General features: G+C 36.2%; 2 protein-coding genes across 6 annotated transcripts in view; one reads left to right on the top strand and one right to left on the bottom strand.

Annotated features, from left to right (window-relative positions):
- IL7 (interleukin 7) lies at positions 20,254 to 87,072 on the top strand. 2 transcript variants are annotated; one of them, NM_214135.2, is given in 6 exon segments: positions 27,475 to 27,713; positions 34,980 to 35,113; positions 78,566 to 78,646; positions 79,616 to 79,747; positions 83,684 to 83,737; positions 86,032 to 86,210. In NM_214135.2, coding segments are annotated over 6 exon segments (531 nt in total). In that variant the 5' UTR covers positions 27,475 to 27,703; the 3' UTR covers positions 86,152 to 86,210.
- Positions 103,608 to 144,179, bottom strand: part of ZC2HC1A (zinc finger C2HC-type containing 1A) — a 58,643-nt gene continuing 18,071 nt past the window's right edge. Inside the window, exons 4-10 of one of the 4 annotated variants that reach the window (XM_005663013.3) lie at positions 139,689 to 139,830; positions 137,212 to 137,360; positions 125,582 to 125,681; positions 124,874 to 124,961; positions 115,384 to 115,500; positions 111,600 to 111,707; positions 103,608 to 106,268 (exon numbers count right to left, since the gene is read on the bottom strand). In XM_005663013.3, the coding sequence (XP_005663070.1) occupies positions 106,103 to 106,268; positions 111,600 to 111,707; positions 115,384 to 115,500; positions 124,874 to 124,961; positions 125,582 to 125,681; positions 137,212 to 137,360; positions 139,689 to 139,830 (870 nt within the window). In that variant the 3' untranslated portion in view covers positions 103,608 to 106,102. Of the gene's footprint in view, positions 106,269 to 111,599; positions 111,708 to 115,383; positions 115,501 to 124,873; positions 124,974 to 125,581; positions 125,682 to 137,211; positions 137,361 to 139,688; positions 139,831 to 144,179 lie in introns of all 4 variants that reach the window. The other 3 variants (XM_013996660.2, XM_005663015.3, XM_005663014.3) reach the window with 3 other exon arrangements.

Raw genomic sequence — 144,179 nt, forward strand, 5'->3', positions numbered from 1 at the left:
CTGCATGCCATGGGCACAGCCGAAAAAGTAAAAGTAAATAAATAAAACTCAGCAAGAGAGCAGATTTATGTTAAATGCTCTTATTATAGATAAATAAATACACTAATAATAATAAAGGGGGTAAGAGAAAACTTTGAGAGGTGAAGATACGCTTATGACCTTGAAGGTGGTGATAATTTCATGGGTGTCTACCTATTCCCATACTCTTAATTATATACAGATTTTATAATATCAACAATACCTTACTAAAGTGATTTTTAAAATATTCTGTTTATAATAACTCATTAATCTCTATCTTCCTTTTTGTTTCACTTGTGTTTTATTTTAAAATAAAATAGCTTTAAAATAAAACAGAGCATGCAAAACATAGACTAAGCATATTTTTTGAAAAAGATTTATTCCAGGAAAGAGAAGAATTTTTAATAGGAACTATAATGTTCAGTAGTATAAATAAATACAACATTATAAGTAACTAAATTCCAATATAATTTTTTTTTGAAAGAGGGAATAATGCTTTATTTCATTTGTATATGTTCACAATGTGGGCTACAAAAAGTGTCCTGTAAATAGCACAAAGAGAGAGAATTATAAATATATGAAATAATATATATCTACAGGTAATTCCCCTTCAGTTCCCAGGGAAGTTATTAAATTCATATAAAGTATTCAACCCTACGATTATACGTTTGAGAATCTATTTAAAAGAAATTTTTCCTGGAAAATAACTGAAGCAAATTGTCTCAAAACAAATCAACAATAAAATAAAGCACAGACTCAGCTGTTAGAGAACATCAAAGAATGTGTTGTAAGAGCATTCTTTCAGATTTCAAAGAGTTTACTTCTAAGAGCACAAAGAAAGAAGGAAAGTTTCACTTTCTATAATTTAACCCTGAAACAAAGCCTGGCTAAAAGAGCGTTAATAAAACCACAGACTCATGCCAATACAAATTTAATAGCAAAAAATGTTAATAAAATGTTAATATTTGTAACCAATTGCTAATTGAAAGTCTACCACTATAGGACCAACCGATGCTTATTCCCAGAATGGTTTAATGCTAGAAGGCTTGCTAATATAATCCCCCCCCAAAAAAGAAAGATGAAGGGGGAAATATTCTGTAGTCATAATAGGTCCAGAAAGCCCATCAAAGATGTATTTCACATTTTTTAAACTTATTAATCTTTATTAAGATTAACAAGATTTTTAAAATTTCCCTAGCCGCCAGAACTTTTTACTCTCAACACTACTATTAACATGCTCTAAAACATGACATATTGTGCCAGACATATTTTTCTAAGTATTGTTCTAGAAATAAAGAAATCGTTAAAAATGTTTTCTAAGAATATGAAATAGAAACAATTGAAAGGAGCTCATACATATAAGGAGATGAAAATATGCTAATTTTATTTGCAGTTAAAAAATAGTTTCTACACGAAGAAATCAAAATAATAGCTAACAACACCTTAAGAGAGTTTTGCAAAGATATCCAGTTACAAAATTATTTTTTTTCTTTTTCTTTTTTTTGCTTTTTAGGGGTGCACTCGCAGCATATGGAAGTTCCCAGCTTAGGGGTCGAATTGGAGCTACAGCTGACAGCCTACTCCAGAGCCACAGCATGTCTTGGACCGACACTGCAGCTCACAGCAACGTGGGACCCTTAATCCACTGAGCGAGGCCAGGGATTGAACCCGCAACCTCATCGTTTGTATTCGGATTCTTTTCTGCTGCACCACAATGGGAACTCCCCAAAGTTAATTTTCTTAAATGCAGCTTTCCCATATCAGAAAACAACTACTTTAAAGAAAATAAACATATTCGGATCACAATAGTTACTGTTATTCAATAGCCTTACAAACATCAAACGTTAGTAGTGAGAGATGGGATTACATGTGTTTCTTTTCCACTTTTATAGTTTTCTACACCACTTTAAAAAAAAAAAAGACAGGAGTTCTCATTGTGGCACAGCAGAAACAAATCCTACCTTGAACCATGAGGAGGTTGTAGGTTCAACCCTGGCCTCGCTCAGTAGGTTAAGGATCCAGCATTGCTATGAGCTGCGGTGTAGGTCACAGACGAGGCTGGGATCTGGTGTTACTGTGGCTCTGGCGTAGGCCGGCGGCAACAGCTCTGAGTTGACCCCTAGCCTGGGAATTTCCACATGCCACGGATGTGGCCCAAAAGACAAAAAAATAATAATAAAAAAATTTTTAAAGGACATATTAATTTTATTTTTTAAAAAAGATCTATTTTCTTTTAAAATTGAGAAAGAAAATACGTCAACAAAATTTACCTTTGTGTTTTAACAGATGATACATTTCAAAGGCATCTTCCATAAAGACTCACTCTGTAAAATTATTTTTTAGTACTCAAACTCAAAGAGGTTTTAGAAGATGTCTAATTCAAGCTCTCATTTTCAAATTGGAGATTTAGAGCCTCTCAGTTGACAAGTTTGTTTCATGTTTCTATTCAATGACAAAGGCAGAATTAAAACCCAGGACTTCTGATTTTAAGTCCATATTTGTTACTTTTACCTAATTTTGCTTATCCACTTCATTCACTATTTTATTAAGAATAATATTTTATTTAAAATGGATGAGCAGTGGGGTCCTACTGTACAGCATGGGGAACTATGTCCGATCTCGTGGGGGAGAACATGATGAAACATAGTATGACACAAAGAATGTGTATATACGTATGTATGACCGGTTCACTCTGCCTTACAGCAGAAATGGACTCCACACTGTAAATCAGCTATACCCTAATTCAAAATAAATCTGATTATAAAAAATAATGTTTTAGCAATTAATGACCTTTGTTGATTTTGACTAGATTTTAGAGTATTAATAAAACACTTCTTTCAAGTCACACGGATATTTTGAGTTTGGAGGCAAAAGTCATCAATAGAGGTTTAGGGATTCAGTCTAGCCTGTTATCAAAAATTCTTTCAGGTATGTCTTTTCATTTAATGCCGACAATTTTGCAGCAGCCATGAGATGATTATTTTCTGTTGTCCATGAAGACTAAAAATGGAAACTGTTCCTCTTTCCAGTGTCTTGTCTGCCCACACCCCACTCTACTTTCTACCCATCTAAATACAGAAACAGAATCATATCCATTCACAAAAATACATGTCCTCCTTGCCCTTTCATGGAACTCTTTCAGCAGAATTAAAGGTTTTGTGGCCAGATGCTAGATATTGCTTTATTAATAAAGAGTTACACTCATTTATAACCATGTTTCTATGATCCCAATCCAAAAACTTGATTCAGAAGCGATCCCTCTTGTAAATCTAGTTCTAAACCCTGGATCAACTAAACATAGTCACTATGGTCAACATTAATGATTAATAAAATAGCAGAATAAATAACAAGCTGCAAAGAATTAGCACCTAGACTATAAGCAAATCACAAAAGGGCCAGCAGTATGGTTTAGACCAGGAAAGGAAGAGTAATTACAGGTCTATTCATCAGGAAGCAGAGGCAGAAGAGGAGAGAGGCTAGGGGTCCAGCAATTTTTGACTAACTTTAGAGTAAGTAACGAATTGCTCTGGGCTATGATGGTGAGAAGGTCATCCCCCACCCACTGGTACTTTTACACTATGATTATCTAATCCACTATCCTACCTGACTCTTTCCATAAACGTCTCCCTCCACTCACCTCCCCCGCCCAAACACATCTCCTGTCATCACTCTCAACTGATGGTTGTGCTTCCTACTTTTCTGGAAAGACTGAAACAGAAGATACATGAAGTATCTATGGAAATAGAAGAGAGGCTCCCACCATCATATTTGCTCATAGTAACTACACTTCTGTAATCTGCTCTCGTATTTTTATAGATGAGCCACCTGCATTTTTATCTAAGGCAACACCTTAGTTAGGCACGAGGTCACATCCCGTCTAGCTAGTCAAGGATATAGCTTCTCAATTCTGTCTTCTCTCTGCATCATCAATTTGCCACCCTACACCAGATCATTTCTATCAGCCATAGCACTGAACCACAAATCAGATTAGGATTTCCATTCACCACCAAGATACTAAATCCCCTGATCTGTTCTCAGTTTTTTTTGTTTTGTTTTTTTGTTTGTTTGTTTTGTTTTTCTTTTTAGGGTCCCATCCACGGCATATGGAGATTCCCAGGATAGGGGTCGAACTGGAGCTACAGCTGCCAGCCTACGCCACGGCCACAGCAACATCAGATCTGAGCCACATCTGCAACCTACACCACAGCTCACAGCAACACCAGATCCTTAACCCACTGAGCGAGGCCAGGGATGGAACCCACAACCGCATGGTTCCTAGTTGGATTTGTTTCCACTGCGCCATGATGGGAACTCCAGTTTTCATCAAATTTGATCAACTGTAAGCATTTAAAATGGTCATTGATTTGCCTTTTAAGACAGGCTCCTGATTTTCTTCCCCCCTCATTGGTTATTCCTGCTCTGTTTCTTTTACAGTTCTTTTCTCCTAAACTTAATGTGTAAGCCTCACATTAGTCCTATATCCTCATTGCCTTGGTGATTTTATCCTGACTCCTGGCTCTAGATGATCACCTGTCATGGACAACATGTAAATTTATATCTGCAACTCACAAATCTCCTCTGAAGTACATATTCCTATATCTAAGGTTCTAGAGTGACATTTACAATTGAGATGAACAAAATAGAGCCTCTCCTCTCTCCAATGCTGCTCCATCTTCCCATCTCAATTAATGGGATCACCACCCATTCTGGTGCTCAAATCAAAATCCTGAGACTCATTTTGATTCCTCTTTTCTTCACACCCTACATCCAATCCATTGACAACTTCCGATGACTTGACCTTCTTCATATTATATGTAAAACCTACTCTCACTATTGCCACCCTGGGACTGTCACTAACTTCTTGCACCTGGATTATTACAACATCCTCCAAACTGGTCTTCCTGCTTTCATCCTTAACCTGGACCAGTCTGCTTCTCAACAAAGCAGCCAGAGTATCATTTTAAAATGAGAACATATCACTCTTCTGCCTAAAATCCTGCATATAAAATCAGTATCTTCCCACTCTAGAGAAAAAAACCAAATTATCAATATTGCCTGCAAAGCCCTATGCATCTAGTCCCTTCACTGCCTCTCTGATCTCCTGATTGCTTCTCTTTGAATCTTCTGCTTCAGCTACAGTGGATTCTGTGGTGTTCCTAGAGGAAATGAGGAATATTTTAGCTCAGGGCCTTTGCACTTGCTGTTCTCACAGGTGACATATATAATCTGTTAACAAATCCTAATAACCCTACCTTGAAATTAGCTCTAGAATCTGATCTTTTCTTAACACAAAGATGTTCTCATATTTTCCCCTCAAAAATCTATAAGGCTTACTCAGTTCAAAATTAGTCCTACCCTCATGGCAACCCCTAACCCTCAGGCTATTTCCAAACCCTCTTTGTTGAAACCCAAGCTTGGTTTACAATATGCCAGGATTTAGGAGCTGTGATTTTTCTGCCCTGCTTGCCTCATATCCTCAGATTGTTAACCGGCTCCACTCCTTTCTTTTGAATGTCACAGTAGGTTTTTTTTTAATTTTTATTTTTTTATTTTTTGTCTTTTTGCATTTTCTAGGGCCACTCTCACAGCATATGGAGGTTCCCAGGCTAGGGGTCCAATAGGAGCTGTAGCCACCAGCCTACGCCAGAGCCACAGCAACGCGGGATCCGAGCCGCGTCTGCAACCTACACCACAGCTAACAGCAACACAATCCTTAACCCACTGAGCGAGGCCAGGGATCGAACCTGCAACCTTATGGTTCCCAGTCAGATTCCTTAACCACTGAGCCACGATGGGAACTCTGTCACAGTAGATTTTAAATTCATTTAATAAATCCTGTACCTCAAGGTATTATAATTGAGTCTGTAAGCCTGTCTTCTCTGTGATTTCTGGTACAGATAAGTCTCCTGGTGGTGTACTTGGAGGCTGCAAGTATAAATGGCCCCAAAGCAATTTCCCACATGACAATGGAAGTATTTACACCATCTGCTGACTGTAGATAGACATGTTGCAACTCATTTGTTTATGTTTAAATAAGTATCAATTTGTGATGAAGGATGATAATGCTTTCTGATTTGTGGAATATACAAACCTGCCTTCAAAGATATCAAATGGGAGAAATGAGGCCAAATTATGTAAAGAATTGATCTGTGTCTCGAGAAGTTTAGAAATGTGACCCTGTCAAAGTTTGGAAAGCCTGCCCTTAAAAGCACAAAAACAGCAGATGCAAGTGTTTAGCTTTGTTCTGCTTTCACTCCTTCCAGATGCTAAAACACAAGGGATTTAAAAAAAAAAAAAGTAACTTATGAAAACAAAAAGCAGTATTTTTGAGTTCTCTCCAATATTATACCAACAGACCAATTCTATGGAGAGTTCCAATGGCAATTTCCCAGGAAATTATGATGGAAAGTAATATTTTAAGCTGACACCCTAGGACCTGATATTGATGTTTCTACAAAGGGAGAGAACTGGTAATGTGGCTGTTATTATCAGATCTCTGTGTTGGTGGTACTAAAAAGCCTTGTCTTCTTTTTCTCCCAGAACTGTAGCAGGTCAAGAGCCAGCAGAAATTCTTTGCAAGGTGTCAAGCTCATATGAGTGCAGGGGGAGGGGGGAATCTATCTCATGAAAGATGAAGACCTACTAAAGACCACTACTAAAGCAAAAGACTGTGGACCTACCTGGTAAATACCCTGCCTCTGGCCAGGCTGCATCTGCACCTTGAGAGGATTTGGTTAGGTTCTTTCTCTTCCTCCATCTCTCTCTCTCTCTCTCCCCTCCCCCTCAATTTTACACACACACACACACACACACCTTTATCCAACCACCATCATTCAAACACAATTTCTGATTGCAATTTGTAGAATCTCAGCCTTATAGTCTCTTACAGATCTCATGGTCCTGATCAGACTTGCGTCGAGGGTCTTGTGTTTAACGTACTTGGTTAAATAACTGAGTGTAAATCATATAACACATGACATGCTAGTGAAAAAAAAATAACGCTGAGATAATATTTCACTATCTGTACTGTGATTACCTCTAAGCATAGTGAAAGTCCCCATGATTGTAAATTACTAGACTATTTCACTTACACAACTGAGGAGAAAAAAAGCGTGTTTTCTATTAGCCTGGTAAAGTGCTCCCATCTATACTTTACAGCCACTTGAAAGACTGAGTGACTAACTGGAGAAATAAAGTGCTAACTGCAGAGGTACAAAGGAAGAGAGCTGCCTTCCATTCTAGCTCCAGATAGCTTGCATCACTGAGTCAGGCATTTCCCCATGACTGGAAATGTCTCTGCTTCCTGCTGGTCCTCCTCTGCTGTGCTCTGTATCCTTGGAGTGGACAGACCTGCAGCAAAGTGCTAGATGGCCAAGTTGTCCTGAATGTGCTGAATGGGTATTTAATATCATGAGGATGTTGTCTAAGAAATAATTCAAAAGCACACCACCAAATTGCCTTTTTAAAGAAGAAGAGCCAAGTAAGTCTTGAGGTTTGTTTGGGATTTTTTGGCCATGCCTTGGGGCATATCAATGTTCCCAGGGGATCAAACCCATGCCACAGGAGCAACCCAAGCCACTGCAGTGACAACACCAGATCTTTAACCCACTGCCAGAGAACTCCAGAGCTAAGTAAGTTTTTTGTTGGCTTTTTTTGTTTGTTTTTTGTGTTTTTTTGACTTTTTGCCTTTCCTAGGGCCGCTTCTTGCGGCATATGGAGGTTCCTAGGCTAGGGGTTGAATTGGAGCTGTAGCTGGTAGCCTATGCCACAGCCACAGCAATGCGGGATCTGAGCCACATCTGCAGCCTACACCACAGCTCACGGCAACGCCGGATCCTTAACCCACTGAGCAAGGCCAGGGATCGAACCCACAACCTCATGGTTCCTAGTCAGATTCATTAACCACTGCGCCATGACGGGAACTCCAGAGCTAAGGAAGTTTTGAGATGGATGTATTTATTACAAAACTATATCCCCACTCAACACCATGCATTAACATAAATCATAGCAAATTACAGAATTTCCTGTTTTAAAAGTAGGAAATAACTAAAATAGAGAAATGGGTGAAGATGCTCAACAAGTACACATTTCTAGTTATAAAATAAATAATTCCTGGGGATGTAATTTACAGCATGGCGATTATAGCTAACATTGTTTCTTATATTTGAAAGTTGCTAAAACAGTAGATCTTAAAAGGTATTAACAGAGTTCCTGTCATGGCACAGTGGAAAGGAATCTGACTAGAAACCATGAGGTTGCGGGTTCGATCCCTGGTCTTGCTAAGTGGGTTAAGGAGCGGGCATTGCCATGAGCTGTGGTGTAGGTCACAAACTCAGCTCAGATCTGGCATGGCTGTGGCTGTGGTGTAGGCTGGCGGCTACAGCTCCAATTCGACCCCTAGCCTGGGAACCTCCATATACCATGGGTGCAGCCCTAAAAAGACAAAAAAAAAAAAAAAACAGTTATTAACAAACAAAAAGTATAATTTGAAAAGATACAGTTACCGCAATCTTCCTAGAAGCACTATTTACAATAGCCAAGACATGGAAGCAGCCTAAGGGTCCATGGACAAATGAATGGATAAAGACTGCTCCCTCACTCTCTCCAAATATGTGTGTATATACACACACACACACACATATATACATATATCTCATATCTCCCTCCCTCTCTCTCTCTCTCTCTCTCTCTCTCTCTCTATATATATATATATATATATATATATATATATATATATATATCAACATGGATGGACCCAGAGGTTATCATACTAGGTCAAGTAAGTTAGACATAGAAAGACAAATATCATATATCACTTACATATGGAATCTAAAAAAGATGACACAAATGAACTTTTTTACAAAAGAGAAACTGATTCACAGACATGGAAAACAAATTTATGATTACCAAAGAGGAAGGAGGGTGAGAGATAAATTAGGAGCTGGGATTAACAGATATAAACTACTATAGTAATATATATATATATATATATATATGTTAAAATATAAATATATAAAATGGTTAAACAATAAGCCCCACTGTATAGCACAGGGAACTATATTTGATATCTTGTAAGAACCTATAATGGAAAAGAATCTGAAAAAGAATATATGTATTATATGTATATAATACATATATTTAAAACTGAATCACTTTGCTTTGTACCTGGGAGTAACACAACATTGTAAATCAATTATATTTCACTTTTTTTTTAAAAAAAAAAGCACCTATCACAAGAAAAAAAAATTGTAGCTGTGTTGCAGTGAAGGTTAACTAAATTTATTGTGCTAATTATTTTGTAATATGTACATGTATCAGATCAATACACCTAAAACTAATACAGTGTTATATGTCAATTATATCTCACTTTAAAGTGAATAAACAAAACTGGAGAAAAGTCAATCTATCAAATTTCAGATGGCTTTTCTCATCTTAAAGTGAGGAAAGATTTTTCATAAAGAATGTGATTATTATTTCTATATATTACATATATTATTTTAAAACTTTTGAACATGAAAATACATCATAAAGTCCAAAGGCAATTAATAAACTGGAAAAATTATTTCAAATTACATAAAAAGGCTACTGTATTTGTTAATGTGTAACATATAAAGATATTTTGTAAGTCACTAAGAATAGCCCAGTAGAAAAATAGGAAAAGGACATGAAGAGAACTTGTACCGAAAAACCAAGTAAATACTAGGTTATGTTGTGGTACTCTGTTAATCCTCAAACCTTAGGAATTTAGCACAAAACAAATTGAATTCTCATTCATGTGACAAGTGTATCATATATTGGAGGGGAGCTTTGCTTCACATAGTCACTTAAGGATCTAGACTGAAGAAGGCCCTGCTTATAGCTGTTCCATCTGCAACCTGTGTCCTTCTTTATGAGATGAGGTAAGAGAATCCCATGTAATCTTTTCTCTGTCTTGGCTCAGAAGTAATACATGTCACTTCTGCTCCCAAATTCCTTGGCTGGTACTAGTCATGTGCCTTTCCAGTTCCAGCATTGCTCTCTCTGCCAACCTCTCAAGTTGGCAAAGATTATGAAGATAAAAGAGAGAGAAAGGAGGGAAGGAAGGAAGGAAGGGGAGAAATAAAGAAAGAAAGAAAGAAAGAGAGAGAGGAAGGAAGAAAGAAAGAAAAAGAGAGAGAGAAAAAGAGGAAGGAAGAGAGGGAAGAAGGAAAGAAGGAAGGAAGGAGGAAAAACCTGTGTTGATCAAGATATTTCTTGTCAAAAAAAGCAGTGTGAGCAAGGGAATGAGACATGAAACTGTATGACATATTTGGAATTCTGCAGAGTTTTAGCTGGAAGAGAAAGAAGAATAAGAAATAAGTTGGGGAGTTCCCGTCGTGGCGCAGTGGTTAACGAATCCGGCTAGGAACCATGAGGTTGCGGGTTCGGTCCCTGCCCTTGCTCAGTGGGTTAACGATCCGGCGTTGCCGTGAGCTGTGGTGTAGGTTGCAGACGCGGCTCGGATCCCGTGTTGCTGTGGCTCTGGCGTAGGCTGGTGGCTACAGCTCCGATTGGACCCCTAGCCTGGGAACCTCCATATGCCTCGGGAGCGGCCCAAGAAATAGCAAAAAGACAAAAAAAAAAAAAAAAAAAAAAAAAAAAGAAGTAAGTTGGGAGGTAAAGAGAGGTCATCCTATAAAGGACCTTATAGAATTTAGGCTTCACTCTGAAGATAATTAGAAATTACTGATGAGGTTTAAGCAGAAAGTGCTATGATAAAATATGCATTTTGAAAAATTACTCTGGCTGCTGTAAAAAAAAAAATGGAGGTGGAAAAACTGGAGCAAGGAAGACACTATTGCAGGAACTAATAAAAGTATCAATTAAAAATCAAGAATGTCTACTACCTAACACATTTGAGGCTGTTTTCTTAACTCAGAAGGGGGAGGTCATATCCTCATGTCAATTTCATACAAAAACTAAGTATTATAAACTAATTTAATTAAGCAAACTACAAAATTTAAAGTTAATTTCGCAGCTGGGATAAGAAGTTACAAAACCCAGTCCCCAACAATGCATAACATCAAGATCTTAATTAATCCTTGTGACTTTTTTTTGGACCCTGTGCCCTCCTCCCAGTGATACAATGAGATCCGTTCTAACAAGCTAGACTCCAGTAAGCCAGCTATTTTCAACAATGTGACTCCTCTCTTTCCAAAACCCAGAGGCTATATATATGCAAAGCTTTTTCTGACTTCACAAAGGGAGGAGGATTCTTAGTATCAGTTTCTTGCATCTTCTCTGTGGCTTGTTCATTCTTTTTCTCTGAAGACTTACTTCAAAACCCGTTTGAAGTCTGTGTCCTCTCTTTATCATTTCTTCAACTGATTCAATAGACCACTTGAGAGAAAGAAATTGTAGGATTTAAGGGCATAGCCTGAAGCCGGACAGCCCAAATTCAAAAACTGGTGCCATCATCTACTCACTCCAGGAACTTACCTCTCCATATTTCAGTTCCTTCTAACATGAGGATAATAATAATGCTTATTTGTGGGAAAAGTTGCATGAATAGTTTCAGTTCTTTACTGGAGCCATACACTTAGCACTTTGACTTTGTAGTTCTTCTCATTAAGAAGCAGTGTCCATTTCCCACCTTTTGAACCTGAACTAATGCTTTGATTAGTTTTGTCCTATACAATATTAGAAAGTGATTGTGTGCAGTGTAAACTTAGGTTTCAAGAAGCATTACATGCCTCCACTCTTTCTTTCTTGGAATCTTGGTGTGGAGCCAGGTTGTCCTATCTGAGGCCATCCCAGGCCCACAATTCCCATTTAATTTGAAAGTGGACTGCAGATAAACGAGTGAGCAAAGCTCGGTTCTCTTGAGCTTAGCCAGGTTTTCCTACCTGAGGTCATCCTTTGCCCACAATTCCCATTTAATTTGAAAGTGGACTGCAGATAAAGAAATGAGCAAAGCTGGGGTTTTTTGAGCTTAGCCTAGATCAGCAGAAACAGTGACTTGTGAAAAATAAGACATGGCAATTGTAAATGGTTTTACGTTTTTAAGATTTTGAGTGGTTCGTCACACAGCATTATTATTGCAGTAGACAACTGATGAGTTAATATATGCCAGGCACTTAAAACAATCGTTGGCATTTAGTAAGTGTTGTATAAATGTTGATTTTATTATTATTTGTAGTGGTAAAGGTAATAGAGAAATGGGATTTGGATTGGAAATACAGATCTAAGAATAAGCATAAGGGTGGCTGGAGAAAAAATGACAATAGATGGGATTCATAGAAAACATTTTAAAAATCCAATTTCATCTGCTTTTTAAACTTAAGCAGATTGAAATGGGCATTTATTTCTGCTGTGTCTAGAAATATCCTCAAAATTAAAGGAATAAAAAACTGTAACATTCCATAAAGACAATGAGAAGAAGAGGTTGGCAGATGCAAAAAGTTATATCAATTTAAAAGAGACTGGGTTCTCCTTAGCAAAAATCCTTTTATCAGATTCTATGTATGGAAAGCAGGGATACAAAGTGTGGCTAACAATGAGACACTGGAAACAAGGGTCTAAGTATCAACTTAGTTTGATTCCAGTCCTATAACTCTACCCAACACAAACAGGCTACTACCATCTCCACCCACCTTCCCAGCCTCTCAGAGGAGTCTGAAGATTATTTTCTTGGGAACTGGGACCTGAGGCATTGAACTTTGGAATAGTAAGCAAAGTAGAAGGAAAGACTGTGGTAAAGAGAAGAGATAAAGGAAGCTAAGAAGAAACCAACAGGCTTAAGAGTAGATATTCAGATCCCTCTCTTCCACCCTGGTGTTGGTAGACAGATTTATACAAACTCCCCCCCACCCCCTAAGAAATAAGAAGACTCTTCTCTACTTTTAGCAAGAGACATAGTGAACAAAACCAAGAAAAAAAAAAGACAAAGATTTAAATAAGTGGAAATAATTCAGGTTAAAAAATGGACATTTAAAATCTCTCTTTCTGTCTCACAACATACAAAAAAGTATTGCAGCCACAAATCAAGAAGAGGTTGCTACAAAAGTTAAAAAAAAAAAAAAAAGGAAGAATCAGAGAATAGGAACTCAAAAATAGGGGCTCTAATTACCCACTCACTGCTTCAAACTAAGACACCAAAAAGATGTACCCTCTTGTAAACAGGCACTCTCAATAACACAACCTTTGATAGACTTACATAGCTAATCTTTTCATCATCTGGATTGTCTAAGAAATCTCAAACTTTGAACTCAGATTAAGATGGTCCCAGACTGGAAATGCCTCTGACAGAAGCAAACAAAAGTCCTTTCTAGAGGAGGCTATCCATCACTATAGACTTCAAATTATTACAAATTACAAATTATTATTATTATTTAGACGTTTCTAAAACAATGTCTAACAAGTAATGCAATGTGCCATAACCAAGCAAAGAAAGAAGCAAGACCCCATGGGTGAAAACAAGTGGAAAAACAAGAGATAGATATATATCCATAAACACTTGATATACTACCCTTATTATTGGATGTATAAGAACATTATAAAACATACATGCTTACTTTATTCAATAAAAAATAAAAGACCAAGATTCAATATTTCAGGAGGCACTATAAACTATAAAAAGTGACAGAGCACATTAAAAATGAACTAAATAAAATGTCAAAAACAGAAGAACATAATAACTGGAAAAAAGTTCTATGGAACTTATTAGATTAGACACAAAGAAAGAATTAGTAGGGGTGGAGGGATGTGCTGGGACTTTGGAATGGACATCTTGTAAAACCAGGTTATCATGATCATTGTACGACTATAAACATAATAAAATTTATTAAGTTTAAAAAAATTAAAAAATAAACCAAAAGGAAAAAAAAAAGAATTAGTAACCTAGAAGAAAATTTTGAAGAAACTAAACAGTGTAAAAACCCTGAAATGTGAAGGTATAAAAAATATGGAGGAAATGGGAAGAGACTTTGAGAATACACTGATAAAGTATGACATCTCAGAAGTAGAAGCTAGAGAATGGAGCAGAGAAAATATTTGAAGAAATAATAGGTGATATTTTCTAGAACTGAAAAAAGACAGCAAATGACAGATTCAAGAATCTCTAAAAATCTATAGCAGGATACGTAAAAAGAAATCCACACCTAGGCATACCACAGTAAAACTTTATACAAATTCATAACAATAGGGAAAAATTTTAAAGGGCCATAGGAAAATAGATTATTTTTTAAATAGCCACATATGCTACAATTCAGCAACTATACATGCCTGAATAAGTTTTGACAATTTATATCTCAATAAGCAAATCTCTAAAATAGACCTAAATACTACTGAAGAGTTAGGCCATTCCATCGTTGGACAGCTCTAAATGTGAAAAAGTGCTTTCTTTTGCTAAGCCATTATCTCTCAATGTGTGCCCAATAGCTTGTTGGTAAATGATACATTTTTATAGTTTACTGGTTTCTGTGGCAGAAACACTCCATGGGACATTACTGAAGAGCTGAGAAGAGATGCTTGTCATCAACTCCCCTGGGCCAGTATGAACCAGTGCCAGCACACTCTTGATTCTACTCCTGATTATGTCTTTCCTTAGCAAGGTTAAACATCCCTATTGCTTAGGTTATTTCCCTAATGCAGTCATTTACCTGTGGAATACTCATTCATTCAATGAATATTTATTAAGGACTACTTATTTGCCAGTAAATGTTCGAGCGACTCAATATACATCAGAGAACCCCCCAAAAATGTCTTCATGGACTTAATGTTATAGCGGAGGGAAAAACACAGTGAACAAACAAGTAAATATGCAATCTGTCAAGTGCTGATAAATGGCATGGAGAAAAAGATATGGTGATAAGGTAGGGGGAAATGCTATTTTATTAAGAGAGAAGTCCTCACAGATAAAATAAATTACATATTCTTCTCTGCTCTCACTCTTTGCCATAATACTATTGATTAATTAGAGAGGAAAACATTGGCATGAAGAAAGCTAAATTTATGAAAACTTAAGTGTGTAAGCACTATAAGAGGTATTACTGTAAAGTCGAGATTGCAAATTAAGACTTGAAGAAAACTGAGTCAACATTTAACAAATGGGAGGGTCCAGCAAATATGTAAATATTCAGCCTTGCCTGCAACAAAGGAAAACAAGGCAATGCTGATCCAGCATTCTGGCCTCCTTTGGACACGTCTTGAACTTTCCAATCACCACCAACCCTAGCAGGCTGTCTGCACTCACCTTACATTAAGCCATCTACACTTGCGACCTGGCCAAAATTAATTAACAATTAAATTTTTAAGAATTCCATAATTTTTTCGATTTCTGATTTATTTTTCCACTATTTTATTTTTTATTATTTTTTAATACTTATAATCTACAAGTCTTATTTAGAGTTATTATCAGAGTTCCCATCACAGCTCAACGGCAAAAAAGCTGACCAGTATCCATGAGGACGCAGATTCAATCCCTGGCCTTGCTCAGTGGGTCAAGGATCCAGCATTGCATGAGCTGTGGTGTAGGTCCCAGATACAGCTCCAGTCTGGCATTTCAGTGCCTGTGGTGTAGACTGGTAGCCACAGCTACGATTTGACCCCCAGCCTGGGAACAGGTGTGGCCCCAAAGAGACAAAGAAAGGAAGGAAGGGAGAAAAGCTTCACTATTTTTAAAAGTTAAACTCATAATCATAATAGAAAAAATTTTAAATAATATACTAGAGTCTCTGCAATCTACTCCATGAGGGTTTCCAAAATACGTTTTGAAGAGTAATCACATGAATAAAATAAAAGAGATGTATAAATTCACAAGGTAGCCTCTTTGAAGGGAAAAAAAATCAGGAAGTAAAATTTTCAGAGAGTTAAAATATTCATAACACCTTGTATTAGTAATTAAAGCACATAATATTATTTAGTTACTCATATTATTTCAACATAAATTGTTGGTTTTAGAGCACAGTTTTTCTTGTAATCACCTTTACCTTACCATCATTAATAGAACATAATGAAATATGTGACATAATCTACTTTGAAAGTATTTAATATATGTTGGTAACATGGAGGGGTTTGACTAAATTAATTACAAATCAATGCAGTATATTTACATCAATGAATGTAGTATGAAGTTTATCGAATTATTACCCATCCAATTCAGATGGAATAATTTTTTCAAATTCACCATTCCAAAATACAAATAAAATTTAAAACCAACATCAAAACCAATTTCTACACTAGTTTATAACACATATTTTAAAGACCTACTTTATGCAACATCATCCTCCACCTGCCAAGACATATACTTACAAAATTCTATTTACAGTGCTGCCTAGAAACCACTCTTAGTCATGATAAATATTGCTATAATGAAATAATTCCCATAAACCAAAATTGCAAATAAAAACAAGTGATTCTGGAATAATTTCTAGAGCCAGTCTCCTCAATTTCAAATATTGGTTTGTGGGAAGGAAGAGGAGGAAGGTAAAATAACTAAGGTAGATCTTGCAATCAAATTTATAATATTTTCAATTTAATAATATATGTAAATGGAAGTGTTTAGATACATGTTTGACACCAGAAACTACTTAATATTTAACTTAATTCTCCTCCCCTCCATATTGCTATTTCCTTATATCTAGTACTCAGTTACAAAACACTACCACACATAATGCATTAGATCCATCTAGAGGCTACTTTTTTAAAAGAAAGTCTTGTTTCATATTTATAGTATTGTTCTATCTAGATTATATGAGTCTGAACACATTAAATTGCTTAGGATAGTAATTGTTGCTTGTATAGCATTTTTAACACAGCCAAATATGCCAAATATCAGAGATAAGATCAGATAGGTATGTTGAAATCATAATTAGTGAATTTGTTGTTCAAATATATAACTAAATTGAATGTGCCTAAAAGATGAAGTCTGTCTATATATAGAATTCTAATTATAATGAGATATCCTAATTATTCTAAAGCTTAGTTATCAGCTGATGAGTAAATACCCAGCATGAATGCATGCATCTGGATCTAAGATGATATTGGCTATATGTTTACTGAGTGCCTGTGATATGCAGGAACTGTGCAACTGTGCAACATTGAGAATAGAGCCACAAACAAGATAGATATTTGTCTCATGGACATGGAGAACAGATTTGGGGTTGCCAAGTGTGTGTGGGGGGAGACTGGGAGTTTGGGATTAGTAGATGCAAACTATTGCAGTTGAGTGAATAAGCAATGAGATCCTGCTGTATAGCACAGGGAACTCTATCTAGTCGCTTGTGATGGAATATGATGGAGGGTAATGTAAGAAGAATGTGTGTGTGTGTGTGTGTGTGTGTATGACTGTGTCACTTTGCTGTATAGCAGAAATTGACAGAACACTATAAATCAACTATAATAATTTTTTTAAAAAAGATAGATGTTTGTCCTCAGGAAATTGTGACTCTAATATCACAACACAAGCACCAGCAGAAGCAGCCAGGCATTCACTCAACAAGCTTAAATCAATCACCTAAGGCAAGACAGCCAATGCACGGCTCTAAAGACAACATAAACAAAAGGGAAGCCCTTGCCTTAAGGATCTAATAGTGTTGGGAGAAAATCATCAAAACAAGTCTAACACAGCTGACAAAGATTTGATAAAATAAGGACCTGGTCCATACAAGTGATTAAATAGAACATCCCTCAGGAAATAAAACCTGAACTTAACCTGAAGAATGGAGTGGGCAGGGGTACTCTAGGCTGAAAGCACAGCAAGTGCAAAGGTAGAGAAATCTGAAAGTCAGAATGATTTGAAGGTTCAAGATGCTGGATGGGACATCAAAGTGATTGGATGGCAGGAGGGTGGCACTAAATAATGAAGCATCTTGTATTGCACACAGAGTGTCTGTAGACACTGCCCCTAGGAAACAGGACACCATTGAAATACTTGGAGTGGCAGATCTGATTTTGTTAAAAACATCTTTTAAAGAGGTTTTGTAATTGAGGAGAGATATAAAGAGGACCTATGATAATGTGTGAAAAAGAATGTATATGTGTATGTGTGACTGGGCCACCTTGCTGTACAACAGAAAATTGACAGAACACTGTAAACTAGCTTTGATAGAAAAAATAAAAATTGGAGTTCCCGTCGTGGCGCAGTGGTTAACAAATCCGACTAGGAACCATGAGGTTGTGGGTTCGATCCGTGCCCTTGCTCAGTGGGTTAAGGATCCGGCGTTGCCGTGAGCTGTGGTGTAGGTTGCAGACGAGGCTCAGATCCCGCGTTGCTGTGGCTCTGGCGTAAGCTGGCAGCTACAGCTCCGATTCGACCCCTGGCCTGGGAACCTCCATATGCTGCAGGAGTGGCCCAAGAAATGGCAAAAAGACGAAAAAGAAAAGAGAAAAAAGAAAAATCATTAACAAAAAGAAAGAAAGAGGACCTAAACAAAGACAGCAAGAAAGAACGAGAGAGGACAGTTATTAACAAGCAAATGACATCAAACAGAATTTAGTGATTAATTTTATCATTTCTCAGTTTCTGGCTGGGACATGAAACATATGAAGTATATATTCTAAAAGGATATTAAAAAGAACAAAGTAGAAAATAACTATGTATTAGTATATGCTGAGTTTCAGATGTCTTTGAGAAACTCAGAGATGCACCATATATGCTGGATACCTGGGTTGGAATTTAGTGTCATATAGGACTAGGCTGGAAATGTAAAATGTAGGCAATGAGCTTAAATCAATGGTTAAGACCATCCCTGTGGATGAGGTGACTCAGGAAGTGAGTGCAGCCCAAGAGGAGAGGCCACAGTCAGGACCCTGAGGAAGAGAAATGTTACAACACACAAGCAGCGAAAGAGAATCCAAAGAATGAGGAGGAAAGATTGCAAGTGGTAGGATGAGAATTAGGAGAATGATGTCAGTGGAAACATAGAAGAGGGAAAAAAAACAAGAAAGAGTGATTAGTGTCCAATGCTTCTAAGATGTCAAATAAACTAAATGGTGAAAAGTACCCCAAACCAAAACCACTTCGTTTTTACAAGACTGGGTCCAAACTGAGTGGCCAGCAATAGAGTGTCGGCTGAAAAAATTATGTGTTTTTATATATAATGCAGCTCTTATAAAACAAAAAACCAGAAAAAGTCTCTGTGTTCTGATATGGAGAAAATATTTACCTGCTGGGAAAAGAAGTTGAGGTAAAAGAAAAAGAGGTAGAACTTGCCACATAGAACTTCTCTGTACTATGTTTTCTGGATAGTTAATTAAGTACCATTGAAAATAACTGAACCTACCATATGTAAACTTGGTAAAATAAACATGAATAGAAAACATTGATTTTTAAGAGACTCTGGAATACAATATTTTGATGTTAGGTATGTCCTTAGAGGGATGAATTCAAGGAACAGAAAGTGCTATGAAGGTTTAAAATTCTCTTCAAATTTATGTTATTTAATGTACTATTAGTTTTAATATTTTATAAGTACTTTATGTATATTGTTTAAAAATAAGTTATGTTTATATGTTTATATTAAATAATATCAATATTTTCAGTGGAAGAGAAAATTGATAACTTTCTAAATCTTAAAATGAAGTGAAAAAGCTGAACTCATAAAATGTAATTAGAAAGATCAATACTAATTTATAATTTTTCCAGCTACAACCGCTAAAATGACCTACAAGTAATGAGCACTTATAGTGCCCCAATTGTGGTTTCTAACATAAATAATTTACTAAAGGAAACCAGAGATTCAATTCAATGACTGTTTGGGGGTTGATTTTGGAAATCTGAATATCTGGGTATTAGATAAGAATTAACTGAAATATAGAGATAGATGACTGAAAACAAAGCATATTGCTAAACAATGATCTCATTTCGGTAAAAATAAATATGAACAGCATGATTGTCACAAGTGTGATGGTTACATGGAGTTTTAATTTTCTAAAATTTTACTTGTCTCCATTAATTCAATGCTTATATTTTATGTGTTCTGTTTTCATAGTTATTTATTTATTTTTCTTTTTAGGGCCACACCTGAACCATATGGAAATTCCTAGGCGAGGGTTCCAATTGGAGCTGCAGGCCTATGCCATAGCCACAGCAACACCAGATCCTACACCACAACTTGTGGCAACACAGATCCTTAATCCACTGAGAAAGGCCAGCGATCTAACCTGCATCTTCATGGATACTAGTCAGGTTCTTAACCCACTGAGCCACAATGGGAACTCCCAGGTTTATAATGCTTTTTTTTTTTTTTTCTTTTTGTCTTTTTGCCTTTTGAGGGCCGCTCCCATGGCATATGGAGGTTCCCAGGCTAGGGGTTGAATCCGAGCTGTAGCCACTGGCCTATGCAACAGCAACACGAGATCCAAGCCACATCTGCAACCTACACCACAGCTCACGGCAACGCCGGGTCCCCAACCCACTAAGCAAGGCCAGGGATCGAACCTGCAACCTCATGGTTCCTAGTCGGATTCGTTAACCACTGAGCCACAACAGGAACTCCTATAATGTTTTAAAAGGCAATAGGGAGTACTATGATCAGCAACAGCTAGCCAGCTAGTTCACAGATGACAAGGTATGGTAGCCAGAAGCCAGGGTTCAGTAGAGCAAAGACAGAACAGGAGTGGAAGCTCTTAAAATTGAGTCAGGTACCCAAGAAGGAAGGAGAAAGTAAAGGAAGAAGCAGATAGCTCAGTCTCCAGGCATTCTTTCTGCCATAGAGCTCTATGCTATCTTTCCTCTCCCCAGACGATGCTTATTACAGACATGCATGTGACTCACTCAGTCACCTTTCAGTTTTTGTTTAGAGGTCACTTTTCCATTGAAGCCCATTTAAAAATCACGACACACTTCTCCATTCTGCACTCCCCTTCACATACACAAATTCCCTATCCTGATCCTATTAATTTCCATCAACCTTAGTAAATTTCTAACATTTTACATATATATATATGCATTTACTTTTTATTATCTATCTCCTCCAGGAGAATGTAAACTCAATTTAACAGAAATTATTTTAGTCTGTTTTGTACACCGATATAGCCCAAGCATTTAGAACAGCGTCTGGCACATAGTATTATTTGATAACTATGTATCGAATTAAAAGAAGTTATATAGGGTTGAGAAAAACTTGAGCACATTTATGTCTTAGGAAGAAACAAAGATTCTTCAAACAATGGAGCAAAATATTATATATTTCTTAAGAAACATACCCTATGAAATGGCAGCACTATGCTTTGATTTCCTGTTTGTTTTGCTGCGTTAGCAATTTTCCCTAATGTTTAACAGGTTTTCTAACCATGTCTTCCTCTTTAGATTATTTTCTTTTCGGCCAACACTTTTTTCCCTCATCTGCATAAGTAAAACATTGGGCTTTTTTTGATCAGTGAAATATAATATTCTCTATTTCCTGTTATTTCCCTCCTTTAAAAATGATATTCTGTATCATTCTCATTCTCTGAGATTGCTAAACTTTTATTCAGATTAGAAAAGTAAAGCTCCTTTGACTCTAATTCCAAACTAACCCATATTATAACTTTTTTTAATTCTAAAGTAAACTTTATGAAATTAAGACTGTTACCAAAAGGTCCTTATGTATTTAGCAATTTCAGCTTTTTTGAGTCTTCAGTATATATAGTTTCACTTTGTATACATGCTCTAAGTGGCTTGCAATGAGACCTAATCAAAAAAAATTGGGACAAAAAATGGATAATGTACATTGGTCATTTAAGAATCACCCTCGGAGACTAGAAGTTTTTGCAGGCATTCTCCAGTAATAATCAGATTTCAATCACTGACTTCAGAGTAAAATCCAAAAACAATCCAAATAAGACAAACTTGAGGATTTTTAAGAGCCACAAAGATCACTGTTAGAAGGAGGGAAAAAAAAAAAGACTAGAAGCAGAAAGAAATCTGGAAAGGTTAAATCTACAAAAGTGCTGGAATACATAGAGTAGATCAAATTCATCCTTTGCTGGTGTTGTTATTGTTACAGTAGCTTTGTGTTCATCTTGATTGCAACTACCGTCTTCTTTATGACTTTAGTTTCCTCTTGGTTTTTTCGATGCCCAGAAGAAATATTTGTTTTGGTGACGTAAATTTGACTTTTTTTCTTCCCACTGCTAAATCTTTGTCAGATTAAACTGTGAAAGGAAATAAGTAAACCTGATGGCAAACCTGTTCTTGCAAGTAGATCTCTTTGGCAGTTCTCTTTCGGTACTTTTTCTGTTGTATGCAGCTAATTCAATATACCATATCAGTAAAGGGAATTAACTGGACCTCCGATGACTAACAATACATCCGTTAGTGTACAAATGGACTGGATGATGCAAACCACACAAGCTGCAGCTGGTAGCTATGTGGGCAGTATTTTTCTCTTAGACTAGCCAATACTCAATACAGAAGTAGCTCAGTGAGTCTCAGAGGGAACATTTCAATACGAAACATAAAATGAGGAACTGCGAATTTGTAGTGGATTCTGATTATTTAGAATTACAGATTTTAAGGAATGAAATGAAAGAGGAGGAAACAGGAAAAAATTAATCAGGTATCTTGGGTTTCTTGGTTCCATCCTTTCCTACATCTTCAGAAGAATTTAACATGTTATCTATTAATATATAAATATGTTCTAGGACCTCTCACACATGAAAACTTTCCATTATTTATTTATTTATTTATTGTCTTTTTAGGGTTGCATATGGAGGTTCTCAGACTAGGAGTCGAATTGGAGCTGTAGTCTTTGGCCTATGCCACAGCCACAGCAACACAAGATCCAAGTCTCATCTTCGACCTACACTATAGCTCAGGCCAATGCCAGATGCTTAACCCACTGAACAAGGCCAGGGATTGAACCTGCGTCCTCAGGGATTCTACTCAGATTCGTTTCAGCTGAGTCATGACAGGAACTCCTCCATTATGTTTCACATGCCTTTCAAACCACTACCTGATTTCTTTTATCTTTACCAGGCATCTGAAAAGTTGTGTCCTCTCACTGTGTGTCCATCTTTCCTTACATGCCACAGCTGGAATAGTGCTTCTAATTACACTGCTTTTCTCAAACTGTTTTCATGAGGGCCATACACACTCTCCACTGGGCCAAATTCAGTGGTCATGCCTTTCAGTATTCACTTTGTTCAATTTCTATGTGACATTTGGAAATACTACTTAATCTATTTTGAAGTTCTATCTCTCTTGGTTTTCTGGGAAGCTGGCTTCTGCCTCTCCTACTTCACTGCCTATGATTTGTCAGTTTGTTGGTTGGCACCCAATTCTCCATCTACCCTTAATGCCCATGTCTCAAGTTTTCTCATGGTATTGTCTCTCTCTCTCTTCTTTCTTCAAAGTTGCAGGTTGAATGATTTCATTCATTTACATGGCTCAAGCAATCATTGATATCTTGACATACCTCTTTCCATCAGACTTCCTGATGGTCTGATGTAGCTATTTTGATTCAATCTTCAGAAAAAACTTTTTTATTTTAATTCCTGTAATGCTCAAAACTGGCAATCTTACTCCATCCCTGGGCTGCATGAAATTAAATGTTTCATTGTTGAACTCCAATCAGTCATATAATGCTTAAGCCATTACAGTTTCTAGAAAACACACTGGAATCCTTTTATGAAGCTAGGAAAATCTGACAAATTCCCAAATCCTCTTATGAAGCTAAGAAAACCTGGCCAAAATAGCCCCAGCTCAGTTGAATATAATATGAAGAACAAACATACCTCAATCATGAATATAGTTGCAAAATTCTAAGTTAAATATTAGCAACTTGAATTTAACATCATGGTAAATTTGTGGTTTCTTCAGGAATGCAACAAGAAAAAACATGACCTTGTAAATAGATGTTAAGTAGTCATTTGATAAAATTGAAAATTCATTCTCAAGCTCAGGCTTGAAATGCAAACAAATATGATTAGAACTATAGGTTATCCACTTATAGATATTTTTCTCTTTTTTTTTTTCTTTTGACCACACCCAAGGCATGTGGACATTCTCAAGCCAATGATAGAACTTCAGTCACAGCAGCAACCCAAGCCACTATAGTGACAATACTGGATCCCTATCCTGCTGTGCCACAATAGAACTTCTATTTTTCTGCTGAACAGATAAATGTCCTTTTGGAGTCCTTTTTTGGACTCTAATTTCACTAATTTTTAAAAAGGGTCTAGATAGTCAATCCTCTGCTTTAAAATATATCTCTACATTTCCTTTTCATAATATTCTTTTTCCTTGTAATTACACATTTAACATCTGTTTTCTCCACCAGACTTAAACCACCTTGAAGATATGCATTATTATGCACAAAGAGTAGCTTAATAAATGCGAGTATGCATGACCAGTTACAGAATTTGTGGGTTCAATACAAAGTGAAAATGAGAGTACCCTTGTCCAAAAATAATTAAGAATTTCAAGACAATGAGTACCGAGAATTAAACCAAGCCCAGGGCCCTTCTAAGCACAGGCCCCATGTGTTCTACACAGAACACATGCCCATAAAGAAGTCCAATAAGTGTGTGTGTGTGTGTGTGTGTGTGTGTGTGTGTGTTTGAAATATGTTGAATATTATGCTTGGAAAATTAAATTATAGGAAAGTCAAAAAATATCTATAGACAGAATGATAGCTAGCATTCAGATCTCAAACTATATGGTCATGTTAAGCTGGTTAAAAATAGTTCAGATCATTGTCAAGAAAAGATGTTTAGGTTACCAATAATGACTATTTTGATTGAAGATTATAGAACATTTAAAAAGACATTGGTTAACCTTTAACAATTCTCTCTCTAAATTGACATTCATGTTGTTTTACTTGCATTTTTTTTTGAGTACATGGTATTATTCATTCCAAGAATGTTGTCTTCTCTCTTAATATTTTTTTATTTATTGGTTATAATTCATAAACTTTATATACTATTTTGTTTCTTTATTGACTTTTCTGCACAATTCATTGTCTAGGAGTGAGCATAATGGTAACCACTCCATTTTTCTAATCACAAAATATTGGCATATAAAAATTCACAAAACATTTTATCCTTATCTATCTGTCTTATGAAAATAATATTCAGCCTATCAAAATCTCAATCACAAATTTAAGACCACATTTTGGACTTTTTTTCAAATGGTATTAATTCTACCATAGACAGAAAAATAATTTGATGTAGCTGGAGTGTGCCCATCTTCATGTCACAATAAAAATGCCAAATCCTTTACATTTTCTTTAGAGTGATTTTTCACACTTGGGGCCAGAGTCCAGTGAGGAATTTACATCTCCTCTCCTGGTGTTCTGAATAATTTCCCCTCATGCTTCCCAAAAGTTTGCTTAAGCACGAGCCCTTGTTCAACCAGGTTTTATGGTGACCGCATGAAACAGGAAGACAGATTTCCTGTTGAGCAAGTTATTGATGGATGCTCTTTTATCTGTCCCTGGAAAGTTTTTTTTTTTTTTTTTTTAAGTGTAAGCTGCATGCAATTACATATCTTAATACTGCTTTCAAGAATTTGAAATAAATCAATAACCAACCTTGTGTTTAGTTATAGAAGTCACTTTTATAGTCCAGCCTCCTATTTCTCTACACCCCACCTCCACCTTGGTGTCATTCCCATGGAAATACTTGGCTTCCCCCGCCTTCCCAATCTGCCTCCTGTTCTCATTTGCTTCTCTCGTTCTCTTCCCCTTTCCTTCTATTTCTTTTCTGCCTCCACATCCTTTCTTTCCACACATATTCCCATTCATCCATCTCCCTCAACTGTGCTCTCTCATTCTTTCACTTTCTGGATGGCTTTGTTGTGCTAGATACTCTTTTAAGTGGAAGTCAGCTTGGCTGGGCATAAAGAGGAAAAAGGACATGCACTGTAGAGGGGGTCAGAGAGGGCAGTGGGACCCAGATCATACAGGGACTTGAAAGCCTGGTGTGCAGAAAGAAGTGACCAGAAGGTGGTCACAGAGGGTGGCAAATGTTAATCGGATGTCCTGCTGCTATGAAGAGAATGTAGGGGGTGTGGGCAAGAGCAAGAACTGGAAGATTCCCTAGACAGCAGGGTTTTAATGGTTAACCAACAGGCAAGTCACAGAGCAGATTCAGAATGGACTCAGGATTTATTTTAGAGGTAGAGTTGACAGAACCTGCCTATAGATTGAGGGTGGGAAGTGAGACTAAAAGAGGTGTCAGAAATCCAAGCTTCAGCCTTAAGTGGGGCTGTTTCACCGTCTATTTCATTGTTTTTGTCTTTCTCCCTTTTTTTCCCCTCTTTTCTTTGTTCACACTAGAACAAAGAACCTGGAGCGCTCACATTCCCAGGGTAATGAATCTCACTTGGGTCTCAATTTATAACTCACAAACTCCAGAAAGCTTTCCTGAGGTCCCCACACTGGGACAAAGGCACATCCACATGATACATGGCCCTGTCTCTCTCCTGGCATTAATTTCTACATTGTTCACAAGGATTTTTAACACAGGAATTCCAAGTTGTGGACTCTTGAGCCGGTATAGAGTAGGTTTGGATCCAAGCTCTGTTACTAACCAGCTAAGTGAATGCTGGCAAATGCTTAAGGAAGTCTCAGTTCCCACATCTGTCAACTGCAGATAACAAAATGGTCTACCACCAAGAAAATTTTGTATGAGAGGATATACATAAAATGCTTAGCACAATACTAACACAGAGCAAAGGCTAAATAAATGAGAGCCATAATATTATCACTGTTATTACTTTACATTACCCACCTTCACTTAAGCAACACTTTTGTGGAATATCAGAAATCAAACAGAAACAGAAAAATACCTAAATAATTCAGTCCTGGAAAAAATAAATGAACTCCTCTGTAACACAGTCAAGATGGATAATTTAATTTATGAGCCAATTCAGATAGATGCAGTCATTGTCATTAACTATTATAGTCAGTCTCCACTCCCTTCCAAAGATAGCATTTACCAGATTAGGCGGACCCACCTGATTATTTTTCTTTGAGGTCTCACCTGGGCAGGTGCATATACAAAAGACAGAGAGGAAAGTGACTTGAGCAGTAGGAGAGACTGAGGGCGTGTCCCTCTTAACAATTCTTTACTTCCTTTTTTTTTTTTTTTCCCACTATGCTACTTGGCATGGTCCACTACATCCGCGGCAAAAGCTGCACCGCCTCTTCCCTGACGTCCACTTGCAATAGCCCAGCTTTCGCCCTACACATTTGTGGCTTCCGTGGACATATTAGCAACCGATGCTTTTAGATCTTAGTAAAAGCTAGCTTTGTCAAGGCGGCAAGAGGTCATCTGGAGTCTCTTGCTTCGAATAGCCCTGATTCAGAAAGCCAACTCATTCCTTCTGCGGTGCTTTGGGAATTCGCGCCCTCCTCTGGTCTTGGTCCAGGCGCACAGGAAGCGCTAGGGGAGGACGCAGGTGACCAGGGGGCGGTGAAGGAGCCACAGCGATTAACTCAAAAGATTGAACCTGCAGACCAAGCTCAAAGTAGAAACTGAAAGTACACCGCCGGCTGATCCTACGGAAGTTATGGGAAAGGCAAAGCGCAGAGCCGGGCCGTGGTGTGTGCCGCCCCCTCGGGGATGGATGAAACAGAAGGCGCGGCGTGGGTAGGAGGAACCAGCGGCAGAGACAGCCCTACCCGGCGTGGACTCTCGGCAACTCCGCGGAAGACCAGGGTCCGGGGAGTGACTATGGGCGGTGAGAGCTTGCTCCTGCTGCAGTTGCGGTCATCATGACCACGCCCGCCTCCCGCAGACCATGTTCCATGGTAAGCGCTCCTCTCCCGGGCGCATGAATTCGCGCGCCGGGCACGCCCCGGGGACTCTGGGACGCGCTTCGGGGCCCCGCGCCCAGGCGCGTCCGGGAACAACCCGGCCTTGCCCTTTGGACATGCAGAGAGCCCTGGCTCTGCCCTGGGCGGCAGTCACCCGCGTCGGATCCCTGGCCCATAGCCACTTTGCACATGGGACTGTTGCGCTTGGCAGGCTGCGTGCTAGAAGCAGTCCCCGACGCCGGCTCTGTCCCCAGATCGAGCGCTGCAGCCTCCGCGCCGCTCAGCGGTGGCAGCGGGCAACCAGGTCTCAGGGGTAGCAGTGCTCTCGGTCAGTCTCCCCTCACCATCGCTGCCCTCTGTCAACCTGGCGCACAACCCACCCTCCCCCGGGTCCTGGCCGCGCCACTTTACTCACAGGCGCCCCCGGATCGGCGAGTATCTGGGCTCTTGCAGCTCCAACTCCTTAGAGAAGTGAAAGCGAAGCTCCCAAGGGACGCGCTTTTAAACCCCAAGGGGATAGGTCTCTGGAAAACCCCGTTTTCCCCCCTCTTTGAGGCTGGGAGTTTCCGACTGGGGCTGTACTTTGTGTCTTTTTCTGGAAACCCAAGTGTTCGGGCTGGCACTGAGAAAGGCCAGTTTCGGGTTTTTTGTTTTTTTCCTAAGTGGGTGCTCCTTGATGCAGGCAGAGTTACCAGGCATACTTCTAAATTCTAGACCCTTGCTGAGGTCTAATATGTTTCATTTGTGCGGAATACAGACCTAAGATGGACAGGGGCAGAGTGGAGGCGAACTGGATTCCGTCGGCAGCCGTATGGTCTATGTGAAGAGTACAAAAGCTGACTGGAAGGGGAAAAGGGGGATAGGAGATGTGAATGGAGAGGATCTGCTGAGGGAAATTCTACTGTTTAACAGTAAATTACTTCCTCAAGCAGAAGGAGACGGGTGGGGGAGGGTGCCGGAATAGGAGCAGATTGTTCTTGTGTTTGATGCCTGGTCTGTGCCCTTTCTTGGTTGCACCGTTAGGTCAAAAGAGGCCTTTCTCTTCTCATATATATTAAAGCATCAAAAATTGACATAACCAAGGAGTTCCCCATCGTGGCCCAGTGGTTAAGGAACCTGACTAGTATCCATGAGCACAGGGGTCCAGTCCCTGTCCTGGCTCAGTGAGTTAGAATCCTGGTGCCCTGAGCTGTGGTGTAGGTCGCAGAAGGGGCTTGTGTCCTGTGTTGCTGTGGCTGTGGTGTAGGCCAGCAACTATGGCTCCAATTCCACCCCTAGCCTGGGAACCTCCATATGCTGAGGGTGTGATCCTGAAAAGACAAAACGAAAAGACCAAAAAAAAAAAAAAAAAAATTGGCATAACCAAGAAGTATCATATCCATAACAAGATAAAGAGGGGGTGCCAGTTTAGGGTATAGGAGATTTGTAATGGGCATCCTCCAGAAGTTTAATATAGAATTAGAAATTAAGTATATCCCTGTTATCCCTGCTTTCCTTAATGTCCATTGGAGCTCCTGCAATTGCTCCTTTCTTTATCAGTCCCCAGTTCTAATTCTTCCATCACCTCTGGTCTAAAGTAGAAAGGTAAAACAAGAAAAGGAAACTAAGGCGGCCATTATTAACAAGGAGCTGTCACGTCCTGAATTATGTGTATATTAATCATGTGCCATAAGTTATCAGCAGTCAAAATACTAGAATTCTAAACCCCTACTCACAGCGATTATGAGTGGCTTTCTGCATTTTGTTCCCACAGATTTCACTGGATCCTTCAGGGTGGGGTTACTTCTTTTGTTGAAGTATAGAATTTTGCTTTAACTTCTGCTGTTCAGCAAAGTGATTCAGTTTCACATATATATATATTCTTTAATATTCTTTTCTGTTATGATTTATCATAGGACACTGAATATAGTTCTCCGTGCTATACAGTAAGTCCTTGTTGTTTATCCTTCCATGTGGAAAAACTCACTTCTGGTAACCCTAACCTCCCTCTCCACCCCTCCCCCAACCTCCTCTCCCTTGGCAACTACAGGTCTATTCTCCTGAGTCTGTTTCTGTTTTGTACATAGGTTCATTTGTGCCATATTTTAATTTCCACATATAAATGATATCCTATAGAATTTGTCTTTCTCTTTCTGACTCACTTCCCTTGGCAGGATAATCTCTAGCTGCATCCATGTTGCTGCGAATGGCATTATTTTGCTCTTTTTTATGGCTGAGTAGTATTCTATTGTGTGTGTGTGTGTGTGTGTGTGTGTGTGTGTGTGTGTACTCCATCTTCTTAATCCATCCATCAGTGTACATTTAGGTTGTTTCCATGTCTTGGTTATTGTGAATAGTGCTATTATGAACATAGAAGTGTATGTATCTTTTTGAATTACAGTTTTGTTCCACGAGTGGGATTGCTGGATTATATGGCAACTCTATCTCTAGTTTTCTGAGGAACCTCCATACTGTTTTCCATGGTGGCTGCACCAACTTACATAGGATGGGGTTTACTTTTTACTCCCTTTTTTTTTTTGCTACTTCTTTTGAGAGTTGAGTACATTAAGGACCTACTATGCTGTGCTATCTAGCAACTGTGCTATCTAGTTTAGGTAATTTAGTCATATTTGAGGACCCAAATATGGAATAGTAATAAAAATAGAGAATTGAAAACAAATGATAAAATCCTGAACAAGTATAAAGAATTATATATAGCCATATATCAATGCTCAAATATCTTGAACAAAAATGGAAAGTTATTTCATAGAACCAACTTACATGTTGAATTCACACATATGCAATGAGATTTTTTTTATGCCCTCCTCAGACATGTAACCTAGTGTAATAAAAGCAAATAATCAGTGTTTTTGGTTTTTTTTTTTTCCTGAAGTAAGAATATGTGATGCAGTGTTTCAGAGCTTGACCAAGGAAGTGCATTAGTAAGATTCATGTGCAGGAAGATGGATTTTTGTACCTTTCTCTTGACTACATATGTGCAGTTATTTTTGTAGGAAGCAGTACAGCTCAATGGCTAAAAGCTAAAAGCTAAAATTTTTTCAACTTGATAAACTTGGATTTAAATCCTGACTCTTATGAAACACATTTTCTATGGGAAAGAATTTGGGCCCCAGATTCTCCACCTGCAAAAATTTTAATAATTGGTAGTGCTTACCTCATGAAATGGTTATGAGATTAAATGTAATATTTTATGCAGTATTATAGGATGGCCTCCAAAATGCTTATCACAAGACTTGTGGATTGAATTTATAACCCAATCTTAATGTATTTGTGACAGATATTAGATCTCTTTATGTGAGCATAATCAAATTCATTTTTATAACCTTAAAAAGCTGATTTCCACATAATATGGTTATTTCCTACTGTTTATTAACTTTTCTCTTTATTCACTCACTTGTGCTAATTGTTCATATTAAAGCCAAATCTTGTATGTTCATATATTTCTTTCATTTCATTCTGAATGTCTTTTGACCTTTTTTTAAATCCCAGTGAAAATAGGACTGTGTAATGTTTATTATAGTCAATAAACGCTGATTGATCTTAAAGACTAATGAAAGATTAAATTTAAAGGACTGTGAAAACTAATTTGTTTATGTTCACTTTGACCCCATAACTTAAGCATCCAGGATTGAATGTATTATTTGGCTTAAATTAAAAACCAACAAGAATTTTTTAGACAGCCATCATTCTGGTTTAACCAAATTCCCTATTGAAAACAAATTCTCCAATTTCAATCCCTTTAGGGAATCCTAAGAAAATTCCACAAGTCCAAGCTTGCCTTGCATTATTTCTTATGGTTTGTCTTTTTTGTAACCTAAAGGAAAGTTCAGGGTGGGGGTTGAGATGGGTATCTACACATAATCTAAAACTAAGCAAAAATAAAAGCAAAATCCTTTCCTATTATGAGAACAGAGTTAAAAGCATACCCAAACTAGGCAGTGTTAATACTACCTTCATTATGGTGTGGAAAAAAGGCTTCACTCTCAGACCAAACTGCAAGCCATTAATGAGATAGCTGGAAACCTATGAGGTGTGAGTTCAAAATTCAGAGTGTGTTTGCAACATTGTCCATCGCACAATCTAAGATCAAAAGTGTTACTGTGGTCATGGAACTCCCATTGCGGCTTGGTGGGTTAAGAACCCAACATAGTCTCTGTGAGGATGCGGATTCGATCCCTGGCCTCACTCAGTGGGTCAAGGAACCAGAGTTGCCTCAAGCTGTGGCGTAGTTCGCAGATGTGGCTGAGATCTGCTGTTGCTGTGTCCGCGGTATAGGCCCTCAGCTGCAGCTCTGATTCAGTCCCTAGCTTGGGAACTTCCATATGCTGCAGATGCGGCGGTAAAAAGAGGAAGGAAGGATGAAAGGAAGGGAAATAGACTCAGAATTAAGGTGCTTAAGGATTGAAAGGGACATCAAGAGATTAGTCTAAAGTTTTCGTTTTACAAAATAGGTAAGTGACACTTTTAAGATACTCTGCCATTCACTCAGTCACACCAAGACAAAAGCCTCAAGTCTCCTCCGTGTTTTGCATCACCCTAGTATACCTGGAACTGAGTGATTTAACAACAATGATGGCAACCAAAGACACTCTTTATAGGTAAAAGCAAATAATATTTTAAAATTGAAACGCTAGTTGTAATTACACAAAGACTGAAATTTCCATCAAGCTATCATTTGAAAGCATTGTTAAAATGACATCAATGAATGAATAGGTCATTGTGAATTCTGGGAGCACTAAATATTGAAAATTGTAGTGAAGAGGGAGTTCCCGTGGTGGCTCAGTGGTTAATAAATCCGACTAGGAACCATGAGGTTGTGGGTTCAATCCCTGGCCTTGCTCAGTGGGTTAAGGAGCAGACGTTGCCATGAGCTGTGGTGTAGGCTGCAGATGTGGCTCGGATCCCGTGTTGCTGTGGCTGTGGTGTAGGCTGGCAGCTACAGCTCCAATTAGACCTCTAGCCTGGGTATCTCCAGGTGCCCCAGGTGCGAACCTAGAAAAAGACAAAAAGACAAAAAAAAAAAAAAAAAAAAAAGGAAAAAAAGAAAATTGTAGTGAAGAGGACACAACTAGTGTTCATAAAAAATAAAACAACCTCCTTTATTAAAACATAAAATGTGGACCTTTGAAATGACATTTATGTATAATGGCAAAAATGTCTCTTTTTTTATTCTAATGTTTAACCATTTTGTTATATTTCCTTTGAAGCTAATTTCAAGTTATACACTGTATGCTTTTCCTTACACTCTATTCTTCTCAAAGTGTACCTGCCAGACATCTGTAAAATAACAGATAAGAGAAAAGGTTTGACTCTGTGTAATCTATACAAACCTGATTATGAAGTTAGGACCCAATAAATAATTAGCAATTGATCATTGTTTGAGAATCTTTGTGATGAAGGGATAGTAATAGAAGAAAGAGAGGAAGAGTTCTATAATAGTGCATAGAAGTGATTTTCATTCAGAAGACCAATGTGATAATAAGATCATGGCCATTTATGATCAAATCCTGGTGAAGCAGCAAGCTCAGAGTAGAATCCAGACCTGGCACATACTATTTTGTTTTTACAAAAAGTTTAGTAGGCAGGACCCTTTTTATCCTTAACAATAGTAAGTATAAGGCACAGAATAGTGCCTGGTACATAGTAGGTGCTCAATTAAAGGTAACTAGCATCATCATCGTTTTTAATCTTCTAAGTGCATTCTTGCTCATCATGCGTATAGACACTTAGTGGCCAAACTGTGAACAGATTCTGCATCTCGCTTTATTTCTCTTATCTTGTCAAGTGTCAGTGGCACTTGCAGATGAAATATGGAATTCATGTTGTTCCCATATCTGTTACCCAGCCTACATTTTCTATATAATTATATGGATCACTAAGAGCGCATAATTTATTGGAGAGTGCTACTCAATTTTATGTGATAGATAATGCTGAAATAAATGACAATGTTATTGGAAAATTTATGATATATTTAACAGTCTTCAGGTTGTCACAATATTATTTCCTCGGGTTCTAGGGAGTATTGTTTATAATCTTAAGAGGAGGCTTATGTGCGAAATGTACTCAACAAGTATAGTTAAAATTAATTGGGGAAATTCACAGGAAATATGTTGTCAACATAACTCAAGAGCTTAACAGAAAGATGCAAACAAGAAACTCTGGTAGTTTTATGAGGAAATCCCTATATAACCAGACTTCGATGTCTCAGGGAATTAATTACTGGCTTTCTATCAGTGTGTTACTACTGCCCAGAATGATGCCACTCATAATTTCATTCCTTTTGATTAACAATGGCCCCTAATCAGGAAGACATATTTAAAAATAGATGAAAATTACTTGTTAACAGGGTATGAATTTATTTGTTGGGTTTTTCTAACATGTCAAGAGCTGTGTTTGAAGACAATATGATTTTCTGGGCACACGAAGTTACTAAAAAGATAAAAATTCTGCTAATATAAATATCAACTTTGGCACAGTTCTGGTAAAGGTAAGCCCTTTAAGGTGCCTCATTAAAAAGAAAGAATACAGGAATTCCCATCGTGGCACAGCAGAAACGAATCTGACTAGGAACCATGAGGTTGCAGGTTTGATCCCTGGCCTCGCTCAGTGGGTTAAGGATCTGGCGTTGCTGTGAGCTGTGGTGTAGGTCGCAGACGTGGCTCAGATCTGGCGTTGCTGTGGCTCTGGCATAGGCCGGAGCAATAGCTCCAATTAGACCCCTAGCCTGGGAAATGTCCTTATGCCGCTGGTGCGGCCCTATAAGGACAAAAGATTAAAAAAAAAAAAAAAGAAAGAAAGAAAGAATATAACCACCATGCAGTATGGAAATAAACTTCCTGCAATGGTGCCTCTAGGAAGCAGCTGGACACTTGAACAACCATCCAGTTTTACATAAATATACAATCACATGCCATAGACCATATAATTTCAAAAATTTATACCTTTTTTACCTGTAGTTAACATGTTTTTCTGTTGATGAAGCAAAGAGACTCTACTGTCATCCCATCTGTTTTGCACTTGCCCAAAGATCAATTTCTAAATAAAAAACAAAAGAGACCTAAACTCTAAAATGCTGTGCTACTTTGTTGCATAATATTGAACTTTAGAGTTCTTCCCACACTATCCAAAAATCAAGATGCATTTTTAAATGCTTTGTTATTATTATTGGAAATAAGTGCTCAGGCCAATTGAAACACCACCAGCAAATGATATAACGTGACTTAGGACATTGAGCTTATTCTTACTTCCTGTTGAATTTAGTTTCTTTTAGGTATATCTTCGGAATTCCTCCCCTGATCCTTGTTCTGTTGCCAGTAGCATCATCTGATTGTGATATTGAAGGTAAAGACGGCGGAGTGTATCAGAATGTTCTAATGGTCAGCATCGATGACTTGGTATGTGTTCGTTTTCCTCACATTTTATTTTTTGTCTTTTTGCCATTTTTGGGGCCGCTCCCGCAGCATACGGAGGTTCCCAGGCTAGGGGTCTAATCAGAGCAGTAGTTGCCAGCCTACGCCAGAGCCACAGCAACGCGGGATCCCAGCTGCGTCTGCAACCTACACCACAGCTCATGGCAACGCCGGATCCTTAACCCACTGAGCAAGGCCAGGGACTGAACCCGCAACCTCATGGTTCCTAGTTGGATTCGTTAACCACTGAGCCACGATGGGAACTCCCTGTTTTCCTCACATTTTAACTCATTGGGAAAATTTGATGTCTACTCTTAATATGCAGTTTTATATTCAAGTATGTTTATTCCTTGAACTAAAGTGAAATAGCCAAAGAATAAAAAGGAATGGGCTGCTAGCAATATATTTTTAGAGTTGACAGCATTATATCCTTAAAAAATAATTCTTTCATAGCCCTTCAGACCCCCACAACGGTCCTCCTGAATCCTAGTTTCCTTCACAATCAAATTTTTTGTGAATGTAATTTAGCATAACTGCATGCCCTCACCTCCCATTGACAGACCCTGTAAAAGCATTATATTAGGAGAGGGAAAATAGCAGAATATAATATTTAAAAATTATCCTGAAAAGAGATGTATAGTTATTTTATTTATTGTTATACATGAATATATATTATGTATTTTATACATGTTTATATATATGCTATTTTATGAGTAATTTTTTTCCTTACTATGCATATTTTTGATAATAGATATTATTCTTTAGAGTAGTTTTAGGTTTACGGAAAAGTTGAGGAGGGAGTAGAGAATTCCCTTATACCCACTCTTCCTCTACACAATTTCCCTATTATTGCTTTGCATTCATGTGGTATATTAGTTACGATTGATGATTTTAGGGCCGCGCTCATGGCATATGGTGGTTCCCAGGCTAGGGGTCAAATCAGAGCTTCAGCTGCTGGCCTACACCATAGCCACAGAAACGCAGGATCCAAGCCACATCTGTGACCTCTACCACAGCTCACGGCAATGCCAGATCCTTAACCCACTGAGCCAGGGATCGAACCGGCAACCTCATGTTCCCTGGTTGGCTTTGTTTCCACTGCGCTGTGACAGGAACTCCTAGGGTATTACACAGTTCTGTGAGTTTTGACCAATGCAAAGTGCCCTGTAGCCACCATTACAGTATAGCACAGAATGGTTTTACTGCCCTTAACAATCTCCTGTGCTACACTGACTCATCCCTTCCTCCCTCCCCTTGAGTCCATGGCAACCACTGATCTGTTTATAGTCTCTGTGGTTAGCCTTTCTAGAATGTCATATAGTTGGAGTCATTCAGTACAGAAGCTACTTCAGTAGCTTTTTTAGACTGGATCCTTTCATTTAGCAATGCGCACTTAAGGCTCTTCCATGACGTTGTGTAGCTTTCTTTTTATTGTTGAATAAAATTCCATTGAATGGATGTACTACAGTTTCTCCACTCATTGATTGAAGGTTATGTCTTGGTTACTTCCCAGTTTTGACAATTATGAATAAAGTTTCTATGAACATTCATGTTCAGGGTTTCATATGGACATACATTTTCAACTTATTTGGATAAATACCTAGCTTTTTGTATTAAACTAGTGGTGGAATATATGGAGAGACTGTTTAGCTTTGTATTAAGCTCCCATAATGTCTTCCTAAGTGACTGTACCATTTTGCATTCTCACTAGTGATGGATGGGAGCTCCTGATGCTTCACAACTTCATTATTTGGTGTTGTCACTGTTTTAAGTTTTAGCCATTCTAATAGGTACGTTGTGGTATTTCATTTAGTTTTAATTAGCAATTCTCTGGTGTCATATGATGTGGAGAATCTTTTCATATACTTACTGCCATCTGTATATCTTTGGTGCCATATCGTAACTTATATCTTAACTGACATATTAACAATATTGAACCTTATTATTCATGATCATGGAATATCTTTCTGTTTGTTTCGATTTTTAGAATTTATTTCATGGAATTTTGTACTGTTCCTCATACTGATCTTGGTCATATTTTGTTAGAGCTGTACCTAAGTATTTCATATTTTTAGTGCTCTTGTAAATCATGCTGTGTTTTGAATTTCAAATTCCAGTTATTCATTGAAGGTGTATAGGAGGACAATTGACTTTTTTATATATTAACCTTGTATTCCACAACCTTGCTGTAATTGCTTCTTAGTCCCAAGAGGTGGTGTCATTGCTGTTGCTTCTTTGAGATTTTCTACATTGACAATTGTGTGATCCACAAAAAATTAATTTTTTACAGTTTGAGCTGCATTAATATAACAGGATGTGTTGATTTGACAGTAATCAGTATTGGAAGCCCTGAATGGCAAAGAAAAACTCTCTCAATTATTTATAAGTTGGGAGAAATTGTCTAACCTTTCCCCTCCTCTCACTCTACTTTCTTCTCTACATACTTATACTCAAGCAACATGACATCTTGGGAAATTCAGTATCATACCTCTCGAAACTCCAGATGGTATTGAATATTGTACCATACAGAACTGCTGATTTTGCTTACTGATTAAAAAAAAGTGCACAATAAAGGGTAATTGCCCCATTTTACATTTCATGATTTTTTGATGTTTTCTGCATTAAGTGATGCTACTAAATTAATCTTTTTGAGTCAAAATAATGCTTTTTATTTAATTTTATCATGAATAAGGAATTAACAATTATTAGTTCTACAACATTTCTAAATAACTATATTACATAAAACTCTGCCCCCCCCCCAAAAAAAGGAGATGATATGGGCAAGTCAAAAGAAGGAGAGTTTCATCCACCAGATTCATACCACAATTTTTTTTGAAATATAGAGTAGCCTATCTCTTTAAAATACATAGCAGCAACAAGAATAACAGCAGCGAGTTCCCATTGTGGCCTAGTGAGCTAGGAATGAACCCAACTAGTATCCATGAGGACGAGGTTCAATCCCTGGCCCCACTCAGTAAGTTAAGTATCCAGCGTTGCTGTGACCTGTGGTGTAGGATGCAGATACAGCTCAGATCCCAAGTTGCTGTGGCTGTGGCATAGACTGGCAGCTGCAGCTCCAATTCAACCCATAGCCTGGAACCTCCATATGCTGTGGCCCTAAAGAGACAAAAAAAAAAAAAAAAAAAAAAAAAAGAATAACAAAAAGCAACAACGGTAATATTGAAACAAAGCAAAACATGGCTATTGTCCATGAGAAGATTATTTCACAGGACATGAAAGAGTCTGTGAATGAATTAATCCAAGTGAATAATGCCATAATCATCTCGAGAGTTCTATAAATATGAAGGGATAAATTTGAGGGAAGAGGAAGGAAAAGTCACAAAGAGTCATTCTTATCAATCAGCATGTACAAGATATTTTACAGACATTACAGTGTTTCATCTCAGAAAGACCATTAATACTACTAGCATTTAGGAACTGATTGTTATAACTGATTGCATACCTTCCAGGTGTTAACAAATTTAACTCTTACAAATTTAGCCCCTGTGAGAGGTATTCTTATCACCTTCACTTCACTGAGGAAAATTCTGAGGCCCAGGGTGGACCCAGTTAATTGGCAGAGCCAGGATCTGAGGCTCTGCTATTAACCAGCACACTCTCCTGCCTTCCTGTAGCAATCTCTGTGTCAGTTTATTCATTCAGCAAACACTTATGTGGAGTCTGTTATGGGCTAGTTATTATCGAACATCCTTCTGTGTGCTGGGGCAGTGGGGGTGGGAGCAGAAGCAAGGATTGACCGGATATAGACATATACAGCTTCTTCTAAGAAGCTTATATTTGGTGATGGTTAAGTCTTAGTGTGAAGAATTCAAGTTGCAGCTTGAAAAGGAGTGGCTGCCATACTCTTGTTTCAAACAGACTGGTTGTGAGTCAGATTTGGAAACAAAGAAATAACAAACTGTATTCTAGGAGGCATTGAGTAAAACAGCTTGATACTAGGAGAGAAACTATCATGTGGGATAGTAAGTTGAGGTCCAGACTTCTTAGACAGTACACCCTTCTTGTGAGCCTGCACTTCCAATAGGTATTTAGCATTTATTTGCATGTTATAGCATTTTTGTGGTAATTTTGCCTACATTATTACATTGTGATAATAACCAAACAATGAAAATGGACAAAAGATGAGAAAAAAACTATAGATGGAGTTTCAAAAAATTTTTCTCCCAAACTTGCAGTGGATTATCCACTGTGGACTCCACTTTGAAAAGACTGCTGACATAGCGGAAGACACAAGTGGATGTATCTGTTAGAGCAAGATTGTGAGTGCTTTTTTCTTTTTAGGCCCACACTGCAGCATATGGAAGTTCCCAGACCAGGAGTCGAATCAGAGCTGTAGCTGCCAGCCTAGGCCACAGCCACAGCAACATGGGATCCAAACGGCATCTGGGACCTACACTACAGCTCAGGGCAATGCTGGATCCTTAACCCACTAAGTGAGGCCAGGGATCAAACCTGAGTCCTCAGGGATACTGTTCGGGCTCATTACCACTGAGCCACAACAGGAGCTTCCATGAGTGGTCTTGATGTGATGATGTTTAGACATAAACAAAAGTCAGTAGTGATTTTATCACAAAGTAACATTGAACTATAGTACAGATTTTGAGCACTTTCTATGTGCAATGTGAGCCATTAAAAAATAAGGTAGTCTTTGTTCTATAATCTGTCAGGATGAGGGATACACATGTCCCTGTTATAAAAAATAGTAATAGCAATACATTACAAAACTGTTCCATACACATTATCTTATTTGAACTTCACACTATTTCTATTAGATGATGATAATAATAACTCACACAAATTCAAGCTGTGTGCCAGCCCAGCTCTGATCACTTTCCATGTATTAGTTATGTAATCCCTCTGATAACTCCATGTAATGAGAAAATTAAGACTTGGATCACATAGTTAAGTAAAACTGGAATTCAGACCCAAAGCATTCTGGCTCCAGAAAAAAAGCCCTCAATATTATGAGGCAAAGCAGGTGATAGCCCTGTTTTTGTTTTGGTTTTTTTTTCTTTCTTTCTTTCTTTGCTTTGAAGAAGAACATGTGATGCTAACCTCATGAAAGAAGGGTATCACGACTACTAGGATGGTGGCTGGACTCGTTGACTTGTAGGGAAAGATGATGGGGAGCTGAACAGATGTTTCCAATTCTGTTAAAGTCATCCAGAGCAGATCAACAAGGTGGAATTGAGTTGTAGAAGGAAGAAAATAGAAATGATGGGAACTATTAACATAGAATCCAGATAGGGCCCATGGTAAGGGGGAGATTCATTTTTCTACCTACCTCAGAGGAACAGGAGGTTCATAAAAAATAACAAGGACCCTTTTTCCATATGGTCTGCTAAACAAGGAATGCAGATTCCTAGAACTAAGATGACTAAGCTGAATAGAATCAGCACTTTGAGTTTCTCAATATGTATTACCACATTATTTTCCAGAAAAGACCCATCAATTTACAGTTCTTACAGTCATGTATGAAATCATTATTCTTGTCAACATTGAGTATTTTTATTTTTGGTAATATCTACTAAAGCAATGGAAAAACAGCCTTTTGATTTACATTTCTTTGATTGCTAGGCACACCGGTTGTTTCTTTTAGCAATTACTCACAATTTATGTTAATTTTGCACTGAGATAAATTTCAATATATATTTTTTTCATTTTTTAAGGTTTATCGAAGTAGAGTTGACTTGCAATGTTGTGATACTTTCTGCTGTACAACAAAGTGATTCAATTGTACATGTACACACACAAAAAAATCCAATGTACCTTTCAAAGTGTACAATCTAGTGACTTTAAGTATATTCACGAGTTGCAGAAGCATCACCACTATCTTCCAGAACACTTTCATCACCTCAAAGAGTGAAATAATTTAGTAATTACTTTCCATTCTTCATACCCAGTCCCTGGTAGCCACTAATTTACTTTATGTTTCTATGGATATGCCTTTTCTGGACATTTTATATAAATGGAATCATACAATGTGGAGCCATATGTACTAGACTTCTTTCACTTACCATAAAGTTCTCAAGATTCACCCATATTGTAGCATGAATCTGTACTTCATTTCTTATAGATCAATAGTCTATTAAATGGATATACTATATTGTGTTTATCTACTCATAAGTTGATGGACATTTGAGTTGTTTATACTCTTTGGCTATTATGAGTAATGTTTCTTTAAATATTGATTGTACAGGTTTCCATGCAATTCTCTTCAATATACACCTATGAGTGGAATTATTGGGTCATGTGGTAACTTTATGTTTAACTTTTGAGGAAATCCCGAACTATGTCCAAAGTGACTGCACCATTTTACCCTTACCGCACAGTGTATAAGGGTTCTAGTTTCTTTATATCCTCACCAAAACTTGTCTAAGTTTTACTCTAGTCATCCTAGTGGGTGTCAAGTAGTATCTCATTTGGTTTACATTTCCCTGATGACTTATGATGTCAAGCATCTTTTCAATATTGACCACTCTAATTGTCCAATGTATAGTTTTCTGAAGAATTTTTTTCAAAATTCTTTGCTCATTTTTAACTTGAGTTGTCTTTTTATTGTTCGATTTTGAGAGTTTTTTATATGTTCTGGATACCAGGCCTTTATCAGATGTGCAGTTTGCAAATATCTTCTCCTATCCTGTGGATTGTCTTTTCAACTTTTTTTTTACAGTGTCCATTGAAGCACAAAAGTTTATTTTGATGAAGTCCAATTTTTTATTCTTTCTTTTTTATTTTTTTGGTAATGCTTATGGTGTCCTATCTAAGAAACTATTGCTTAATCTAAGGTAACAGAGATACACCCCTTTATTTTTTATAAGAATGGTATAGTTTTGGTTCACACTTAGGTCTTTGATCTGTTTTTAGTTAATTTTTGTATATGATATGAGGTAGAAATTCAGTTTCGTTTCTAGGTTTTTTTTATTACTTAATGATTTTTATAACGTTTATAGTTGTACAACACTAATCACAACTAAATTTTACAGCATTTCCATCCCAAACCCTCAGTGCATTCCCCCTTCCCCCAACCTGTCTCATTTGGAAACCATAAGTTTTTCAAAGTCTGTGAGTCAATATCTATCCTGCAAAGAAGTTCATTGTGTCCTTTTTTCAGATTCCACATGTCAGTGACAGCACTGGATGTTGGTGTCTCATTGTCTGACTGACTTCACTTAGCATGAGAGTTTCTAGGTCCATCCATGTTGCTGCAAATGCCATTATTTCTTTCCTTTTAATGGCTGAGTAGTATTCAGTTGTGTATATGTACCATGACTTCTTTATCCACTCCTCTGTCAATGGACATTTAGATTGTTTCCATGTCTTGGCTATTGTATATAGTACTTCAATGAACATTGGAGTACGTGTGTCTTTTCAAGTCCTGGTTTTGTCCAGATAGATGCCCAGGAGTGGGATTGCTGGATCAAATGGTAGTTCTATTTTTAGTTTTCTGCAGAATCTCCATACTGTTTTCCACAGTGGTTGTACCAATTTACATTCCCACTAACAGTGTAATAGGGTTCCCTTTTCTCCACACCCTCTCCAGAACTTATTGTTTATAGACTTTTTGATGATGGCCATTCTAATGGCTGGTGTAAGGTAATACCTCATGGTGGCTTTGATTTGCATTTCTCTAATAATGAGTGATGTTGAACATCTTTTCATGTGTTTTTTGGCCATCTGCATGTCTTCTTTGGAGAACTGTCTGTTTAGATCTCCTGTCCATTTTTTGATAGGGTTGTTTGTTTTTTTGGTATGGAACTGTAGGAGGTGTTTATAAATTTTGGAGGTTAATTCTTTGTCAGTAGATTCATTTGCAAATATTTTCTCCCATTCTGTGGGTTGTCTCATTCATTTCTAGTTTACCCATGTATTTTTTTGAAAAGACTTTTCCCCATTGAATTGTCTTCAAACAATTATTCAAAATCTGTTGTACCAAAATGTATGGGCATATTTCTAGATTTTCAGTTCCATTCCATTGTCTATATATCTGTTCTTATGTTGCTATTATACAGTGTTTATCATAGTAGCTCCATAGTTAGTCTTTGTAAGTTGGAAGTGTGAGTCTTCCAACTATGATCCTTTTTTAACACTGTTTTAGCTCTTCTGAATCCTCATCATTTCTATTAAGTCAATTATTGATATTTATTATGTTAATTGTCTACATTTTTAGGGATTCTATTGTTAAAATGCTTTAGAAATTAAATGCAGTACAAAACTTTTGCAACACAATGCCTCTGTGCAATCCACATAACTCCACACACCACTAAGCATGGCCAAGTCAGAGCAATGGACAGAGCAATGACAGTGGTAGTGCTGTGAACAGCTTAAGGATATATTCTCCTTTGTATCCCTCAATATTCTTTGCCATTTGTCTATTGGCTTTTATTGAAATTCCCATTATTTGATAGGAGCTCATTACATATTAAGTATAAAAATTTTATAACTATCATATTTGTTGAAACATTTTCCAGTTTATCATTTACCTTTTTATCTTGTTTTTCTTGGTATACAGATTTTATTTTACCTATTAACATGTGTAAAATGGAATTACATATAAAATAGGGTACCTTGTGAGCACCGAAGTGGGAGTTGTCATTTCCCTTTTTAAGGAGAGAAGTCAGTTAAGTCTTCATAGCAAACATGATTCTTTTTTTTCTCTCTCGACTTTTTTAAAGGTACTTTTTAGAGCAGTCTTATATTTACAACCGAATTGAGAGAAATGTGTATATTTCTTATATATTCCATGCCTCCACTCATGCAGAGCCTCCCCACTATTAACATTACTCACTGAAAAGGTACATTTTTTTTAATGAAGGATGCACCTACATTGACACATCAAAATTACTCAAAGTCCACAGTTTCTCTTAGGCCTAACTCTTGTGTAGTATAGTCTATGAATTTGGAGAAAGTATAATGACATATAATCATATTATCATACAGAGTATTTTCACTTCTCTAAAAATCCTTTATTCTATGCCTGTTTCTCTTTCTACTCCCCTCAACCTCTAGCAACCACTGATCTTTATAATGTCTCCCTTGCTTTGCTTTTTCCAGTTTTATGTATTCTTTCCCAATCTGTATTCCTTTTATTTCCTGTTCTTGCCTTATTGCATTAGCAAGTACTTCTAGTACAGTGTTGAAAAGGAGTAGTGTAAAGGGATATCCTTATCTTCTTCGTGATCTTAATGGGAAAACTTCAAGTTCCTCACCATTAAGTAATACATTAGCTATAGGATTTTTGCATGATCTTTTATTAAGTTGACAAAGTTTGCTCTTTTCCTAATTTGTTGAGAGGTTTTTTTTTTTTTTTCATGAATAGGTGTTATATTTTGTCAAATGCTAAGATCATGTGACTTTTTTTAAACTCTCTTGATGTAGAGAGTTACATTAATTGATTTGCCAATGTTGAATTAGGCTTGCATATTTAGAATAATTCCCACTTGGTTGTGGTGTACAATCCTTTTTGTATTTTTTTGGTTTTGATATGCTAATATGTTACTGAGGATTTTTACATCTATGTTCATGAGAAAGACTCATTTGTATTTTTTTTTCTTACAATGTCTTTATCTGGTTCTGGTATCATAATGATTGTATTATAGAATGAATTAGGAAATTTCCCTCTATTTCTACTCTCTGAAAGAAATTATGGAGAATTTTTATAATTTCTAGCTTAAACGTATGTTAGAATTTACCAGTGAACCCATCTGGACCTGGTGCTTTCTGTTTGGGGAGGTTATTAATTATTGATTTTATTCATTCAATAGATATAGTTCTATTTAGATCATACCTTTCTTTTTGTGTGAGTTCTGGTCTCACATGATTTTTGAATCTTAAAATATATGTAGGTTTTGCCAAAAAAGAGTAAAACAGGGTTGAGAGGATCCCCAGGGGAAGGGATAGATCATCTTGCAAAGGAAAGTAAATAAGAAACCAACTGGCATGGTGTAGTAGGGTCGTAAGAGGCAAAATGAGAACCAAATCTTCAGAGGAAGTCTGAACCACTGAATGCTGTACCCCTCATATAAAGGAGTTTGGACATTTTTTTCTAAACAGGAAGTCACTGAGGATTTTGGATGGGAAAAAAAAGAAACACTGAATATATGCCCCATAAGAATAGAAATCTTTGTCCTTTGTGTTTACTACTGTACCCTGAAGGGCTAGAAGTCTCAATAAATAGTTGGTGAATGAAGGAAGAATGAAATAACACCATCAGATTTTTATCTTATAACCATTTTCTGGCAATCATATGGATAATTTGTGGAGTAGGATGGAAAGCAAAGAGACAGTGGGAAACCACTTCCAAAATTTATTTTTTTAATTTTTTTATTTAAATTTAGATGAAAATTGTAGATAGGCATGGAACAAGGTGATGATTCATAACTTTAGGGTACTTCAGATGAACTGATAGGCTTATTAAAACACAAGTTGCTGGGCCCTTCTCCCAGACTCATGTTTTTGAGGACTTGTGATGATCTGGGAATTCCACTGGATAACTCCATGTATGTCCCTGACTCATAAGGAAAGAAGTCATAAACTTAAATGAAAAATTAAAATAGCACCCTGATTTCAGCCAATACATAAATTCTATTGCATCAGGTCTGCAGTGCCACAAAATACACTCTGTGGATATTAGCTCCTATGAGTTTCATTTGTTTTTCAGTTTTTATCTCAACCACAGTAACAAAGTAGAAATAATGTGGAAGCAAAAACTAGGCTGTAAATTCAATTAGCCATTATTTTAAAGTCATCCATTTCATTTGTGAATCCATGATTGAGCATCTATTTTAAGGATAAGTAAACCAATGTTCTGCAGCATGGAAAAATATTTTTTCATTGATAGCCTTGATTAGATTGCTTTTGAGTGAAACAGCATTTCAGTTCAGTGTAAGGGACACTGAATGAAGGATCAGAAGACGTGGCTTTGTTATTAGCAAGCACTTTGATCTTAGATACCTCATTTAACCTGTTTGGTACTTTTCAATCCCTTATGAAATGTGAAAACTGAATTATCTCTAGAGTTTATCATAGTGCTAAGATTTTTTGAAACAAGGGAAAGAGCCTGTTTATTTCTTCTTTCCCTTCCTCTCTTCTTTCATTACTGGCCAGAAATTGATTATTTTCCTCCTTTTATAAATATTTATTAATCCTCTCCTATGTGGAATGCTCAGTGTCAAACATTAGACTTCTAAATTCTGACTCTAGTGGATATATAATCAAGGACTGGAGTGAAATATATTCAAAAATAATTATTTTGTAAAGCAATAAATAAAACATATTTGAACAAGAAAAGACTATTCTTTACCCTGTTGAATAGTGCTCACACCCTTGTCAAAAATCAGTTGACCATAGATGTATGGGTTTATTTCCAGCTCTTTCATTCTATTCCATTTTTATATTTATTTATCCTGTGCCAGTTCCACACTATCTTTATCACCATTGCTTTGGAGTAAGTTTTGAAAGCAGAAAGTGTAAGACCTTCTGATTGATTCTCATTCAAGATTGTTTTGGCTATTTCAGTCCCTTGCAATTCCATATGAATTTTAGAATTGCCTTGGTGATTTCTAGAAAGAAGTCAGTTGGGATTCTTCTAGGGGTTTTGTTGCACCTATAGATCAGTTTGAAGGGTATTGCATGCCAGTACTTCTTGTCCATGAATATGAGATGTTTCTCCACTTACTTAGATCTTCTTGAATTTCTTTCAACAATGTTTAGTAGTTTTCATGCTGTAAGCTTTGAACTTATTTTGTTAAATTTATTCCTAAGTATTTTGTGAGGGAGGGAGGGAGAGAGGGAGAGGGAGGGAGAGAGAGAGAAGGAGGGAGAGAGTTAGGGTTATAGTAAATGGAATTTTTCTCTTAATTCCATTTTAAAATTGTCTGTGATTGTTAAGTCTGTACTCCTTGTATATTTACCTAAACTGATGTCTTATTTCCCCATACAAGTCTATATTTATCTTAAGGACAATTTATGTTTGATTCATCTTTGTATCCCACAGAATGCTCAGCATTGTACATGTAGTTTTTCGTATGAATAATTATAGGAATTGCAATAATATATAATAAATAATTCATGAATTGTAAATCAACACCAGAAATTAATGGAAAACCAGAAATTCACATAGGCTAGGAAGTCATTTTTCTTGAATATCTCTTTGGAAATTTGTTATAAATAAGATGTAAGGTGTTTTCCTGATATCTAATAAAAAGCAATTTTAGATGTTATACAATATTGTTTTATCTATAAAAAAAAGTTTTGCTTAAATATGGCTCATTATTATTGAATGATGCAGCTCTTAGTCACCAGAACAATCTGGTTAAAAATATAAAGGCTGCTAGAGATGGCCAAATACTTTCTAGGAATGACTCAGTCTAATTGCAGGCATACAAAGAGCTTGCTGTCCTTAAAGTTATTAAATTATGAAATCTCATGATGAATAGATTGGCTTTTACAATTGCCAGTATCTTTAACTCTGTCTCTGCCTCTATTCTAGGGGCCCTTACAGATTTAATTTCTGTTTTGACATAAACAGCTCTCAAATACCCTCAGGTCTGTATCCCTTCCATGATCTTTAGAACTATGCAAATACCAATTAGAAATCTCTGCCCAGATGTATTGTGGCACACCGTACATAATGGAAGACTATTTATCATCACTTTTGGCCAGTTCCTCCTTCTACATTCTCTGTCTTAGGGAAGAACATTTGCCCAATCATTTAGTCATGAAAGCCTGGAACAATCCTGGCTCCTTCATCTCATCCATCACCAAGTCCTGTTGAGTAGTATATCTCCTTAATACTTATAAGTCATTCACTCTATGGACCTCCACTACCTTAGTCTTTAGTAATTAGACTAAAAAGCACTGTAAATTAACCAGATCTAATTGATATTGTAAAATCTTCATTGAACAAGAGCATCATACACATTTTTTGCAAGTTGACATGGAATTTTCACTATGGTTGAACACATTCTGAGTCCTAAAACACACCTTAACAATTTTTTTTAAAATAGAAATCATGCAAATTACGCTCTCAAACCAAAATGTAATTAAACTGGAAATCAGTAACAGGAAGATAAAGGAAAAATCTCCAAATATTTGCAGACCGAAAAACACACTTTTACATAGCATATGGAACAAAGAAAAAGCCTCAAGAGAAATTTTAAAATATTAAAAAAATTTTTTAGTATTTAAAATATCTTTTTATTTAAGTGAAAAAAATACACATTAACAAAATTCATGGAATACAGTAAAAGTAGTGCTTAGAGCATTGAATGCATATGTTAGGAAAGAAGATATGTTAACTATCTAACCTTCCATATTAGAAAAATAGAAAAGATTAAATAACTTTAAATTGATGATAGGAAAATAATTAACAAAAAATAGAGAAGAAATTGAAAACAAGAAATTAATAGAGAAAAATCAATGAAACTAATAACTTAGTTATTTGAAAAGATGAATAAAATTGGTAAACCACTTTCTAGCCAGTCCAACCAAGAAAATAAGAAAGAAGGCACAACTTACTAATGTAAGAAATAAACAACAACAACAAAAGACAAAAAGACAAAAAAAAAAAAAAAAAGGAGTTCCCGTCGTGGCGCAGTGGTTAACGAATCCGACTAGGAACCATGAGGTTGCCGGTTCGGTCCCTGCCCTTGCTCAGTGGGTTAACGATCCGGCATTGCCGTGAGCTGTGGTGTAGGTTGCAGACGCGGCTCAGATCCCGCGTTGCTGTGGCTCTGGCGTAGGCTGGTGGCTACAGCTCCGATTCAACCCCTGGCCTGGGAACCTCCATATGCCGCGGGAGCGGCCCAAGAAATAGCAACAACAACAAAAGACAAAAAGACAAAAAAAAAAAAAAAAAAAAAAAAAAGAAAAAAAAAAGAGAGGCCACTATTACTAATTCTATGTCTATTAAAAGGATAATAAAGGAATGTTATTGTGATAGTGAACTTTATGAGTCAATTTGGACAGGCTGCGGTACCCAGTTGCTTGCTCATGCACCAGTCCAGATGTTGCTGTGAAGATATTTTTTCAATATTATTACCGTTTAAATCAATAGACTATGAGGAAAACAGGTCAAGTTACCCTTCTTGATGTGAATGACCCTCATTTGTTATGGACTAAATGTCTGTGTCATTTTCAAAATTCATGTATCAGAGCCCTAAACTCAAATGTAATTAAATAAATTTTTCTCAAATCCTACTTGGCTGAGAATGTTTATAATGAATTTCTGTAGGATTTTTCAAATTCTTCTTCTTTGCCTATCCAGTCAAAATAAGGTAAGTTATTCTGTGAATATGAACAACATGATTCCAAAGTATATGGAACATCAAAAATTGACTCAAAATGGATCATAGACCTAAATGTAAAACACAAAACTATGAAATTCATAGAAAATAGTATAGAGAATAGACTAGGTAACCTTGGATTTGATGATAACTTTTTAGGTACAGCACCCAGTAGTACAACCCATGAAAGAAAAAAATTGAAATTTGACTTCATGAAAATTAAAACCCTGCTCTGAGAAAAACAGTGAAGAGAATGAAAAGACAAGCCACAGATTTGGAAAAAAATTATTTCCAAAACACTTATCAGATAAATATCCAAACAACCGTTAAAACTCAATGATAAAAAATAACCAATTCAGTAGGAAAAAAATGGGCAAAATACGCAAACTGACACCTCACCAAAGAAGATATACACATAAAAAATAGGTATATGAAGTGATGTTCAATATCATATATCATTGGGAACTATAAATTAAAATGATGAGATGGAACTATACAATTATTAAATGAATGGAATAAAAAAACACTCACACCAAATGTTGGCAAGGATGTGAAGCTGTAGGTATTCTCATCCATTGTTGGGGGGCTGTAAAACAGTACAGCCATTGTGGAAGGCAGCCATTGTGGAAGGCAGTTTGGCAGTTTCTTACAAAATTAAACAGTCAGGAGTTCCCATTGTGGTGCAGCGGAAACGAATCTGACCAGGATCCATGAGGTTGAGGGTTTGATTCCTGGCCTTGCTTAGTGGGTTAGGATCTGGCATTGCCATGAGCTGTGGTGTACCTTGCAGATGCGGCTCAGATCTGGAGTTGCTGTGTCTGTGGCCTGGGTCGGCAGCTGTAGCTCCAATTGGACCCTTAGCCTAACCTCCACATGCCATGGGTACAGCCCTAAAAAGACAGAAAAAAAATTTAAACATAGTCATACAATGCAGTCACTCTTCTAGATATGTACCCAAATGAGCCGAAAACTGATATCCACATTAAAACTACCATTCTAATGTTCATAGAAGGTTTATTTATTCATATTTGCCAAAAGTGGAGGTGACCAAGGTGTCCTTCAACAGATAAACAGACGAACAAATGTGGTATGTCCAGTCAGTGGAATATAATCAGTGATAAAAAGAAATGAACTATCAAACTACAGAAAGACGTGGAGGTATCTTCAATGCATATTGTGCCAAAGAATCCAGTCTTAAAGAACTACATACAGTATGATTCCAACTATCTGACATTCTAGAAATGGCGAAATGGTGGAGACAGTAAAGAGATCAGTGGTTCCCAGAGACTGGGGAGAGAGGAATGAATAGGCGGCATGCAGGATAATTTTAGAGAAGTGAAACTATTCAGTATGACATTTTCATGATGGAAACATAACATACATTTGTCAAAACCCGTAGAACTTTACAGCACAATGAGTGAACCTTAGTATAAACTTTGAATTTAAGTTAATAATAACGTAACAGTAATGATTCATGAATTGTCCTTTTTTCTTCTAGTTTGTCTGTAAACCTAAAACTGTTTTTAAAGGAAGTCTAGTTTTTTAAAAAGACGTACAATAATTAATTAATTTAAATATAAAAGAAGACTAGTTTATAATTATGTAATTTTACAAATCCAGTGTCCTTTTTATTTTTTATTTATTTATTTATTTATTTATTTATTTTCTTTGTCTTTTTGCTCTTTCTTTGGGCCGCTCCCGCGGCACATGGAGGTTCCCAGGCTAGGGGTCCAATCAGAGCTGTAGCCACTGGCCTACGCTAGAGCCATAGCAACGTGGGATCCCAGCTGCATCTGCAACATACACCACAGCTCACGGCAACGCCAGATCCTTAACTCACTGAGCAAGGGCAGGAACCGAACCCGCAACCTCATGGTTCCTAGTCGGATTCGTTAACCACTGTGCCACGACGGGAACTCCCAGTGTCCTTTTTAATGCATAACTGGTTGCTAAGGAGAAAAAAATACATTTCCATATATAGTTTTCTGGCAGAATGAGAGTAAGAACTAGTAGCTTATTTTTTGAGGTCCTACGATATTAGATTATTTATGAGTGAATTGTTTCTGGCAGATATTCACTTATATGGTGAATTTATTTATGAGAGAAAGAAGCCTTGGCTGGTCATCCGGACTCAGCAGCAGATTCAAGATAATTGTTCGGAAAGTTTAATCCAGAATAGAGTATACAGACTGGCATGACTTTTTTGATCCAAGTATCCTGCCATTGCAGATGTCTTTGGAAACAATGCTAGACATTAAGTGTGAGTTAGATAATTATACATTTGAGACCTGAGATCTGTACACCTTGTACAGCTTGTACTGTTCTCAGGACTAGGAAGACCGTCAGACTATGTTACACTAGTTTTCTTTGTTGATACCTTTTTTTTTCCTTTTCTTTTTATGGCTGTGCTTGAAGTGTACAGAAGTTGCCTGGTGAGGGGTCGAATCAGAGCTACAGCTGGGGCCTGCCTATTCTACAGCCACAGCCACACTGGATCTCGAGCTGCATCTGCAACCTATGCCACAGCTTGCAGCAATGCCAGACCTTAACCCTCTGAGTGAGGCCAGGGATCAAACCCACATCCTTGCAGAGACAACATCAGGTTCTTAACCCACTGAGCCACAACGGGGGAACTCTTGTGTTGATGTCTTTTAGCTGCAACAGAAAGAAAAAGCATAAACCCAAAGCTGTGGATGGATTAAATAGTCCTGCTTTGTCTCCATGGCATATGTAAAGAATTCTAATCTGCTGGCCCTAAGTAAACTCTATATTCACATACAATTCAGAAGACTGAAAAAAGATCTCTACGAATTTAGCAAGTGGGAATAGAACTAGTTTAATTAGAAAAACTGGAAAGATATGACATCATGGTACTCTTGATCTCCTGCAGTATGCCACACCTATTTTGATGGCATATCATAACCTGTTTATAAAACTACTATGATCTCATTACAGCAAAGAAATGAGGTAACAGTAAGGATAACCTGACCCCCTTGCTGTACAGTGGGAAAATAAAAAAATTATAAAAAAAAAAAAAGAAAAAAAAGAAATGAGGTAACATAGAGTCTAATCTTAACAATGGACTTTAACACATGCTTTAAACAATCACACAGTAGAGTCTAAAGGTAAACTCTTATTCATTATCTAAAATATACTACTGGGTTAAGATAACACATGGAAGCATATTAAAATGAGCTAAGATTGAGGACCTAAAAACCTTATACAAGTATAAAAGTGCATCAAACTAAGTAAAAGACACTTCTTTATGCGAAAAGGTCATTGAAGACTGGCAGCCTGAGAAGGAGAAAAACCTTTCAAGAACCCACGTGACTAATAGCATCTCCTAAAATCACAGGCCTCCAAAAATAATAGGATACGTGGTGTAGTGGGTTGAGTGGTGACATCCCAAATGAAACAGACCTGGAGACTGTGAACATGACTTGATGTGGAAACAGGGTCTGTGCAGATATAAGTAATGAATCTCCAGATGAGAGTTTCCTCATCTGGAAGAAGGAAGGTGGATTATGTGGGTCCTACATCCAATGACAAGTGTTCTTAGAAGTGAAGAGGAGAGAAAAGACAAAGAGGAAAGGCCATGTGAAGCAGAAATTGGAATTAGACAGTTACAAGCTAAGGGACTCCAAGGATTACTAACAGCCTCCAAAAGCTAAGAGAGAGGCATGGAACTCAGCCAACACTTTGATTTCAAACGTGGGCCTCCTGAACTCTGAGATAATAGATATCTATTGTTTCAGGCCACCCTGTATGTGGACATGTGTTATGGCAGCCATAGAAAACGCATACAGATGGTAACAGAAGTGGAAAAAATTCTGAAAAAGATCTCACTAATACTTCACCCTGGAAAGAAGCAGCAGACATGTCTGCTGGGGAAAGGCAAGTGTAGTGGGTAAATGATCCCTGCATGTCACGGTCTCTGTCTGCAGCAAAACACTTCACTCTCCATGGGAAGGAAACCTTGAAAGCCAAGTGACTACTCTCTCCCTAAGAAAGGCAACTCATCAAACCCCACAATGAACTTGGAAAAAAAAAATTGTTAGAAAATGGAGTTCCTGTCATGGCTCAGCGATAATGACCCCAACTAGTATCCGTGAGGATTGGAATTCAATCCCTGGCCTCACTCAGTGGGTTAAAGATCTGGCATTGCCATGAGCTGTGGTCTGGGTTCCAGACGCAGCTCAGATCTGCCATTGCTGTGGCTGTGGTGTAGACCGGCAGCTGCAGCTCTGATTAGATCCCTGCCTGGGAACTTCCACATGCTTCAGGCATGGCCCTAAAAAAGCCAAAAAAAAAAAAAAAAAAAAAAAAGGAGCACAATCCTTGTTCATCAGTTCAACTGACTATAACTTTGCCTTTGCCTTCTTCCCTTCCCCTGTTGAACTACCACTCCACACACCCCATCCATCTTATGTTCCCAGGCTTCACAAGAACAGATAGAACAGACAAAATTGTGGCCTCACGTAGAAATGATGAGAAAAGACAATGTTCTCTGGTTGGTGAGAAATGCAGCATGAGCTGTGAAATCAGTAAGTATCAGGACAGAATGGCCCATTGTATGTTCCAGATGAAAATAACAGGACAATATACAGAAATACCATGGGCAGTAAAAAACACTTTATGGATGATTTTTCCTACAAAAGATAATTCATCAAATGGAAGAGTAAAATAACCTTTGATAGGAGAAAATTTCCCCCAATGACTGAGGGGGAAAAAAAAAAGGAATTAACAGAGCAAAGGGGCATATCATGTACTATTAAAAAAACTGATATAAAATGAAATTGTATCTCGGTAAAGTGACTGAACTTCAAGAAAAAGAAAATACTTCAGTCAGTCAGTTAGAAATGGCTTAGAAATGGCAAGTCATCTTGCAACGGGAAATATGAGTGGCTTCAGATTTTCCACATCTAAATGCAAAAGATAATGGAAGAATAGCTATGAAATTCCAAGGGAAATAAAATGTGACTCAAAGAATTCTATACCTAGACAAGTTTTTGTTCAAGTATAAATTACACAGGCAGAAAATTATGCATCCATGTCCAAATTTCTGTCGAGCACTCATGAGCCTTTTCTTTTAAAAGATGGAAAAAACAAAACTACCAGCCACAAAAGTCCAACCAACCAAGAGAAAAGCCTAGACACTGCAGTGAAGAGTCAATTGATGAATGTAAAATTCACTTCCTTCTAGAATCTGAGTGGCCTCTCTTCTCCCTGCAATGTATTATATTCTTTCATTTTCCCTGTGCCTCTTGCTATTATCTGAAATATTCTTATCTGTGAGGGCAGAGACTTTCTTATTAATCACTGTATCCCTCAGTATCTAGAATATGACTTAGTACAGAGTAAACTCCTCAAAATTGTTTATTGACTGAATGAATAAATGCACATAGATGACTATATTTATATAAAAAAGTGAAATGTGATTTTAAAATTAGAGTAATTTTAATTAAAATTATAGTCTAAAAAGACATAGAGAACTGACTTGTAGTTGCCAAGGGGGAGGGCGATGGGTGGGATGGACTGGAAGTTTGGAGTTAGTAGATGCAAACTATACGTTGAGAATAGATGAGCAATGAGTTTCTGCTGTATTGCACAGGGAACTCTATCCAGTCTCTTGGGATAGACAATGATGGAAGATAATATAAGAAAGAGAATGTGTATAAATGCGTCCCTGGATCACTTTGCTGTACAGCAAAAATTGGCACAACATTGTAAGTCAACTATGCTTTAATAAAAAAATCAACTAAAATAATAAAATAAAATTATAGTGTAAAGGTGTTAATATACACAATTAACATTATAAAATTTATTATGTGACTTACAGTTTTTACCGTAATGACTATACTTGTGACTTCCTACTATTTTTGGTATATGTGCTACCAATACAAGCCAATGCAGTTTACCTATTGTCTTGCTTATCGTTGCTGGACCAGGCAGTGTTTACAGATATGCTCTCAGAATATAGCAGTTCTCTGTGATTCTGCACAATAATCTGATCTACCGTGCATGGTTATATCGCTTTGCTTGGCATTTTTCTGAGGTAAATATTTATCTTTGCTCTGCCTGTGACCATCTCACTTCAGTTCACCAGTATCTTTAAATATATTCAGTCTAGGAGTTCCCATCGTGGCTCAGTGGTTAACGAATCCGACTAAGAACCATGAGTTGTGGGTTCAATCCCTGACCTTGCTCAGTGGGTTAAGAATCCGGCGTTGCTGTGAGCTTTGGTGTGGTTTGCAGACGTAGCTCTGGCGCAGACGTGGCTCTGGCGTAGGCCAGCGGCTACAGCTCCAATTAGACCCCTAGCCTGGAAACCTCCATATGCCGTGGAAGCAGCCCCAGAAAAGGCAAAAAGACCAAAAAAAAAAAAAAAAAATCAGTCTAGTATTTCGTCCTCATCTTCTCTCATTAATAAAATCCTATGGGTCCTATAGTTGAAAATTATATAAAGTTCAGGCAGTAAAAGTTCAGGTAATAAGGCAGTAAAAGAAAAGAATATATAAGCACTGGTAGTTAGAAATTTATATTTGGAACATTTTTTAATTGCAGATTGCCCTGCTTGTGAGATAATATATAATCATTACTGCAAAGTAACGTTAAGACTGATGAGTGATTAAAATCATCCAAAATGATCAATGTGCATACGTTGGCAGGTATGCAATGAGTTTTTCTAGATCTCTGTAAAATCTTAACCTTCTGTTCCTTAATAGTTCAGTTAAACATTGATTAAGCATCTGCCAATTATAGTTTGCCAGTTCAAAGATGTATGATATGTATTCTCTCTAAGAATGCCTGTCAGGAGAATTACAATTTTAATAGGACTTTGAAAAATGAATAGATCTTGAGGAAGTAAGCTTGAAGTTCAGAAATGTAAATGCAATTTTGTATGCAAATGTCTAGAAATTTCTGCTAGTGATTACATGCAGGCTATTAAATAGTGAACATGAATATAAACAAAGACCAGCCCATGAGACTGGGTCCTGGTCCTGTAACTTCACAATTTTGAAGTAAAGACAGACACTTAAGTAAAGAATTACAACACAATTGGCTAATGCTGATAATTAAAGTGTAAAATGTTTAGAGAAAGCATCTTATTAAATATAAGGAGTTGTATTTAAAAGTCAACGTGTGGCTTGAGCTCCGGTGGAGATCTGAGTAAATAAAGTTTGGAAGTTAGGCTATGATTGTATCTTAGAAGGCCTTATCTTGCAACCTGTAGAATATGAATTTAATTTTCTAGGACTGGATAATAGGGAGGCATTGACAGCTGTTTAAACTCATAAGGGTTAGTTAGATCTTGGAATTGGAAAGATAACTCATATGGCTCATACAAAATAAATTGGAGATGAGAAACATTCAGAAAGATGGGTTATTTCAGAGTTCAGAGTTTACATATGATAGCAGATGGGAATATGTGACCAGTGATATTGTCATTCCCGCAATAATTTTTGATCATATGAAGATATAATGGAAAACTTAAAAACTGGTAAAATGCAGTTCTTGCATGAGAAACAAGGAAATAACAAGCAGTAAATACTGAATGAGTGAATGGTGTTCTTAAAGCAAAGTTCCCAAAAGGAGTAATGGGACTGAACTGGCCCCCAGCAGGTAGAAGTAAAAGAGGAGACTTTTCTAAGTAGGAGCAATGAGAGCCACAACATGAGTACAGTCTGTCCTAGGGATGGAGGATGGTCCCTGCAGGATTCCCTTTATAGGTGCCTATTACTCTAAAGACTTGGTTTACTCATACCTGGCCAGGCTTCTATGATGTCGGTACATCTTGTCTTTGAGGACAATGATATTTCCAATACTCCCATGCTTTAAGAGGCATTTTGTGAGAATTACTATATTGGTCTTTTTTTTTTAGATTATAGTTGATTTACAGTGTTTTGTCACTATCTGTTGTACAGCATATATATATATATGACTCATCTGACTTTCTGTCATGTTGTCTTCCATCTGCATACAATTGGATATAGTTCCCTGTGCTATACAATAGGATCCCATTTCTTAGCCATTCTAAATGTAACAGTTTGCATCTACCAATCCCAAACTCCCTGTCCATCGCATTTCCTCACCCCTACCCCATGGCAACCACAAGTCTGTTTTTATGTCCGTGAGTCTGTTTCTGTTTCATAGACAGGTTCATTTGTGCCATATTTTAGATTCCACATATAAGTGATATCATATGGTATCTGTCTTTTTCTTTCTTATTTCACTTAGTATGAGAATCTCTAGTTTCATTATATCAGTCATTTTTATTTTTTATTTTTTATTATTATTTTTTTTATTTTCCCACTGTACAGCAAGGGGCCAGGTTATCGTTACATGTATACATTACAATTACATTTTTCCCCCAGCCTTTCTTCTGTTGCAACATGAGTATCTAGACAAAGTTCTCACCGCTATTCAGCAGGATCTCTTTGTAAATCTATTCTAAGTTGTGTCTGATAAGCCCAAGCTCCCGATCCCTCCCACTCCCTCCCCCTCCCATCAGGCAGCCACAAGTCTCTTCTCCAAGTCCATGATTTTCTTTTCTGAGGAGATGTTCATTTGTGCTGGATATTAGATTCCAGTTATAAGTGATATCATATGGTATTTGTCTTTGTCTTTCTGGCTCATTTCACTCAGTATGAGATTCTCTAGCTCCATCCATGTTGCTGCACATGGCATTATGTCATTCTTTTTTATGGCTGAGTAGTATTCCATTGTGTATATATACCACATCTTCCGAATCCAATCATCTGTCAATGGACATTTAGGTTGTTTCCATGTCTTGGCTATTGTGAATAGTGCTGCAATGAACATGTGGGTGCGTGTGTCTCTTTTAAGTAGAGTTTTGTCCGGATAGATGCCCAAGAGTGGGATTGCGGGGTCATATGGAAGTTCTATGTATAGATTTCTAAGGTATCTCCAAACTGTTCTCCATAGTGGCTGTACCAGTTTACATTCCCACGAACAGTGCAGGAGGGTTCCCTTTTCTCCACACCCCCTCCAGCACTTGTTATTTGTGGATTTATTAATGATGGCCATTCTGACTGGTGTGAGGTGGTATCTCATGGTAGTTTTGATTTGCATTTCTCTTATAACCAGCGATGTTGAGCATTTTTTCATGTGTTTGTTGGCCATCTGTATATCTTCTTTGGAGAAATGTCTATTCAGGTCTTTTGCCCATTTTTCCATTGATTGATTGGCTTTTTGCTGTTGGGTTGTATAAGTTGTTTATATATTCTAGAGATTAAGCCCTTGTTGGTTGCATCATTTGAAACTATTTTCTCCCATTCTGAAAGTTGTCTTTTTGTTTTCTTTTGGGTTTCCTTTGCTGTGCAAAAGCTTTTCAGTTTGATGAGGTCCCATGGGTTTATTTTTGCTCTAATTTCTATTGCTTTGGGAGACTGACCTGAGAAAATATTCATGATGTTGATGTCAGAGAGTGTTTTGCCTATGTTTTCTTCTAGGAGTTTGATGGTGTCCTGTCGTATATTTAAGTCTTTCAGCCATTTGGAGTTTATTTTTGTGCATGGTGTGAGGGTGTGTTCTAGTTTCATTGCTTTGCATGCAGCTGTCCAGGTTTCCCAGCAATGCTTGCTGAATAGACTTTCTTTTTCCCATTTTATGTTCTTGCCTCCCTTGTCAAAGATTAATTGACCATAGGTGTCAGGGTTTATTTCCGGATTCTCTATTCTGTTCCATTGGTCTGTCTGTCTGTTTTATATCAGTCATTTTTAAAGGGTCTATTTCCGTACTAGATTTGGCAATACTGTAAGTTTTCTAAATCTGGTTTCTTTACCATGTGCATCGAAAGGTAACTCTCAGCCAGATAAGCAATGAAGATATTGTGGATATTGCAGGTCACATAATGACAATATGTGTGCTTCAGTGATTTCTGTTCATGGTGATTATTTATACAGGTTATTAACTCAATGACTGTTATTGCTGTTGAGGACTCTGAGGTTAGAAATGCAGTTTAAAAAGATAAATGGTTTCTCTGCACCATGAAGACCATAGATATGTTTTAATCTGACAGTGAGTGATTTATAATGAGCTTATTAGACTTTTGTGAATATTTAGCCTGAATCTAGCACTAGCTAGCTATGTGACATTGGATAAATTACTTAATCATTTTATGCTTTATTAATTTCTAAAATGGGTATAAAATGATTATTCACACTTCATGGGGTTGTTATAAGGATTAAACAAATTAATATATCTAAAGTGTGTAAAACAATACCTGGAACTTAGTAAGCATTCAACAAGTGATGGCTCTCATAATATCATTTATGTTAGAAATGATATATCTTTAACAATGTCTTCTAAATTTACTATTTGACGTTCTAAGAACACAAGAAAATAAAAATATGTAATATTTTTAAATGGCTACAAATTGCCATTATGAGGATGAAATTCTATTAATATTCAAAGTATACATGATAATTTTGCATTTACAGAACCTAGAAATGAACCATCAATAACTAAATTTTCACATTTTTATTTATCTATGAAATTTTTTCAAATATTTCCTACACAGAACTCCAGTGAGACCTTAAGCCTTGACTATTCCGCATCATTTTATGCCTTTTTCTTTCTTCCTTTCTCTCTCTCTCTCTCTCTCTTTCTTTCTTATTTTTTTGCAGCCACACCTGCATCATATGGAAGTTCCCAGGCTAGGAGTCAAATTGGAACTGCGGCTGAGACCTACACTACAGCCACAGCAAAACCAGGTGAATGGCATCTGCAACCTATGCCATACCTTACAGCAGGCAATGCTGGATAATTAATCCACTAAGTGAGGCCAAGGATTGAACCTGCATAATCATAGAGACAACGTCAGAACCTTAACCTGATGAGCCACAGCAGGAATTGCTCATGTCTATAGCTAAGTGGTCCCTGAGTCATCCTGGGATTACATGGAACATGGTATGCCAAAAATACTGCTGAAGTTCAACAGATTCACTTTACAGATGAGGAAATTCAAGGAGAGGCTACATTGTATGAGCACAGTAGTATAGGTCTACTGGTCAGGAATGGAAATGTTTGGGTCAGAGGACCAGCTTTGCCACTTTGGCTTTGAGACTTTGGACAAGTCAGTTAACTACTATGTGTCTGATTTTTCTAATTCATAAAATTAGAATTATGACTTGTATAATCTCTGAAGCCCATTACTGCTGAATAATTATTCAATACCTACAGTGGATATATTAAGATGCAGTTATCCAGACCCATTTCAGTGTGCTTCCCATTGCAGTGATGTAAGACCACAGTCTATTTAGAAGAAACAGATAATGGCTACCCTACATGAAACTTTTGTATATGTCTCATAATAACATTCCTACAAATCCAGAGTAGATACGTATAACTTTATCTGTAGTGCTACACCAACTACAGGTGACTATGCTGCCAGGTTTCAATAATTATTCATTGTTTGTATTTGACGTTAGCATTGATATTTAGGGAAATGTGCCAATTGTTGAATCATATAATCCCTGGAACACTACTTCTTATTCTCAAACTTACACAACCACACCTTGGTTAACACAAATGACTAAATCATCAAGTTATGTGTTGGTAATGCTGAAAAGGCATTCCATAAATAGAACATGTATATTTACTTCCAGAAAAGACGTGCGATGCTTATGCAATTTATATATAGAAGTTCTTTTTCATATTCTTTTCACCATAGGTTATTACAAGATTTTCTTTTTCTTTTTAGGGCTGCTCCTGTGGCACATGGACATTCCCAGACTAGGGGTGGAATCAGAGTTGTAACCACTGGCCTACACCACAGCCACAGCAATGCAGGATCAGAGCCCTGTCTGTGACATAATCCACAGCTCACAGGCAACACTGGATCCTTAACATTCTGAGCAAGGCCAGGGATTGATTGAACCTGAATCCTCACAGACACTAGTGGAGTTTGTTACCACTGAGTCACAACAGGAACTCCACAAGATATTGAACATAGTTCCCTGTGCTATACAGTGGGACCTTGTTGTTTATTTTGTACATAGTAGTTTGTATGGTTAACCTTTTAAAAGTTGAACCTTATCAAAGAAATTCTATAGAGGTATTTTCACAAGTGGAAATTCATATTAACAAATTTTCTTTCTTGGAGTTCCACTGTGGCATGGAGGGTTAGTGATCTGGCATTGCCACAGCTACAGCTCCGATATGATCCCTTGCCCAGGAGCTTCCATATGCCATGGGTGCAGCCCCCCAACCCCTGCCTAAAATTGTTTTCTAACTCTTCTGCATAAAAAGCATTTTGAGGGTACTACCATGATATTATTTTGAAACATCATATTTGATCCTATAGTCATTTTCAGTTTTATTTTTAGATTAATGTTCTTTGCTGTTATTCTTTACCTGTTCTCTGCAGGATGATCATAAATATTAACTTTTTATTTCTGCTATTATTTATATACTTTGGAGACATACAATATAAAAATATTGTTTTACAAATGTAAGTTAAATGAAAAGCAAAGCAACAAAAAATTTCATGAGAATTGCTTTACTTGGGCTTCTCTTGGTCATAGGAAGGACTGGGATCGACATAATCACATGGTGGTAGCCTCAGAACTTTGGTTAATTAACTTAATAGTTGTTAATTAGTAGTACTATATGTTCCTCTTAGAAGTTTAGCATAAAATTTAGTAGGAAACATGTTTTAGCTATTAAATCGCTATATGAAATATCCCCTGTTTCTTGAATATCAGAGCACAATTAGTATATATATGCATTGTCATAACAAAGGATAAATGCTAAACCAACAAATTTCAGCTACTCTTCCCCATCCCCTTGTTAACCTACCTAAATTGGGCCATAGATGAAGGGAAGGCAAGGAATACAGGGTTTAATAAGGATGTGCTGTCTTAGTCTTTGCATAAACTTGGTATCTGTTATCTTCTCAAAACCTGTCCATTGAGGATGAGTTCTTAGAAATGGAGAAATCCAAAGAATTAGGGTGAACATGGTTGAGTGTACAGGTATTTATCTTTTTTATGTGTTTTTCATTCTCCTACTTTTGGGATAGGAAATGTAGACCGTGATTATAAGTTTGGAGTTGATTAATTTATCCTTTGTTTCACAGTGAGTATTCCAAACTAAAGAATGCCTGTTTAACCAATAAGATATCTCCAAATTAGAGCCAGTTCTGTTATGCAGCTAGACTCACCCCAGTTGTACATTTCCAGTAAGACCGAATTCTGACAAAAAGGCTTTCTTCCTATTCTTCTCTATTCTTCCCATAATTTACATCTACCTACTACCTAATTTGCTTCTCCAGGCAAAGAGGATAAGCATCGCAGTCAGCAATACGCTATGAATACTTCCCCAACAAGTACTAATCATCATAAGGAAGAGCTGAAATCAGGCCACATCCCTGACCAACATCTTTCCAATGGTTACCACTCATTGTTTACTGAATGCAAGACCAATACCTTATGTGGGCATTTGAGAAGCATCATATGCTCCTAGTCTACATTTTTAGCCTAATTACTACTCTGCATTGTCCTTGACACTACAACCAAACTGGACAACTTATTATTTCCCAAATGAGTCCCACACTTTTATAACAGAGTACCATTGCTCTATGCTCTCTCATTCTGGAATTTCTTACTTTCCATGTCTTTCTCCTAAAATATTCACATACTCAAATTTAAGTTCCCTTAAGATTAAGCTCAGGTTATACTTCATTCATAAGTCCAGTTAAAAATAATCCTTCTGGAATTCCCTCTGTGGCTCAGCCCTTTAAGAACCCAACATAGTTTCTGTTCCCTGGCCTTACTTACTCAGTGGGTTAAGGATCCAGTGTTGCCCCAAGCTGCTGCATAGGTCACAGAGGCAGCCCAGATCTGGTGTTGCAGTGGCTGTGGCATAGGTCTCAGATGCAGCTCAGATTTGACCCCCAGTCTGGGAACTTCCATATGCCAAGGTACAGCTATAAAAAGAAAAAGAAAAAATTAATAGTGTCTTATCTTGACTACTATTAAGGCAATTATCACTCAATATTTTGTGCTAAAATATGATTTTGCATGTATATCCAATAATTTTTTAAGTCGAATGAATGAACAAACAAAAAAGATCATAAACTCTGTCATGTGGACAGGGTTTAGGATTTTTGAAGAATATATTTTCTTGTATTTTTGGCTAGAACTTAAATTCTCAAGCCTCTTATTAAACTTTTTTGATTGAAAAATTTTAATCAAGTTGACATTACTTAGATGGCAAACTTGGTGTTGTAGAAAGAGCAAAGGCTTTGTAACTGGACAAACCTGTGTTTTTATGCTAGCTCTGCCTATCATTAGTTTGCCATATAGTCTATTTGTGAATCCACTTTGTCTGGGATTATGGAGTATAATGGTCATTGTTGCTGTGTTGTGTACTATTTATGCTCTCAGTCATTCTACGACGTTCTGGGAAATGGAAAAGATTTTTTTTTTTTTTTTTAACAGGAGAAGAAGGAAATCCTTCCTTTCTTTGGGACTATATATGAGTTGTTCTAAAATCTAGCTAAGAGAGGACAAGAGCTATTCTTTAGCTAAAGGTGACCTCTCCCTAATCATGTGAAGATAGAGCAAGAGTAAGCCACAGATTTTCATTGATAACAAGTAGCTGCATCAAAAGAGGGGTATTTATAGAGTATCCAGAATCCATAATATCAGTTATGAAATCCTCCAGAAGGAAGAATATGTATATCAGTTAGTATGCTCTCACTTACAAGTAGCAAAACACTGAACATAAATGAACTGATGCATAAAGAACATTTATTTGCTTATATAACTTAAAAGTCCATAAATTGAGTGCTTTCAGTTGTGGCTTATTCAGAACTTTAGCTCTATTTGTTTACAATTCTTTCCACTCCGCATTTTTCTGTGAGTCCCGTAGCTATATGGCTACCCATAGCAACAAAATTTTCTTGTTTCTTTCAAATCCAGGAGACTGATCATTCTCTTGACTGTAACTAATTAATCAAGGTCCTAGCTATTCCCTGATTGGATTACCTACAAAATAATCGTTATGCTGTGGAACACCAAGACCCTGATTGCTTTAGGACTTGGGTTTGTTTGTTTGTTTTTGTTTTTGTTTTTGAGCCAGTTGCTCTGAGAGGAGAGAAGTTATAACCCTTACTGACTCCATATCTAAGTCTTAGACCAGTCAAAGCCCAACCCAGAGATAGGAGTGGGATTAAGTCCATTTAAAAAAAATCACATGACTGCTAAATAATGAAAGGTGGAAGAGATAAGATGTGGAAAGAAACCACTATGTCCATTACAATAGGCATGCTTATAGTTCCAACAGCTAGGAAAATGCTTTGAACATAATAAAAGCTATGATCCCTCTCCACAGCTGGAGTGGTTACATTCATGGTTGTCACTGGAGAAAGAGCTTTACCCCAAAAAGTGGTGGTTTTGTGAAGGTCATCATCTCTAGAAGCAGATCTTTGACAGCAAGTTGAGGAGACCAAAAGGAAGAACTTGAGTTTATTACAGAGCACATATTAGATAAACCATGGGGAATTTCAGAAATAACATGGCACTTTGAGAGGAATTCATCTTCAGCAGGTAGGAAGTTAAATGTTTATATTGTGATAACGTATGTAAAAAAGAGAAGAGTGACTTTATATTGTAATCATTGTATGGACACACATGGAAAGGCTTCCCAAAAAGAAAGGCAAAGACTTTATATATACATGTTATCCTTCTACCTATCTTCCTCCCCCTCCCCGACCTCTCTCTTTCTCTCTCACATACACACACACACATTTATTGGTCTGTGTACTCGTGCATGTGTGTAAGAGAAGGTAACTGATACTGTAGCTAGAGTCCAGATAATTAATCTATGAATAATATATAATTCTGAAGAAAAAAATAACAAATGAAAAAGAAGCAACGATTCCAGAGTTAGAGATATTTCTGTATTTTAAAAAATATGTACAAAGTCTGTTGATTCCAAGTCAACAATAATAATGAGACAAACACTAGAAGAAAATTTCCAACAAGCATCTTTTCTAGAAGAATAGGGAGAAATGGTTTCCAATAAAATAGAATTAAGCTGTCTATTGTTCACCAATTTTTACCTCCAGTTGACCAAATTTGACTTAAATTTGTGATAATAAAAGTATGAACCAACAGTCTTAGACCTAGGCAAATTTCGTTCAATGTGCCAAGGAGCATGAAGATATAGAAAATTCAGTAAGGACAGAATTTCCTTATGTTAAATAATAACAGCAAACACTGACTCTAGGATTAGTTTAGCCAAACCAGATATTAATAAATACAAAAAATAGAGAAATATGGTGATATAAAATGACCACCACTAACTACTGAACTATATAGTGATGTCTAGTAGTAATAATGGAAACACGATAAAAATGTGTTTCACCTAAAAACTAATATGCAAGTATACGGTTACAGGACTGAAAAAAGGTAAAAAAGATGATAAATTTCTATTCTTATATCCGAATAACCAGCAGAAATGTTTACTGTTTATGTTGCGAGAGAATATAATTTTAATATTTTCTGGCAAACTGTTTTAAAGGAATTGTCTTTTATATATGAAAATTCATAAACCAAAATTACAAAACAAATGAACAGGTGCATAAAGGAATAGTAATGTATACCTGACAATAAATGTGAATTATTTAATCTCTGAATTTAATTGTATACAAATGCATTATATGAAAAATATGTCTAAGACATAGAAAGTTTTTAAAAATTCTAAACAGAAAATGTAGCAACTTGTCATTAAAAGACAAACAACCTAAGAAAATGGTTAAGAACAGCCTATTCATAGAAAAGGAAATGCATGTTGTCAATTAACATGAAATGATTGCTTGTCCTCTAGCAGTCATGGAAATGCAAATTTAAGCTATAATGAGGCACAACTTTTCACATATCAGCATTGGTAAAATTGTTAAAGGCTTAAGACAGCTGGTGCTGGCAGGGGTGTGACAAAATGGATTCTCTTATTTGCTGGTGGAAGCATGAATTGATTTTACTGAACATAATGATTTTTAAATGAATATACTATTTCCTTCAGTAAATTTCAATTATGGGAACCAATTCGACAAAAATGAAAACCAATGTAAAAGGAGGTAGTATACACATAAAATATATACACACATACACAGGTGGAGATGTCTATTGCAGCATTGTTTATTGAAGCAAATATTGACTTTGTTCGTCAATAAAAGTGCTGAGTAAACCCTAGGATACACTTAACATAGACTATTATGCGGTTATTTAAAAAACAGTTGTAGCTATCTTTAACATAGAATGATGATCATAACATCAAGGGAAAGTAAGACAAAACAAGTCGAAGAGTAATGTACATACTATGATCTTATATTTTTAAATGGTAGAGGGAAATGCCTTCATAACCTGATACGTGCATTGTATATGTGTGAATTTTGTACCCACATCTAGGCACATTACACATACACACAGGTTTTTGAGCAAGAAGGGTATTCTTATCAAACTGCTACACTTCAGGTAGGTGATTCTAGTAGAAGCGGTGGAGAGGAATTAGAAAGCTTTTCATTATATATCTCAGTACTGTTCGAATAATGACAGGCTAGCAATATATACCACATTGAAATATTTTTATGTTCAAAATAATTTAAAAAGTTAAAAGATGAGGAGTTCCCATTGTGGCTCAGCAGAAAGGAATCTGACTAGCATCCATGAGAAAGCAATTTTGATCCTTGGCCTTTCTCAGTGTGATAAGGATCCGGCGTTGCCCTTGAGCTGTGGTGTAGGTTGCAGACGTGGTTTGGATGTAGTGTTGCTGTGGCTGTGGTGTAGGCCGGCAGTTGTAGCTCTGATTCGACCCGTAGCCTGGGAACTTCCATATCCCACGAGTGCGGCCATAAAAAGATTTTTTTTTTAAATGTTGAAAGATGAGAAAACTACATTATGCAAACCAAAATCAAAATAGTACAAATAGGGTGAGAAAATACTTTCTTATCCAAACTGGAATATTTTTTAAAATACAAGGGGGAGCTAACCAAACAGGCTATCGTTCTGGTATAATCCAGAATGATCCCAGAAAACTGGGAATTACATCTTGGGGATGTAAAGTACAATGACTTTTAATAGTATTGTATATTTGAATATTGCTAATAGAGTAAATCTTGAAAGTTCTCATCATAAGAAAAATATTGTAATTCTGTATAGTGATGGTTGATAACTAAACTTATCAAACTAAACTTATTGTGGTTATCATTTTGCAATATATACAAATATCAAATTATTGTTGAACACCTGAAACTAATATTATATGTCAAATATGTCTCAATTTTTAAAATGTCTGGGGTTTGATATAGCAAATCAGGAATCTATGGTTTCAATGTATGCTGGGCAATTTACAGGATCCTAGGAGGCAAGAGAATGTTACACTTCTACCTTGCTATTCACTTTGTCTAAGTAATATCACCTTTAGATGGAATGCTGATATTAAATGATATTTTGAAATGTTGAGATTCTTAAGAAATCAGTCACCATGGATACAAAGCTAATCACAAATGCAGTCATTAAATGACAGCATGTTAATCTTCTGTTGATTCCCACCTATGTGAACAGCTTAGTAAACACGTCCCTTAGAAAAAGTTTATTTTTCCAAGGGTTACTTCATCACCTGGTACTCATAGGTTGCAACGGTTGTGTGGCGGATATTCGCTTCTATTTGTTTGCCTCTCTTCTCTATGAGGAGCATTCCTGATGGTCTATTCATAACCTCTCCTCCATGGCTTGTCAGACCTTCCTGCAAACTGACCATTCCACAGCCTCATCAAGGGCCAAACCCACAAGGGTCATGGAACTGAGAACCTCTCTGTAGATGCCTCTAGGCTAAAAACACAATGTTCCACTTGTTTTTATTGTAAAATAATAGTTATAATTAGTATAATAAATATTAACAATAATAACAAGTAATAAATTACCATTATCCCACCATCCATGAATAACCATAACATTTTAATGCATTTCCCTGTATTTTGGCCATCTGTATGTCTTCTTTGGAGAAATGTCTGTTTAGATCTTCTGCCTGTTTTTTGATTCGGTTTTTTGTTTATTTGCTATGAAGCTCCATGAGATTTTTGTTTATTCTGAAGATTAATCTTTTGTTGGTTGCTTCATAAGCAAGGATTTTCTCCCATTCTGTGGGTTGGCTTTTTGGGGCTTTTTTTTTTTTTTTATGGTTTCATTTGCTGTACAAAAGCTTATAAGGTCTTCATAGAGTCAGTTCTTTGCATGTGGCTATCCAGTTGTTCCAGCAGCATTTGTTGAAAGAACTTTGTTCCACTGTATTTCCTTTGCCTCTTTATCAAAAATCATTTGATTATATTTATGTGTGTTCTTTTCTGGGGTCTCTATTCTGTTCCATTGATCTATTTTTCTTTTCTCTGGCCACTTTCACACTATCTTTTTTTTTTTTTTTTTTTTGTCTTTGTTGTTGTATGGAGGTTCCCAGGCTAGGGGTCGAATCGGAGCTGTAGCCACCGGCCTACGCCAGAGTCACAGCAACGCGGAATCCGAGCCGCGTCTGCAACCTACAGCACAGATCATGGCAACACCGGATCATTAACCCACTGAGCAAGGGCAGGGACCGAACCCGCAACCTCATGGTTCCTAGTCGGATTCATTAACGACTGCGCCACAACAGGAACTCCCACACTATCTTGATTACTATAGTTATATAAGTCTTGAGCTGAGTGGGGTCAGTGCTCTGACAATCTTCTCCTTCAATATTGAGTTGGCTAGTCTGGAGCTTTTGCCTATTCATATGTTTTAGAATCCATTTGTTGATATTTATAGAATAATTGGCTGAGATTTTTACTGAGATTGTGATCAATATATAGGTCCAGTTGGGAGAACAAACATCTTGACAATATTGAGTCTCCCTATCCATAAACATGGAGTATCTTTTCATTTATCTAGGTCACCTTTGATCTTTCACCAGAGTTATATAGTTTTCATCATAAATATCTTGTACCTATTTTGTTAGACTTAAACCTAAGTGCTGTAAACAGTGTTGTGCTTCTAATTTCAAATTGCACTTGCTCATCGCTCTATATTGGAAAACTATTCATTTTTGTCTAGCCTTTTATGCTGCGACTTTGCTATAATCATTTATTAGTTCTAGGAGGGTTTTTCTCTGTTGATCCTTTAGTATTATCTACATAAATGATAATGTTACATAGTAAAAAATATAGTTATATATTTTATCCTTCCTAATTGGTATACATTTTATTTCCTTTTCTTGTCATATCAAATCACCTAGAATTTTTGATAGAGTTTTAATAAGCAATGATGGGAGGGACATCTTGCCTTGTTCCTGATCTTGGGAAAGTTTTGAGTTTCTCATCATTATAACTATAATACTATAGTTATTATAGTATCATACTATAACTATAGTTAGTATGATACTAACTATAGGATTTTGTAGGTGCTCTTTATCAAATTGAGATAGTTCTCCTCTAATCCTCATTTACTTAGAGGGTTTTTTAATGAATGAGTGTTGGATTTTGTTGGTTGGTTTTTCTGCATCTGTTGATTTGATCATGTGATTTTTCTTCTTTAGCCTCTTAAAGAGATGGATGACATTAATTGATTTTTTGAATGTTGAACTGGCCTTGCATACATGGGTACATACCACTTAGTTATGGTGTATAATTATTTCATATATTGTTGGATTCAATTTCTTTTATTTTATTGAGAATTTTTGCATCTGTTTTCACAAGATATCTTATCTTTGGTTTTCTCTTCTTACACCACCTTCATTTAGTTTTGGTATTAGGGTAAACCTGGCCTCACAGAACAATTTAGGAAGTATTCCCTCTGCTTCTATCTTCTTGAAGAGATTATAGAGAATAGCTATAATTTCTTCCTTAAATATTTATTAGAAACAATCACTGAACCCATCTCCGACATGTGCTTCTGTTTTGTAAGGTTATTAACATTTGATTAAATTGCTTTAATAAAATAGGCCTATTCAGATTTTCTATTTCTCAGTAAATTTTGGCCAATCGTGTCTTTTAAGAAATTGGTCAATTTCATCTATATTATTTATTATCTAGAATACCGATTGTTATCCTTGTTAGTGTTCATGGGATCTGCAGTGATGTTCCCTCTTTCATTTCTGTTTTTTTGTTGTTGTTGTTGTTATTTCTTGGGCCGCTCCCGCGGCATATGGAGGTTCCCAGGCTAGGGGTGGAATCGGAGCTGTAGCCACCAGCCTACACCAGAGTCACAGCGACGCGGGATCTGAGCCGCGTCTGCAACCTACACCACAGCTCATGGCAACGCCGGATCATTAACCCACTGAGCAAGGGCAGGAACCGAACCCGCAACCTCATGGTTCCTAGTCGGATTCGTTAACCACTGTGCCACGACGGGAACTCCTTTCATTTCTGATATTAGGAAATTTGTGTCTTTTTTTTTTTCTTAATCTGGCTAAGGCTTATCAACTTATTTTCAAAAATGCAGCTTTTTTGATTTGTTGATTTTTTTATTGATTTCCTATTTTCAATTTCATTAATTTCTGCTCTTTTATTCTTTTTTCTGTCTTTTGCTTACTTTGGATTTAATTTTCTCTTCTTTTGTAGTTTCCTAAGGTGGAAGCTTAGATTATTGATTTTAGATACTTTTCCTTAGTTAACACATGCATTCAATACTATAAACTTCCCCCTAAGCACGGCTGTCACTGCATCCCACAGATTTCAGTGTTCTATTTTTATTTTTATTTCTCTCAAATACGTGTGTGTGTGTGTGTGTGTGTGTGTGTAGTCTAGGGCCGCACCTGCACCATATGGAAGTTTCCAGGCTAGAAGTCAAATTGGAGCTGTAGCTACCAGCCCACGCCACAGCCACAGCAACATGGGATCCAAGCCACATCTGCAACCTATGCCACAGCTCACAGCAATGCTGGATTCTTAACGCAATGAGCAAGGCCAGGGATCAAACCCACCTCCTTATGTCCTCATGGATACCAGTCAGGTTCGTTACTGCTGAACCACGATGGGAACTGCCTCAAATATTATTAAATTTCTCTTGAAATTTCTTCAGTCTTCATGGAACTCACGGAACTTGAAAGTGTATTTTATCTCTAAATATTTTGGGATTTTCCAGCTGTCTTTCTGTTATTGGTTTCTGGCTTAATTCTGTTCTGATCTAATAGCAGACATTGTATGATTGCTATTCTTTTAAATTTGAGAAGATTCAATTTATGGACCAGAATGTGCTCTCTCTTGGAGAATGTTCCATGTGTGCTTAAGAAGACTATGTAATTTGCTATTGTTGTATGAAATATGAAGTAGTCTATGGACACAGATTATATATAGTTAATTAATTCTGCTGCTGAGTTCAACTATGTCCTTACTGATTTTCTGTCTGCTGAATCTGTTTCTGATAGAGAGACATTAAAGTTCCCAACTATAGTAGTGGATTCATCTATTTTTCTTCACCACATGTATTTAGACTCTTTGTTATTAGTCATATACTCATTAAGAATTTCCATATCTTCTTGGACAATTATCTCCATTATCACTATGTAATATCCATTTTCATCCTGATAACTTTCTTTTTTTTATCTTTTATTTATACATTTTTTTTTCTACTGTACAGCATGGTGACCCAGTTACACTTACATGTATACATTCTTTTTTCACACATTATGTGTTCCATCATAAGTGACTAGACAGAATTCCCAGTGCTACACAACAGGATCCCATTGCTAATCTATCCCAAAGGCAACATTCTGCATCTATTTATCTCAAGCGCCCAGTCCCTCCCACTCCCTCCCCTTCCCCCTTGGCAACCACAAGTCTATTCTCCAAGTCCATGATTTTCTTTACTGTGGAAAGGTTCTTTTGTGCCATATATTAGATGCCAGATATAAGTGATATTATATGATATTTGTCTTCCTTTTTCTGACTTACTTCACTCAGTATGAGAGTCTCTAGTTCCATCCTTGACTTTTAATCTCTGTGCGTATTTATATTAAAAGTAGACTGTTTATAGACAATGTAAAATTAAGTTGTGTCTTTTAACCCACTCTGACAATCTTTGTCTTTTAATTTGTGTATTTAGACTCGTGACATTTAAAGTGATTATTATTAATATAGTGGAATTAAAATCTACCTTTTTTTTTACCTTTTTCTATTTGTGTTCTTATTCTTTGTTCTTGTTTTTGCCTTCATACTTTGTTTTAGTTTTGATGCTTTATGATGCTTTGCTCTTTTATAAGTCAGGTTTCCCCTCTGACCCCTGTGATTTCCTTCAAGATTTTTTTTCATTATCTTTGATTTTTCTAAAGTTTTAGCATGTAGTGCTTAGGCATAGGATTGGGGGCATTTTTTCCTTCTTGGTGTTCTGTGAACCTCCTTGGTGATCTGTGGTTTGGTGTCTAGCATTGATTTGGAGAAAATCTTCAGCCATTATTGCCTCAAATATTGCTTCTGCTCCTTTCTTTTTTCTGATATTCTCTTGCATATGTTACACCTTTTGTAGCTATCCATAGTCTTAGGTATTCTGTTCTGTTCTTCTCTTCTTGGTATTTATTTTTCTTTTTTCTTTTTAGTTTTGGTAGTTTCTATTGTCATACTCTCAAACTCAGAGATTCTTTCCTCAGCCTACACACAACTGTGTTTTCATTCTACTGTTTCTTTGATCCATAAAGTATTTAATAAAGCGATATGGTTAAATAAATATAACTTACTGTTAAGGAACTTACTTGGTAAATATGCTACTCTAATTAAGAGTGCAAAAATACATAGTATATCAGAAACTGGACTGCGAGATGGGAGTCGTTGGTATGCTGTGGGCATTAGTCGGTATGTTTTTACAGGAGTGGAGTATTGATTATCCCAGCAAGTTAGTTAAATGAAGATTAATTAATCAAGTCCCTTACATATGTTCTTGCTTATGCATATACATTTGAATATATGCTTATACATAGCAACATTTTCTTTTGAAATATTTTTATTATAAGCCTGTTTTATTATGAGCTTAAGCCCTTGCTTATAAATACTGCCTTAAAACAAATATCATATCTGCTTAATATTTCATTTTACCATCTATTATCAGCTGTTTTTCTAATTTAGTTTTGCATTATTTATGTGAATACATTTTGTACAAGACTCAACTTACTTGAGCTTTTAGTTGGCATTGTCAACTTTTTTTTTTTTTTTTTTTTTTTTAATGGCCACATCTGTGGCATATGGAAGTTTCTGGGCTAGGGGTCAAATCGGAGCTGCAGTTGAGACCTATGCCACAGCCAGGGCAACATCAGATCCAAACTACATCTGTGACCTACACTGAAGCTTGCTGCAATGCCTGATCCTTAACCCACTGAGCTAGGCCAGGGATTAAAACTGCATCCCCACAGACACTATGTCGGGTTCTTAGCCTGCTGAGCCACAATGGGAACTCTGGATCACCACCTTCTTAAAACAATCTCTTCTCCAGGTTTTCTAACTTTCTGGCTTCTATATGCATGTGACTATTTGGCACTTGTATTTGGATCTCTGAATGTCAACTCAAACTTCATCCGTTTGAAACCAAATATACATTTTATTCACACCACCTCTTCTACTGTTTCCCTATGCAGTGAATGGCAACAGAGCATATTCTGTTGCATACACCAGAAACCCAGGAATCATCCCTGCCATGTCAATCTCCCTTAACTTTAATTCTCAAATCCTGTTCTGTTGTTTTCTAAGTATTTCTCAAGTCTATTCACCTATCCTTACATTCTTTTCCATCACCAAGTTCAATAAAGCCAAGCACCAAGCACCAAGTCACAGCCTCCTAAGATTTACACATATACTTTCTTGAACCCTTCGAAGCCATTCACCATGCCGCTATTAATATGATCTTTGAAGAGGGGATTTGGTCATTAACTATTGCCTTTAGAATCAAGACAAAGCTCCTTAATAGGCCCCTGCATAATTTGGTCTCTTCCAGACCTTCTGTTTTATGTGGTAGGGTGATTTCTCTTGCTTTCTCAGCTTTATAGTTGCTTTCCCTTGCTCTCTTCGTTCTAGCAGTCTCCCTGCTGGAGTTCCCTCCCATTGAAACTGCAGCCATTCATGCTATTTTCTATATCTTTAATCTTCCTCTCTTTTCTCTTTCTCTGGTTTACTCATGCTTCAGAACTCAGTTTAAGTGTTTCTTTCTCAGAGAATTCTTCACCTAGATTCCTAAATAAAATCTGTCTTGTATAGGGCTTTGTTATAGCATAGACCTTTTATTCATAACAATTATCAAGTTGGGATTTGATTGTGGTTATTGGATTGGTGTCTATCTTTACCACCAGACAGTCACCTTCTTGAAGGAAGGAACCATCTCTGATTTTCATCACAGTCCTATCTCCACTACTATATGGCACATGGTAGATGCTCAGCAAGTATTTGATTGAAGAATAAGTGAATGACTTTTCATTTAACCTAGAAATCAACTGCCAGTTTGTACTATAATCTGGTAAGCTACCTGACAAATAGTAAAATTTATAACATTTGAAACAGGATTCCAAGAACAGTATAGACCTTTGCAAATTTCATACAGAATACAGATTTCATTAAAAATAAGTCTCACTTTTCAAAAGGTTCTCCAAATGTGTCTTTATGTGCTGCAAGGCTTTGGGCCATGGGGAGGTTATGATAGTGATAATCAGAAATGAAGAGTATTTCTGTAGAGACCAAATTCATTTTTAAAGAATGCTAAGACGAAGTTCCCTTCGTGGCTCAGTGGTTAACGAATCCCACTAGGAACCATGAGGTTGCAGGTTCAATCCCTGGCCTCACTCAGTGGGTTAAGGATCCGGCGTTGCCGTGAGCTGTGGTGTAGGTCACAGACACGGCTCAGATCTGGCGTTGCTGTGGCCGTGGTGTAGGCCAGTGGCTACAGCTCTGATTAGACCCCTAGCCTGGAAACCTCCATATGATCACGGGTGTGGCCCTAGAAAAGACAAAAAAAAAAAAAAAAAAAAAAAAAAAAGAATGCTAAGACATGAGATTGAATCTTTCTTTTTCATTCAAAACCCCAATCTGTAGGCTCAGATCTATAAAATGAATAGGAGAAGAACAGAAAAGAGATAGCCATCAGTTATGTAGATGCTGATAAGAATCATTTATAGGCCATAAATAGACATTAGTTTATTTAGAGTACAGCACATGTGACCGTGAGCACCCCATTAGAACAGGCATATGGAAGAATTATTTGGAAAAAAAGCAGACAAAATGGAATTTTTAAAAATCAAAGATAAATATAGAAAAGGTAAAGTGAAATAGAGAATCTATTGTGGGAGTTTTCTTGTGGTGCAGCAAGTTAAGGATCCTGTGTTGTCACTGCAGCAGCTTGGGTTGCTGCTGTGGCTCAGGTTCGATTCCTGGCCCAGGCTCCATATGCTGCAGGTACAGCCAAAAAAAATAAAAGAAAGAATATCTATTGTGTACATATTTAGTATTTCTGAGGAAGAGACTGCTAAAAATGCAATAGAAAAAAAATTCAAAGATAGATGAAAACCATGCTAAATGAAAGAAGATATAATTCTGCAAATCAAAAGGACATGTATTTTAGGAACAACTTACATAACAGTGGTTTATACTGGAAAATATTGAGTTCATAGTCAATGTGCTTTTCCCTTATCTCTTGTGATTTTTCATATCCATAATAAATATGAAGAAATATTCAAATATGTTAGGACATCTATAAGAAAGCACTACCGATAAATAATTCTACTATTTGTTAAATCAAAAGATGGATATATACGGTTCTTTCAACCCCATGATTCTAGAAATCTTGTCTGAGTCATCCTTCTCATAGGGCTTAAATGAAAACAACTTCAGAAAGCAACTGTAATTGGCACTCCTATACACTCATGTTAAATTTATTCATAAAATGCACTAAAGTCTAGTCAATTATAATTGTGACTTTTCTAGGTGTCAGCCTTTTAAGCCAGCTTTTTAAGTAACAACTTTATCTACTGCTGCAAACATTTGGCAAACAAATCACCCTGGTATAACATTAGCTTTCTGTGTCTATCCAAAGTGAGTTTTATTAAATACCTGGAGCAATGATTTAACTAATATGGATTTTCAAATATTCCTGTGTCATGAAATTTGTTAAAATGTTCTAATAGGTACTCATTCATATATTCGGTAAATTGGAAAGAATCATACAGATTAGCTGCACATTTTATCTTCTTTTGCTGAAGGATGGCATAAACAAAATGTATATTTTATTTTTATTTTATTTTTTTACAGCCACACCTGCAACAAATGGAGTTCCCAGGCTAGGGGTCAAATCTGAGCTGCAGCTGCCAGCCAACGCCACAGCCACAGCAGTGTAGCATCTGAGCTACGCCCATGACCTATACCAGAGCTTGTGGCAATGCTGGATCCTTAAACCACTGACTGAGGCCAGGAATTGAACCTGCATATTCGGGGATACTTAACCTATTGAGCCACAACAGAAACTCCCAAAATGTATATTTTATCAGAAATGTATGCTTGATTTATTGTCCTTCTTGATGTTAAATGCAAATCAATAGAAAAATGATTTAATACAAAACATTAATTCTCCACTACCTTTTCTAGACTGTGTGTAAGGGTAACATGAGAATAGGTATTGAAAAATAAATCTCTTTGAACTTGAGGTATTTGCAGTATGACTGAGATGGTTGGCACTAACAAATCTGTTAACGTAGCATACTTCTCCAAAGGTAGGAAATGATGTGAGGAGTTCCCATCATGGCTTAGTGGTTAATGAATCCGACTAATATCCATGAGGATGCAGGTTCGACCCCTGACCTTGCTCAGTGGGTTAAGGATCCGGCATTGCCGAAACCTGTGGTGTAGGTCACAGATGCAGCTCGGATCCTGCATTGCTGTAGCAGTGGCATAGGCCGGCGGCTGTAGCTTCGCTTCGACCCCTAGCCTGGGGACCTCTATGTGCTGCAGGTGTGACCCTAAAAAGACAAAAAAAGAGAGAGAGAGAGAGAAATTATATGAAAGTGTCTAAAGGACACAGCATTCACCCTTTATATCAAACAGTACGAGAGAATGGGATTTATTTTCTGGTATTTGTTTCCCCATCCAGCTTGGCAGAGGACCTTGCACGTTGGCCTATAATAAGTGTTGAATGGTTAAATGAATGATTACGTGTTTAGGCTCTAATGCCTATAGGTAAACGAGATAATGTATACATTGAAAGTCAGATAAACCCAGAGACCATTTATGCTCTCCAAGGGCGAGAAGAATCATGCACACTTCTCTGAGAGGCAGATGAAGATTGGAAACCTATGACTGAATCCTGCCATTACTCCACTTCGTAATCTGTTTCTTTGATGACAACACATAGGCTAAGATTGCCTGAAGTCCTTCTAGAAGCTCTGATAGCATGGAATTGCTAGCTTGCTGGACAGAGCTCCTCTAACCCTGTGTGTGAACAATCCGAATCCTTAAGCTAGTCCTCCCTCATTATGTCAACTACATTCTTGATTCAGGTAATCCCCACATTCTAACACTATGTTCCTTAGAAAAGAAAAATGAGAATGTACTGGTCTGTCTTCCCATTTGTATATCACAACACACTGATTTAATCTCACTCTTTCTCAGTGAAGTTCTCCCTCAAATATCCCAAACTGGATTGTTTAAAATGCTATAAAGAGGAGTTTAACCTTATTCTCACTGTTAAGAGGCTTTCCCTTCATTCTAATATAAATTCCCTTTGCTGCTAGTGGCAGGAAATTGGACCCAACAACCTCTTAAACACATCTCAACTTCATGATTTCAAAATCCATAATACTGTGTCTATATAGTATAACTTCTAAAACAGGTACTTTTATTTTCCCAAATGAGCCAGATTCTCCCAGTGATTTCTGGAATTAAACTGTGGAGTGTGGGGAAGCTCTAAATATCGGAGGGTTGGTATATTTATACTTGTTTTATTCTTCAACTATAAAAAATTATCTTTGTGCCTAGTCAGCTGAGCCAAGCTGAAGTTACTTTCCTTAAAATGCACACATAAATACCAAGTATTATAAATTTGTTATTTTTATAATTACTACTTACCAGAAGAATCCCCAGTTTAACCGTATTATTTTATATCATTTATTACAGGACAGGATGATAGACTTTGATAGCAATTGCCTGAATAACGAACCTAACTTTTTAAAAAAACATTCATGTGATGATAATAAGGTAATGACAATTATTTGGAGTTTATATGTCATTCAAGCTTGATTTCACAGAAGCTTATATTTTTGTATCTCTGTTAATTATATTGATTATATTAATAACATAGCCTTTTGGTTCTAACCTCATAATTCCCGCTGACATATTAAGTTATACTGTGCTCTTTTGTACTTTTATTCTACAAAAAGCCCTGTGCCACTTGGTAAATATTCCTTTCAATTTTAGCATTTTATTTTTCATCTTGAAAATACTAGAAGAACTGCTGAATTCAAAGACACATAGCTCTTATTTCTGAAACTTTTATGCAAGAAAATGCTTGTCAGAATGACTGTTTGCACACACACAAACATAAGGAATGTGTAAATTTAGTTGAAGGCATTTTGAAACTTTTTCCCTTTAAATATTTGCTTATCCTCGCAATGGCTGAGTTAACCTCATGACATAATAATATGTCCTTAAATTATATTTTAAAAAATTATAATTATAAATATTAGTTAAATATTTGAAAAACTGGTTTTGGGTTAATAGTCCCTTTATTTTCTCATTGCCAGCTACCCATCCACTCATCCATAGCTCAAAAAGGGCAAAAGCAGTAACAATTAAAAAAAAAACACACATACCTTTCATTATTGTTGCTTCCAGAAGCCCTCTCCTTTAGTTATCTTGTTTAAAACTGAATAAACTTATGCTACGTTCACTCATAAGCAATAAGATCATACATAACAAAGAAAGGAGACTTTAAAAATCAGGTAATTATTAAACTAAGTTCTGAGTACTTTAGGCTGTCCCCTTGGAGCTAAACAGTTTCAGTCTCAGTACGTGTCAGTCATGTGATTAACTGGAATAGAAGAAAACTGGGGTGGAGGTGGGGCATTATTTAGAAATACAGTTCTGGCTTTAGGCTTCTCAGGAAAGCTTATCATTTCTTACTGTTTTATATGAACCACGGCTCTTCTGATGTTTTTTCTGTAATAGGAAGCTTCATTTTTATATCGTGCTGCTCGAAAGTTGAAGCAATTTATTAAAATGAATATCAGTGAGGAGTTCAATCACCATCTATCAACAGTTTCACAGGGCACATTAACACTGTTCAACTGCACCAGCAAGGTAAGCGGAGCACTGTTTACTTTGAACAAAAATATAAACTACTTCTGAGATAGGCTATTATCATTCTTGTATGTCCATATCCATTAGCATAGAAATCTAGGTGCTTATACGAAAGTTGAAATACATTTGCATAATTCTGGAAGAGGAAAGTTTCAACTTGCAAAGTACCTATTCATCTCTTAGAGCAAATAAATTGTTTATAAAAGGGGACTAGAAATAAATGAAAGCAACATTGTAAATCCACTCTACTTCAATTTAAAAAAAGAAAGTAGGAGTTCCCGTCGTGGCGCAGTGGTTAACGAATCAGACTAGGAACCATGAGGTTAAGGGTTCGGTCCCTGCCCTTACTCAGTGGGTTAAGGATCCGGCATTGCTGGGAGCTGTGGTGTAGGTTGCAGACGCAGCTCGGATCCCGCGTTGCTGTGGCTCTGGCGTAGGCCAGTGGCTACAGCTCCGATTCGACCCCTAGCCTGGGAACCTCCATATGTGAGCGGCCCAAAGAAATAGCAAAAAGACAAAAAAAAAAAAAAAAAAGAAAGTAAATAAGTAAATGAAAGCATATTTCATGCCATAATAACTTCCAAAGAGGCTAGTGTGTGATAAGTAGGGTAAGGAATGGTAAATTTTTATTTCTAAAACATCTCAATTTTAATCCATATATGTACATATTTATAAGAATTCAGACAATAAAACAGGTAATCAAATGTATTTCACAAATATCTTTGCGTATAAAAACTGGGTATATTTATGTCCAACAATTTTCAATATTTGTACCTCAATAATTTTAATTAATACAGGGCTAATTTTTTCCTACTTCTCTGCTAGCAGTTAACAACAACAAAAAATTCTGAAGCTATTGAGACTAGACAACAGTTTCTTCAACTGCAAAATGGAGAAAAATATAGTATCTACATTAAGGATATTGAAAGGTTGAATGGCATAATTTATATATCATGCTTAGTACTAAAATATTTCAATAAATGTTTAATGATGATAATGGTGATGATGATAATTACTCCCTCTTTTGGCCACACAAAGCCAAAAGATTTCTTGCAATTACAAAAAAAAAAAAAACTTTAAATATTTTTATGATAGAAAACGTGTTGTGTTTTTAATTTTAAATACTATTAGTTGCCCTCAGAAGGGAAAATGGTAAGATTGTCTTTGAACCCTATTGACAGTGTTGATATATGTTGGGCCATAAGATAATAAAGGTTGGACCACTTCCTTTATCATTATGTATTTACTTGATGCAAACCAGTCTCCTCCTAGGGTTGTGGATTTGTCAAGCTTATTTCCAGTCTTTTCCCCTTACCAGTGTTAGTCAATGATATGGAACTTCTCCTGTTCTCTTTTCTGTAAATCTAATCTCTCCTGTTCTGTGCATCCTTCAAGATCAACCTTAAGATATGTGAACACTTTATGTTTTAGCCTACAAGCTTTTTTTTTTTTTTTGTCTTTTTGCCATTTCTTGGTCTGCTCCTGCGGCATATGGAGGCTCCCAGGCTAGGGGTCCAATCAGAGCTGTAGCCGCTGGTCTACACCAGAGCCACAGCAATGCAAGATCCGAGACGCATCTGCGACCCACACCACAGCTCACAGCAACACCGGATCCCCAACCACTGGGCAAGGCCAGGGATCGAACCCGAAACCCCATGGTTTCTAGTCGGATTTGTTAACCACTGAGCCACAGCGGGAACTCCTAGCCTACCAGGTTTTAATCCTTATTTATAGTGATTTAAAGTACAGACAGCCTTTCATATCCACGGGTTCTGCATCCTTCGATTCAACCAACTTTAGATCAAACATAAAAAAATAATTCTAGGAGTTCCCGTGGTGGCACAGTGGTTAATGAATCCGACTAGGAACCATGAGGTTAAGGGTTCGGTCCCTGCCCTTGCTCAGTGGGTTAATGATCCGGCGTTGCCGTGAGCTGTGGTGTAGGTTGCAGACGCGGCTCGGATCCCGTGTTGCTGTGGCTCTGGCTTAGGCCGGCGGCTACAGCTCCGATTTGACCCCTGGCCTGGGAACCTCCATATGCCGCGGGAGCGGCCCAAGAAATAGCAAAAAGACAAAAAAAATAAAAATAAAAATAAAATAATAATTCTAGAAAGTTCCAAAAAACAAAACTTGAATTTGTTGAACCACATTGACAACTATTTACACAGCATTTACATTGTGTTTACAATTATTTACATAGCATTTGCATTGTATTAGGTGTTATAAGTAATCTAGAGATAATTTAAAGTATACAGGAGTATGTACATAGGTTATATGCAAATACTACACAATTTTATAGAAGGGACCTGAGGATCTATCCCTGGATTTTGGTATCCGCAAGGGTCCTGGAACCAATTCCCCACAAATACCAAAGGACTACTGGACTGTTTAACAGGAGAGTAGCAAATACATTTCATGTTGCTTACCCATCTAATTGCTTAGTAGTGACTGTTGGAAATTTTCTGCCGAGTAAAAGCCTCAAGTCAGGGCTTGAATGAAAAGACTGCAAAGCAAATGAGTGATATCGCCTCATGGCCCAGGAAGAGTTAAGGGTTGGAGGTAGACCATATATTTGCAATTCTTTCTCTCATATGTTGAGCTTTGCGTTGATCACCTAATTCCAAAATCAACTAATTGTAGAAAAAGAAAATATACAAATAATTTAAATCTTGAAATTAAATAAAACGTGTTATAAAATTCACCTGATACAATCTAATTTTTTTTAAATGATGAAGCAAAATGTTAAAGATGGTCAGCTATATTGCATTTTCTTCATGAGTTGGATGTGCTTCAAGCTTTTTACTGTTGTTTATTTCATTTTGCTTCTGATGGGTAAAGCTTAATAAAATGTATTGTCAGGTGCAATTTTAAAAGGTATCATATTTTTGTATTCCTTTTCTAATATTTCATTGCTGGTATACAGAAATGCAACTGACTTTTGAATGTTAATCTTATATCCTGCTACTTTGCTGAATTTATTAATCAGTTCAAGGAGTTTTGGGGTTGAGTCCTTAGGGTTTTCTAGGTATAGAATCATGTCATCTGCATACAGTGACAGTTTGATCTCTTCTCTTCCTATATGGATGCCTTTTATTTCTTTTGTTTGTCTAATTGCTGTGGCTAGGACTTCCAAAACTATGTTGAAGAGCAGTGGTGAGAGTGGGCATCCCTGTCTTGTTCCAGATTTGAGTGAGAAGGCTTTCAGTTTTTCCCCATTGAGGATTATATTTGCTGTGGGTTTATCATAAATGGCTTTGATTATATTCAGGAATGTTCCCTCTATACCCACTTTGGCGAGGGTTTTGATCATGAATGGATGTTGGACTTTGTCAAATGCTTTTTCTGCATCTATTGAGATGATCATATGATTTTTGACTTTTCTTTGTTAATGTGGTGTATGTTGATTGATTTGCGTATGTTGGACATGAGTAGCATTGAGAACTTTGTCTAGATACCCATGTTGCAACAGAACAAAGGGTGGGGGAAAAATGTAATTGTAATGTATACATGTAAGGATAACGTGATCCCCTTGCTGTACAGTGGGAAAATAAAAAAAAATGTATAGTCAAAAGTTAATAACTTAATGCTAATGTTATTTTCACGTTGATTAAATCTGCAGTTTTGTCTCTGTTAGCATACCCTCTTCTATATTAATTTTTCACACCTCACAGCAGTTAACATAGTGCTGGACAAACCTGCAAAATTATGGATCCAAATTATTCAGAAGACTGACCTCTCTTGTTTCTTTCTTTTCCCTATCATTCTATTTCTAAATGAAATTAGTATTCTGCCAGACGAACAATAATTAATTTAAAGTAGATTCTCAAATAGATTAGATGAGCTGAGAGTAATATGAAAATTAGCTATTATATATATTAGTGGGAAGAACAATAAAGGATTCATAACCACTACTGTAAATGTGATTCTGTTCTTAAGGTTAAAGGAAGAAAACCACCTTCCCTGGGTGAAGCCCAACTCACTAAGAACTTGGTAAGAGTAATTGTATATTTTTCTCTTTTTATCAGCTTTTTACTCAATTCCTTTCTGTTTCTCTTTGAATTGTTTCCTTTTATATGGTTGGTTTTGAAAATATTCATCATAATAGTGGTAAAAGAAGGGAGGTGTCCCTTAGAAATTGGATCTCTTTAAGTTGTACTTTTTAGAAACAACTATTTTAAAATTAAAGAAGCTAGGGAAAATGTTGGAAGGTTTTTTTTTTAAAGAAGCAAAATTAAAACATCAATAGTTAATAGGCAAAGGACATGAACAAACTATATAGGAGAAAATAAGCTGGAAAATAAGATTTGGGAGTTCCCATTGTGGCTCAGCAGGTTAAGAACCCGACTAGTATCCATGAGGATGCGGGTTCGATCCCTAGCCTTGCTCAGTGGTTTAAAGGATCCAGCGTCGCTGCGAGATGTGATGTAGGTTGCAGACGTGGCTTGAATCTGACATTGCTGTGGCTGTCGCATAGGCCAGCAGCTGCAGCTCTGATTTGACCCCTAGCCCAGGAGCTTCCATATGTGACAGATGTGGCCCTAAACAAAAAGAAAAAATATGAAGAAAAAAATCCACCCTAGTAAAGAAATGCAAATTAAAAATGAGAACTCATTTTATACCTATTTTACTAGTATAGGTAGAGTGTACAATATATACTGGATATGTATAATAGTATATAAATATTCTATATTTATATACATTTGCACACTACTGTTAGATATTATTGCACAAATTATATAGCAATATATATTTATGAATAAGTCAGAATATTTAATTACTTCTAATTAGACATAAAAATGAAATAAATATTAACTAGGATGAGAGAAAAATGAACAGACCTGTATATGAGACCTGTTCATGAGAGTGACAGATTCTTCTTTCACATTTCCATTATTATTATGTCATTTGACCAAAATATATATGGCAGTGTGGAAATTCTTTATTCCTCTTAGAGAAGTAGGGTGAGTCTGCACACCTTGGAACTCAGGAAAGTCTAGGAATTCCACCTGAAGTGAAATAGCTTAAATGAATCCATGAGCAGTATAAATACATTGAGGCTGAGGGAACTTGGAAAGAAAGTTAGAAAACAGAGGTAACAATTGTGTTCCCAGGATTGCAGAGGCAAAATCATGGTTCTTAGTTTTTTTTTTATCTTTTTAATGAATGTTCAGTCTTGGTCTTTGAGGAAAAGTCATGAAATTTTTTCTCACATCTCTGTATTTCATATCTGCTTAAGTCACACAAACTTCAATTTGTACTTCTTGAAGATGTCCTGGGACCTTCGTTAAGAAGAAGAGGAGAAATGCTCCTTCATATTTGTCTTTGAAATCTGTATCTAATTTCTTAAGTGCATTATTTAAAGGGTATGTGTTAGTGTTACTGAATATATAATATATATAAAGGAAATCTGAATTTGTGACTAAACTACAAACAGAACAAACAAGCTCAAGACCCACTCATTATAATCACTTGACATGTGACTGTGCAGTTTAGGTATCCTCTCTGCTGCTCAGTTCAAGTTCATAGTTATTAAGTAGATAAAAATGAAACAATGTAGGTAAAGCACTGAGCTCAATACTTGACCTAGAGAACACCCAGGAACTGCCTGTTACCTAAATGAAGAATCCCTCTACCCTGTGCTTTGAGATCCAAAGCCCAGGGACTCACAGGAATATAACTGAGTATGTGCACAGCCACTCCCTTATGTCTGCTCCATGTGAGGTATTTCTTTCTCCACTTTCTATAGGCTGTGCAGGTAGCCCTTTTGAAGATTTTTATCAGGAGCTAAAAATTAGCTTATTAGGCAGGCATCTCCTATTCTCTAGTGAAGACAAGGGCACAGGCTTAATCAGGCATATCCTTTTTAATCACCTTTGCCAGACTAAACTTTTCAGTATTACTATTCTCAGGATTCTTTTCAGTATTAATTAGCCTTCCCATAAAAATATTTTTTCCATTTTAAAAACTCAATTGAGGAATCTAGAAAGCTTTTTCGCCAAAGTTTAAACAGCATTTTATAGCCAGTATTGCAGCGGTGAAAGGAGCAGCCACCTGATGTAGCTTTTTCATTCATCTTAAATCTTAAACCACAACAACCTACAGATCACTGAGCACAATTATAGTTACAAATCATAGTTTTAAAAAAAAACTTGCAAGACTCTCCTTTTTAATTAAACAAAATTTTCATTATTACCTAGCCTGATGGGAATTAAAGTTGAATATCTTAAAATGTGTATTTTTATGAAAATGTGAACCTAAAACTTTTTTTAAATGTATTTCTCTAGGAAGAAAATAAATCTTTAAAGGAACAGAAAAGACAGGGGGACTTGTGTTTCCTAAAGATACTACTACAGAAGATAAAAACTTGTTGGAATAAAATTTTGAGGGGTGCTAAAGAATATTGAGAGATGTGGAGTGGCAATATAAAAACTCAAGAGTTTTAATTGTATCCTCCAAGAATCTATCTGCTCATGCAATTCCCCGGGGTAAAGTGCCTCCTGGAAGTGACTGAACGCATGATGGTAAAAATGGAATGGATTACATTAATACTAGTGCTAGAAGATGGACATAAACAATGGAAACCAAATGCTGCAATCAACAAACTGTTGCACATGTATGTGGACATGTACCAATTGGTATTAATTCCCAGCTGATTTTAGTAAGACAATCCATGTAAGATATTAGTTGCAATAATACTTTTTAAATCTGTTTAAAATGTTCAGAAGAAGACATGTAAGTTCTATGAAGTATATACAGGGTACAAGGATTAAAAATCAACATTGAATTATTGCCAAAATAGCTTCATGGCCCACTATGCATCGGTATACTGCAGTGAGAGTGGAAATTGTCTTCTGTGCTAGAAGTGTTTCCAAGTTAACAGTGAGATACGGATAAGGTGCATGAGAACAAGAGTCATGCACCTTAAAGAAGCAGTAAGCATAGGAAAGGAGTCCATGATACTTAAGAGAGGTATCAAGAGATGTAATTAAACATGAATGTATAACACAGTGCCTTTAATAAATGATTCAGCAAATGTTTTAAAATGAAAATAAAGAATAATTTCACAAAAAAAGTCATCTGTTCCAAGGATGCTAAACCATAGTACTGAATTACTTTTGTCATTTATGTGTAATAAAAATTGTCTAAATGAGTTTGCCATTTGGGAAGTATATTTTTAAGAGAATAATATATGTTGGCCTTTTAATTAATGGACTGTATATTTAATTTTGACAGTATATCTGTATATAAAATAGTTTCATACCATATTACAAATTGCTTCCTTTGGATAACATTTCTCCTGTGATAATAAATGATCTATGTGTTAACACTGTCCAATTCACTTAATGAATCCCAACAGGATTTTTGAAGACCAAGATATTTGGTGTTGTGCAAGTATTTGATTTCTCACTCTCATTGAAACATGACTCTCAAGTCTTATTACCAAGAATGTAGATGACCCTGGGAGCCCCAAACTATGTAAGAACAGGAACGCTACTACTTTATTTGTATGCTGAATTTTGGTCCTTTAAAAGAAACTCGTTTCTTTTAAACAGATCCTGTTTAGAAAGGTTTGCCAACAGTCTTCACTTACTTACAAAAGGAACTGAAAACACTATTCTAGGCAGGCCAGAGTTCTAAAACAACCACCACCGCCTCATCACCACCTGGTTAAGCTCTGACTGGCTTTATTTGGTCTGTAGACGATGCTCAGGTGCCATCCTCAATGTGTGGAGGTAAGACCTTCCTCTCTGTTGGTGTCTGTCTCTCACTCTCATCAACCACATGGAGTTTCCTCCTCACTGGACCAAACAGCTGCATAGAATTGTATAAACAATTGTACTGAATCCACTGACAACCTCATTAACGAGGCTTTGAACCAACTATGTCTTCTGCTTGGTTTTCTTTTTCTTTCTTTCCTTTTTTTTGGGGGGGGAGGGGGCCGCACCACCCTCAGCATGTGGAAGTTCCAAGGCTAGGGGTGGAATCAGAGCTGCAGCTGCTGGCCTACACCACAGCCACAGCAAAGCCAGATCTGAGCCGAGTCCATGAACTTCACTACAGCTCATGGCAACGTCAGATCCCTGACCCACTGAGCAAGGGCAGGGATTGAACCCACGTCCTTGTGGATACTAGTTGGGTTTGTTAACTGCTGAGGCAGTTAACAAAAAAAAAAAAAAGATGGTAACTCCTGTGTGGTTTTCTTTATTAACTTTGATAAAGGGAGTTGACATGTTTTAGGAGCAAATGATTATTTACCAAGCTTTTTCTTCAGATGACTTTTCTTTTTCTTTTTTGTTTTTGCACTATACCCATGGCATATGGAAATTCCCAGGATAGGGATTGAATCAGAGCTACAGCTGCCAGCCTACACCACAGCCACAGCAACTCGGGATTCAAGCCATGTCTGTGACTTAGGCCACAGCTCATAGCAACGCCACTGAGTGAGGCTAGAGATCTAATCCACATCTTCATAGATACTAGTTGGGTTTGTAACCTGTTGAGCCACAGGAGGAACTCCCTGTATGTGGATACTTTAAATCAGAATTTTCTGAAGACTGTCCCCAAAAAATCCTAATCCTTATTGATTCTTAAAAAAAAAAAAAAAAAACCAAAGAATTATGAGTTTTGAGGTCAGATTTATTTTCTCTTGGAGAGTCAAAATTCATATATTAAAAGTTCTGTAAATACATATGGCTTTATAAAAAGTTTAACAATAATATAGCATTTCCAACATTTGACTACATAACACCACTTTTTCTATGCAAAAACCAGCACACTTTGAGGAATATTGCTTTATACAAAGGGATTCAGTTAAAAGTCTTTTAAAACAAGCTTTCAAGGAAGCTGCTGAAGGAAACACTCTTTCCAGGATTAAGGTAGTTCCCCTAAAACTAGAAGCCTTTCTTTAAGCTTCTTTCACTGAATAGCCAATTGAAAGACACTTCACCAAATCTACTGTAAATATTTCTTCGAAACACACATCCTTTGAGACAGTCTTTATGATACTCTGTCCATGCAGTCTTCATGTCTTTAGTCATTATGTTTGTACTGCTTAGAAAGTTCTTTCAAATTCTATCCGGATCCTACTCAAACTTCAAGGGGCGTCTCAGGTCCTTTCTACTTGGTTGCTGTGGTGTCCATGATACTCTAGATAGGCCTGACCTGTTTTATGGTGCTTCATTCACTCTACTGCACTTTGCAGGTATTGGGTTTTTTACACATTGAAAATTTGTGGCAACCCAGTGTTAAGCAAGTCTATCTGCAACCATTTTTCTAATAGCATTTGCTTGCTTCATGTCTTTGGTCACATTTTGGTAATTCTTGTGGTATTTCAGACTTATATTTTGTTATGGTGATCTGTAATCTTTGATGTTGCTATTGATGTTACTAGAAAATTTTGACTCACTGAAAATTCAGATGATAGTTAGCATTTTTAATAATAATTTTTTTCTTTTTTTGTCTTTTAGGGCTGTACCCATATTATATGGAAATTCCCAGGCTAGGGGTCAAATCAGAGCTGCAGCTGCTGGCCTATTGCTACAGCCACAGCAATGCAGGATCCAAGCCACATCTGTGACCTACACCACAGCTCATGGCAACACAAGATCCTTAACCCACTGAGCAGGGATGGAAACTGCATCCTAATAGATACTATTCGGGTTAGTTACTGCTGAGCCACTACAGGAACCACTCGATAAAAGTATTTTTAAGGTATGTATATTTTTTTTAGACATGCTATTGCATACTTGACTACAGTATAGTATAAGCATGACTTTTACAGGCACTGTGAAACCAAAAAAATTCATGTGAGTCGTGTTGTTGAAGTGGTCAGGAACTGAACCAGTAATATCTCCAAAGTCTGCCTCTACTATTAATATTTCTTCCTTTTTTTTTATTTTTTCTTTACTGGGCACCTGCATCACATGGAAATTCCCGGACTAGGGGTCGAATCAGAGCTGCAGCTGCCAGCCTACACCACAGGCCACAGCAATGCAAGATCCTTAACCCACTGAGTGAGGCCAGGGATCAAACCCTCAACCCCACAGACACCATGTTGGGCTCTCAAGCCACATGTCATGGTAACACCATACACCACAGCCATGGCCACACTGGATCTGTGACCTACACTGTAGCTTGCAGCAATGCCAGATCCTTAACCCACTGAGCAAGGCCAGGGATCAGACCTGAATTCTCAAGAACACTATGTCAGGTTTTTAACCTGCTAAGCCACAGTGGGAACTCCTTATTTCAGTCTTGATTCTGACCAAATAAGGTCTGTGGAAATATCACAGGAGAAAAGAAACAAAATAGGTATATATGTTGATAATTGACAATTCTAGCAGCTTTTAATGTCTATATATTAAAGTATATTTAGACATTAATTTTGTGGATTCACCTAGATCCACAAAATTATCATTTGAGAAAGATGCAAAAATAATTATTCCGGTTCGGGATTAAACTGGGTCTTATTTGCAATCTCTCCATATAAAATGGTAAGAAAGAAGGATATTTTTCTGTATAAGAAATTTTCTAAGCAGAAGAGAGTTTAGTGTTCAAGAGACTATTCTAAAATTGAATTAATTTTCTATCACATTTAAAATGAAAATTTAGATAAGTGGCAATATTCACATTATTCACATTTAATGTTTGCTACTCTTGCATGCTGATTTATTACTTTTCTTTCAAGACCCATTCTAAGGGTCTCATCCTTTCTGAAACCCTCCCATACATTTCCAGGTGGATTGACAATTATTTCATTCATGCTTTCACTGTTCAGCTTAACAAATAACTCAGTAACCTACCAGGTGCTACCATGTGGAAAATGGACATGTTTGCTAGTTTCCATCTTTGATGCTTATCACAAATACTCTTGGAGTTCCTGTTGTGGCGCAGTGGTTAACGAATCCGACTAGGAACCATGAGGTTGTGGGTTCGGTCCCTGCCCTTGCTCAGTGGGTTAACGATCCGGCGTTGCCGTGAGCTGTGGTGTAGGTTGCAGACGCGGCTCGGATCCCGCGTTGCTGTGGCTCTGGCGTAGGCTGGCGGCTACAGCTCCGATTCGACCCCTAGCCTGGGAACCTCCATATGCCGCGGGAGCGGCCCAAGAAATAGCAACAACAACAACAACAACAAAGACAAAAAGACCAAAAAAAAAAAAAAAAAAAAAAAAGTACTCTTATGTCTGAAATAATCTGATTCCAGCAGGGACATTTTACTTAGAAGTTTAATTGACAGAAGAAATCTTAGAGACTATTCTAGAAATGGTCCAAATGCTATCACAAATAAAAGGAGCTTGATTTGCCCAGTGATTTATTTGCAATTATTTGAAATTTGTTAATTTGTAATTATTTTCAATTTACTTATTTAAAATTATTGATTTGCAATAAGGTGAGGTAAAAACCTTTCTAGTAGAACCAGAGAGATCTGCCAGAAAAATACAAAATAATTATTTATCCTGCCATCTCCTTGACTGGCATTCCAACAGAAAGGAAGGAATGGCTTTGTCCTTTGCTGTGAAAAATCTTAAATGTGTAGGCCAATACATCTTTCTGTTTAAGAGAAAGTTGTTATATTCACTCAGGGAAAATTAGATTCTAGGGTTGTGACTAATATATTCACAGCCAAGTGGGTTTAAAGAGGAAGCTCCAATTTTTGAACATAGAACACTTAACAGGAAGATGGAACACAAACCCATGTCTAATGTGACAGTCCTCATCCTAAAGGTACAATAAAGTCTGTCCTTTATGTAGCCTATCTTCCAGGAGAGGAAAGAGTAAACAATAAGTAAATAAAATTATTATAGAAAACAAATTATGGAAAAGAAGGAAAAAAAAACAGACTGGTGAAGAGAGGTGGTATTTTAGGTTAGATTATCAAGAAAGACCCCTTTAGAAGGGAAGAAATTTAAAAATATTTTATTAGGCTTAAAAAATTTAACTTTTAATGTATGACTGATAATGTTTACAAGTTTAATAAATTTCATTGAAGGATTCAAGTTATTTTGCAACAGAGATCAAAACAGACAATTTCAACCGTAGTGCATGATGCTGCGATAGAAATAAATTATGAGATGATCCAATATTTGACTTTGAACTTGTCTGTTGCTCTAAAGTAGTGATACACAAACTTTACTTTTTAGTTTGAAACAATTTCAGATGTGTAGAAGAGTTGCAAATACAGTACAACGTTACCATATACCCTTTACCAAGTTTCTTCTAATGCTCTTAAGAAACCATAGTACCTTTATCCAAACAAAAAAATTAGCTTTACCTATTGTGGGTGTATCTGTGCTATACATTGTACGATGTTTAGCAGCATCCTTGGTCTCTACTCACTAGACACCAATGGTATCCTCCTGCAAGTAGTGACAATCAAAAATGTCTCCAGCCATTGCCAAAATGTCCTGGAGAGACAGCTGAAACCACTGTCCTCAAAGTTTTTAAAGTCACACGTTTTATAGTCAGGCTAGGTCCGTGACTCACTTTGAGTTATTTTTTAACATAAGGTGTATATTTAGGTTCATTTTTTGCATATCGACATCCAATCGTTTGCCATTTGTTGAAAAGACTATACTTTAACAACTGAATAGACTTTGTGCTTTTATAAAATTCAGTTGACAGCATTTGTGTGGATCAAATTATGGATGCTCTAGTCTGTTCCAATGATCTATTTGTATTTATTTATTTATTTATTTTTTTTTTTTTTTAGGTTTGTACCCACAGCATATATGAAAGTTCCCAGGCTAGGGGTCCAATCAGAGCTACAACCACAGCCTACGCCACAGCCACAGCAACATGGGATCTGAGCCATGTCTGCGACCTACGTCTGTGACCTACACCATAGCTCATGGCAACACCGGATCCTTAACTCATTGAGCAGAGCCAGGGATCAAACCCACATCCTCAGGGATACTAGTTGGCTTCCTTTCTGCTGTGCCACAGCAGAACTCCTGTTCCAATGACGTAAATGTCTATCTTTTCTCCTACACAACACTGACTTGACTACAATGGCTTTACAATATCTAGAAATTGGGTTGAATGAGTCCTCCAATTTTTTTCTTTTTCAGAATTGTTTTGACTATTCTAAGTCTTTTGCCTTCTCCATGTACATTTCAGAATCAGCCTGTCAAACCACAAACAAACAAACATAACTTGTCGGAATTTTGATTGAGATTACATTGAGTCCATAGATTCAACTGAGGAGAACTGACATCTATACTGATTATTCTTTGAATTAACACAGTATATTTTTCTATTTAGACAATTTTTTTTCTTTTTGGGCTGCCCCTCGGCACATGGAGATACCAGGCAGGGGGATTAGATCTGAGGCGCCGTTACAACCTACGCCTCAACGGCAGGAACTGCAGGAGCCTTTAACCCACTGTTCTGGGACTGGGTGGGGATCAAACCTAAGTCCTGCTGCTGCAGAGACACCACTGATCCTGTTGTACCACAGTAGTAACCCCTCTATTTAGATTTTTTAGTTCTTCCACCAGTGTTCTGTAGTTTTCACCATACACATATTTTGTCAAATTTATGCCTAACTATTTGTGTGTGTATGTGTGCACATGCATACCTGCATACTATTATATTTTAAAAATCAAATTCCTACTGCTTGTTGCTGGTATATAGGATTGACTGACTTTTGTATATTGTCCTTGTATCCTATGACCTTGTTAGAACTAAACTTACAAGTTCTCCTTTTTTTGATGGATTTCTTGAGATTCTCTACATAGACAATCATGTCATCTACAAATAGAAGTTACATCTTCCATGAATGCAGACACTTCTAAAATTTCACTTTTTAAATTCTTAATTTACCTTCAGCATAGACCCACCAGGCCAGATTTTGTTAAACTTTACTTTTTGAGGTTTGGCTTATGAAAATAATAGGTAAAATGTATTTGCTTTTTTGAACTATCCATTGCTCCATTCCATCATCAGAAGATTTGGATACATATATTTTCCAGGGGCTTTGTCTCTCAACTGTCATTGAAAATCATTGCGCTAGAATAATAATACTAATAGAGTTATTGATAGGTTTCTACGAAAAAAAAATTTCATTTCAACGAGTTTTCAAATTGCCTAGTTTGAAGACTATGACAAATACACATATTTGTTTTCTAAATATGTCCATCATTCTCTGACATGTCCACCTCTCCTGTAAGGGATCCTGTACCAGCCATGACTTCTGCCTGGTGGCTCTGTTCTTAACCATTGTGTACTCATGCCTGTTTCCCAGCTAATGAGAAAAGAGTACAGGGCATCTGCCCAAAGTAAAACTAATTGATAGATTGGCTAATGGTCTGTGATATAGGTCATGCAGCTTTGAAAAATGAATTATTTCAGGAGCTTTGCTCCAGAAATTTGATTCAAAATTCCAAATAAATTTGCCTCAAATAAGTCTGAAAAACAGAGGAAGATTTTTTTTAAACTTTTATTATTTTTTTTCTACTGTACAGCATGGTGACCCAATTGCATACATTCTTTTTTCTCACATTACATGTTCCATCATAAGTGACTAGACATAGTTCCCAGTGCTACACAGAAGGATCTCATTGCTAATCCATCCTGAAGGCAACAGTCTGCATCTATTAACCCCAAGCTCCCAGTCCCTCCCCTTCCCCTATGGCAACCACAAGTCTATTCGGCAAGTCCATGAGTTTCTTTTCTGTGGAAAGTTTCCTTTGTGCTGTATATTATATTCCAGATAAGTGATATCATATGGTATTTGTCTTTCTCTTTCTGACTTACTTCACTCAGGATGAGAGTCTCTTATTCCAAGCATGTTGCTGCAAATGGCATTATGTTGTTCTTTTTTATGGCTGAGTAGTATTCCATTGTATATATATACCACATCTTCCTAATCCAATCATCTGTCAGTGGACATTGCCAACAAGCACTTGGAACAATGCTCAACATCACTGATTATTAGAGAAATGCAAATCAAAACTACCATGAGATACCACCTCACACCTATCAGAATGGCCATCATTAAGTCCACAAATAACAAATGCTGGAGGGGGTGTGGAGAAAAGGGAAACTTCCTGCACTGTTGGTGGGAATGTAAGCTGGTACAGCCACTATGGAGAACCATATAGAGGTACCTTAGAAAACTATACATAGAACTACCATATGACCCAGCAATCCCACTCTTGGGCATATATCCAGATAAAAACCTTCCTTGGAAAAGACACATGCACCTGCATGTTCACTGCAGCCCTATTCACAATAGCCAAGACATGGAATCAACCCAAATGTCCACTGACAGAGGAAGTTTTAAGATTTTATTAAGTTATACACTATAAAACTGTTAGAGGAAAACACAGGCCAAACACTCTCTGACATAAATGAACAGCAACATCTTCTCAGATCCACCTCTTAGAGTAATGACAATAAAAACAAAAATAAACACATGGGACCTAATCAAACTTAAAAGTTTCTGCACAGCAAAGAAAACCCTAAACAAAATGAAAAGACAACCCACAGAATGGGAGAAAATCTTTGCAAATGAATCAACTGACAAGGGATTAATCTCCAAAATTTATAAACACCTTCTGCAGCTCCATACCAAAAAAACAAACAACCCCATCAAAAAATGGGCAGAAGATCTAAACAGACAGTTCTCCAAAGAAGACATGCAGATGGCCAAGAAACACATGAAAAGATGTTCAACATCACTCATCATTAGAGAAATGCAAATCAAAACCACTGTGAGGTACCACCTAACACCAGCCAGAATGGCCATCATCAAAAAGTCTACAAACAATAAGTGCTGGAGAGGACGGGGAGAAAAAGGAACACTAGTACACTGTTGGTGGGATCGTACATTGGTGCAACCACTGTGGAAAACAGTATGGAGATTCCTCAGAAAACTAAAAATAGAACTACCATTTGATCTAGCAGTCCTACTCCTGGGCATCTATCCAGGGCAAACCATGACTCAAAAAGACACAGGTACTCCAATGTTCATTGCAGCACTATTTTCAATAGCCAAGACATGGAAACAACTTAAATGTCCATCGACAGAGGAGTGGATCAAGAAGAGGTGGTACATATACACAATGGAATATTACTCAGCCACTGAAAAGAACGAAATACCAGCATTTTTAGCAACATGGATGGACCTAGAAATTCTCATGCTAAGTGAAGCTAGCCATACAATGAGACACGAACATCATGCTCTTACTGACACGTAGAATCTGAAAAAAGGACAGAATGAACTTTTTTGCAGAACAGATGCTGACTCACAAACTTTGAAAAATTTATGGTCTCCAAAGGAGACGGTTTCGGGGGTGGGTGGATGCGCTGGAGTTGTGGGTTGAAAATCTTATAAAATTGGATTGTGATGATCATTGTACAACTATAAATGTAATAAATTCATTGAGTAATAAAAAAATAAATTTAAAAAAAAAGGTTTATTAAGTTACGCACTGGCAAGCTGAAGGAATGAGAAAACAAAACAGGTACCGTAGTAGTGAGTGAAGATAACAGGCAACAGAGAATGGACAGATGAGCTAAGAGAAGCTCAGAGGCTGGCAGATCGACCAATCCTTAGAGGTTCCTCAGGAGCTGAATACCTTTAAGGTTTAATGTACATGCATTTGTATTAAACTCCTTCCCCCTCTTCCAATTATCTTAGAAGGATTCCTGTCCCTTATATATGAAAGTTATGAGATTATTTTATATTGATGAAATAAGAATGAAAGTTTGAGAGTTAGGTACTATATTAAGAAGGTAAATGACTAAATTTTGCCTCCCTAAATAAGACAAAGTAGTTGAGTCAGTCTCAAACAGGGCTTTATTTTTAATGAGCAGGAGATTAGGGAATTTAGAAGAGTCTTGTGAAATGAGGAAACAACTCCTTTTGTGTTATTCTCAGGTGGGGGTGGAAAGTTTCAGTTTGTTTCAACTCTAAATTACATAGTATAATTCTTTTGTGAAAGGTGTTAAGATAATTTTATGTATATATGTATATATAGACATTTATAATATGTATACATATACACACATAGAGAGAGAGAGAGAGAAAGAGAGACATTTTAGGGTAGAATGGGTGACAACTATTTTCTTTTGCCTTTTATTTCTCCGTGATTTAGGACCAAAGAACACATATTCAGATTTTATGCTTAAATCAGATCACCTCACCTCTCTCTATTTCTATCATACATTGAGTAAGCCAAAATCATCTTAGTGGCCTCTGTAGCACATATAATCTGATTACCTTAATTTTCTAATTTTCTGTTTCTTGCTCACACCATTCTAATTACTGGGATTCCACCTCAGAACCTTTTTTTTTAATCTTCTGCATGAAATACTCTTTTTTCCTCTCCTCTACATATTTGTTTAAACAGTACTCTTTAACAGAAAGCACTTAAAATTAGAAGGAGCAATCTAATAAACCATTCAATGCAGGAAACAGGATAAACAGTCCTCCTCTTTAAGCCGTATGTTCAAATATCAATTCTCCATACAATCATCCCTGAAAACCCTATTTAAAATTGCAAGCTGGAGTTCCCGTTGTGGCTCACCGGGTTAAGAACCTGACTAGTATCCGAGAGGATGTGTGTCCAATCCCCGGCCTCACTCAGTGGGTTAAGATTCCCGAGTTTTTTTTTTTTTTTTTTTTTTTTTTTTTTTTTTTTTTTTTTTTGTCGTTGTTGTTGTTATTGTTGCTATTTCTTGGGCCGCTCCCGCGGCATATGGAGGTTCCCAGGCTAGGGGCTGAATCGGAGCTGTAGCCACCGGCTGAATCGGAGCTGTAGCTGCCAGCCTAGGCCAGAGCCACAGCAACGCGGGATCCGAGCCGCGTCTGCAACCTACACCACAGCTCACGGCAACGCCGGATCGTTAACCCACTGAGCAAGGCCAGGGATCGAACCCGCAACCTCATGGTTCCTAGTCGGATTCGTTAACCACTGCTCCATGACGGGAACTCCCAAGATTCCCGAGTTTTGATGTAGCATTGAAGCCTAGATCACAGATGCAGCTCTGTGGTGTAGGCCTGTGTAGGCAGCTGCAGCTCTGATTCGACCCCTAGCCTGGGAACTTCCATATGCCGCAGGTGTGGGCATTTTTCTTCTTTTTAAAGGAGAAAAAAAATAAATGATACTGACTTCCACTCTCCCTCCCATCTCATTCTAATCACCTCTTCCCTGCTTTATTTTCTGCCACAGCACTCATCGCATTCCAATGTAAAATATATTTATTGATTTATCTTCTTTATTTTTAATTTTACTCCACTAGATGGTGAACTTCAAAAAGGCAGGCATTTTTGACTGTTTTGTGCACTGCTTCCAGAACAGTGCCTGGCAGATAAAACGAATTAAATAAATATTTGAGGAACATATATAAGTACATCCAAAATTACATCATAAACAATTGACATCATTTATTAAGAGCCCGTTAAGTGTCAGACATTGTAGCAAAGACTTTATACTCATTGCTGATAATCCTCAAATTAGCCCTGCCAGATAGATACAGTTATACTCCAAGTATGCTTCTTTAAATTCAGTTTATGATTTTCTAATACCAGGGTTGGGATGAGGGAAAGTGTCAATCTATTAAAGAATCCTTCCTACAAAATATGGTTTTAAGCATTTCTCCCATTACCATAGTCATTATAAAAGGGAAGCACAAGTTCATACCCAATTTTACCACTGAAAAGTTTCTGAGTGCAAATAACAGATCCCAGTCTCAGTTTAAGGGAAAAGGAATTTATTAAATGCTGTTGGGTAATTCATAGACTCTCTGGAAGCCAGCTAATCAAGTCTGACAGTTGTTCAGCCAGAAATAATGCCCAAATTATAATGAAAGGCTACTTCACTGGAGGACAGTCCACTGAAGGGCCTCCATGGGGACATGTGATTTTTTTGTTGTTGTTTTTGCTTTTTAGGGCCTCATCCTTTGCATATGGAAATTTCCGGGCCAAGGATCAAATCAGAGCTGCAGCTGCCAGCATATTGCTACAGCCATAGCAATGCAGGACCCAAACCACATCTGCAAACTACATCACAGCTCACGGCAACACCAGATCCTTAACCCCACTGGAGAGAGGCCAGGGATTGAACGCCCATCCTAGGATCCTCATGGATCCTAGTCGGGTTCATTAACCTCTGAGCCATGAAGGGAACTCCTGAGGACACGTGATTTTTTAAATTTTAAGGTTAAAAGTAAAATAACTTTAAATCATTTAGTATTTGGACTTAGATCTGAAGCTCTGAGCTCACATTCTTTAGCTGCTGTCATAGTTATTACGTATACAAAAGTAAAAAAGATTCTCAATTGCCTTTTAAAAAGCATCATTCAACCACTGATATTTTAATAAACCATTACCTTTTTTAATTTAATTTTATTGGAGTATAGTTTTCAATGATGTATTAGTTTCAGGTGTACAGCAAAATGAATCAGTCATATAAATATATCCATTTTTTTTCCCTTATAGGTTATTATAAACTATTGAGTAGATTTTCCTGTGCTATACAGTAGGTTCTTATTAGTCATCTATTTTATACAGTGGTGTTTATGTGTTATTCCCACCCTTCCAGTTCTCCCACCACCCTCAATAGTTTCACCTTTGGTAAGCATAAGATTGGTTTTGAAATCTCTGCGTTTGTAACCCATTACCTTTAATCCTTTGATGCCATTTGATTTATTCACATGAATCAGTGTGTTCTTCCTGCTTTCCCCCTTGGCATAGTCCCTGGTCCGGAGTTAAAAGTGGCAAGTCACCTCTGGCAACAAGGGTTCCACTTTTTTTTTCTTTTTAGGGCAGCACCTGCAGCATAGGACGTTTCCAGGCTAGGGGTTGAATCAAAGCTGCAGCTGCCGGCCTACACCACAGCCACAGCAATGCCAGATCATAGTCTGAGACCTGCATTGAAGCTCAAAGCAATGCTGGATCCTTAACCCACTGAGTGAGGCTAGGGATCCAACTCACATTCTCATGGAGACTAGTCAGGATCTTAACCTGCCGAGCCACAATGGGAACTCCAAGTGTGCCACTTCTTGACTCTGACACAGCTGCCTTTGAAGATAAATCTCTCTCCACCATCCTTAAGGAGACAACAGAAACTTACAGAGTGTCTTTTCCCTCACATTACTTGTTTTAGAATCCAAGTCTGGGTGTTCCTGTTCTGGCTCAGCAGGTTAAGAACCTGACATGGTGTCCCTGGGGATGTGGGCCTTACTAAGTGGGTTAAGGATCCGGCATTGCCACAAGCTGTGGCGTAGGTCACAGATACAGCTTGTATCTGATATAGGCCGGCAGCTGCACTCCAATTCTACCCCTAGCCTGGGAATTTCCATATGGCATGCGTGTGGCCCTAAAAAGAAAAAAAATAAGAATCCAAGTTGTTTAGTAGTTCCAAGGTCACATGACTACTGGTGGCAAGAAAGGATGGAAAATTAAACTCTGGCTACGATTTTGAGGCAGTAGGGTTCAAACACAGAAAACTCATCAAACATAGGATTTTTGAAAGATTCTAGCTACAAACATGACAAATGCTCATTATAGACAGTGAAAAAAATTAGGTTTAAAGTAGATCAAGACAATTTTTCACTACTAGGTATGTCTTAGGCAATATTTAATTTCTAGTATTGGTCAATGTTTTCTAGAGTATCTAAGGCAATGAGTGATAAGCCCCTGCCCCTCCTCACATACAGCTTTCTGGTAATGGCATCAGTGAAAACAATATTTCTAGTGATACCAGAGGGAGAATTGTAAAAAATCAAAGACCATAAGAATATAGTGCCTCACCAAAGACCCAGACGTGATCTAGCATACATGCTGCTCATTTAAATGGTGCTTTGATTTTTGTCTATGGTAAGAAATTTACTGGAAAATAAACCTAGTGTTTTAAATTTTCAAATTAATAGTTAATTGAATAGCATGTTTCCAAAGAGAACTACCCTTGAAGAGTTAGTTTTCAAAATAAAATAAAGAATTCCTGATGTTTCTTGTGGGGGTACATATGGGAGTTTTCCTTATAAGGACTCAAGTTTGGAAAGATTAGCAAGAATAAAAATATTTTTTTTAAACTTTCTGGTTCTTAAAGTATTATTCTTTGTTGTTGTTGACTCTTTTTTTTTTTTTAGGGCCGCACCCATGTGATATGGAGGTTCTCAGGCTAGGGGCCTAATCTGAGCTGTAGCCACTGGCCTACACCACAGCCACAGCAACGCCAGATCCGAGCCACATCTGAGACCTACACCACAGATCACCACAACACCGGATCCTTAACCCACTGAGTGAGGCCAGGGATCAAACCTACAACCTCATGGTCCCTAGTCAGATTTGTTTCCACGGCACCATGACAGGAACTCCTTAAAGTATTATTCTTGACTAAAATAACAAGTAGAAGAAAACAAGATAATTTTTTAAACTGTTCAAAGTTTTAAATCATTTAACATTTGGTAAAATACAATAGGTAAATATGTAAAAATAGATCTAAATATTTCCAATACACACACACACACACACACACACACACACGCCCCCCACAGCTCAACAGAATGGCAAAAAAAAAAACCCTCTAAGATATTTCTATACTATGTTTAATTCTTATTTTATGCTCTATGAAATTAAAATTCACTTGCATTCCTTGGATTCTTCAAATCATAAGTGATAAACATTTAAGGGGGAGGGCTATAATAGAATGTAATAAATAAGAGTGAAATTCAAGAAAAATAGGCTTAATGAAATTATGCACAGAGTTGAGAGATACCACTTTTAATAAAAAAGGTGTTACAGAAACAAACCAGCATAACTGTATTACAAGGGCTATCATCTACATCTGTGAATGTCAGAAAACAAATGAAGATGAGGAAGTGATTTTAAATAAACTATAATCACATGCAAGTGATTCTGAAAAACGTAACCCTCTTCTTTTTCTAGGAAGATTAAAAAAGCATTATGTATTTGTTTTAAAATTGACAATACAGGAGTTTCCACTGTGGCACAATGGGATTGGTGGTATCTCTGGAGCTCTGGGACACAGGGTCCCGGCACAGCGGGTTAAGGATCCAGCGTTGCTCTGAGCTGTGGCACAGGTCACAGATGTGGCTCAGATCCTATGTTATCATGGTGTAGGCCTGCAGCTGCAATTCAGCCCCTAGCCTGGGAACTTCCAAATGGGGCAGGTGCAGCCCTAAAAAGCAAAAAAAAAGAATCCTTCTTTTTGTCTTAAGTTGTAATTATCTGTTTACACATCAGCTTCCCCAAATAAATTATCCACCTCAGCATAGGGACTAAATCACATCTTGCTTCTATCTCTTGATTCCTAGCATTTCATATAATGAAGAATATATAAAACATTTTTAAAATGTTTATAAAGTTTTAGCTTTGTGATATTAGTTGGTCTGGGCACTTATTTAGCTCCCATTTAAAATCGATGTCACTTGCAGAGGTTAGATAATATTAAAGCTAGCTGATTTAATTTTTTTAAATCCCTATCTTACAGGAGATTATAACTTGTAAAACTAAGATCAAGTATAAAGTACAATTAATCAATAATGTACATGAGTAATATGCCTGATACATAATTTTGCTAATAAAATTATATGAGGTTTTAGTATTAAATATTTCTATCAAAAACTACCAGTCTGGTGCCCAAAAAGAGCTGGACTAGGTTTCTAAAAAAATAATAAAAAATAAATCAACATATAGTTTATTAAAATCACAAAAAACCCCAGAAAAACTCTTGCAAATCTCTGTTATTTCATGTTATCAAAAAAATCATACTTATTTTAAAATAACTGGAGGCTGGCAATATTAAATTATCCAAAAGCGCCCTCTAGTGGCAAGAAAGTAATTCACATATAAGCCAAACAAAATTGTGTAAAAGAAATACTGTGACACACACACACATTAATTCATAATTGTAGATAAATTTGAGAGCTCTTTCAAAGTAAGCCAAAAATTATAAATCACATATAGTTTCACTGGATGAGAACTTGAGAATGCAGTATTTGTGTTCAAATAAAGTATACCAATTTATACTGTCAAAAAAAAATATTGCGACAAAAATTAAAATTTTTCTAAGTGGAAATAAAAGCAAGTGTGGCTATCAGTAACTGTATTTTAATGATTCCCCACTGTTATATTCAATAATATAGTCAGTTGAAAAAAAAAACCTATCACTAAAAATACACTTATCATGGTAGTACTAAAAATACACTTAACATATAAAATATACATCTGCAAAGCAAAAAGAGATACAAGAGTTCTGTAGCTATATACCTATTCTATTTTCCTTCCCTGATCATGATAGAAGTATTCATCTCTAGCCTAAGGAAAATTGAGTACAAATTAAACACGTCTAATTTGATCGTATTTTCACTAGAGACGGCTCCTGATGATCTAAATAACTAAGGATCCATCATAAACAAATATTTTTTCCACTGAACTGTATACTAATTAGAAATATCCATAATGTTTTCTGTCAACCTTGACTTCCCTAATGTTTCAACTGCTGCGTTTCATTGGCTAAAAAGAGAATGTTTCTATGCCTTAAAAACCTTGTGAATAAACACTTTTAATAGTTTTAGGTTATAAAACACTTCAATAAAATAGTAATAATTTATTTAAAAGCTGATAGCGCAATAAAACTGCCAATGAAAACTGTTTTCTCATTTAAAGGTCTGCAATTTAAATATTTTATCTTTTTGGCCACACTTGCAGCATGCCAGGGATTGAACCCATGCCACAGCAGTGACTCGAGCCATAGCAGCAACAATGCTGGATCTTTAACCCACTGTGCCACCAGGGAACACCTGAATATTTTCTTTATATTTCAGCATATTCCTATCTTTCTATCTGAGTCTGGATAAAAGACAAGACATAAATGAAAACCAACTAGCACTTTCTTGCTTCATGTGTTTATTGAATAGTTTCAAAAACGATGACATTATTTGTTATTAAAAAAAAAAGTGAACAAGAGACAACAGCAGCCAGAATAATCTTACTTTTTCAAGCTAATAACTTTCAGAGTAATATATAAGCAATTTTTACATTTTCAATTTAAGTTTACAATCATCTTTTTATTCTACCACACTGGAAAATACTTGTGAAAATAAATAAAAATAAAATAAATGATGCATAGGAAAATTTCTTAAAAACAACTATTGCACAACAAATCATGAGAATAATATACCCAAATAATATAAAAATGCATTTAAATACATTGCATTGACACATTTCATAATTCATAAATAGATTTCACCTACTGTTTATAATAATCTCTGGGTTCTGGAATCAAATCATTTCTTATCAACTCACTTCCATGTAGTTAGCACATTAAACATTTACTTGCTATAGTAAAATTTAGTCAGAAACACACATGTGCCACTTTAAGTTCATTTACCTAACCCTTTGTTGGGCAGACAAAAAATTGTGATCTTTAAAACATATCTGAAAGAAAATAGTGCTCGATTCTAGATAAAACAAGAGTTTAAAGTTCTTCTTCATAGGATTTATAATAGAACAGAAGAACATAAACTAGTGAAATGAAATTCTAATATGTGTGTAACTCCCCTAAATTTATTACAGTTTATTCTAGAAGATGGACCCTTCCTTCAAATAAGTGAATATGGATAACCAGAATAAAAATTAATAGAAAGTCAAGAAAGTATAACAACAATTCCCATTAGGTCTAAAGCAGCCCCTGCCCAAATGAAAAAGAAAAAAAAAAAAAAGAATAAAGTTATAGGTATAAATATATTTCAGAGAAAGTTATAAGCCACATGTTTCTACACTAATCCTTACAGTTGATCAGAATCATAAATAAGAAGCTAGACACTGCCTATAAAAGATTGAATGCACCTTTACAATAAGATCAAGGCTCTGTTAGGCTTGATTCAACAAAATTACTACTGTATTACTGAATATGGCTACACAAGCAAAGGTATCTACTACTAAATACTATGTTACACTGAAAGGGACAATGATTAAAAACTGTATTTTAGTCCAAATTAAAGATAAAGTATAATTACACTTTTGCCAATGTTTAATTGCATAATAAATCAGCTATCCATTAAAGCAATGCATTTTCAGTTGCTTTTTAGTGTCATGTGAATGGTGTTTCAGCATTAAACACTAAAAATATGAGTAGGAAAAATTATTCTCTTATCTTACTCATAACTACATCTAACTATACTTTAAGTGACTAAAATTCAAATATTTTTTGCCTGCATAACCTGCACTAATGATTAAATACTGAAATTATTGTTTATTAGGTGAGATGGTTTTAAAGCCCATTGACATGGCTGCTTCTAAATTCAAATACAGAGAAATAAATACAAGATTTTACAAGGAATTTTGTGAATCTTCTATTAAATAATTAAATTTGCAAAGTTGAAAAAATGAAATTAAAAATCAGATTAAAACTACTCTTCAGATATGAGGTTAGGGAAGAGAAAGAGAAAAAGTGAAATTTGAAGACAATTAGAAAGAGGAAGTTCCCTGTGGCACAACAGGTTAAGGATCCGGCGTTGCTGCAGCTTCGGCACAGGCTTCAAATGCAATGTGGGGTTCAACCCCTGGTCTGAGAACTTCCACATCCTGTGGGTGCAGCCAAAAAAAATAAAAGGATAAGGAATATACGTTTAACTAATACACACTGAGTCCTAAAAAAATTATTCCACTGTAACTAGAATAAAATACATTTGTATTTTCAGCCCTGTGTCTCTGAAAGAGAATCTGCATAATTACATTTTAAAGAATGAGTAAAGGTCTCGAAATTATATAGTTAATAGCACACTGAGTAAAAGGGTAACACAGACTCCCGGGTTTTTTTTTTTTTTTCCTCTTTTAAAACATATTTATAAAATTAATTGTTAAAGAATTCCATACAAGAAATGACCTCATATAACTGGAACTAAAAATATTCTCTTCAGTTCTAAAATTCCAAGCATCCTGTCCTTCAATGATACTGTCTGGAACCAGGCACCAATAATAAAAATGTTTACTACAATTTTCTGCTCAAAGTTATGACCATACTAAAGCTTAAAGGGCTAACCACTAGTGTCTGAGAGTTTGAGGAGGTATTACACTTAATACGCTTAACAATAACAGAAAATACCTAAATTGGTAATTCCACTTGAAATTATTTTCTAACTAATCAGTGAGTATTTCCTTGAATGGCACCGTTTAGGTTATCAGGTATTTATTATATACAGTATATGTACACACAAATATACACACACATAACACATTACACAGACAAAGGATTCAAAAATTGTTGAAAACAAGTATTTTGAATGATTTTAGCATGAAATCACTAGCGGAAGTGCTCTAGATGTCCAAGCAGCAATAGTCATAAGATTCTGGACTTAGCTCTTTTTTCTTTTTGGATTCTGTTCACAGAACCATTCTGCGAACACCACATTCACAACAGAACTTTGCCCATTCTACGGGGTATTTAGTCCCACACTCATGGCAGAATTTTGGTAAGTGTCCTGTTGAGTTTCCTTCAATGCCTTTAACATTTCCGCCATTAAGTGATGATATATAGTCTCCATCTGGCCTGGAGAGGAACAGAAAGTAGAAACACAAAAGTTCCTGTCAGCAGTGTACAACACATAACTCTTGGGAAACAGACCATAATATTAAGTGTAACTAAAAGCTTACTTAATCTCACTGTTAATATTCTTCTAGTTCATTCCATATGACCCTGCAATCCCACTCTTGGGCATCTATCCGGACAAAGCTCTACTTAAAAGAGACACATGCACCCGCATGTTCATTGCAGCACTATTCGCAATAGCCAGGACGTGGAAACAACCCAAATGTCCATCAACAGATGACTGGATTCGGAAGATGTGGTATATATACACAATGGAATACTACTCAGCCATAAAAAAGGATGACATCATGCCATTTGCAGCAACATGGATGGAACTAGAGAATCTCATCCTGAGTGAAATGAGCCAGAAAGACAACGACAAATACCATATGATATCACTTATAACTGGAATCTAATATCCAGCACAAATGAACATCTCCTCAGAAAAGAAAATCATGGACTTGGAGAAGGGACTTGTGGTTGCCTGATGGGAGGGGGAGGGAGTGGGAGGGATCGGGAGCTTGGGCTTATCAGACACAACCTAGAATAGATTTACAAGGAGATCCTGCTGAGTAGCATTGAGAACTATGTCTAGATACTCATGTCGCAACAGAAGAAAGGGTGGGGGAAAAAACTGTAACTGCAATGTATACATGTAAGGATAACCTGACCCCCTTGCTGTACAGTGGGGAAAAAAAAAAAAAAAAAAAAAAAAAAATTCTTCTAGTTCAGACAAAAAAAAAAAAAAATTCACGGGGTCTTTTTCTAACTACTCCACCATGGTCTGTTGTTCTATTTGTCTATCCTTGAATCACTTATCATGTTTTAATTACTACAGCTTCATAAAACATCCGAGCACTATTCTTCACCTCATCCTGGCTAACACTGGATGTCCTGACTGATTAGAACTAGTCAGGATACACAAATTTTGTTTGAAAACTGCACTGAAGTTATACATTGATTTATGGGATGATACAAAGCTTTACAATACTGAATCTTCTGCTTTCTAAAGAAGGCATGTTTCTACTTTAACGTTTTAACATCTTTGAAGTTTTGCGATTTTTCCCCATCAAAATTAAAGTTCTTATTTGGTTTTAATTTGATACTTATATACCTCAAAATTTGTGAGTTTGTGTGTGGGTATTTCTAAAAACTACATTTTCTGTTTGTTGCTAACAAATAGACTGCAATGACTTTCAATATACTGATAACAAGCCAATTTATTAAAAATTTCATTATTATTATTTTTTTGGACATTCTACATAATCATATTGTATGTAACTATAAAAGTTTTCTGTTCTTATTTCCATGTCTTATAACTTTCATTTTTCTTGTACTACATTAAAACAAATTATAGCTGACATTCTTGTGTTATTTTGACTTTTATAGAAAATGCTTCTTAATACTAAAAATGAAGACTGATGTAGAGTCCTAGTAAATCTAATATTCTTGTCATTTAATTACCTTCCTTTCTATTCCTAATTTTCTAACAGCTTTTTTAAAAATCTGAAATAGGCAGTAAATCATATATACATATATGACCAATATTTTTAATCCTTTAATCTGTTGATGTGATAAATTATATGAATAAACTTTCCAGTGTTAAATCAATCTTATTTTCTGTGATAAATCTAAAGTGTCATGAATTTTATGTCTGTGGATTGGGCTTGCTAAATTTCTTAGAGATTTTTTATACGTATTTTCAAGTTTGTAAGTAAGACATCATAATTTTACATTCTCTCATTAGTCTGGATATCAAGGTTTTTACTAAACCTTTGAAATGAAGCTGAAGAATTTTGTTTTTCACCTCCCTCCCCTGTAAAAGTTTTGTAGAAGCTACTATGTAAAAACTCTCATAAGCCCTCTTTGTGTGTGTATAAACATGTGTGTGTGTGTGTGTACGTGTGTGCCTGTGTACTTCTGTCATGGTGAGGAAGCAGGTGTGGTCTAATAACTGATTCAATTTCTTTTTTTTTCTTTTTTTTTTTTTGTCTTTTTGCCTTTTTGCCTTTTTTAGGGCCACACTGGCAGCATATGGAGGTTCCCAGGCTAGGGGTCTAATCAGAGCTATAGCCACCAGCCTACATCAGAGCCACAGCAGCACCATATCCAAGCCATGTGAGGCTGGGGATCGACCCGCAACCTCATGGTTCCTCGTCAGATTTGTTAACCACTGAGCCATGACGGGAATTCCTGATTCAATTTCTTTAATGATGATAATTTCTAGTCTTGCGAATCGGTTTTCATACATTTTACTACGAAATTTTCCATTTCATCTAAGTTTCAAATTACTGGCAGAAAGTTGTTCTTATAATTTTAAATCTCTGCTGGATCTGCAGATACATTCTTTTCATTCGGCATATTATTTGTACCTTCTCTTTTTGTTGATCAATTTTGAGGAGTTTGCTTTATCATTTTATGTATGTATGTATGTATATATGTATGTATGTCTTTTTAGGGCCGCACCTGCAACCCTGCAATCCAGGGATCCAATCCAGGGATCCAACCTGCCAGTGTCTTCATGGATACTAGTTGGGTTCCTTACAGCTGAGCCACAACAGGAACTCCTGCTTTATCATTTTAAATGAACCAAGTTTTTTTGCTGTTAGTCCTCATCATGTATTACTCATTAACTTACTCATCAAAAAAAAATATTTACTGGGCACCTAGCTTATTTTTTAATGTGATTTTTGCTTCTGTCTGTTGATACTTCTTTTGTCTGCCTTTTTGGAAAGATAAAATGATCCTTTTATTAAAGCATATGTATTTATTAGCTTTTCCATTTTATAAGAGAACATTTCAAAACACATGGTTCCACACATAAAAACAGAGTACAGCCACACTCCAGGACTCCAGGAAACATAAGTTCATTTCTTTGATATTTAACATGTATCAAAACCTCAAGCAAAGGGAGTTCCCATCATGTCACAGTGGTTAACGAATCCGACTAGGAACCATGAGGTTTCGGGTTTGGTCCCTGGCCCTGCTCAGTGGGTTAAGGATCCGGCGTTGCCGTGAGCTGTGGTGTAGGTTGCAGACACGGCTCGGATCCCGCATTGCTGTGGCTCCGGGCGTAGGCCGGTGGCTTCAGCTCCGATTCAACCCCTAGCCTGGGAACCTCCATATGCCTCAGGAGCAGCCCTAGAAACGGCAAAAAAGAGACAAAAAAAGAAAAACTTCAAGTGAAATAAATGGTATTTATTAAATCTAGCTGAAAAGATAGCAATTCAATTCCTCTATGGTTCTCATCTTACGCATAAGCATAACTCTTAAAACTTTTTAAATCATAGATGTCCAGATCCCACTCTCCAAACTAAAGAAATCAAAGTCCCTAGGAGGGACCTCATCATGTTCATTTTTGGAAAGCTCTATAGATGCTTCTTTCTAATAGGTCAACCAGGATGGAGAGCTAGCATTTTAGATACTTGAAAATCTGTCCCTGGATTAAATCTGAATAACTGTACAAGCTATGCACTTATAACAAAAGCACATAATACATACACTTATACCTAACACACCTACATCACAACTGGTTTTGGTGATTCATGGGATATCATGTTATAGGCCTGTATTGAGGGCATCCTAAAAAAACACCCTATGAAATCCACTGCCATATTTAGTACGGATTCAGTAGGGACATTAATTAAAAATTTAGGAGCTCCTTTTGTGGCTCAGCGGTTAATGAACCCAACTAGGATCCATGGGGATGTGGGTTGGATCCCTTACCTCGCTCAGTGGGTTAAGGATCTGGTGTGGCCACGAGCTGTGGTGCAGATCGCAGATGTGGCTCAGATTTCGTGTTGCTGTGGCTGTAGCGTAGGCCAGCAGCTGTAGCTCTGATTCAACCCTTAGCCTAGGAACTTCCAGATGCCATGGGTGGCCCTAAAAAGCGAAAGAAAGAAAGAAAAGAAAGAAAGAAAAGAAGAGAAGAGAAGAGAAGAGAAGAGAAGAGAAGAGAAGAGAAGAGAAAAGAAGAGAAGAGAAGAGAAAAGAAAAGAAAAGAAAAGAAAAGAAAAGAAAAGAAAAGAAAAGAAAAGAAAAGAAAAGAAAAGAAAAGAAAAGAAGGAAGGAAGGAAGGAAGGAAGGAAGGAAAGAGAGAAGTAAACCATTAAATTATCCAGTGCCTCCTTATAAGCAATCACAGGACAACTTTGGAGGCCTCAGGACTAGGTATACTTTCATAGAGAAAGTGATTTATTTTTCTATTTTAGACTTCTTGAATCACATAACTACTCCTATCTTCTCCTGTACATTGGCTGCTACAAAGTTTAGACCCTAATTTGTGGTCCAGAGCTAGTCTATCTACAGGTCTCATGACACATATTTTGTGGACTAACTGCACTTCTTTTTTTTTTTTTTTTTTTTTTTGTCTTTTGTCTTTTTGTTGTTGTTGTTGTTATTGTTGCTATTTCTTGGGCCGCTCCCGCGGCATATGGAGGTTCCCAGGCTAGGGGTCCAATTGGAGCCATAGCCACCGGCCTACGCCAGAGCCACAGCAGCGCGGGATCCGAGCCGCGTCTGCAACCTACACCACAGCTCATGGCAACGCCGGATCATTAACCCACTGAGCAAGGGCAGGGACCGAACCCGCAACCTCATGGTTCCTAGTCGGATTCGTTAACCACTGCGCCACGACGGGAACTCCTGCACTTCTTTTTTCACTGGTATCTTTTAATTCCCATCTTTTGTTTTTCTATTCTTTCATTTAAAAAAAAATATTGTATCACACTCTACATCATGGCCTTCTGTACCTTTCCTTAAAACTTTCTGGAATAACTTGGGATACATTTAAAAAACAAATATCTTAACTGGAATGATTTCATTATGTGCTTTAAAAAGAGTGAATGTTGAAGCTGTACAAATATTGTGACAGATTAGAAAGGGAAGTACACGGATAATCACAATCTCAGCAGGGGAGTTTAAATGTATTAAAATGCTGCTGAAGATAATAGCAGTGGTGTAAAGGATATATTATTCCATTTATAGTGGTAAAAACAACCATGTTGCAATTAAAATTAAGACATAAAAAACACTAATGCATCTAGTGGAGCTGAACGAACTGGCCTTGAGTATTTACTGAAAACATGATAACTACAAGGTATAAGAAAACATCATTTATGCCAAAACTTCTAATTCCTTAGTGTATAACATAAAAGCCAAATTAAATCAGAGCAAAGGAAAAATTAGATTTTCTATAAATAGCCTGATAGAAATTTTTGTATATAATCCTTGGAAAACAACATACACCCATTTTTTATGTTAGTTATTAGAACATCAGACCTAAATCCATACCTGGCTATGTAGCTCTCAGTATATGTTTTTCTTTTACTTGTGAGCCCACCTGAGGCAGGATTTCGAGCCAAACTAGGTGGTGTGGTATTTCGAGGTTTGATATTAGCTCTAGAAGAGAGAAAAAGATGGCATAATGAAAAAAAGAAAAACTAGTGAATAGTAAGCATTTATTTCTCAAATTGCTTATTTGCATGATAAGAAAAATAATTTGAAGCTATAGAGAGGTAAATTCAAAAGTTTAAAATCCAAATAATTATTTTAAATCTGAAATCCTTAATGCTAGGGAGAAACCAGAACATTCTGCATCTACTACCACTGTCCTGATGGTACATAAAATCATTTAAATTACAGATATACCGGAGTTCCCGTTGTGGCTCAGTGGTTAAGGAATCCAACTAGGATCCATGAGGTTTCGGGTTCGATCCCTGGCCTCAGTCAGTAGGTTAAGGAACCATCGTTGCCGTGCGCTGTGGTATATAGATCGCAGACTCGGCTAGGATCTGGTGTGGCTGTGGCTGTGGTGTAGGCCAGTGGCTACAGCTCCAATTAGACCTCTAGCCTGGGAATCTCCATATGCTGCGAGTGCAGCCCTAGAAAAGGCAAAAAGACAAAAAAAAAAAGTATATATTCTTTATATTAAATTTATAAGTTAATGATTCTAAAAGGCTTCAGTTTTTTAAAGTTTAAATCTATAGTTCCCTCAAAATAGAGATGTGTTAAGTACCTATGAATAACTGTTAAATAATAACGTTGAGCATGTAAGGTGTGGTTAAAAAAAAACAGCTAAAGAGTTCCTGTTGTGGTGCAGCGTTAAAGAATCCAACTAGGAACCATGAGGTTGTGGGTTCGATCCTTGGCCTTGCTCAGTGGGTTAAGGATCCGGCGTCGCCGTGAGCTGTGGTGTAGGTCACAGACACATCTTGGATCTGGTGTTGCTGTGGTTCTGGCATAAGCTGGCAGCAACAGCTGTGAATGGACCCCTAGCCTGGGAACCTCCATATGCAGAGGGTGTGGCCCTTAAAAGACAAAAAAGACAAAAGACAAAAAAAAAAAACCAAAAAGACAAAAAAGTTAATCATTTTAAAAGGATAATATTCTATTTGTGAAAGTGTGTTCTTGGAAACAGCAAATAAAACAAGTGGGTTAATATACTTTTTGCCTTTAAAGTTTTAATTTCACCAACTGTATAGCCTGGGCCATCTGCTACCAGTAAAGGAGTTTTTATTGAATCATCACTCAATTCTCTCTCTGAAACTCCAGGAAACAAAGAAAGCTTAGAAGGATTATGACAGTAAAATGGTTAAAGTACAGGCTTCTGAATTCAGATGAATCAGGATTCCAATCCCAACTGCTACTCAACAACTTATGGGTAGTAGCAACCTCTCAGAATCCAAGTTCCCTCATTTATAAAATGTGACCATCATCACTTATCTTGTAGAAAGCTATATATATGAATTGAGATTTTATATAAAACTTGGCATAGTTGATTATGATGGTAATACCATTATTACTATGGCTGCTGCTACAAGTTAACATTTACATAATAGTGTTTACTACATTTGGTATAGCTACACTTCTAACACCTTCATAAAAAATTTGCTTCTTACAATAATTTTATGAAGTAGGAAAGATTAATAATTCCATTTTACAAATGAGGCAACCAAATGAAGCAAAACATAGTTAAGGAACTTACCCAAAGTGACACAGTCAGTATACTGTAGAACTAGGGGTCAGATATTCAATAAAGTGTTATTTCCCCCACCACTCACTTTTAGAAATTAAGTCAAATCTTCTCATTTCAGAGATAAGCAATGTTGCGCTATATGATCAAACAGAATGCTTTAAAAAAATTCCTTTAGATTGGAAGTTCTCAAACTTTGGCTGAAATTCTTCCTTCCCTACTTACTAAGCAAAGTTGGAGAGAGTTGCCTAAAATTTTAAAGAGCTACCTCCAAAATACATGCGGGTAAAAACATTTACTATTTTTCAAATGCCCACTACATGTCAAATATAATTCCAAGTACTATGCATACTTTGTTTAATCTTCACAAAAATCTCAGAAGACTCTATTTCCATTTTAAAGCTGAAGAAACTTAAGGAAACTGCAAAGCTCATACATGGCCAGAGTACTTGAACCTGAATTTGGGTGGGTATTATTAAAAATCTTATATTCAATATGCAATTCTGTCATTCAAAGGAAGGCTACATTGAATAGTTATTTTAAATTGTTTCTAAACTTTGACAAGAATCACCTTGGTGTGTGGATGGATTACCCTGGGCCTCTTCAAAAAGCCTTCAAATGATCATTTCCAAGTCCATCCATGAGATATAACCACTCTGCTTTGATAAAGCCCCTCTCGGTATGTTATAGAATTTCACATGCCTTTTTAGGAATTCAATCTCTGAAAATTCACTGCCAAAGGATGGCAATTCCTCCAGTTGAGAGTCATAAGAGGAATGGGATGGACACATTTTTTGTTTTTTGGCTCTAGAACAAAGTCTTGTTAGAAATCCTGTCACCTTCCTATAATGTGTACATGAGATATACAGATAATGCAAACACAACCATGCATATACACACATACAACTTCATATCAATAAAGGTCTTCAAATAATTGGAAAATAACAAATTAGAGAAAAATATAAGGTTAATAACAACAGCTGCCATTATCCAACGTCTATTGTGTATTTTTAGCAACATCTTCTATGAGGTGGAATCGGAATGTTGAGAACCATTCTTAAGAGACTGGGTAGAAGTGTTTTGATCAGTACTTAAACATGTCATCCCAGTCTCACATGGTCAACACATTTTCCTTCCTGGCCAGAGTCTGAAAAGTGCTACCCTTGTTATGTATCTACAATCTGCCTACTATATATAGTTCAGGCAAAAATAAAAGGTTTAATTTGGAACTACACATGAGATCTGCTCCAGCCAGTACAAACAGCAGTGGTACAAAGAAAAATGGCTCAGGGCACAAACTCTTCCTTCTGGGATTTATCACCAACTACTTAAAAACATACATGACGGCTGCTAAAATATCAAAGACTTTTCCCATCTTTGTTTTATTGTATATTTAATTATATTTATTATTACTATTGGTAAGAAAGTGTTGTTGTAACCTTGTAGCCTTGATTTAAAAGTTAAGTGAACTCTACTTAATAACATCTTTTTCAGTTTTAATAAGTAGTCTAATTTATTAGACCCTAAGTTTATCATTTTAAAATGAGAGGGCTAGACTTGGTTTGGGGGCCAAACTAGTAAACCTTGAAGACTTGTGGGAGAGTTCCAAGACAGCCACTGCTACCCTGGCCTCTCTTCTCAGGCGCTAGGCCAGCACAGAGAGGGCAGTATGCTTGGCAGCATCATGTCCTTTCTGCTTTTTGTGTGGAATTTGTAACCATCTAACAAAAAGACTGAGGATTCTTGGACTGAATGTTTTCTAAGATCTTTTCCGCTTCTTTTTTATAATAATTCATCATCTGCTTAGCTCAAAGATAATCTAGAAACATTAACATATAATAATACCAATTATTGAAGATGATTTCTATTTCAACCGTCTAAAAATAAAAATTTAATGGAATAAAATGTATGCTCTAAAACCAGGTTTAGGAATAGAAATTTTCATCAAAACTCAACTGTTATAAATCCCAGAAGATAATTTAGCACTTCTTGTCTTAAAAATGATTAAAGTACAGGAATGTACAAATGTATAGTATTACATTATATAAAGTCTTTAAGGAAATATCTGAAAAAGATTAACCAAACTGAGTTACAAATACTTACTTGTAAATGGGTAATAACTCATGTCTTTTGATGGCACTGTCTGATTTTGTATCACTGTCATACCACCTTTGCATATGTCTTCCAGTTCGAAGTGGAGGGCCTAACTTGTCCATCTTACTATTAAAATATATAAAGGTGTACCCATAAGGAGAATGCTACTGTTTCTTTATATATATTTTTTAAGTTTTTTAAGACATTATTCTGATTCATCAGAAATCCACCTCCCAAGCTCTTAATTCTCTGACTGCCAGGGTAAGGACTAATGTCAAAGAGAATCCTCATATCGTTCATACAATGTCCATTATTAGATATGAAAATTCTGACTATTCAGGCCACCCTGCTAGTTCAGATAAACATCCAAATAAATCCCACACTTATACTTGGCAGAGCAATGGAATCGATTTTTAAAAAAATTTAAGAAGGACAACAACTGCTTCAAATAAAATCTACGAAGCTGGAGGTGAACTGAAAGTAGTTATTCTGGTGAATAAAGATAGATCTGATGTTTGTTCTTATGGAGCTCGCAAATAATCTAATTTTCCCCTTCCCTGAACTCCTAGAGTCTTTCTCTTTTTTCTTTTTTCTTTTTTCTTTTTATGATTTCTCCTACATTTTAAAATTCTGAATATAAAATAATGAACCAAATAATGTATTTTTATCTTTAACCCCGGACTTTTTGTTTGTTTGGCCACAACCACAGCATGTGGAAGTACCTGGGCCAGGGATCAAACCTTCAACATAGCAACAACCTGAGCCACTGCAGTGACGACACCGGATCCTTAACATGTTGTGCCAAAGGGGAATTCCCCTTAACCCTATCTTACAAAAACAATTTCTGAAATTTATCCAGAGAAACGTAAACATAAAACATAATCCTATGTGAAAAAACATGGATGGCAACTCTAAAAATCACATGTTATGTGGCCACACCATCTGAAGTTTTCTAGTATAAAGGATAGTTTTCAAGTATAAAGGATCTCCAGCTAGATGATAACAGAAAAAAACTGCAGGTTTGCAGAGATTTCATTGTTTTATATCAACCAAATAATATATATTATCACCAACCAATATCCATTCACAGTAGGGAGCAGGGAAAATTAAATTAGGAAATAAGGAGAACTATCTTAAATGGCTGCTTGATAACTTAAAAAAGTATAATCTTTTTATGGGATGCTTGCTTACTCATTTAAATCCTGAACACTTACTTTGGATCAGGCACTGTGCTAAATTCCAGGGTGACTGTGGTAAAGAAGACAGACCTGATGCGATGTTCTCCTTATGGAGTTCAGTGTCTAAAAGAACCTGTTCCTTCTCTTGATAATAATGATCTCTAAGGAGGGACACATTTTATCCACTTTTTGTTCCTTCAGTATCCCATACATGGCAGGCATTTTGCTGTAAAAGTTGATATTAATACTTTGTGGGCGATGGTGCTAACATTAGGTGTTTACATCACACTATTTAAAACATTGTAAAGAATTTTTAAAATGCCTGCATTAAATATATGTGCTTGTAAAAAAATTTCTAAAATGTTTGAGATTGAAGAAATGAAAGATCTTGTTTTTTTAGCTCATACCAAAAAAACAAAAAACCCCATCAAAAAATGGGCAGATGATCTAAACACACAATTCTCCAAAGAAGACATGCAGATGGCCAAGAAACACATGAAAAGGTGTTCAATATCACTCATCATTAGGGAAATGCAAATCAAAACCACTGTGAGGTACCACCTAACACCAGCCAGAATGGCCATCATCAAAAAGTCTACAAACAATAAGTGCTGGAGAGGACGGGGAGAAAAAGGAACACTAGTACACTGTTGGTGGGATCGTACATTGGTGTAACCACTGTGGAAAACAGTATGGAGATTCCTCAGAAAACTAAAAATAGAACTACCATTTGATCTAGCAATCCCACTCTGGGCATCTATCCAGAGAAAACCATGACTCACAAAGATACAGGTACTCCGATGTTCATTGCAGCACTATTTACAATAGCCAAGACATGGAAACAACCTAAATGTCCATTGATAGAGAAGTGGATCAAGAAGATGTGGTACATACACACAATGGAATATTACTCAGCCACTGAAAGGAACGAAATACCAGCATTTTTAGCAACATGGATGAACCTAGAAGTTATCATACTAAGTGAAGTCAGCCATACAGTGAGACACCAACATCAAATGCTTTTACTGACATATGGAATTTGAAAAAAGGACAGACTGAACTTCTTTGCAGAACAGATGCTGACTTCACAGACAGTGAAAAATTTATGGTCTCCAGAGGAGACAGTTTGGGGGGTGGGGGATGCGCTTGGGTTATAGGATGGAAATCCTGTAAAACTGGTTTGTTATGAGCATTATATAACTACAGATGTGATAAATTCGTGAGTAACAAAAAAATAAAGATGCTGTTTTTTTTCAGTAAAAAAATAATTATTTAGCAATAATTTGCCACTATTATGCTGTTATTATCAAGATATAAACCATACAAAAATGAAAATTTAAAATCTCATAATGTAATCAAGACTGTATAATGTATACAAAAATGTATTTTATATAATCTTAATATAATTTTATATGAATGTACTTATATATGTATTTTTATATATACAAAATCTTGATTACATATATATTTTAAATACCATGAAATAATAGTTAATGTTTAGAATAATTAAATAAATTGAAGAATTATCCCAGGAACTAATTAAAGGCTTTTGCATACCAAAGGAAACCACTGACAAAACAAAAGGATAACCTACTGAATGAGAGAAAATATCTGCAAATGATATGACCAATAAGGGGATAATATCCGAAAGAAACAGTTCATACAACTCAACATCAAAAAAACAAACAACCCAATTTAAAAAAAGGCACAGACCCGAAGAGACATTTTTTTTCATAGAAGACATACGGATGGCCAACAGGTACATGAAAAGATGCTCAACATCATTACTCACCAGAGAAACGCAAATCAAAACCACCAAGAGCTATCAATTCATGCCTGTCAGAAGGGCTACCATCAAAAAGACCACAAGTACAAATGTTGGTGAGGATGTGGAGGAAAGGAAACTTTGTTCACTGTTGGTGAAAATGTAAATTGGTATAGCCATTGTGGAGAACAGCATGGAGGTTTTTCAAAAACTAAAAACACAATTCCATTCCTGGGTATATATCTGAAAAAAAAAACTTTTGACAAATTTTGGGAGAGCACAATGAGAAATCTACTTTATTATATATTTTTATATTATTCACAAAGTTTGAGAAATATAATTTCAATTTGCTAATAATGATGGAACTATCGGTATCAAAGTTTTTAGAGTGACTATGCTTTTTTTTTTTTTTTTGCTTTTTTAGGGCCAAAATTGTGGCATATGGAAATTCCCAGGCTAGGGGTCGAATCAGAGCTGCAGCTGGCAGCCTACACCACAGCCACAGCAATGCCAAAGCTGAGTCGCATCTGCGACCTATGCCACAGCTTAGAGCAATGCTGGATCCTTAACCCAGAGTGGGGCCAGGGATCAAACTCACATCCTCATGGCCACTAGTTGGGTTTGAAACCTGCTGAGCCACGATGGGTACTTCTTATTTTTCTTTTAAAGGGTCTAATTCAGTAATGACAATGATACCCAAGGACTGAGAAAAATTACAGCATGAATAAGCAAATCCATTCCATAGTCTTGCTGCCATTATGGAAAAAAAGGTATCTGAAGCCAATCAAGTATATCTACATAGCATAAACTTGGTGCAGATTAAGCATTCTGATACACATAACATAGAGTTCCCATATGAAATTCAATAGTATGTTCTTAAATTGGCACATAGATTTGTTCAGAGTCAACATGAAAGTGTAGTTTTAATCCCTCACTGTCCTTTCAATCACAGAAATGTGTCTGAATGGATTAATAAATGTTTTTTAAAAAATCTTTTGGTTCTACAGAACATTAGTCTATGACCAAACTTCCTAGGTATTCCACATGACAAAAACAGTTCCATCCTTGGGAATAAACGAATAATCCTTAAAACTTATACCTCCAAATTATAAATATCTAATTCCTATGATAACTTACTCTACAAGAGGAAGTGGCAAACTTTTCCTTCCTGTGAAAGGTCAGACAGTAAATACTTTAGGCTTTGTGGGCTATACTGTCTCCATCACAAACATTCAACTTTGCCACTATAGCATGAAAGCAGCCATAGACAATATATAAACAATTGGGTGCAGTCATGTTCCAATAAAAACCGTTGTGGGGGAGGATTTGACTCTCAGTCCATAGTTCAAAAAGACTACCTTCTTTAAAAAGACAAAAATCGGAGTTCCCGTTGTGGCACAGTGGTTAACGAATCCGATTAGGAACCATGAGGTTACAGGTTCGATCCCTGGCCTTGCTCAGTGGGTTAAGGATCTGGTGCTTATGTGAGCTGTGGTGTAGGTCACAGATGCAGCTCGGATCCCGAGTTGCTATGGCTCTGGCATAGGCCGGTGGCTACAGCTCCGATTGGACCCCTAGCCTGGGAACCTCCATATGCCGTGGAAGCGACCCTAGAAAAGGCAAAAAGACAAAATATTAAAAAAAAAAAAAAAAAGGCAAAATTCCATACATGAGAGAATGTCGGTATGTTAAGATTTTGAAAATCTAAACGAAGGCCAGATCTCATGGTGATCTCTTAAATTTTATCATAAAGAGCTGTGATAACTATCACTACATTATCATAAAGAGCTGTGATAACTATCACTACATTATCCTGTATTCTTAGACAAAAGTACATTACTTTTTCTCAAGCTAATATACTTTTGCAGGTGATAAACTGTTCAATCTTGACCTTTGTTTTTTTTTTTTTTTAAATCTCTAATTGCATGTAATTGCCATGATATGAATAGTATATCTAGAAAGGAACAATAGTTTGGCAGGTTTCCAAATATTCAGAGCTGAATGAGATTTTAAATATTTGGCAACAATATCTCTTTCTAATTTGAGATAAAACTTTAACCTAGCAAAGGTCCTTGTTTACTGCTGATACCATAAGACTGAATTCTTAAGAAATAAACTACTCAGTCCTATACAACTATAATAAGCAGAGCAGATAAAGTAAAAAGAAACAATATTGGGGGGAAATTTACCAATTGGTATTTTGTATCTTTGTAGACATCCGTAGTTACGATGTTCTGGGGCACTCAAAACTTTGAAACATGTCATACTTCTACTTTTGATCCTAAACTCATCAATCCTATAAAAATAATTTAGTATCTCAATTCCATGGTAGTTAGCTTCCCTAATCCAATAGCCTAAATCATTGTTATCCACATAAGAAGCCAAACTCTGCAATTCTAGGTTGTTTGAGGCGTTTCTAAATCAATAATAAAAAGCTAATAAAAATCTAAATAGTGATCTATACAAACCACAAACATCAAAAAATTGGCTTTGGAAAAAAGCCTGTTTCTACTCATACAAAAATATACTTTAAAACTAGACATTTATTTATTACTTTTATTATTATAAAGTATGAGAAACCAATTTCTTTTGTTTTAAATTAAGAAATGCTCCTTACATGCATTCCATTTTTCTAGTTTTAACACATCTATTATAGCCTATCTCCAAAGTAAATTCCTATTTTTCACAGTAACTGAAGAGAAGTAAATCTTTGAAAATGGATATATTTTTCAATCTTTGAAAATTCTTGGTTGAGGAGTTCCCGGCATTGCTGAGGGGAAACAAATCTGACTAGCATCCATAAGGATGCAGGTTCAATCCTTGGCGTAGCTCAGTGGGTTAAGGATCTGGCACTGCCATGAGCTGTGGTGTAGGTTGCAAACTCAGCTCAGAACTGGTATTTCTGTGGCTGTGGTGTAGGCTCCAATTCAACCCCTAGCCTGGAAATCTCCACATGTTGATGGTAAGGCCCTAGAGAGTCAAAAAAAAAAGAAAAGAAAAGAAAATTATCAGTTGAAATAGCCATTTAAGCCAGTAATAAACCAGAGAAAACACAGTTCAAGGCATAACCATGTAAACTCTCTGACACAATTCAGTGTGGCAATATTTATTTAAAAACTCTGTGTTCATCATACTTCTAAAAATCTCCAAGGAGTAAAGAAAAATCATCTTTTAGCATTAGAAAAAAAAAACAAAACTTCAACTGGGGATATGTTTTGCTTTCAAAAAAATTCTATTAAAATCTGTTGACTCACAGGTTCTCTAGAAGTTAATTATCAAACATATGAGAATTTTCCTGAGTAATAAGATACAAATTTTTTGGTAGTATGACTCCAATATATGCTAAATACTACAGGTAACCGGTACGTATGATTAAAGGTGACCACAATACAGATATACACACCAGGCTTTAAATAATTCCAAGCCATTAAAATGACTCCATTTTACCAATCTCAGAAGATGTTCAATTTCTAGAACATTACAGCTAACCATACGTCTTAATTCTTTACTCAATCCTGAATTTTCTGTATCAAGTAATTTTCTTACTAGTGCCAGAACCATGATTCTGTGATGTGCCAAAAGGTTGACATATGAGGAATTTATTCTTTTTCATACATTCACCAAAAATTTGTGTGCCTATGTACCAAGCATTATACAACATTCTGTTGTATAAGCAAGGCACATCTGTAAGCAAGGCACAGAGCTTTGTCATCACAGAGCTTACAATCTAGTAAGGGAAACAGACAAATCATTACCTCAATAATTCTAATAACGTAACAAGTTCTGCCACTAAATAGACGGCCATGAATGGTTCTACTCAACTTAGTAATATAATAATATTCCAGTTAATATATTGTCAGGAGCACACATCATTCTCGTTCCAATAGTTGGAAACACTCCTTTAACACATAAGGATCATATATAGAATGGACAACTGGAATTCAAACATAACTAGTTTGACAGTTTAACATAATATTGGACAACCAAAAATTTACAGCATTATAGCAGTGTATAACTGAGAAAATTATTGTGTCCAAAGTCTGCTTTTAGTAGAAACATTTCTCCAAGCAATCAATAAATGTTAGGAAGATTTTTTTTTTAGATCAGTTACTGAGGTTTAAGTAGGTTCACAAAAAGTTGTCAGAGCAAGACAGAGAAAAGAGATATGCACAAAGTCATATAGCTCTTTAGTGACAAAAGTAGGATCTAGAAGTCTAGTTTTCTAATCCAAAGTCAATAATCTTTTTCATTTTACCAGTCAGCTTCACATGTCCTATTAAAAATGCAGGGTGTCAGTACAACTTAATATTGCCAACTGATAAAATTACCAGTATGACAGGAGAGGTACTAAAAAAATAACAGACTTTCATTAATAATCAACTGTAAATGAAACTATCATTTGGAAAGTTAAAATGTACTGCTACATCTATACTTTAGCTAAATATCTAATGAGTCAACTCAGAGATGTAAAAAAAAAAAAAGTTTTTTAGTACTGGAAGATAAGAACCTTTTATTTTTCAATCACATATTCCACTGATAACACATCTCATTACCAAGGATAGCCGGTCTCTTCTTTTTAGAAAGACAACAAAAAGAGGGAAAAAAAAAAAAAATTGGATTTAATCAGATCTTGTTAGTTGACCTTTTTCTTTTTCTACAATGATAGTTACATTAAATTCCTTTTAAGTCTTACACCCTCTATATGGTCCAAATTGGAAATAATAGTCTCATATGATAGATACCATCATATATATTTCCTACACTGAAAACAAAGTGATAACCTATATCTGAAAATAAGTGCTATAATAAGTGTAAGTGCTGTATTTCCAAAATTATGTCTTTATCAGTATCTGTAAGATAAAGACATAAGACCTCATTCTAATCATCACATGGCATGGCAATCCTTTAATTTGCTAATTTATCAAAAAGGAAAGTGAGTTTCTACTGGAATATGAGTATTCCTATTAAAATCTCTAGTGACCCTTTAAAAAAAAGGAGTTCCCATTGTGGTTCAGTGGTAAAGAACCCAACTAATATCCATAAGGACACAGGTTCAATCCCTGGCCCCACTCAGTAGGTTATGGGTCTGGTGTTGCCATGAGCTGGGGTGCAGGTCACAGACATGGCTTGGATCTGGTGTTGCCAGCAGCTGAAGCTCAATTCAACTCCTAGCCTGGGAACTTCCATATGCTGTGGGTGCAGCCTTAAAAAAAAAAAAAAAAAAAAAAAAGAAAGAAAGAAAAAAAAAATCTCAAATGTTACAACAAATTTTCCCACATTAAATTAATTGTTGAAAGCTTACTTATGCTTCTTTATTAAAAGCCATGTATATAAAACTGTAGAAAGAAAGTTTAAAAAGTATTAAATAAAAGGAAAGGAATCGCCCACTGTTAATATTTCAGCATATTTTCTCTTTTTGTCTACATACATTTTTACAGTTTCTATCAAAGTAGTATACATGAACTTTGTATCCTGCATACTACAACTGTAACAGCAGAATTATCTTTTTTAAAAAACGAACATATGGAGTTCCCGTCATGGCTCAGTGGTTAAAGAATCCGACTAGGAACCATGAGGCTGCGGGTTCAATCCCTGCCCTTGCTCAGTAGGTTAAGGATCTGGCATTGCCGTGAGCTGTGGTGTAGGTTGCAGACACAGATTGGATCCCACGTTGCTGTGGCATAGGCCGGCAGCTACAGCTCCAATTAGACCCTTAGCCTGGGAGCCTCCATATGCCATAGGAGTGGCCCTAGAAAAGGCAAAAAGACAAAAATAAATAAATAAGTAAATAAATAAAACATACATATATTTTATGACTATATAATATCCTTTTGTAGATTTTCATAAATTGCCAAAACTTGGTATTTAGGTGATTTTATTTTTTACATTATAACAAAACCATATGAAAAGAGATCAATGTTTAGAGCAGCCAAAGAGACTCCAATTTGTATCCTGCTCCCAATTCTCTTTTTTCTTTTTTGGCTGCACCCATTGCATGCAGAAATTTCCAGGCCAGGAATCAAACCTGTGCCACAGCTGTAAGTAGAGCCATAGCAGTTATAACTCTGGATCCATGACCCACTGAGCCTCAAGAGAACTCCTGCTTCCAACTCGCAACAGCTGTGTAGTTTTGAGCAAATTACTTTGCTTCTCTGATCCCCTCATCCTATGGCAGTGAGACGGTTAAATGAAAATAATGTTTTAAAAGATGCCTAGCACAATGCCTGATACATGCTTAATAGTGGTTATTATAAAAATCTTTCATATTTTAAGTGATTTTCTTAGACTAGAGTCCCAGAAGTAAATTTATTCAATTGATAATGTGAATATTTTAAGGCTCTTGATAAATGCCACCAGATTTTCTTCCAAACTAATTAGTCTTCCAGACTAATTTAGAACCTCAACGGTAGTGTGGGAACTCCTGACCAGCAATATATTAAAAGACAAATTTAGAAAGAAAACTAAGATTACATAAAAGCCAATTACTTAATAAAACCTTAGTATAATGTATATATGTGTGTATATCACTAATAAATTAAATTTCATGTAGACTTACCCTACATGAGGAGCTGGTATCCCTTTATGGGAGGGAGACAAGGTCTGAAGTTTGTTTCCCAAAGAACTGCTACCTGAAGACATTTTACCTGAAGGAACACCTTATAATAAAAAACAATACACTCTGAAAAAGAAAAATCACATAAAACAGAGCATCTGACAAGGAAAATGCTTTAGTGGCAATAAATGTTTGTGGCAATAAATCAGAAAGAGTTATCAAATAAGAAAAAAAATTAAATAAAATTTCAAGAGAACATACAGCATCCTTCATTTCTAATTTCTATATTTCTTTCTCACAATTTACAAATAAATAAAGGTATACTTCAGTAATAAATATCTTCTTCAAACCATAATATCTGTCTATTAAGGATAACTCTCAAGTTCAAAGAGGTACAAGCAGATAAAAGCAGAAAAACACTGTGGTCAAAGAAGTACGGAAACTTGGTCAACTGCTCTAAGAAGATAATATGTCAATAACATCAAGGACAGACATTTAAACTGAAAAACAAGGACTATAAAATATCTAGAGTATAAGCTACTGAAAGGTACTTTATTTTTATCCAAACTACTACCAAACTACTGATCTTCAACATCTCATCCTAATTATAAATCTACTTTTAATAATCCATAATAGAAAACAATCTTTGTTTCCTTCCTTATTGACACTGTTTTAAAAAAAAAAATCAAGTTATTTTATAGATCTCATTACCTACAACAGTTTTGCTAGTTCCACTTGGTTGTGGTAACCGTGAAGATCCTGATGAGGTGGTTCCAGGAGAATTTGACTTTTTAAGTGCAGGCGGCTTATACTAAAATAATGAAAATAGAAAATAAAATATTTTATCAACATCACTTTTTGATTACGGATTGTACTTTCAAAAGTGCACATTCCCTTAAATGAGCAATCTTTTTATTAGCTACTGAAATATCCAAATTGAGAAAATGTAGATTAAAACATATCATGTCAGAGAGAGGTTTCCCAAAATATGTTTCTTTTCAAAACTGGAGTACTAAAAGTTTGGCTCAGACGTTCCACTGCTAAAATAAACTAAGAGAAACATTTCCCAGTTGAACGAAAAACAAAATGCATCAAACGGAAAAAATTTCCTCAATGTTAAGATTTTAAACTTCAAATAAATATTAACGGAAAAAGCTTAGAAATGCCCAATGATGCTCAATTAGTGGTGCAGCTTTAAAGGTCAAGATTTTCACATGTTCCTGGGTGTGGTTTTATATTTCATTATGTATAATCCAGTCATATTTCTTACAGATAAAAATTCCTACGAGTACATATTGGTCTGAATAAGTTTTATAATAGCTGTTAATGGATGGCCCCAATATAGATAGAAAGAGCTAATTCTGGCTTTAATAACCTCAACCATACCATGTTATATGAATGGGATATGGGCTGACAAAAATTAGGATATTTCAGCTTATCTTGTTTATTTTCATTTTTCCTCCACTTTCTAAAGGAATGTCACCATTAATTTTATTTTACTGTCTCTTATTTGAGCTAAATTTGCTCTGTTACTGAATACAGAAGTATCTCATTGATCACCCACTCCAACATAAAGAAATAAACTTGCGCAGGGTTATATTACAACTTAACAGACAGGAATTAAAATTCACATCACCTTGATTTTAGCCCTATGCTCCAACTAAAAGGTGATTAATGTGCTTGCATGTGTACTTGAGATGAATGTATTATTGAGACTGCTCTGGACTTTATGAGAAAAACTGGTTTTAAACCTAATTTTCAAAAATCAAACCATATTTATAACCAATAATCAATACAAAATTTAAGATGTGTCACTACCAAAAACTGCTGGCTAAATGCAAATTTTATTTTATTTATTTATTTATTTATTTTGTCTTTTTGCCTTTTCTAGGGCTGCTCCTGCCACATATGGAGGTTCGCAGGCTAGGGGTTAAATCGGAGCTATAGCTGCCGGCCTACACCACAGCCAGAGCAACGCCAGATCCAAGCTGCGTCTGCAACCTATACCACAGCTCACGACAACGCCGGATCCTTAACCCGCTGAGCAAGGGCAGGGATCGAACCCGCAACCTCGTGGTTCCTAGTCGGATTCGTTAACCACTGTGCCACGACGGGAACTCCTAAATACAAATTTTAAAGTCAAACACAGTAACTCTTCAAAATTTAGTTTTTGACCTCTTACAAAAATAAATCTTGGTAATAGGGTCACACACACACACACACACACACAAACAGCATGCCCATCTGGCAGAATTATGCCAGAAATTATAATTTCTTAAGTACCTGACAACTAGAAAACCTTCAATACCTGTCTATCAAATGAAAAAATGACTAGGAGACTTTGGAGATGAGTCATTTAAGACACTGTTTCTTTGAAAACCTAAGAGGTATTTCTTGTTTAAAAGAGCATCTGGTTAATATCAATCTCTCCCACTAAAATTTCAATGAAGACATTAGGAAAGACTTGAAAACTAACAATATCGAAAACACCTAACAAAGACTGGTCAAAATATTATTTACAGACATGTCCACTAGAAATACAGCCAATAAAACTGGATTAAGAAACAAGATTGATGACCCATTCATATTGTGCTAATTACCAAAAACAAGGCAAAATGATTAGCATTAATAAAAGGTGCTTGTATGTGTCTTTTGTACTGAGAGTTCAAGTTTTAGGTAGAGAGTGTCTTGACAGCATTATATACTAAGACTAAAGATTTTTACACACATTTTAGGAATTACCATTATTAACTTAATGGCTTACAAACAGAAAAAGGCAGAATATTCCTTTCAAAAGGTGCTTTGTCTTCTCCCCTCTAGATTAGGTCTCCTACAATTTTACTTAATTTTTTGTCAGGTTTTCTGAGATGACCAGAACCTAGCCTAATCTTACTTATTTCCTATAATATTTCCTATTACTCTCAACCAGGACTAGTCAGGTTAGTTTCCTTACTGAATCCTCATACTACTCCGAATGCTTCTTGTTTAAAACATTCACCTGCCTCTCAGTAGCTTGCTGTTCCCCTGACCTAGATAATATGACTCCTTCTTATTGAGCTGTATTTTATCTATTGTACAACAGATACTGTACAAGCAAATTCTACTGGTAGGCTCTGAGAATGACTCTAGCTAGCAACAATTTTGTATAAATTCATTTTAATGATCAGAAGAACAAAATCTATTATTTAGAGTTGTACTCAAGATATGTTTCTTTCATTCATCATGTAAATGTCTGTGAGGTGATTATTTCATGTGTTTTTATACAAATCACAAATTCAACAAATTTCCTTGGAAAAGTATTTACGTTTACAGAGAATTTTTACTTAAATTGGGAAAAGCTTAATGAATGTAGAGGGCATTCATTTCTGATAAAAAGATAGAAGGCACTATTTAGACCAATCCCTCAACTAAAAAAATAAAAATGCTTAGAAAAATTATAAAAAATCATTTTAAAAGCAGTGAATGTCAAATGAGAGGAGAAAGAAGTGTCAAGCCAAGACTAGGTGGGACTGCAAGAAGAGTCTGGCCATCACATGGATTTGCTATATGGTTATGCATTACTAAGTGGACAAGCAAACTAAAGCGAATAATTGAATTTAAAGTGATTTCAGACTGGTAGAACTCTTAAATACCTGGAAGAAACATGTAAAAAAATCTTCCCTGGAAGAAGGCACTTCATAAGAATAATCCTCATGAATAACTTTTAAAGGGCAAGAGTGGAAAATGGTCAGTAATAATTAACGACATGAGGAAAACAAGCAAGACAATTATCCATAAAGGTCACGTGATATATAGCTACCAGACACAGTAATATAAAATGATTATGCTTACTACATTCCAAGAAATAGAAGACAACTGTGAGAATATTAACAGAGAACTAGAAACTATAAAATGTTAACACAGAAATTTAGAAAAAGTCAACTTCAAGAAATTAAAAATACAGTAACAAATACGAACTCAACTCAATGGTGGAGGAGCGAAGCAGCTGTATAATCCCCCCATAGGTAATCATTTTTAAAAGAGGATTTAAAAAATAAGATTTTAAGAGATTGGAAAAACATGGAAAGAAAAGGAAAAACAAAAATAGTCAACAGAAACTGACTACAAGTAAGCATAGGTTTGTTAGATTTTGCAATTAAGAACTTCAAAATAGGAGTTCCCATGTGGCTCTATAGGTTAAGGACTTAATGTTGTCTCTGTGAGGATGTGGGTTTGCTCCCTGGACTTGCTCAGTGGGTTAAGGATATAGTGTTGTGACAAGCTGTGGTGCAGGTCACAAGTGAGGCTCAGATCCAGTACTGCCTTGGCTGTGGGGCAGGCCCCAGCTGCAGCTCAACCCCTGGCCCAGGAACTTCCATATCCTGCAGGAGTGGTCATTAAAAAATAAATAAAAACCTCAAAATAGTTACTATAAATGTTAAAAAAATAAAAACATATACACAAGAATTAAAGGGGAATTCTCACTATGGTGCAGTGGATTAAGAATATGATTCTATGACTACAGCAGTTCTGGTCACTGTGGAGGTGTGGGTTTGATCCTTGGCCTGGCACAGTGGGTTAAAGGATCTACTGCTGCTGCAGCTACAGTGGGCACAAGTTGCGGCTGTAGCTCAGATTCAATTCCTGGCCCAGCAACTTCCACATGCCATGAGAGTAAGCCATTAAAAAAACAAACAAAAAAAAAAAATTAAAGGGAAGTATGGTAACATATAGGTAATCTCAATAGAGAAATGAAAGTAAAATATAGTTATTTTTCAGATAACCAAAAATAAAATTCATTGTCAGCAGATCTGTACTATTAGAAGGCTAATGAAACTTCTTCAGTCTGAAGAGAAATGACAAAATACGACAACTGAAATTAGTAAGAAATGAAGATGTCTTGAAATGAAAATATGAGTAAATGTACAATGCAAAATATATACATGTATGTGTAAACATATTTATGTCAATATATGTATAAATATATATTCATGTATTTATTTTCTCCTGATTTCTTTAAAAGACAACTTTTAAAGCAGTGAGTATACACATAACAATACACATCAAGAGTATTGATGGTATAATTTCTACACAGTTTTATGTATTTACAACTGCACTAAGATGAGAGGGATACAAACATACCCATAGACAAAGTTAAGTTAAAGACGCATTTTATTATTCTTAAAGAAAGCATTTTAAAAATTATAAGGGCTATGGAGTTCCCGTCATAGCTCAGTGGTTAACGAATCCGACAAGCAACCATGACGTTGCAGGTTTGATCCCTGGCCTTGTTCAGTGGGTTGAGGATCCGGCGTTGCCATGAGCTGTGGTCTAGGTTGCAGGTGTGGCTCGGATCCCCGTGTTGCTGTGGCTGTAGGCCAGCAGCTACAGCTCCAATTAGACCCCTAGCCTGGGAACTTCCATATGCCACGGAGTGGCCCAAGAAATGACAAAAAGACAAAAAAAAAAAAAAAGAAAAAAAAGAAAAAAAATTACAAGGGCTTATGACTAGAAAGCCAACAGAGAAAAATAAAATGTCTTTTACTAAAACAGGAGAGACAATGAAAAAGTAACAAAGGAATCAAAAAACAAAAACAAAAAAGAAAAAATAGAAAATCAATAGCAACATGGCAGACTTAAACACAACATATCAAGAATTAAACATTAAATGGAAAAGTCAAAATACTTCAACAAACAGGGTGAGGTTATTTGGAGTTCCCACCATGGCACAGCAGAAACGAATCCAACTAGGAACCATGAGGTTGCGGGTTCAATCCCTGGCCTTGCTCAGTGGGTTAAGGATCCGGTGTTGTTATGAGCTGTGATATAGGTCGCAGATGCAGCTTGGATCCCACATTGCTGTGGCTATGGCAGGCCCTCAGCTACAGCTCCAATTCGACCCCTAGCCTGGGAACCTCCATATGTCGCAGGTTCGGCCCTAAAAAACAAAAACAAAAACAAACAGGTTGAGGTTATCAGACTGGATTAAAAGAAAAAGTATAGGATGTCTACAGGAGATGCAGAAATGCACATTAGGTTAGAGAATAGAAAGAAAATAAGCATAATTCGGCAGAAGTGGTTATATATTATTGATGAAAAAATTTCAAAACAAAGAATGTTGCCAAAGACAAAAAGGGACACTCCATATGATGAAAGGGTCAATAAATGTGGAAGACATAACAAATTATAAATGTAAACGCATTAAATAGTAAGAGAAATACAAATTACTTGAAGCAAAAGCTAGCAAAATTAATGAAGGATAGAAAAATCCACAACACAGTTAAAGTTTCTGGTAGTAACTGATGAAACAAAAAAGGCAAAAGAACATGGAAGATCTGAATAAAACTAGGAGTCACCTTAACCTGACTGACATTTATAAAATTTTATACCCAACAGCTGTAGAATACACTCTTTGTTTTTTTACATGCCACAGAACATTCACTAAAGAAGACCACATGCTAGTCAAGAAAACAAGTCTCAATAAGATGAAAATTTTACAAAGTATGTTCTCAGACCACAACAGAATTAAATTAAAACAAAAACACCCATAAAAATAAAACAACTAGAAAAGTTCCAAATTTAGTTGGCCCTCCTATATCCATAGGTTCTGCAACCATGGATTCAACCAAGTCAAAAAAAAAAAAAAAAAAAAATCCAAAAGTTCCATAAAGCAAAGCTTTAATTTACCACAAGCATGCAACTATTTACATAGCATTTACATTGTATTTACAACTATTTACATAGCATTTACATTGTATTAGATAATATAAGTAGTCCAGAAATTATTTAAAGTATGTGGAGAGAATGTAGGTTATATGCAAATACTATGTGATATTATATAAGGGACTTATCCTTGGTGGGACAGGAAGAGTGTGTGTGTGTGCGCATGCACACGTAAGAGGGTGTCCTGGAACCAATCCTCCAAGGATACCAAGGGACAACTGAATCTGGAAGTAAATAACTCATATTTGAATAAAATATGAGTAAAAGAAGTCACAAATTTAAAAATGTTTTGACCTGAGTAATAAAGAAAAAAAACCCACGTATTAAGGTTATTAAAGATAACTACAGCAATGCTAGAGCAACAACCAAAAACTGTTTCTTTGAAAAGATGTAATAAAACTGATAAATCTCCAGATAGAATAATCAAAGGGAAAGGCTAATCAGAGAGAAAAAAATGAAAACTTATATTAGGAATGAAAAATAGATATCACTACAACTTCTACACATGTTAATAAGTGAATACCTTAGGTCAATAAACCTACTTACATAAACAAATTACTTAAAAGATGCAAACTGTCAATAATGACACCAGAAGAAATGCAAATCTGGACAGCTTTAATATCTACTCAAGAAAATGAGGTAGTTGAAAATCTCTGAAAAAAGAAAAACCCATACCTAGATAGTTTCCCAAATGAATTTTAGCAAGCAAAAACAATAGGAATAATACCAATACTATAAAACTGTACAAAAAAAGAATTTACAAAAACTCTTTCAGGCAATGGAGGAGAAAGTAACTGCAAATCCATACGAGGCCAGTATTACCCCGATACCGAGACCAAGCTAAAAATATCAAAAGAAGAGAACTGCAGACCCATACCGCTTGTGAGCACAGATATAATAATTCTTATATAAATTTTAGCATATAGGAGTTCATGCTGTGGTGCAGCAGCTTAAGGATCAAGCATTGTTTTTGTGGTGGTGCAGGTTTGATCCCTGGTCCAGCACAGTGGGTTCAGGATCTGGCATTGCACAGCTGTGGTGTAGGCTGCACCTGCAGCTTGGATTTGATCCCTGGCCTGGGAACTCCCATATGCCACAGGTATAGCCAAAAAAAAAATGTTTGCATATAAAATCCCATAGTACATAAAAAGGGCAATAAATCATAATGAAATGGAATTTATTCATGGAATACAAAGTTGGTTTAACATCTGAAAATAAGTAAGTGCAACTGCATATTAAGAGCGTGAGAAAAAAATTATTTCAATAAAGAGTACTCAACAGAATTCAAAAAAGAACTCTTAGCAAATAGAACTTTCTCAGCCTGACGAAGGGCACTGACAAAAATCTATAGCAACATCATACTCGATGGTGAAAAACTGTATTTTTTTCACCCAAGAACAGGAACAAGGCAAGGAATCCACTCTCACCACTTTAACATTAGACTGAAAATTCTAGCTAATGCAATAAATTATTTAAAAAAAAAAAATACAGAATGGAGAAGAGGTAGTAAAACTGTCCTGATTTACAGGGGACATGACTGTGTACACAGAATGGTCCTACAATATATCTACAAGGCTATTATAATTAATCAGGGAAATTTTTTTTTTTTTGGTCTTTTTACCTTTTCTAGGGCCGCTCCTGTGGCAAATGGTGGTTCCCAGGCTAGGGGTCTAATAGGAGCCGTACCCACCAGCCTACGCCAGAGCCACAGCAACATAGATCTGAGCCGCGTCTGTGACCTATACCACAGCTCATGGCAATGCTGGATCCTTAACCCACTGAGCAAGGCCAGGGATCGAACCCACAACCTCATGGTTCCGAGTAGGATTCGTTAACCACTGTGCCATGACGGGAACTCGTTAATCAGGGAATTTAGCAAAATAGGAGAGAACAAGAATAAAAACAACATCAAAATGGATTAAGAAGTTGTGGTACATAAGCACAATGGAATACTACTCGGTCATAAAAGGAACAAAATAGGAGTTCCCGTCATGGCTCAGTGGTTAATGAATCCGACTAGGAACTATGAAGTTACAGGTTCGATCCCTGGCCTTGTTCAGTGGGTTAAGGATCCAGTGTTGCCATGAGCTGTGGTGTAGGTCGCAGATGTGGCTTGGATCCCGCATTGCTATGGCTCTGGTGTAGGTCAGAGGCTACAGCTCCAACTGGACCCCTAGCCTGGGAATCTCCATATACTGCGGTAGCAGCCCTAGAAAAGGCAAAAAGACAAAAAAATACAAAAAACAAACAAAAGAACAAAATAATGCCATTTGCAGCAACATGGATGCAACCAGAGATTCTCATACTGAGCAAAATAAGTCACAGAAAGACAAATACCATATGATATCATTATATGTGGAATCTAAAATATGGCACAAACGAACCTATCTATAAAACAGAAAGAGACTCACAGAGAACAGACTTGTGGTTGTTGATGGGGAGGGAGTGGGATGGACTGGGTAATAGCAGATGCAAACTATGACATTTAGAATAGATAAGCTCTGAGGTCTTGCTGTATAGCACAGAGGACTATATCCAATCTCTTGGGATAGAACATGATGGAAGACAGTATTAGAAAAAGAAGGTGTATATGTGTATGTGTGTATGTGTGTGTGTGTGTGTGTGTGTGTGTATAACTGCGCCATTTTGTTGTACAGCAGAAATGGGCACATTGTAAATCAACAATACTTTAAAAAAAACTCAAAAAAGGAGTTTCTGTTGTGACTTAGCAGTAACAAACCTGACTAGTATCTATGAGGACTCGGGTTCAATCCTTGGCCTCACTCAGTGGCTGAAGGATCTGGTGTTCCCATGAGCTGTGGTGTAGGCTGCAGACACAGCTCGGATCTGACATCACTGTGCTGTGGTATAGGCTAGCAGCTACAGCTCCAATTTGACCCCTAGCCTGGGAACCTCCATATGTCACAGATGTGGCCCTAAAATGACAAAAAGACAAAAAAATAAAAAGACTCCAACTGTAGCAGCTCAGATTGCTGAGGAGGTATGGGTTCAATCCCTGGCCCAGTGCAGTGAATTAAAGGATCCAGTGTTGCTGCAGCTACGGCATAGGTCAATTTAAGCTGGATTCAATTCCTGGCCCAGGAACTTCCATACATTAAGGGCGTGGCCATAAAAAAGAAAGAAAAGAAAAAGAAAGAAAAGAAAACCTAAATTTTTCATCACAAGAAAAAAATTCTGTAATTACGGTATGGTGATGGGTGTTAACTAGACTTACTATAATGATCATTTTGCAATATATACAAACACTGAACCATTACATTATAATCTAGAATATAATGTTCTATGTCAATTACACTCAATTAAAAAAAAAAAAAGAAAACCCAAATAAGTGAGAAACATAACAAATTCATGAACTGGAGAATTCAATATTAAGATGTTAACTTTCCCCAAATGATTTATAGACTTAATGTAATCTCAATTATATATTAGTAGACATTTTTTTATAGAAATTGGCATCAATCCTAAAATTTATATATAAATGTAAACAACCCAGAATAACCAAAGCAATTTTAAAAAGGAAAAACAAGTTGGAGAATTAAACTACATGATTTTAAGACTTATAAGGTATAATATTTAATATGGCAATAGTGTGGTATTGATAAAAGAAGACACAGACAGATTAATGGAACAAAACAGTATGTCCTGAAATACATCTATTCAACTTCAAACAAGGTACTAATCAATTTATTGGAGAAAGAAGTCTTATCAACAATGGTACTGAAACAAGAGATTATCCGTATTAAAAAATTAACAATTGCCCTTTACTTTACACGATACAAATATTAGCTTGAAATGATCCACAAATCTAAATGTAGGAGTCAACACTATGAAATTTATAATAGACAAAGGAGAAAAACCTTTGCAACTCTGATATAGGTAAAGATGTCTTAGAACTAAGTAGCATAGAAACCATAAAAGAACTAACTGATATATTACACTTCATCAAAGTTTTAAGCTTTTGCTTTTCAAAAGCCATCCTTAAGAAAATAAAAAGCCAAGTCACAGAAGGGGGGAAAATATTAATATGTATTTTCTCTGAGAAAAGACTTAGAATATATAATACCACCTTGACTCAATAAACCTAAAAAAAGGATCAAAAAAATCCTGCCAGAGACTTCACAAGAGATAAAAACGACCAATAAGAATGAAATGATACTGAAAATTATTAGTTTTCAAAGAAATGCAAATTCAAGCCACAATGATACATCTGAATTTAATAAAATTCCTAATGAAGAATTGGGAAAGTTTAACTAAACGGTAGCACTTCTTATTCTTACCTACTGGAAATAGACCTTCATTGTATCTGTATCATTATTTTAATCAGGGTAGGGTCAAAAAGTAGGCTGGAATCAGGCCAGACTATAGTAGCTCAGTATAACAAGGATGCATTTAAGCATCTTCAGGACAAGTATTCTACTTATTTTACCAATATAGATTCAGTACTTGGCACAGTGTATGCTTCAAAGAAGGTACTCAAAATCTTAAATGAATAGAGATGAGAAAATATGAAGTCACATTGAAATATATATATAAGAACTGCGCATGTAATCAGAACTGATGTAATAATTTAATGTATGAACTATCAACTACCCGGATTGCGCATTTAGAAATCGTTTGGCGCAAAGTAGTTAAAATAGACACATTTTATTTCCTTTGGTCTACTATTTTATCTTAAAATAAAACAAAAAATCCTATTAGTGTTCTTAACTGTTTAAAAGATATGAGATGTTTGACATCTGTTTTGGAAATTCTTCAAAATGAGTTTTCTTTGCTGTTCTTTCCCCACTATGCTGATGGTAATAACGATATGCTCTAATTCCAATAATATTAACAAAAATTCAATAGGAGGATTTTCTCAAGGAGGTCTCAATTGTAATGGGGTCTTTTAATCCAATATTTCACTCGTAAGTAACAAGCAAAATGGATTTGATTATTTATTGCTTGCTAAATTTACAGTACTAAAAAAGACTGTTTACAACTGAAAGCTCTGTAAAAACTTTTATTTACTTACAATTGTAATATCATCAAAGTTAACATACACTTAAAATATAAAAATAAATTTCATGTAACAAAATCCTTACATGGTTTATGGCTAAGTGCTTTCACATTCATCATTTATTTTGCTTCTCACAATAGTTAAATAGATTCTTCACAGAGGAAGAAATAAAGGCTTACATAGTGTCATTTGCCTAAAAGTTTAAAAGTAGAAGTTTGGATTTGACCTCAGGTTTTCATTTCCTCAAATGTGTTACTTGTACACAATGCAAGAACATTCAGTAGTACTTACATGATTTTCAGGTGAAGATTTTTATTGTCATCTTCTCACTCTTCTATCCCCTCTAGTTTTCTCTGAATCTGCTGTGCCTATTTTTAACTAATTTTCTCACTTTTTCCCTAATGCCTCTTCAATCTGTATATTTTTAGGTCTTTACTAACTCGAGTCCACTTTAAATTTTGTTCTCAATTAGCCAAATTTCTTTACTAAATACCTGAATTTTGTAAAAAATTTTAGCAGGTGAGAAAACTGAGGTTAAATATTCTGTAAAAAATACACACAAAACTGTGAACTCAGTCATTTTCTCATTTATTTGTAAAAATGATTACATTGAGTGCTTTACCTGTGTCCTAGAAGTTGGTTTTCCTTTGGTATCAGTAGAAAATTTGCCTTTATTACTAATACGTGCTGCTTGTTCTTTACAGAAATTTATATGTCTATCAGCTGCATTTTCATTAAATCTCCTCTGGCAATATGGACACTGAATATAATCTAAAATAGAAAAAAGAAACACATTAATGACATAACACTTGAAACGGGATATAGAGGATTACAAATTTTATGAACAGGAATCCAAGACACATAGTAATAACATTTGATAAGCAAAAACTCTCATTTCCTAAGAACCACCCAAACTATCTTAGCTAAACTTAGTGAAGGCATTTAAGCAAAAAGTCTGCTGGTACATGATAAATTTTCCTCAGAATCAAATTTGAGGGGAAAAAAAAGATAAACCCTCAAAACAAAAGAATGAATAATTAAAGGGGAAATGTTCTTTTTTGCCTCTATAATACCGTATGTTTTCATCATATATGTATTCTTCATATGGTAGACTAGGTTAAGCAGTAATAATAATTACATTAAAAATACATTTTAAAAATTGGGCACATCTGTTAAAATCCTTAATTTCAATTAGAGAAAAGCTGTCAAGAAATAGCTAATAGACTACACACAGTTTTATTTTCTCTTACAGTTCCCAACAGATGGAAGAACTGATAAAAATATCTCTCATTAACATAATTAAACTAAATTTAAGAAACAGCAAATGTTTCAAAGATAAAATATCCTCCCCAAATGCAATGTATGCTATAAACAAAATTTCTTTCAAAATTAAATCTTAAAGTTATCTCAGACAGAACCAAATTTTGTAGCACTGTAAGACTTCAAATCTGTGAGATATTGAGAAGAAATATAACAATTTAGTAGTGTCAAAAAAAAAAAATCTTCATTTTATTTCAATAGGTTCACTTTTTGAGATGGAGTTTGCCCCTTAGAAACTAAACTGATCTAAAACTCAGAAATTTGTCCGGACAACTAGTGGAATAGGTCTAAAATCTCTAATAACAAAGAAGTTGTTTTGTCAGGAGTAAGAGATTAAAAGATTTCTAAATCCAAATTATCCTGAAGAACTGCCACTCTCATTCTCTCTCAGACATAAGCAATATAGCTATGTGAATAAAATGCAAAATTTGAATACCTCTAAAGCAAAGAGAGAATTCAACTTCATGGGGGAAATTAAGGAAGAAATAAAAGAGATAGAAACCCAAATGGAACATTCCGGAAATACTTACAGCATTAAAGTGAATTACTAAGACTCATACAAGGGTTGGCATGCTAAGGCCCATGGGCCAAATCTGGCTTGCCTGTTGCATGTCCTTATAAAGCATTAGAACAGAGCCACACCCATCATTTATGTATTATCTGTGGCTGATTTCTTACAACAGCAACAGAGTTGAGTAGTTGCCACAGAGAATGGCTTGCAAAACCTAAGATATTAACTACTGGCCCTTTATAGAAACTGTTTATCAACTTCTCCTTTACAATAAAACATTATAAAAGATCATATCTAATCTTCTACTAAGAAATTAATTTCCAATCTAGAATACTAACACAATTTTAATGCAGCTACCTTGTTATATTAAAACAAATACCTCAAAGCTACTTTACTAATCAATGTCAAAGAGTTAACTGAGTTATTTTAAATTTTTTAGTATACCTCAGCTATCTCACTATATGGTTGCCAGCATGTGTCTTACTTTTGGTAACAATAAACAAGCAACTTTTACCCACCCAATGAAGAAAATTCAAAAATACATAAATTTAGAGTGTAATTTAAGTATGCCTATGTGGTGGTTATCACACTAGAATAATACATTTTTAGCAGCAAAACTGTAAATTTTTTTCCCTTCCCAGATGAGATGATACCAAAGCACTGGGCAACTGAGCCATCTGAATCTTACTCAATGACTAATTTTTAAATGATAGTATACATGATTAAATATTTCCTAGAATATTAACATTTACTAGTTACTACAATATTTTTTAATGTAGTAAATGCTTTGTGTCAAATAAAAGTATTAAGATAAAAAGATAATGTATTTTTTTTTCTTTTTTTTTTTTAGGGCCGCACCTGTGGCATATGGAGGTTCCCAGGCTAGGGGTCCAATCGGAACCATAGCCGCTGGCCTATGCCATATCTGAGACTCATCTGTGACCTACACCACAGCTAATGGCAACGCCAGATCCTTAACCCACTCAATGAGGCCAGGGATCGAACCTGCATCCTCATGGATATTAGTCAGATTTGTTTCTGCTGAGCCATGAAAGGAACTTCAAAGATGTATTTCTATATTTAACAATTTATAAGACTAAATTCCAGGACTGTCACCATTATTTTATGGCAAACTTTTAAAGATTTTGCTTCAACAGGTTCTATTATTAAAAATTAAGTGTAATAATATCTGCAAATTCATAAAAATTCTGTCAATACTATGGATATTTTTCTTGATATGAGCATCTCTGTCAACAAACACCATATACCAGGATCATAAGAAGGTGGAGGAGGGGGAGGGAGCTTGCCACCCTCTTTAAGCGCCTGATCAAGGCCTTTAGCTGCTCTTATGGTGGCAATGAACTCTTCATGTTTTCTTCTCCAATTAGATGGCTTCTTTGGTGGTTCAGGCTATAAACAAATTAAAACAAAAACAAAAACCAGTTTCAAAACATTTTTTAATTAATTTAAATAAAACTCAAGAAAATGCCATTATTTTAAATTTTCTCTTATCAGGAATTCTTAAATGATCTCCTTCCCAAATTTATCATTTTAAAAAGAAACTTTATACAATTGTATTATGGGTAATACTTTCGATACAATTGTTAACTGCAACAGGCACTACTAAAGTGCCTCCTGGAGGTGTTACAAATATTTAAGCCACCACTCAGAGTCTTTTCTCTATTCTCCCGTAGTTTCTCCAACATAGTATGTTACTGAACTTTTGTCTTTTTAAGCTGATTAGAGGTGAAAAATAGTTTTCTCTGTGGTTTATAACCTACAATGAGTAAGACTGATCATCTTTTCACATCAAGAATCATTTGTATTGCCTTTTCTATGAACTACTTATATGCCAGCTCCACATATCTGTTGGATTACTGGTCTTTTTTTAGAAAAACAATTTCTAGTAATTCTTTCCAGGAAATTAACCTCGCCCCTTCCCCACTATATGTCTTTTAATTTTGTCTAAAGGTCTTCTGACACGCAGAATAGTTTTTTAAATACAGTTTAAGTTACTCTTTTAGAGTCTCCAGATTTGCTGTCACAGTTAGCAAAGCCCCACTTCACACTAAGGCAAAATAAAATCTTCCCATGCTTCTACCTAGAACTTTCATGGTTCCATTTTAAGAGTCTCGATCTTTCATTCATTTAGAATTTAACCTGATGCATGGACTCAACTTCGTTTTTTTTTTTTTTTTTTTTAACATGGCTATGCATCTGTCTCACCATCCTTTGTTGACCTTTCTCACCACTGAACAGAGATAGCTCCTTTATTTGGCACTTGGACCTATTTCTGAATCCCCTACTCCCTGTTCTGACTATATGTGTATCAGTACCAGTGTTTTAAACAATTAGATTTTTATTATAATATTTTCATATCCAATAAGGTAACTCTATTCTGCTTCTTTCTCAATCTTTTCCAGTTATTCTTACATGAATATTTTTCCATATGACTTTAGATTCAGCTTGTATATATATTTTTGTTGTTGTTGTTGTTGTTGTCTTTTTGCCATTTCTTGGGCCGCTCCCGCGGCATATGGGAGGTTCCCAGGCTAGGGGTCAAATCGGAGCTGTAACCACCAGCCTATGCCAGGGCCACAACAACTCGGGATCCGAGCGACGTCTGCGACCTACACCACAGCTCACGGCAACGCCGGATCGTTAACCCACTGAGCAAGGCCAGGGACCGAACCCGCAACCTCATGGTTCCTAGTCGGATTCGTTAACCACTGCGCCACGACAGGAACTCCCGCTTGTATATTTTTTAAACTATATTTTAACTGGAAAAATTAAATAGTACATTCATAAACGACTTAAAATTTCTATTTTGTTGAGTCTGTGTATCCAAGAATGAGATATAGTTCCACCTGAAGAAGTGTTCATTTGGGTCTTTCAGTAATTTTTTTAAAGTATTCTTTGTGGAAGTCCTACACCTTTATAATTATAAGGTTTATTCCTAAATATTTTATATTTTGTGCTGTTCTTTTATAAAGGGCTTTTCTCCATTTTCATATTTCAAGGGGTTGTTTATTGAAATATGAAACCTTGAACAACAAGGGTCTGACTATACAGCACAGGAAACTATATTCAATATCCTGTAATAAATCATAATGGAAAATAATATGAAAATGAATATATATACATATAACTGAATCGCTTTCCTTCACAGCAGAAACTAATACATACTTGTAAACACTTACACTTCAAAAAATAAATTTTAAAAAAGAAACATGAAACCTGATAATTTCTGTATATAAACATTATGTCCCATAACTTCACTGATTTCTTATTATTTCTATGTAGTAATTTTTTCAGTTGATTCTCTTGGGTTTTCCAGGTATATCATGTCATAATAACGACAAATTTACCCCTCCTTTTCCAATCCCTATGCATCTAATTGCTTATTATGACTAGCACTTACTGTACTGGCTGAAACTTAATCTTGTTACTAACTTTAATGGAACTACTGCTAAGTGTCTTTCCACTAAATGTAATGCTACTCGTGTGCTACATGAGATTTATTTTGTTGTATTATTGAAATATCTAACTAGTCCTCTTTATTTTTTAAATCAAAGAGTATTACGTTAACAAACCATGGTTCTTTAAAAACACTAATAAAACAAGACTGATTCAGAGAAAAACACAAATTATCAAAGAATGAAAAACAGTACATAATACAGTTCTTATAAACATGAGAAAGAAAAGTAAATATTATGGACTTTATGCTAATACACTTGATAAGATAAAATGGACAATATCCTTGACAAAATACCATAAAATAGATATAAAAAAATGGAAAAATCATCTTAGTCTTTTAGTTATTTTTTTAAATGAATCTATCATTTTAAAACCCACAAAGAAAACCCCTGGCCCAGATGCCTTTACTGTTGAATACTTCATATTTAAAAAGGAAATAGCATCAATCTTTTAAAAATTCTTTCAAAAAACAAATAAACAAAAATTCTTTCAAAGAATTGAAAACAAGAATACAACTTCCCAACTAGTCCTATGAGAGCAACAAAACTTTGAAAGAAAAATTACATGCCCAGTTTTCTCATGGATGTAGATCCAAAAATCTTAACTAAATATAAGCAGATTCAGATGTCTGAGATGATTGATTCTTTAAAGTTTCTTCTTTTATAGTGAGATGTCTGATCACAACATTTGTCTGTTCCATGGTGAATATTACTAATCTACCGGTAAATTTTGCTGCCTTCTTCTATCTTTTTCCTCATAGTATTCTTGTTCTAATGCTTAGCTAATGTTTTTTATTACTTATCGTTGAATGTGTTAGGTCTTCCTGGTACAGCTATTTTTAAGAGGTTGTGGGGGAAAAGTGAGGGAGGTTCAGGGTAACTTTCTAGGCTACACAAGCCAACAGCTCTCCTCTCTGCTGTACCAGACACAGATGCAAATAAGGCTTCCTTGTGCGATTACACAATATACCTCCTCAGTTTCTCTCACACAATATGGGCTCAGGAAGGCTACTACTGCCATCCACACGTTCCTCAGTTCTTACACTAACCACTTTAGAAATAGGACACAGCCCTTTAAAATGGGGCCCTTCACCTCCAAAAAGGGTATTTTCTTTTCCATTAGAGCTTTCTCTGTGCTCTGGGCCTCTTCAATTCTCTATGCCTCTTCTCCCCACTTCCTCCCTCCTGGCCTCTGTCCAGTTTTAGTCAGGCTCATTCTAGTTTCTGGCTATCATACAGCTCACTCCAGTCCCTGCCTTGTTTGTAACTAACAAGAGATAGTTACTTCTGGACAAGACCTCCCCACCTTTAAAGAGCCACCTCTAAGGGTGAGGTGACCTCTCAGATTTAAGGTGGCAGGTTCCCAGATTCTGGGCCATAGGCTGGCTCCCCAGAAACTTCCTGCTCTTCCTCTATGGTTAGCTTCTCCTGAATTTCAGTTGCTTTGGGCAGCTCTGATACACATTTTGCAGTCCCTGGATTATGCGTGCCTTTCTCCAAAAATGAAGCTTATATTTGCTTTGATCCACTCTGCTTGTGATTTTGTAAGAGCAAAGATATGGAGAACTACATAGCGATGTTCAAAATCTTCTAATACATTGCTTCTCCAACTACTATGCTTACCCACAGACTTTGTTAAAATGAAGATTCTAATTCAGCATGTCTGGGTGGGACCTGTGATTCTTCATTTCTAACAAGTTTCCAAACAGTGTTGATATTACTGCTCTACAGACCACACTTCAAGGAGCAAGAAAACGAAACTACTTAAGGGAAAGCAATGGTTTTTACTTTGCCTTTTTTCTAAAGATTTTTTTTTTAAAGTATACCAACCTCATCCCTTAGAGAAATAAGATAACCAACATTTACTGAGAGATAACCATGAATAAACTTATGTAACCCCCTTAATAATTCCACAAGATAAATTCTATGACTACTATCACCATTATACAGATAAACAAATGAGATTAAGAAACTCACCCAACACAACAAAATAGCAGCCAGGATTAAATCCAGGCAGTCTGACTCCTAAACCAGCTTTCACACCCACTGTAGGTGTGTGAAATTATTTAATATTTAACTTCCAAATATTTAATTAGTTCATCTATCTAAGCTAATAGAAGCTAATACAATCATATATCTGGCAGGTTACTAAGAAAAACTTTACAATCATAATTTGTGTACCTTACCCATCCTTCCCTTAAATATGCATAAACTGAAAAACAAAGATCAACTGACTTTCCCATTGCAAAGGATTTTATTAGTAATAATAATTGCCCCTCATGG

The sequence above is a fragment of the Sus scrofa genome, chromosome 4 (genome assembly GCF_000003025.6).
Source record: "Sus scrofa isolate TJ Tabasco breed Duroc chromosome 4, Sscrofa11.1, whole genome shotgun sequence".
Classification (NCBI taxonomy): Eukaryota; Metazoa; Chordata; class Mammalia; order Artiodactyla; family Suidae; genus Sus; species Sus scrofa.

Excerpts from the sequence above, each read along its gene's own strand:
- IL7 (XM_013996658.2), top strand. Across the intron at positions 35,114-79,615 it reads TGGTCAGCATCGATGACTTG|GAAGCTTCATTTTTATATCG; the intron begins GTATGTGTTCGT and ends TTTCTGTAATAG. Across the intron at positions 83,738-86,031 it reads CCCAACTCACTAAGAACTTG|GAAGAAAATAAATCTTTAAA; the intron begins GTAAGAGTAATT and ends GTATTTCTCTAG.